The sequence below is a fragment of the Leptidea sinapis genome, chromosome 37 (genome assembly GCF_905404315.1).
Source record: "Leptidea sinapis chromosome 37, ilLepSina1.1, whole genome shotgun sequence".
NCBI lineage: Eukaryota > Metazoa > Arthropoda > Insecta > Lepidoptera > Pieridae > Leptidea > Leptidea sinapis.
In genome coordinates this window covers 2,237,793-2,339,401 of record NC_066301.1, presented here as the reverse complement: position 1 = coordinate 2,339,401, position 101,609 = coordinate 2,237,793, and the positions used below count along the sequence as shown (strand labels likewise).

Genomic DNA, 101,609 nt, shown 5'->3' with positions numbered 1-101,609 from the left:
TTTAAATTATTGTTCATTGTGCATATATTTTTCATACTTGTAAATTGTTTATCCTGGTTTATAAATATTCGATTTTTGTATATATAAATTGTTAAGTGCGCTTCCCCATCGCCATGGGGAAGCGTACAGGTAAAAGGCCGAAGAACGGCCAGAGCGACGCAGAACCAGCAGACGAACTTCCCCTATCCGAATCCTCGGTATCTGACGCGGAGGTGACTGAACGTCTCATTGTAAGAAGAAAGGATAAAGAGAAGTATACCCCTTATAGAGCGACAAATTATTATAGGTTGTACGACGAAAATTCAAATAAGAAGGAATTTATTGTATTTCTCAATCGCAAGCAGGGTGAAGTCAAAATATCAGACAAGGACAGGTTGGGTCTGTCAAATGGAATCAGGAGGCATTGCGTATCGGGTGTGTTGCACCTGAGGTCCGTTAATGCTTTTAAAGTTGGTGTTACCTTTGACCTGCCTAACAATGCGAATGTATTTTTAAAAAATGAAAAGTTACTTAGCGAGTTGGAGATGGTTGCCTCAATTCCGGCTTCTGAAACGGAGGTCACTGGAGTTCTTACTTCTGTTCCCACTGATTACTCCAACAAAAAAAAAATTCATCAATTAATTGCATCGAGTAAAAAAGTTATTGCTGTGAGAAGGTTCATGCGGCGAGTAAAGGACCCACAGGGTGTTGTCTCCTTTGTTCCAACGCAAACTGTTGCAGTCACATTTGCATCAACGTTGTTACCTGAGTATGTAACACTTGATCACTGGAGGCATGAGGTTAATGTATATGTACCCCCTATTAAACAGTGTCTACGCTGTATGAAATTTGGCCATATTGCTAAATTTTGTAGAAACAATGAAGTTTGTTCCATATGTTCTGACAATCACAATTTTAAAATGTGTCCAAAAACTTTAACAAAATGTGCCAACTGTGGTGGAGATCACATAGCTATCTCATCTACCTGTCCTCTGAAAAAACAAAAAATTGAAGAAAACAAAGTGAAGTCCCATAGTGTTAGATACTCAGATCTCTTCAATGAATCTGCTTTCCCTCAATTAAACTCAAAGTATATTGACACACACCTGAGCAATCTTATAAAATCTGATAAATTTATGAACCTCTTGGTTGAAGCAGTTTTACAAATTTGTACGAATAAAGATAAGTTAACTATAAATTCAAATAGTATTAAGGAAATTCTGAATAACACTTTTAGAAAAAAGACATCTAGTTAATTGTTATTATGGATACATTGAATATAGTGCAGTGGAACGCTCAAAGTATTATTAGTAATAGGCTTATTTTTACAAGGTTTTTATATGAAAATCATATCCATATTGCTATAATTTCGGAAACTTGGTTAAAACCACATCAGTATTTTTTAATAAAAGGCTATAACACAATAAGGAATGATTGTGGTAATAAACACAATGGTGTAGCAATTTTTATTCATAATAATATCACATTTTCTAACATAAATACATATTTTGATAGTGCTCTACAAAATGTTTGCATTAAAATTAAAATTAATAACAAAGAACTGAGTATTGTGAGTTTTTACAGTCCTTCCAATTCAAATCCTCCATTTAATAAAAACAATTTAAACAGTTTAATTAAGTCCATTCCAGAGCCAATGATATTTGCAGGTGATTTCAATGCTCATCACATGTTGTGGGGATGTGTTGATACATTGCCTCGAGGTAAAGATGTTTTAGAGGTTATAGATGAGAATGGTCTTGTTATTCTGAATAATGGTCAAGCTACCACAATAGGATCTCCATCTTGGCGTCCTAATGCTCTTGACTTGACTTTGGTAACTCCATCATTGGCTCTTTTATGTGACTGGTCAGTTATTGACAGTCCTCTGGGCAGTAGTTATCATCTCCCTGTAATAATAAAAATGGCAGTAAGTAGTGATAGTAGTAGTTTGCAAAACACATTATGTAATAATCTACATTTGCCCACTCACCCTAATTATAAGCAGGTGAATTGGAATATGTATAGTAACTTAGTTGTTTCTTATTTGGATGATGTTAAATTTGACACTTTATCTTCAATAGATGCTTTTAATTCCTTTTGTAATATTTTACTTTCTGCTGCCAAGCAGTCAATCCCTAGCTGTCTGTTTTCCAAAAGTTCTAATAGTAATAATGCTACTAGTTCTTGTTCACAAAAATCTTTTAAATATCCTTGGTCGCCTTGGTGGAATCAGAGGTGTACAGAAGCAGTTTTAAATGCTAAAAATGGTTACATTAATTTTAAAAACAACTCCACTGATGAAAATTATGTGGAGTTTAAGAGATTGCGGGCTTTAAAAAAACTTATCTTAAAAAGTGAAAGAAGAAATAGCTGGATAGGCTTGTGCAATTCATTTAATCGTTGTACTCCTTTGTCTTCAATTTGGAAATACATGCGCAAATTTAACAAAACTTACATTCCTGACAGTGTGTTGAATGATAGTTGGATTCCAGATTTTCTACAAAAGTATACTTCTGACTTTGTATCAAATGAGTTAACTAACTATGTAAATGTTGTTAATGATAGTAATAAATATTTGATAGAGCCTTTTTCTTTACAAGAACTAAAATCCGCTTTATTTACTAGAAGAGATACATCTTTCGGTCTTGATACCATTCCATATATTTTACTCAAAAAACTTAATTGCCACAGTCTCAACATGTTTTTAAATAATCTTAATCGCCTATGGAAGGAGAATACTATTCCTGCAGAATGGAAAACAGACTGTTTAATCCCAGTTTTAAAGCCAGACAAAAATAAAATGTTACCTGACTCTTATAGACCTATAGCTCTCACGTCTTGTGTTGGGAAGATATTTGAGCAGCTTCTAAAACAACGTCTCGAGTTCTTTATAGAACAAAATTGTCTTTTGCCTAATAATCAGTTTGGTTTTCGCAAAGGTCGGTCTTCTAGGGAGAGTATAGCGCAGTTACAGCTTGATGCGCATCAATGTTTAGCAAGTAATCAGTATCTTTTGTCTGTATTTTTTGACATCTCAGGTGCCTTCAATAGTGTAAATATTGCCGTGCTTTGTGACGAGTTATCAATGTTAGGGATACCAGGTAAAATAATAAATTGGATGCAATCCTTTTTGACTGACAGAAAAGTATATGTAAAATTTAATAAACATTTGTATGGACCACGACTTTCTTCTCTAGATGTTTGTCAGGGGGGAATATTGTCTCCTTTAATTTTTATTATGTACATAAGACGATTGAACCTTATTTTGGGGCCAAATATAGTAAACCTACAGTATGCAGATGACTTAGTCGTCTATGTATCGGGAGTTGATCTGATTAATTTAGCCGCTACTATTAATAAAGCACTTGTAAATTTATATCAATACTTTTCTTATCTTAATTTAAATGTAAATCCAACCAAATCAAAAGTCTTTGTGATTGGTCGTAAACGCATCATATTGCCTCCCATTTTATACAATGGCATTCCACTGCCTATTTCATGTGACATAAAATTTCTAGGTGTAACATTTACTCCAAAACTTTCTTGGAAAAAATATACAGATAGTGTTATAATTAAAGCGAATAAAGCTTATAATGTATTAAAATCTTTGTGTGCAACGTCGTGGGGAGCGGACCCTAAAATATTGTTAATTTTGTATAAATCGCTTATTCGTAGTCATTTTGAATATGGCTTTCATTGTTTCGCCGCAGACAGCAAAATTGTTAATAGTCTGGATAAAATACAAAATAAATGTATGCGTACAATATTGGGTGCACTTAAAACTAGCCCAATAGCTGCTATGCAAATCGAGGCCAACCTTCCTCCTTTGTGTATTAGATTTAGTTATCTTAAAGAAAGATTTATTTTAAAGCTCTATAGCTTGCCGACGAACAATCTTCTTAAGAATCTTATTGCTTATCAATCGTCTTCATTTCAGAGACAGTTGTTTATCTTGCAAGATTTTTCTTCATTTTTTAAATTTCTACAAGATTTAAATATTCATCGGAATAATGATATACTTCCCTGCCATGCAGGTTCTTTTCGATGTAAATATTCTGCAATTAATGTTGTAATAGATCCAAATTTAACTTCAAAAGAGGAGGTTCATGTATTATTGTCAGAATGGTCTAATTGTAAATTTGTTTATACGGATGGCGCAAAAAGCAATAATAATGTTTCTTTTGCAATCTACCTTCCTGAAATTAGGAAGGGTATTGGCTTTAAGATTAATAGATATGCCAGTATTTTTACTGCTGAAGCCGTCGCTATTCTTTTTGCTTTAAAGCATATTAAGAAACAAAATCAACTTAATAAGAAGTGGGTAATAGTTAGTGATAGTATGAGTGTGTTAAAAAGTTTGTCAAATAACAAAATGAGTGCTAACATCAATTACATCATTTTTGCTATAAAGGAATTGTGGTTCGAACTATGTTTAATCGATATTAAAGTGGATTTCGTTTGGGTCCCGTCCCATATAGGAGTAGCAGGAAACGAAAGCGCTGATTTTCTAGCTAGAACTATCATTAATATATCCGATCTATCCCTATATCCTGATTGCAAAGATCTAGACATTAACATACCATATACAGATATAATAAGTAATCTAAAACAGCGTATGACTCTTCTTTGGGGAAGATATTGGTACAATTGTACAGAAGTTGAAAATAAGGCTCATTCGTATACTTTGTTAGATAATCCCGTTAATAGCACACCCTGGTTTTGTAAGTTTAAAAATAACGCTCACAGAAAGTTCTATACTACAATAACACGAATGCGTATTGGTCACTATCGATTGAATTTTCATCTTCATCGCAAAAAAATTGTCTCCTCTCCTTTTTGTGACCATTGTAATAAGCAACAAGATCAGTCTCTGGATCACATCTTTTTTGATTGTTCGTCCTTTGGCATACAGCGCCTTGTGCTGATGGATGAGCTACTGGAAATATATGGTGCACCCAATATAATCCCGCTCTCAGTAATAGATCTATTAAAGGACACATCAACTTATATGTCCTTGTATAAATTTGTATGTAGTACTGTAAATACATTGTAATTTGTAGATACATACGTTGTAAATTTGTTTATAATTATGTAAATACGTTATAACTTGTACATATGCAACTAGTAATAGCATAGCGCAATTCGCGAACTGAACAGATAATGTAAATAGGTAGGTATTATTCTAAAAAGTTATGCAAATTACACTGGATTTGACTTTAAGAAAAGGGGAAAATTATTAGAGACTATATTACTGGATTTGGACTTACTAAAAGGAAAATATGGAAAATATTCTTTAGAGAATTATACATTAACGGAAATGGTAAAATAACTGATGACTTTAAGACTGGATTGGATTTGATGAAAGAAACTACTATAAATATTCGCTATCGAATATACATAATTGGAAAAGGAAAATGGAAATAATGTAAGATGAAATGAGAAAACTGGATTGGACTTTTTGTAAAACAAAATAGTGAAAATAATAAATACCAAAGAAATGAAAATACTAACGACAAGGCAGTAAGGCCCCTGGCTATAGCCTGTTCGAAAGAACGAATTAATATAAAAAAAAAAAACTACTCAAAACTATTTTTTTTAAGTCTAAACAAAACAAAAACATTAACCTGTCGTTTTCACGTGTCTCGATAACATTCTTATTTCTTTACTCTTGTAAAAAATATAACAACTGAACGAAAACACTGCAATTACATCATGAAAAACTCATCATTTATTAAAATATTGCATAAAGGATAAGTTATATTTTAGTGTATAACCCACGTATAACCTTACATTTATTTGAAAAAGTAGCTTTTTAAGCTGTCCTTAATCTTAATTATTAAATAAATATAAGTGCTGGATTTCTATTTATATTATCATTATGGGTAAGAAAAGATATAATGCAAAAGCAAGACAAGTTGTAAACACAAACATTGATAATTCTCGCACACAGGAGGTAAATATTATTTATTTTTCTTAATAAATTAAGTAAATAATAACTGTTACCTACACATAATCTATTGTTACTAACTATTAATTTGGTCTGTATATTTAAGTGTTATACTTAGAGTACAGAAAGTATAGCATAGAAGAAAACTATGATTTATTTAAAATACAAGGATTTTGATAGTAAGTAATTTTAGATAAAACTCGAATTTGCTGCAAGTGAATATGGCACTAAGGACCCGAGTAATCTATTAGCTTTACCATCTAAGAAGAGAAATACAAAGATAGTCTTGGAAAAGACTGAGAGGACAAGGTTTTTATCTAAGGCTCAAAGAAAGAGGTTAGAGAAAATAGTTGAGAAAAAGAAGAAAAAAGCAAATGTAAGTTTGTATTTTATTTATAATAATGTAATATACATTATTGTTTTATTACTTATTTAAAGAAGTAAAACTATCTGATTGCATACCCTTTATTTCCTAACCATAGGAGTCTGTTTTAAATTGTAATATTATCATACAGAGGTCTACATTATTGGAATCCTTATCACAAGTCCAAGCATCATCTGATGAAGTTAAACATTTAACCACTATCTCATCCATGCAAACACTTGGGCTGAGGAAATTGACAGAGATTAATTCCGAAGTTGCTACTTTCAATGCAAAACCTAAAGAGAGTGATGTGCCTGAACAGAAGAAGTTTAGCAGCATAGCAGGTATTACTTACTCACAGAATTTATTATTTTCCTCCATAAAAGACCAAATTTCCTACTCTATTACCTGTGGGAAGCTTCATTGCACTAAATGCTGCGGGTACCACAGTGGTCTCTCTCCTCAGTGAAGCATTTATTAGCAAACATGTGCTGTAACATCAAAAATTACCACCCATTTGAAAATATATTCATCAGGCCAAGAAGAGTCGACAAGAGATTTAGTGGCCTTTTTTATTTTTAAATGAAGTTTATGAAATAACCTGAGGGTGGGTACCTCCTTCCCAAGATGTGATAACATATATACCAAGAAGCTTGACTTTACCAAATAGTTAAGCATTACAAGTTTAAGTTTGCTCCTGGTGCTAAAATTATCATTGTAGTAGTTTCTAGAAAATTTGCTAATATGCATATTTACAGATTACACTATCAAAAATATGTTCTATATGTTATAAATACCATGCTATTTATAATCTAGCCCACTTTTTAGCACAAAGATACTTATTAATATTGCTTTTTAACTTCACCCCAAGGTGCCAAGCAGACATATTATGTCTGCTTGCCACACAACGGTAGCAGATGTTTTTTCGTTAAATATACACAGAGTAAGACAAGCTACATGATATACCACAAGAAAGGTTATTTAACAGACTATGAAGTAAAAATATTTAATTTTAAAACTTTATCTGTGTTTCTGTGTAAAATAAGACAAGCAGTCAAAATATGTGGTCAGCCGTAAAAATTATCTGTAGCAGTTAATTTAAAAATTCTTTTTTGTATTATCTATGATGTTTTAGTAACTATTCTATTACTAATTAGTAACTTTGAAGTATGTTTTAGTTATAAAAAATTACTACATTCATTACTAATAATCGAAACGTAATCTGTAGTTAAATCTAAAAAAATCATAAAAATGCATGACAGCCCTACTTTAAACGAAATTTGTTTAAATTAGGCAGTATCTATTTTTTATGTTATCTAATAAAGGACTAGCTTGTTTAATTACAAAAGCATTGACATTCGTTTTTATAAACAAGCCCAAACACTTCAAAAGCAATAAATTTTATTGTATAATCCGAGCCCGTTGACCTTGGCGTCGGTAAGATGTGACTAGCTCGAGCGCCACGCGCTTTTCGCCCGCCTAGCGCCACTGACGGGTTAATGAAGAATTCTGAGCTGCATTGCATTATGCCCATTATGGGCAGGGTGTATCAAAGTTCTTGAAAAACAAGAAAAGTGAGATTTTCTCATATTAGTAATATAGAAAGAAAGAAAAGAAAGAAAATATATTTATTGACAAAAATGGATACATAAAAAATACAAACTTAGCAGCGCTTTCCGCACTAGGCAAGCCTGTATCGCGGAAAACAAGTGAACATACAAATACAATTAAGTAACAAAACCGGTTCATGAGTGAGCTTCAAATTAAATTTTTAAATGAATTCTGAAAATATTTGATAGAAGTAAAGTACTCCTTTCTAAAATTAATATAATATGTTATAAGTAACCATTATCTATATTATGTACTTATTAAATAAAAATTAATGTTTATTCTTATTTAATGTGCTTCCATACTGCATGATTATGACAAATCTTTGCCTGCACATTCCTTGCCCTTGCATTTGTAACAATAATAATTAAAAAATATTAGTAAGGATTTGGTGTGGTGGCCATTGTGGATGTTATAAATGTTTCCAAATTTATTCTGTGACATTTCAAGAAGCCCTTGAATTGATTCTCATTTATTATATATATTATAGCTTTCTTTCGCTGTCATTCCTTGTACCTAAATGGACTAAACCCAGGATTACAGTATATCATGACACCTGAATGAATCACAGAAAATCACACAAATAATGTATTGTGAAATGATGTCGTTCATTTTGCTATATAAATTTCAGGTGCAAAAAAGCGTTTGCGCCTCTTACGACTAGAAAATGCTGACAAAGTCAAAAGAAAAAAGTATGATCCAAATATTGTTGGCTTAGAAGAGACTGATAACAGTGAATCAAGTGAAACTGAAGAAGAAAATGATGTTGTTAAAGGTGAAGAAACAATTGATGTAGGTAAAGGTGAAGAAACAATTGATGTAAGTAAAGGTGAAGACACAATTGATGTAAGTAAAGGTGAAGAAACAAATGCTGAAAAAGTGCCAACAACTGTTGATATTACTGAAACAGAAATTGTAGACTCTATACCAATAGCAGATGCTCCAGTTCCATCTGTTGAAAGTAAGAAGGCCCCAACTGTTGAATGTAAGAAAAATGTTACAATAAAACCCCTTGATCATCCCAGTGTTCACATAGATGTTAAAAGAGATCCAAAAATTCAAGTGGCAAGATTAAAATTGCCCATACTGGGAGAAGAACAGAGAATCATGGAGTTGATTAATGAGAATGAATTTGTGATAATTGCTGGTGAGACTGGTGAGTGTTATATGTTGTCTTCTTATTTCATTTATAAGTCATTAACTTTTCTTTTTATGTGCTAACCTGCAATCAGTTATCTGTTACTATAAGCAGATATTTTGTGAGGTTTGTCAGGTCAAATGCATCCTCCAGTGAGGACAGAAAAATGATAAAATTAAAATTCAAATATTTTTATTCAAAATAGGATTCAAAATCACTTATTTAACGTCAAAAACTACCACCCCTTTATAAAAGACTGCCTCAGACCTGAGAAGAACGGGCGCAAGAATCTCAGTGGGCTTTTTTGTATAAAAATATGGATAACAATGTGATATCGTACAATAAAGATTTATAATTAAAAAGCCTGAGGGTGTTCACTTCATTCCCAGTCTGTGGTGTCATTAAGAAAATCGTTTATGCTATAGTAACCTTTCCCACACAAACAATTTTTAATTCTTTTAAATTTCGTAACACATTTGTTTTGTACATTTTCTGGGATCATATTGTAGAAGCATATACATCGCCCAATAAAAGACTTAATAACTCGACTTAACAGAGTAGTAGGCATAACAAGTTTATGTTTGTTCCTCGTGTTTGTGTGTTTATGAATGTCACAGTTTTTAGAAAATTCTAAAATTAATCTAAACTACTCCAAACTCGTCAACATGGGGCATGTTGAGTGGTGTAGGTTTATCAAGTGGCGACCAGTGGCAGTAAACCACTGACAATCGAAATGAACTTCAGTCATAATTCTAATATTTTTGAATTATTTCTTCCCAATGCTCAAATTTAATATAAAAATTCATTTGGTGATCCCATTAACAGTGATTTCAAGGACGTGGGCATGACAGCTTACCCACCATAAAGTATAAATAGGTCCCATTTCCTATTAAAATGTGCTGTGTACTACAATTTTTGTTATGACCAAACAAGAGTCACAAATCTGATGCTGAAAGGAGTGGGTGTAGTCGTTTTATGTTAATAATGTATTTTATATGTTACCAGGCAGTGGTAAAACCACTCAATTACCACAATTCCTCTACGAGGCCGGATATGCAGAGCACAAGATGATAGCAGTGACAGAGCCAAGACGAGTGGCCACTGTCGCTATGTCGTCCAGGGTGGCATATGAGCTCGGGCTGACCAGCAAAGAGGTGTCATATCTTATGCGCTTCGAAGGAAACGTCACGAAAGATACAAAGATTAAGTTCATGACAGATGGTGAGGGTATTTCTGAATGCTTCTAAAACCGCTGCTACATTTTTTCCAAGCCAGAATTTGGAATCATTGGATTATTTATTTTCTCAAAGTTGATTTTTTTTTATGAAAATAAGGGACGAGTTGATCAGGACGTTCAGCTGATGGTAATTGATACGCCCTACCTATTACAATGCAGTGCCGCTCAGGATTCTTGAAAAACCCAAAAATTCTGAGTGGCACTACAATTGCGCTCGTCACCTTGAGACATAAGAATATGTTAAGTCATTTGCCCAGTAATTTCATTAGCTACGGCGCCCTTCAGACCGAAAAACAGTAATGCTTACGCATTTCTGTCACACGGCAGAAATAAGCGCCGTTGTGGTACCCATAATCTAGCCGGCTTCCTGTGTAAAGGAGTGAATATTTTTTTGATGTGAATATTTTATGATGGCGCTCTGAGAGAAAAAAATTTAAGTGGGGTGTTCACTCTCTAAATACACTCTGACTAAATGATTTTGGATGACTACTCGTACAGTTTAAACACGTGATTCGAGTGCACTTAGACGAAAGCATCTTATCCAAGTGGGCTCCTAAAATTATAAGCTTAAATAAATTGTATAAAATTTTATCCACTAACATAATTTTTTTAAAGGATAAATGTATTTTATGAAACATACTAAAATAAATAAAATTCCTTATTTCTTCTGTTATTTGTATGAAAATCAATGTTTTGAGGATGTATTAAATTATTTATAAATAAACAATTCCACGCAGTATAGCAAATACGGACAATTTACTAAAACTGAGTTTTTTCTAGGTGTTTTACTCAAAGAGATTCAAAATGATTTCCTCATGAGTAAATACTCTGTGGTTATTATCGACGAGGCTCACGAGAGGAGTGTCTACACCGATATATTGTTAGGCTTGCTGTCGAGGATAGTGCCGCTGAGAAGAAAACGGGGTGTTCCGTTGAGGCTCATTGTAATGTCAGCTACATTGAGAGTTGAGGACTTTACGGAAAACACAAGGCTGTTTAAAGTACCACCACCTTTGATTAAGGTGGGTCTGAAAGAAAACGTTTTAATAACTAAAAAATATTTGGGAAAGATTGACAGTTATGGTGAATAAACATACTTTCAGAAATTTCAGAACATGGCGCGCTTTTTTTGGCGCGCAACTGGAATTTTTTAAATTCAATTCTTGACAATTGATAATGTGAGAATAGTTTAATTACTGGTACTGGTATTCATTAGTGTTAATTAAATATACTACACAAACATTTAAAAGAATTGTCAGAATTCAATTCTAAGATGTACAGACTCATTAATTTTTCCTTGTATAAAATCTTTTCGATTTTATTTATGTATGAGAACTCCTTGCTATTAAACTTTTTAAATTTACAAATTTAAAACAACTACAAATCGTGCTGGTTAGAGAAAATCAAAGACGATGTAAATATTGCGTAACTTATTACGTAATATTTACAATTACAATTCACACCTCTTAAGGTGGGACAGCCTACGAAAAAATTGTAATTTAGTTTAGTATGAAACATGCTGTCATATTACTTAAATGAATGAAAAATTAATGATAAAATTTTATTTTCATTTCAATCTTATATGACACTCGATCGGAGCCGTGCGTAAAAAGCTATTTGATAAAATCAAAAGTGCAGGGGCTTGAAGTGTCGCACAGTGTGAAATATTCATAATCTAAAGAGACAAAAGTCAAATTCCACACTAGTCTATCCTGGTCAAATTGTTATTTATATTCCAAGAAGACAAACCATATTACGCGTCCCTAAAGTTTATTTTCCAAGAACTCGCACCACGCAATAGAAAAAGGGTCGGAAGAGCCACCTACCTGAGTTGCATGGACCAAACGCTTAACATATCGCGTTATTCGGCTGAGTTTGCTCGTTGAATATACTGTGTTTATGTGCGCTACTAGTTATTGTGAGTTGTTATTGTTTTCTTCTGAGTTTTGAGGTAAGTTTCCATATTTATTTGTTTTAATCAGTCTTAAAATGTTGTCACAAGCGCCATTTGAATTGACAGAGGTTATTTATTAGTCGAAATATTACAAAGTCAATTTGTTGTTGAGTTTTAGTGCATTATATCGAAATATACAGATCCCTTATTATATTTATTCGAAAGAACTATTTATAAGCAACAACAAAAACGTTAATTTGTTTGCGAATATTTGCGACACTCATAGAACTTTTTTTTATTTTCAGAATGCCAACGCAAATATCACGTAGAAAATTTTTCGACGTTTGGTTTACTAACGCAAAAGAAATAAGAACGGATGCTTTATTACATCTTATATTGCAGGAATTTGGTAACCCGTTCATTCAGGATGACGTTATAAAAAATTTAAAAGTGACTATCAGAAGTTTTTGCCAAAAAATCGAAGAAAAATGGTCGAAGTCAGGAAGACATCGAGATCGATTCCTAAACACAAATTCTGTGTGGTTAGAAGGAAACGTACCGTTACCTGATATTTCCACTGAAGCGCTCGGAGGTGTGTCAATACCTGGAACGAGTTCGGGTTCGCTCGGAAGACCGCAAAAAGACTTTGAAAGTTTGAGCACTAAAACAAAAAGACGACGCATTCAACATCTTCTTGAAACATCAAGTCTACAAGAGATATCAATGGCAACCGAAGTACAACTTCGCAAGGAAGGAAAAAAAGATTTGGCGGCAATTGTAAAAGAACTTTGTCAGTTTTCGCCTAGAAGAGGTACCTACTGTAATTAAAAAAGCGCGGAAGGTTTTAGAGAGCTCAAAACCCGTCGGGCTTTCGGCAGATCAAGCTCTCGCATTAATGGTCGATGCGAATCTCTCGACACATCAATATTGTTTAATAAGAGAGCAAGTTAAAGGCATTAACAAGAAAATATATCCACCTTACTACAGAGTTAAAGCGGCAAAACAATCGTGCTATCCTGGTGGCATTAATGTCACAGAAACGTGCGCCGAAATTAACTTGCAAACTCTTATGGATCACACGATTATACGATTATGTAAAGTGCAAGAAGAAGTACTGAAAACTATAAGTGACTTAAAAGGTCTAGATATAATTGTGAAATGGGGTTGTGATGGAGCGGAGCAAAATAAATTCAAACAGAAATTTTCTGAAGAACATTGCTGTGACGAAAGTTTGTTCAGCGTATCGATGGTGCCTATTCAAATTAATTCAATAAATACCCAGAACGTTGAAAACATTGTGTGGCAAAACCCTTCGCCAGCTTCGACCAGATATTGTCGTCCCATCAAGTTCGTGTTTGCCAAGGAAACCGTAAATGTTATAACGACGGAGGTGAATAAAATTAAGCAACAAGTAACTTCACTCTCACCTACTAAAATTGTTGTAAATGACATGGAAGTCCTGGTTAAGCCAACACTGATATTCTGCATGATTGACGGCAAAATTTGTAACGCAGTAGCATCATGTTCGTCCACACAAACTTGCTATTTATGTGGTGCAAAGCCTAAGGACATGAATAATGAAAGTCGCATCTTAGAAAAGCCGGTAAACAGCAATTTTCTTTCTCTGGGCCTGTCACCTCTACATTCATGGATTAGATTTTTTGAATGCATATTGCACATTTCATATAGACTTGATATAAAATTGTGGCAGGCTCGAGGAGCGGAGAATAAAAATAAAGTTGCCGAGAAAAAGAAGCAAGTACAAGAAAAGTTCAGGAGGGAGTTAGGCTTATTAGTAGATATGCCTAAACAACAAACTGGAAATACCAATGATGGTAATACAGCCTGTAAGTTTTTCAGAAATCCTGAAATGTCCGCTGAAATAACAGGTGTTAATGTTGAGCTTATCAAGCGCTTCCATGTTATCTTAGAATGTATAAACAGCGGATTTCACATTAATATCAATAAGTTTCAGGAATTCGCTAAGCAAACGAGAGACCTATACATCAAAGAGTACTCATGGTACCCAATGCCCGTTAGTGTCCACAAAATACTCTTTCACGGAAAAGATATTATTGCTTCTTGTGTTCTTCCAATAGGCCAACTTTCGGAAGAAGCACAAGAGGCTAGAAATAAGGACAACAGAAAATTTAGAGAATTATTTACGCGAAAAACTTCAAGAGTGGATACGAACACAGATTTAATAAATCGTTTACTTGTATCTTCAGACCCCTACATTGCAAGCTTACGTGCTGCTCCCAAAACTAGACGTAGCAAAATGTCTCTTGAAGTCTGTGAGTTATTAGACATTAGAACTCCTGACATTGAACACGAAAAAATTCAGTCAGAACATTCAGATTCTGATACCCATGAGTTTGGAGAATCCCATTATTCTGACTAAATTCCTTCGTGTTCAGGGTCTTCGTGATTCTTCAAACGAATCTCTATTTTTAATAAATCTGTATTTTTTTTGTGCATTCGAATAATTACTTACGTGTTTTTTTGTTGTGTATTGTCATTTTTGTGTTATATGTTATAATATAATAATGTTGCAATATATGCCTAAAACCTTGACAATGTCTTTCAATTTGATTCTATACATTTTATCGCGTAGTAAATTTGTACAGTATGGGTCCAAGACTTTTGTCTCTCTAGATTATGAAAATTACGCACTGTGTGTCGGTTGGATATTTCGTCCGCATTCATGGTTTCTTCACTAATATTAGGTCAGCAGTTGATCTTGTGGTGAACCACCCTATACTTCGTCTTCATTCCAGCGGTTGCCACTCGAAAACCTTTGATTATCGGATCTGCGAGCGATGTGGCCAGCCTTATGCTATGAACATACAAATTCTTCGCTCTATGACGATAAAGTTCTATTGTGAAGATCCTCATTATGGATATAAAATAAAAATATATTCATACCCCCTATAAACCGTAATTAACCCAGTATAGAATAGTCTTAACATTACATATTTTCAGGATGCCGGCTAGATTATGGGTACCACAACGGCGCCTATTTCTACCGTGACGCAGTAATGTGTAAGCATTACTGTGTTTCGGTCTGAAGGGCGCGAAATTACTGGGCAATGGGACTTAACATCTTATGTTTCAATGTGACGAGCGCAGTTGTAGTGCCGCTCAGAATTTTTGGGGTTTTTCAAGAATCCTGAGCGGCACTGCATTGTAATGGGCAGGGCGTATCAATTACAGCTGGACGTCCTGCCCGTCTCGACCCTTATTTTCATAAAAAAAAAACATATACGAGTACAACCACCTAGAAGGCCTATAAGTTATAGTTAAGTCTCCTGTGATTTCTCTAATGTTTCAAGAAGTATTGCCAGTTATGATCATTATACATCAAGTCATCAAATTCAAATTCAAATAGATTATTTCTCAAAATAGGATAACCGCATCACTTTTTGAAGTCAAGAAAATATACAAATAATAGAATAATACAGTCCTACTGCTTATAAATTAAAATAGTATGCAGACCTTAAAATTATTTACATTGCTTTAATCCCATGTACTTTTATCTGTTATATATAATCTTTAATTGTATAATAAGCTTTTTTTAAAAGTTTCTGTTTAACAAATATTTTAAACTTTTTTAATTATTGTTTGCAAATTTCTTCAGGGATTTTATTATAAAAATCCGTTGGTTTACTTGAATGTACTACCACCAAACTGTACTTTTAAAAATTTTATGTTATATTATTGTTATCCACAGATAGAAGCGAGGCAGTTTCCAGTGACAATACATTTTAACAAACATACATACAGTGATTATTTAAAGGAAGCATACAAGAAGGCAGTTAAGATTCATACCAGACTTCCCGAAGGAGGTATTCTTATATTCGTCACAGGACAGCAAGAGGTAAGTGGTACTGCTAAACAGAATAATTATTGTTTAACATAAATATGTGTTTCAAGACATTTCTTATATACCTAACTAACGTGACACTATAGTTAACTCTTCCAAAACTGTGGTAGATGGATATAAAACATATGATTTGTTTGTTTTAAATCAGGCATGTAATTATTCATTTTGGCCGATACAATACCCAAATAAGCATTTGTATAATTCTGTATTATGCCTAAAACAAGCTCTCATATAAAGCTTTATTAAATTTAAAATACCTATGTATTAGAAGAAGTCCAACTTTGGATGAAGGAGCGTAAATAAATTTAAAAAAATAAACCAAAATTTAATAAAATTTTTAAAAGTATTTATCATTAGAAGGTATTACCTTAAACCGAAAGAAAAAGTCAATAATTGAAATTAATTTTCGGCAAAAGTTTACTCAAAAAGCAAACTTGATTCAAATTCTTTGCGGATAATCTATTTCACAATTTTGTAAACAGTATGTCAGTAGTTTGTTGGCACTTTGAGCATAATTCAATGTACCTAATTAGCTAAATTTTACAAAAAAGGGAAGTATTCTTAATGGGTCAATAACGATTATGAAGACAACTCTATAACATATATTTAATGTCAATTGACGAAACATATTGGATTATTAATAATATGTTAACATCCTAAGTACAATGTTTCTTGCAAATAAAATAATTTCATTTTATTTCTTACCAAAAAAAGGTTATGGAAGACGTAAATAAATCAAAGCCTTAAAAGAATAACTACCACAAGTAGAATTTGTGGTGACATGATCGACCAGTCACCCCGTTCACGAGGTGGTCAATGCCAGCTATCGTTTCCCTCGCCATATTTTAGGGAATGGCTCGGAAACGAGTCATCTCACGATGCCGCCACTAGCAATGACATATAAGCGAGACAGTCGAAGCTTGTCAGAGGAATCCAAAGAATTATTAGAAAAAAAATTGTTAATATTATTCTGTATGTATAAACTTCTAAATTTCTTAGCTTACGCAATCAGCGTACATTTGGGTGCAATGACATTGTACAATATTTGTAACAATATATACGATTGCATTGAACTTAACAATAAACTTAATTACGCAGTCCCACGCGTAGCGCATATTCGTGCGCACGCAGCTGCTATTTCACACGCCGCGCTATCGCACGCACGTTGGCGGTCGCGCCCCACAGATTGGTCGACACACAGGACAGACTTTTTAATGACCTTGGCATAAAAGGCATTTATTTTCTCAAAATTGATTCCTTTAGAATTCTTTTTGATGTCATTTCTAATATACTAGATACTACTACCGCTTCGGAAACAAATGGCGCTATGAGAGGGAAGAAGCGGCGCAAGAAACTCTCCCAGCATTATTTTTTTGCGCTCTTTTCAATAAAAATATACAATATTTTACAATCATTTCTATCGCTATAAAATAATCACAATCTAGTCCCAGGCTGTCCGATCATTTAGATATTCAGCAGTGGAGTAATAGGATTTACGACGGAGCCATTATTTTTTTGACATTTTCTTTTCAACAAAAACAAAATTTAAAAAGCAAGTTAATGACATTTTAAGTGAACAGTATTAATATTTTTTTTTTGTTCATTCTCATTAGGTAACTCTTCTGTTTAAATGTAATGTAATTTGTAAATAAATTAGTTTTAAGACGTCTAATTTTGTATTTCTTTCCTCTTTTTGTATGTACTGTATTACTTTAATTAATGTTAAACTTTTTTTTTCATCATGTAAGATACTAGTAACTATAAAATTAACCTGTGCGGTGTGGTTTCTCACTAAAATTGATTTAATATCTTCTGTACTTTGAAAATGTAAAATATATTGTGTGAACTGTTAGTTGTCCCTAAGAAATAAAATAAAATAAAATGTATAATAATCTTCAGGTCAACCACTTAGTTCGGAAGTTGAAGGCATCGTTCCCGTACCGCAAAGATGTGGACTACTCCAAGCTAATCACCAAGCGCAGTGTCTGTGATGATAAACAGGCCGACGCCCTTGACTCCGAGCCCGAGGATATAGAATCTGATGATGACGAGGTATAGTTTATATCTGGTTTTCTGCCAACTACAGACGTGCTTCGAATATTTAGCTAATATTGGGTATTTGGCTTCTTTTAAATCGGTCTAGCGCAGAGTGTGGCCGAAACTATCTATTTTATATGATGGAATTCTTCTTATAAGAGGGCTCAATGGGGCATGGCTCAACAATGATTTCATGGTTGACTCGATGGTAAGTGATCTCCTTCGCCTCACACTGTCGTGGAATACCAGTGGGAGGCTCCTTTGCACCGGATGCCGGCTAGATTATGGGTACCACAACGGCGCCAATTTCTGCCGTGAAGCAGTAATGTGTAAGCATTACTGTGTTTCGGTCTGTAGGGCGCCGTAGCTAGTGAAATTACTGAGTAAATGAGACTTAGCACCTTATGCCGCTCAGAATTTTGGGGTTTTCCAAGAATCCTGAGCGGCAATGCATTGTATTGGGCAAGGCATATCAATTACCATCAGCTGAACGTCCTGCATTCTTGTCCCTTATTTTCATAAAGAAAGAGGAATAACATGAGTGTTATCAGCCTTTTATGTAGGTGTACGCGCTATTTTTTAAGGTTGTCTCTATGTTGTCTTGACTGGGTCATAGAAGTTAATTTCATAATTTAGTTGTGCGTGGAAGAAACTTAATTTTAAACAGCACTAAGGATTACACAAATAAAATTTGAAAACAAATTTTATGAACGATGCGGGACTCAAACCCGCGATCTTTCGCGTTCCGTGCGAGCGCTCATTTCACTGAGCCAATCGTTCGAGTGAAGTATCGTTGAAATATTTTGTATGTCTTGTCCAACTCTCCGGTTGTGGTTTCTTCTACTGGGTCTACTTTACAGTTTTTTTTTATTTGTTTTATGAAACATAAGGGATAATACAATACAATAGCACCCATAAACCACTTGGGTTTGTGGGTGCCGTACGTTCTACATTGCAACATTACAACAAAAAAAATAATTAATAACAATAGAGAAAAAAACAAAATATACAATTTTTTTTTATGGAATAGGATTACAAACGAGCGTACGGGTCACCTGGTGTTAAGTGATCACCGCCGCCCACACTCTCTTGCAACACTACAGGAATCACAAGAGCGTTTAAGGAAGGTGTACGCGCTTTTTTTGAAGGTACCCATATCGTATCGTCCCGGAAACACCGCACAAGGAATCTAAATAACATAATTTAATTAACAGAACAAAAACCACGAACCAAGACGTATTATTAAAATGGTTTCAATTCTTGTTAGCAAACGAACACACTAATACGCCGAGCAAACAATGGAACCGGTGCAGTGTTCAACTTTACAAGACATCTACAGGATGTTGTTTAAAAAATATATTTTTAATTTGTGTTTCAAATTTGCCTCTGTAATGCTATCAATAAAAGAGTTGTTTAGTTTATTTAATAGCCTCGGAACAATATATTTAGGGGTTGTTGGTAGTTGATAACCTGCTCAACCCCAATATTTGCATATTAGAAAATTGACTTAAGATGTGTAATTTGTGCAATCAAGTTATTGAGGAAGATATTATTATAAGGCGCAAATTCGGCCTCACATGGAGTACTGTTCTCACCTCTGGGCGGGTGCTCCCCAGTACCAGCTTCTTCCATTTGATCGCATACAACGAAGAGCGGCTCGAATCATCGACGATCAAGTCATCTGCTATGTGGGTTCTCTCTGCATCTTCTACCGCATTAATCACGGGGAGTGCTCAGAGGAGCTGTTCCGGTTGATTCCAGTGGCCGAATTCCACCACCGGACATTACGTGCAAAGTACCATCCGCATCACGTAGACGTCTGGCATTTCACAACCGCTCGTTTTGTTCGAAATTTCTTGCCTCGCACGGCTGTGCGATTCCACAAAGTGGCTACTTTGTGGAATCAACTACCGGCGGCGGTCTTCCCGAACAGATACGACTTAGGGACCTTCAAGAAAAAAGCATACTCCCACCTTAAAGGCCGGCAACGCATTTCTTGACACACCTGTTGTTGCGGATGTCCATGGGCGGTTGCCTCACCTCTCCCCATCCCGTGAGCTTCTTGCCCGTTTGCCCCCTCTCATATAAAAAAAAATATATTTATGTTTGTGAATAGTGGTACGACGATGACCAGGTTAAAATATGCGGTAATGGACACGTAGTGAAGCGATGTCACTATGCAACGTAAAGCGATTGAGCGTAACATAGTACGCATCCACTAGTATCAAACCTTTCATACACAATCTCTTTTTAAGTATTGACCTGGCCTTTTTTAATATATCCCCGATCTGATAGTGAGTAATTTTGTAAATTTTTGCAGTCAATCTTTTTCCTCTCTGCATGACCAAGCCCCCCGAACATTTTCTTAACAATAACTGTGATCTATTATGTCGCCTTAATACGTACTTCACCTACAAAGAAAGCGCACATGCAAGTGATCAGGTATTCCATTGTGACATGTCCATTCAGACAAGAAAATAAAGGAAGGGATCGTTAAAAAATTATATTTCAGGTAGAAAAGGAAATGAAACGGTCGCGGAAAGCGAGAAAGAAAGCGAAACAGAAAGCGCGAGCTCTGCCCAAGATTAATTTAGACGACTACGATATGCCGGCTGATGATGGGCAGGCGGATCTTGTTGCCAGTGATGATGACAGTGAACATCTAAGTGATTCAGGTAATAAATTAGACAGGCAATTTCGGGACATGGGTGGTGATGTTTATTTTCTTCTTATTCTTGTGCCACGTACTCGTACAAGCTAACTGTTGTATAACTCATTGCTGTCATCTTTGGTCTGGTGCACCTTAGTCTCATCTCTCACCATTGGGCCGAACGTAATTTATTTATTTATTTAATTCAGAGACATCTCTATATTAGTAAATGTATTAGTAACAATATTTCTTATGAACTACGTTAGTATTATTAGTGAAATAAATTTATAAATCTAGAGCTAACTGTATCCAGTTTTTCTGGAAGGAACAGTCAGCTCTGGCAGCTATCATCTTTAGGATGCTGCTACTGCTTACACGTAGACGCTGCAACATGGAGACCAATAGTACCAATGGAGTAATATAAGAAAGAAAGAAGATTATTTTGAAGTTATACTTCTTTGACGCGTTATAAAAAAATGATGAGAGTGAAATTTTTAGATGCGCGCGCATCACTGTAACACAAAAGTAACAGGGTGAAGTTGGTTCTTAAAATTTTGTGACTTTTGCAACATTCGTTATTTTTTTTTGGGTTTCTTTGTCCATCATTAGGATAGGCAAAGGGTTCAAGCCTGTACAGTGGTATTCGTTATTTAATATTTAATTGTCAAAGCCATCGTTGCAAGATTAAACAATATTGTTCTTTCTACAAACGTAGAATAGCATAGCATAGAGGAATAAATAATTTTAAGGATTTTTGCTTTGTTAGGCCAAAGAAGTAAAACTTCTGGCGTGCATACATAAGTACACACACATTTTTTTAGTGTAGAGCTACTTAGATTGTCGAAGATATGGCGTTCTTCTATCGCATTTATCACAGGGAGTCCTCTGAAGAGCTGTTTGAACTGATTCTTGTCACCGAACTCCAACTTCGTGCGACACGCCACTAAATTAGATAACTTTCTCGAATATTCTGCCATGAACAACGAAATTGTGGAAAGAGCTTTCTTTTGCAATGTTTCCAGGATTATTCTTAAGCCTCCTGAATGGTCAGCAACTTTCGCGAGTTTTACCGGTGTTGTAAGTAAACGTGGGAGGTGGTGATAACTTAACATCCGATGAGTCATACGCTTGTTTTTAGCTCTACTTCCATTGTAAAAAAGTTGACATCCATTACAAGAAAATTTCAATTTCTGAATTTGTTGTTTTAGATACGGAAGACAGTGCGCTTACAACAGAGATAAAGTCATGTCGCCAGCCGCTGTGGGCTCTTCCGTTGTACTCCATGCTCAGCTCCTCCAAGCAGGGCCGGGTGTTCGCGCCGCCGCCCCCAGGGGCTCGCCTGTGTGTCGTCAGCACCGACGTGGCGGAAACTTCGCTCACAATCCCCGCAATCAAATACGTCGTTGACACCGGCAAGAAGAAGATGAAGTGAGTCCTTTTTGGTGTTCCGTATGACCTAGTAAAAAAGCAAGGAATCCTTATAGGGTCAAGAGTCAAAAGGCTAAGGACTTGCAAACCTCTGAGCGGATTGTATATCTCGTCAATTTCGTCAATTCGAGACAATATCATTAGCGTGCTCCCCGGGGCGTAAAAAGAATACGGGAATCCCAGGCCCAAGGGTGTCGTAAGAGGCGACTAAGGGCTTTTTAAAAGTGGGATTGTCACGCTTCCGTCTTATGACGTCAGTACAATTGGTAGTTACAATGGTAGCTTAGTGCCGCTATGTTTCGCATAGGTTAGTGTCGAGCACCGGAGTCTGTCCCCCCCCCCTCTCTCACTGCGGACAGCGGTCCGGTAAAATATTTTTGACCCCAGGAGGGTACCAGCTCCACCAGAGTTGGAGAATAGCTACCCGCATTCTCGCTCGGGCTGCCCGTTGTATTTTGGGAAGGGCACAGAACCGCGCATGTCCGAGGACATAGGTTATAGGTTATCACGGGCTATTATCCGCAACTCGACGACTACAGCGCGCCTATTTTGCGTGGTGAGGAGGGCGGCTAATCCTGCCACCCTAGTTCCTCAAGGTAATGTATCAAACCTCTGATGTCACCCATGACCTCGGGGAGAGTCCTCGGTGACCCCAGGTGTTTGGCCCGGTATGAGGCCACACTCCTACACTCCAAAATGACGTGTGCGGCCGTTTCGTCCGCCTCCGTGCAGGCTCTGCACAGTGGGCTGTCGGTGACACCTATATTGAACAGATGCTTGTTAAAAGGGCCGTGACCCGTTAGTACATGAGTTATTTTCCGTAACCTAGGTCGTGGAAGTTTTACTAGCTTGCGAGAGAGCTTGGGGTCTATTTGAAGTAGAGCTTCTTTTGCTTGTCTACACCCACTTACATTCATCCAGTACTTATTATGTAATTCCTTGGTGTGTTGGCGTATTACCTTCGTAGGCCAGCTAGGCGGGAGAGGGATAGTTGGTTCTGGTCCTTTTGCTGTCATCGCTGAGCCTCTCCTGGCCAATTCATCAGCGGCATCATTCCCTCGTGAGTTACTGTGTCCCTTTATCCATTGAAGAGTTACTTGGTTGTTATTTTCGCATAACTCCCTCAGACATTGGTGACAGTTGTATATTAGCTTAGAGGTGATAGTGTGGCTTTGTAGGGCTTGTAGTACTGATTTGCTATCTGAAAGGATGCGGATGGAGTAGTCTTTTACCTTTCGAGTCAAAGTAGCAGTGACTGCTTCTATGATACCCATACATTCTGCTTGGAAGACAGTGTTATGAGCTCCTAGTGATGCAGCTATTCTTATATTTAGGTCATCCGAGAACACTCCGTATCCCGTGCCCGACCTTGTCTTTGAGCCATCTGTGAAAATCCTGAGGTTTTTTGTACTGAGGTCCTCTTTCAGTTCTTCATACAGCTGTATTTTGTATCTCTTATCGAATATGTATTCCTTTGGAGATCTATCACTTACTGCCAACAGCAGAGGCTCCTTTTCAATCACCTCATTTAGAACCTCTGGGTGTGGGGATTGAGTGGTTTTCCAAAGATTTAATGTCTTCAACCTTACTGCGGCACAGGCCGCCTCTTGTTTTATATAGAGGTGTAGTGCCGGAAGATTCAGCATAGCTTCTACAGCCGCGGTAGGTGTAGTTCGCATACATCCTGTGATAGCCATACACGCTAGTCTTTGGAATCGTTGCAGTTTATTACAAGTAGTGATCAGCTTGGTGCGTGGCCACCATACAACTGCGCCGTAACATATCATAGGTCGTATCACAGCTGTGTAGAGCCATAGTACGATGTTCGGGGCAAGTCCCCATGTCTTTCCCAACATTCTACGGCATTGCCAGAAGGTTACGGTAGCTGTATTTATTTTTGTTTCCAAGTGGGCCGCCCAGTTTAACTTGCTGTCAAGTATAACTCCTAAGTATTTCACTTCGCTGTTTAGTTGGAGTTCGGTGTTAAACAGTTTTGGCAGTTTATAGTTACCCAGAACTCTTTTGTTTGTGAACATTACCAATTCCGTTTTATGTGGGTTGACTGATAGGTCGTTATCTATGCACCATCTTTCCACGATTTTCAATGCTGCATTTGTTACTTCACATATAGTACTGGCAAACTTTCCGCTTATTAATATAGTTAGGTTGTCTGCGTAGCCTACCGTAAAGTAGTGATTTTCGTTTAGAGTGGTAATTAGATCATTTACTACCAAGTTCCATAAAAGAGGTGAGATAACTCCTCCTTGGGGGCAGCCTTTAGCTACAAATGCTTTCTGTGTCTCACTTTCATTTAGTAAATCACTCTGTGTTTGAGCATGTTTTCAATCCATGATGACAGAGTTGTACATACTCCATGGCGGTGTAATGCTTCTTTTATTTTTGTAAATTTTGTCTTATCGAAGGCTTCTTCAATGTCCACGAAAGTTCCTAGACAAAAGGTTTTTTCCGAAAGTGCGCCCTCTATAACGTTCACTACAGCGTGGAGTGCAGATTCGGTGCTTTTACCCTGACTGTATGCGTGTTGGTTGGGGTGTAGGGGTATGTTCTTAAGGTAATTCTCCCTCAGTTCTCTTTCACACAACCTTTCTAGGGTCTTCAGGGTAAAAGAGGTAAGGCTTATGGGTCTGTAAGATTTAGCGTTAGAATAGTCACTTTTACCTGGTTTAGGTATGAAGATCACTTTAACTTCCCTCCATATCCTAGGGATGTATCTATGCGCTAGACACGCCCTGAAAATGTTGATCAGCCGGTTGTGGAGACCTTCTCCTCCCCATTGCAACAAGGCGGGAAAGATCCCATCAGGTCCTGCTGACTTAAAGGGGTGAAAGGAATTTATAGCCCACTTTATTTTATCGGTTGTCACCAACTTGTGTGCTTGTTGCCAGTCAGCTTCCTCAGCGGTTATGATTTCATTTACCCACTCGATATGCTGCATTATTTTGCATCCTGGAAAGTGAGTTTCCGTCAGGACTCGCTCTGTTTCCTCTGGTGAGTTGGTAAATGTACCGTCAGGTTTCAGCAGGGATCCGAGGATTTGCCTGGGTTGGTTGGAGATTAATTTCCTTGCCCTGTTGGCCTGGTTATGGCATTGGATGCTGCTGCAAAATTTACGCCAGCCTTCTGATCTTCTGTATCTGATGCGTTTCTTGTATTCAGACTTACACTCTTTGTAGATGTCCCAGTCGTATTGATCGCCTGTGTTCATTGCGCGGTTCAGATGTCTCCTCACTTTTTTCCTGAGCCTTTCTAATTCAGGTCCCCACCAGGTCTGGGGTCTTGGTCTGTCTGATTGAGGGCTGGTGAGGGGACATGTAGCATGATAACTGGCAGTCATGAATTCGTATATTTTTTCTATTTGGATTTCGATGTTGTCTACTCCGATTATCCTGGCTGGGAGTGTTTCGTCCTTTAGACGCGATTCCATCAGCGACTTGTACTGAGTAAGATTCGTTCTGCGGGGTTTCCTCTTGGGAGGCGGTGTAGTGATGTTTACCTCCATGTTAAAAAGTATCCATTTGTGGTCTGAGCAGGATGCTTCTTTCGACACATGCCAATTGGATATATAATCAGACACTCCCTCTATTGCTAAGGTGATGTCTATAATTGTTTTGCTCCTTCTATTTACAAAGGTGGGTTCTGAACCTACATTCAAGATATTAAGGTTAGTAGAAAAAAGGTATTCAGTGAGTTGCTTACCCCTTTTGTTGGTTGTTTGCATGCCCCAGAGCGGGTGATGTGCATTGCAGTCTGCAGCCACAATAAGCTCGCTCTTGGTTGTCTCGCAGTAGTTCACCAGTTTGACAAGTTCTTCCGGCGGTGGGTCTTCCCCGTCAGGCATATAGACGGAGGCGACCACTATCGCTCTCTGGTGAGTTGGAAGGATGTGTCTGTCCAGTATTTTTATTGCGCATAAGTCTCTGTAACAAAAATCTGTTAGGGGTTGCACATGTAGATTATTAGAAATGTAGATACAGGCTCTAGGGTGTTCTGGTCCTGAGTAATGTATAAGCTTACCTCCGATATTGGAGAGATGGCATATCCGGCCCCGCCTAACCCACGGCTCCTGGATTAGGGCGAGAGCTGTAGGGTTAACCTCCAACCATTTCCGAAGTTGGGCCGTTGCGGTTTCGCTATGGTGGAGGTTTATTTGGATGGTGCTGCACTTAGAAGGGGATGCCATCTTTGGATAGCACACCCTCCTCGCCATCCCCGATGCAGAGCTCTTCAATGCCCTTGGTGCAGTCGGCATCGCCTTTGGTGCCCGTCGCCAGAAGCTCTTCGAGCTCCTTTAGGCTGTTGAGCACTTCCTCCGAGGGAGAGCTAGTGGCGCAGTTGCCGTCTGCTGGGTCAATTGCTTGAGCGTCCATGGGTTCCGGCAGTGCATCACTGTCGTCTATATTATTCCCAGTTGTTGTCGATGCCTCACTGTTTGTATCCATAGAGGGGGGGGGGTCTCGGTGTATTTACCTCCTGGCCCCTGGAACTTCAGATATACAGAGCCCAGCATGAATGATAGCCGGCGCTCATGCTCCAAGATTTTGGGGATTTGGTCCTCCGGGATGCTTACCACGATGAAGCTGTGGTCGTTGTGGTGATAAAGGGCGTGTAACAACCAGCTGTCTATTTTGGCCCTAGAGTTCTGGAACCGTAGCATCCCGCCGATTGCTTTGGTGTCCTTCCATTCACCTGGTAGTAGAATGCCACACCTGACGCGGTTGGGAATTTCCCAGATGTTTTTTACTGCCAGGGTGTCACCGTTAGGGAGTTGGATTTCCGGGACAGCTATTTTCAGCCACTCCAATGTTTTAAGATTAGAGCACCACAGTTTTAGGATGCCCTCATCATAGACGGGTTTGCCCAGAAACGCAGGCCCTTCTCTGTCTTCATTCATAGCGGCCATCATGGCTGTCATGAGCTTATCTTCAAGCTTGCTTTGTATAAGCTGTGCCATATTCGCGTCAATATGCCCTGTAGTGGTAGATGTTATGGCCACAACAGGGTCGGTTTTCGCAGCGTTGGCGTATGATGTCGGTTTGGGCCGATTAAGCAATTTGGCCCTCTTGTGGTCACCCCTCGGAGAGTTGGTGTCGTCCAAGCGAGTGCGTTTGGTGGATGTCGAGGGTTGGGCTACTCCGCCTGCTTTGTTGGAAGGAGGCCTTCGGTTGTCTGGGGCCTTCCTAGGATCATACCGGGCTTGCTTGACCGGCATATCCGAACCTCGTGAGGTGCTGGGTTGCGGTTCGGGTTCAGAGGAGGGCATTGAGGCGCTAGCTTTCTGAGCGTTGGCCTTGCGAAGGCGAGCTGCTATGCGCCTTTGCCTCCTGTTGGGTCGATGGCGATCTGTGTTGTCATGTGCCGAGTGACTTTCCCCTATTCGGGGTTTGTTTTGGTTTCGGCCCTTGTAAGATACGAGGGTCCAACCTGCCTCCAGTCTGCTGACTGATTGGGCAGACACTGCTGATGCGGCGTCTGTGCCCATAGACGGTTCCCTATTAGGCTCCTTGGTCTGTAATTTCTGGGTGCCAGCAGGTGCTGAACACGCTCCAGAGGTCTGTGTGGTCCCGGTGGATTTCTCCGCCGGGGAATTATTTTGTTTTGGGGTTTTTTTGGATCTTGGGTTGTCCATAGTTTACCGGGTAATAACTTCGTTCCCCTTGCTCCCCACCCTCCACCGAGCCCGCAACTGGGGATGGTTAACTTAACCATCAGGGCTGCAAGGGGAATATAGGTCCAGCTGGTTGGCCTCTTGCGCGACATCGGGAGCTCGAGATGAGCGGCTGATGGATTCGATCCTATCCATCAGTTCCTCCACCCATTCTTACCCCGTCAGCATGGCTGAGCACCTCCCCTTGCGGGGACCAGCCGAACCTCGCCTGTGGCCCTGCCAAGGCGGGGACACTTGACCATTACCCTCGTGGCGGCTACTCACGGGGCTACCGTTTAGCTTGAAATCAGGACCGAAGGAAGCGTATTACGTTACAGGGGTAACTTATCCCCGACCCCTGTCGCGCTCAACCTCCCAGGACTCCGTCATCCCCGCGTACGGCGATCAACTGCGCAGGCCAAAGACGCAGGTGGATGCTGTAAAATCTTCCGGTTGGCACCCACTAACCGCCGGAAGAGTGGAGCAGATATTAGCCACTGGCCAGCAAAGGACTGCCATTACGCAGCAATTAGTGAAAATCGAGCGCAATAACAAATCAGTCACAGGCGCAATGTTTCCAGGGTGCACCGGAGAGGTAGGTGTCACTCTATTCAGAACGCCTAAGAGAGGTTTCATCGTGGATCGACACCACCGCCCACACGTGGAGGTTTCTGCTAAGCACCCCTAAACGGTCCGAGGACATACATGGCAGTATCACCACGGCACCCCGCTACACGCTTAATGTGGACTTTTGCAACATCAGGGGAATCCACACCTATTAAACGCCGTCCACTACTACCTTGAAACGGCGCAGCTGGCCTTGAGTTTCCATACGCAGTCGCAGATATCTCGACCTAGCGATACGTCATATTTAACGTACCCCGGGTACACAATAGACCATAATTTTATTTTAGGGAGGATATCTGCTGTCGCCTTCTAGGCAATCTTGAGGGTAGGGACCTGTCTACTCTTTGCAGTAACGAAGCATCTCATTGGCTGCATTCAAGCGGCAAATGACGACGTGCTTGCACAGATCCCCTCCGCTGAAATCGTAGTCTTGGGTAATTTCAACGGGCACAATGCCGAATGGCTTAGTTCACGTACCACAGACTACGCAGGGCGATCTGTGCATAATTTTGCATTGGCGTATGGTTTGTCCCAATTGGTTGAGTCGCCAACGCGGCTCCCGGATGTGGATAGTCACACGCCGTCCTTATTAGACCACCTATTACCTATGTCTATATATATACCTATCCTATTTACCAGGTCTCTGTCGACGCCCCTCTTGGAACGTCTGACCACGCCACGTCGTAGACCACCAGCGACCCGCCGCGTTTGGCTCTACAACTCTTTATAAAAATATCCTCGTTTACTTACTATCTAAATTACTTTATAAATTACGCCTACCCAAAAATATAAAAATATTAAAACTCTAAACAATAAAGAAAAAAGTAAATTATATATAAACTAAATTTAAAATACAGCAACTATTATTAAATATGAAAAAAACGAATGATATTATTTAATAAAATGATTTTTAAATTTGCGCTTGAAAATGATACAGAGTTCCAAAATATGTCCAATTCTGCTATTTTAAATGTATTGTTGTAGGACATTACAATTCTGTTAATAGGAGCGGTTCTACCTAGGTTACTCCTTGTAACTAAATATAATAAAAGTAATTTTATTTTTAATATGTGACCGTGCATTTTGTCTTGGAACTGCTAACCTTATTCTGTTTAATAAGTTCGGGCTATCAATAGCACCATTTACAATTTTATGCAAAAAACAGAGATCTATTGAGTTTCCACGATTGCATAGTGATATGGTTTTATAAAGTTTTAAGAGATCGTTGGTATTATTAATTTCTTTTAATATATTGTCCTTGTAGGCTAAGTGTCGTAAGAATTTTTAGTCAGTAGATTGGGATAGGATGTGTTCCTTTTTTGCGTCCTACCCTTGGGGCAAGGTTTGTTTCCCTTCGGATGATCCCAGTGCCTCCGCCCTTGCAGTAGCCGATGTGATACCACAGGGAATGTATATTTTCTATACCAAGCTCTGTAGTGCCGATCGGTGGAACACGCCAGATTTGGTCGTTGTCGAGAGCTGCTCTTGGTAACTTCAACCAGCCGTCCCTGCCTCCGTTGCACATGAAGAATGACACCCTGGCTCATACGGCGAATGAGAAAGCCGATCTACTGTGCGCTCTTTTCGCCTCTAACTCGACTCTTGACGACAAAGGAAAAACATCGCCGACCATCCCGCGGTGTCGTAGCTCTATACCTGAAGTACAGTTCAGACAGAAAACTGTTCGGCGAGCTCTGTTTTCGTTGGCCGTCACGAAGTCGAGCGGGTCGGATGGCATTTCTCTAATCGTGAGACAGATTGGATCCGGCTAACTACAGGCCTATTGCTATTACCTACCTTCTCCATTATCACGGAGAGCACTTTCAATTTAAAAATTTTGACTTGCTCGTGTAAGGCATTGACTGTTTATTTGACGTTTGAGTATGTTTGTTGCATCACTTTACATATAATATTGTAATTGAAATGATTTGTAAAACGATGAAAATGTAAATTTTGATTTAAAAGAGTTGCAATGAGTTTCTTGCTATTTTTTCTTATTAGCTCAACCCATTACGAAGTAGCCATAGATTCAATAAGATTTTTTTTTTACATTCATAAGTGTCATTTCCGTGAGCTATGTGAATAAAGTGCTTTTGATTTGATTTGAGTATAATTAATCGTAATAAGTTGTTGGTATATCTTCTGGTATACCTACACATAGATGGGCGATGTCTATTGAAAGCAAGGGAAGGCTTCCGTGAAGGTTGGACATCTTCGATATACATTGCTATGCAGACGACAGCACTGGTGATGCCGTATATACGGGCCACGTGTCTCTCGAAATCGTCGAAAAGTGCCGGAAAAAATTTGTGTCTTTTATCGAGTTTCTTTCTTGAGAAGGTTGCGGAATGGGGTAAAATTAACGTTGTCTAATTTAACCCCCAGAAGACTCAAGTTTGCGCGATTTCCACTAAAAAACATTTGTTGTATCACCGCTCTTCGACAACACACGGTTGGATCCTTTTACGTTGCGTAGAAACGTCGCTTTATTGTGTGTCTTCTAACGCAATTATCACCGGCAGTGTCTAAGACCTGTCTAACTTGATTCCTGCCGACGAATTCCACCTTCGCAGGACACGCCACAAGTTAGGAGGATATCATCCCCACCATCTGGATGTGTGGCGGTCCTCCACAGTGCGGTTTTCAAGGAGCGTTCTTCCACGTACAGCTTTATAGCTGTAGAATGAGCTTCCTTGTGCGGTGTTTCCGGGACGATAAAACATGGCAACCTTCAAAAAAAGTGCGAATACCTTCCTTAAAGGCCGGCAACGCTCCTGTGATCGCTCTGGTGGTCCAAGAGAATGTGGGCAGCGGTGACTTAACACCAGATGACCCGGCCGCTCGTACTAGCCACTACAAACATAATATTCCAGAGTGTACGACCACAAGACGGGTGCGAGCGCGTGGCGCGTGGTGTGGTCGTCGCAGGCCAGCGCCGAGCAGCGCGCGGGGCGGGCGGGCCGCACGGGCGCCGGCCACGCCTACCGCGTGTACAGCGCTGCCGTGTTCCAGCACCGCTGTGTGCCGCACCACGCGCCCGACCTGCAGCGCCGCCCCGTCGACGACCTGCTGCTGCAGATGAAGTGCATGGCTATCGACAAGGTACCGCTCCCGCCTTACATTCACGACCTCTTGTGCCCGTACTCCACAACAATTCTGAGTCAGTTCAGGAATTAGGTATTATGGATTTTTGACGGTTTTGTAAAACAATGTGAACTAACAGCATGGTCAAGTCACTGTTAATATTAATGTTTTATTTACAATCCTTATTCCAACCTATTTAGTTATTCGGGACAATGTAAGCTGCATTATTACCCAGTTAGAAACTTAACATGGGAGATATTACTATCATAATCATCTCAGCGGAAAGAAGTTCACTACTGGACAAAGGTCTCCCCACAGGTCGCCATGATGATCGGTCCTGCGCTGCCCCTAACCAACCTACTCGAGAAGAACTTATTATTCCTACTGAGCGTTAGGGAAGCTCCGGAAAATCTTTTCGTCCAAAATCCAGTGTGTGTTGCCAGTAATGACATACGGAACGCAAACTTGTACTATGGGCCTTATGAGAAAACTCATTGTCGTTTAGAGGGTCATGCTGTGGGCTTTGCTCGAAGTTTCCCTGCGAGATCGAATAAGAAATGAGGAGATCTGTAAGGAATCCAAAGCCACCGATCTAGCCTAGATGGTTGCGAAACGAAAATGGCAGTGGGCAGGGCACATAGCTCGACGGACAAATGTCCGTTGGAAGTAAAGTCCTCGAGTGGCGACCACATACCGGAAGACGCAGTGTAGGTAGGGCCCCCACAAGATGGACCGACGATCGATTATAATATATAATTATGTTGCATTATGGATAGATATAAGAAAGTTTATTAATAATTTAAGATTATATTTAGAGAAAGTTTAACGAAGTAAGCGAAAGATGAGGGAGATCTTTGTAACGCCCAACGTCGTTATTCATATGTGTAATTTGAAATAATTACAATAAACAATAATACGTAGAAACTTTGTTGATTTGACTCCTCTACTATTATAATAAAGTAATGAAGTCGATCACCAACCGTCAGCTCTTCAGATACCTAGAGGAGCACCAGCTGATCAGCGTCTACTAAAACAGTTTCCGTCAGGGTTTCTTCTTCAGCTGATAATCTTTTTGCATACCTCACCCATAAATGGGCGCAAGCGGTTGAGTCGAAGGCAGAGGCGATGGCGGTGAGTTTGGACATAACGAAGGCCTTCAATCGGGTGTGGCATAAAGCTCTTACTTTCCTTTTTGCGAATCGCGCTGCTGCCTCGTTTTCTAGTTATTAAATAATCCTTACATGTTTTAAAGATCTCTCTCTGTCTTTATTGTTTTTTTAACATTTGTATTGTTATTTTTTCTTTTCTTTATTTAATGTTAATTGTTCATATCTATTGTAATTGTAAAAAATTTGGTGGCAGTTTTTGGCCAATAAAAAATTATTATTATTATGGTCTTCCCGAGAAGTTGTGCAAATGGGTCACTAGCTTTTTCGCCGATAGGAGCATCAAGGTTGTTATCAACGGTGCATGCTCCGACTTAAAACCCATAAACACTGGTGTTTCGCAAGGCTGCATGCTATCCCCTACACTGTGTCTTCGTGTCTGTTCGCGATAAACTCAAAAACTACTGCACCGATTTTCATGCTGTTTTCACAAATAGCGTTGTTCGCGAGGAAGGTTTTGTTAAGTTTTATATACATTAACGATATTTGTTGGGTGTTGAAATTCATGTTAGGTAAACCTCCACACAGTTCACAGACTCTGTGAGTCTGTCAATAAAGTTTACGTCCTAGATGCCTAGATGGCGCTAGCTATAGATTAAAACGGACTATGATTGTGCTTTGTGTATTGGGTGTAAGGCTTAGTATTACTATGTTAGGAGTTCGCTTAATTTTTGCCACGGCGGTGGATAATAAATAAATAGAAGTGTTTGTGTGTGTTTCATTGTGAACGTAGATAGTGTATTCAACAAAAATTTGGTGCCGAAACCCGGGACATTCAAAAGGACAACAGATTTAGGAAGATAAAGTTTCTATGTGGTAGCGGTGAGTTGAGTGCTAATAAATCAAAGTGAATTTGGACCCTAAAACTGTGAGTAAATTAACTTATAAAATTACTGATATTATTTGAACTTGTAAAATTTTAAAGTAAATTCAAGGACTTAGAATAATTCACTAAAAAGTGCACAGACGGGGAATCCATGCCCAAAAAAATTTTGAAGTGTTAAGTTTTAAAAAGACTTAGAAAGATTTCGATGAATGCTTCATTGACTTAGCAAATTTTCAACAAATATATTCCATCGACTTAGAATAATTACCTATCTCATTGAATTAAATTTCTCACAACTGACAATATGAGTGTGGAAAAATCAATTGCCATTCAACAGGAAAGACTTACGAAATTAAATCGAGCTGAGGCTAATTACAGAAAAAGTCCTAAGGAAAGGGTCACAAGAGGTTATTTAGAAACAAGGTTGGAAATAGTTGAAAGCTTGTGGAAGGAGTTTACGGAGACTCATTGGCATATTATTGGAACAGCAAATGAAAGCCAAAGCTCTAGTCTTGACTACTTTACGAAAGGCACGTACGATACGTTTGAAGAAAACTATACTTATTACAAAGGCTGTTTGAAAGAAGCTATTCATGCCATGATTCGTTGTGACGAATCACAAGCATTGCCACCGCAGTCGGTGGTTAAAGAGTCTAAGTCCAGTGATGTCAAACTTCCTAAAATAGAGTTACCTAAATTCAGTGGAAAATACGAAGAATGGCAACAATTTCACGATCTTTTTTGCTCACTTATTCACAACAATCGGAATTTGTCTGCCGTTGAAAAATTGCATTATTTAAAGAGCACTTTATCGGGTGATGCGGAAGCGCTCATTCGAAATTTACCAACAACTGAACTTAACTACAGCGCGGCATGGAAAAAACTAACAAACAGATATAATAACAAAAGGTACAATTGTAATGCTATTCTCAAGAGTTTATTCACTCAAAAGCATATCACCTGCGAATCTGCCTACTCCATAAGATGTTTGCTAGATGGAACAACATCGTGTATCACGTCTCTCAACAACTTGGGAATTGAAACCAAAGAGTGGGACGCAATTCTCGTTTTCCTAGTCGTGTCCAAACTAGATCACGAGTCACTCCGCCAGTGGGAGATAACTGTCAGTGGTGTTTCATCTGACACATTGCCTAAATGGGATGAATTAGAAGTATTCCTAGAGTCACGGTTTAGGACACTGTAAATGATTGATAGTAGCAAACAAATGTCTAAAACTCCTCACAACAATGCAAAACGTATAGAGAAAATTAAATCATTCGCAGTTCATGATGACGCTACGAAATATCAATGTATCTTGTGTTCAGGAGATCATTTCCTCTATCAGTGCAAGGGATTTGGACAACTAGCGCCGCAAGAGAGACAAGAATACGTACAGAAAAAATCTCTTTGTTTTAACTGTCTAGCACCCACCCATTCAGTTAAGAAATGTCGTTACACAACAAGCTGTCGTAGATGTGCTAAACGACATCACTCTTTGCTTCATCAGGAAAGAGAAATACAACAAGGGTTCACAAACACAACAGAGAACAACCACACATTCACACAATCAAAGCAACCTAATCAAGGAAACAGTCAACCTTCATCACCCAATCAAAGGGTGAATGTCGTTGCCAATTTTGCAAGGGAAGAAACAGTCGTCGGATTGGCCGACGTTCTTTTGGCGACGGCAATTGTGAGAGCATCTTCTGACAGCGGTCAATTCTGTGTTCTACGCGCCTTGATCGACCAAGGCTCACAGGCCTCTTTTGTCACAGAGCAAACAGTACAAACATTAGGGCTTAAGCGAGTGTCAGTTAGTGGCTGCGTGTCAGGTATAGGGGATGGTCGATTGCGTATAAAGCACATGGTTTCTTTCCAAATAGAGTCGCGTAGGGATCCAAGTAAGTCTATTCAAATTTCTGCATATGTATTAAAATCCCTTATTTCTCGATTACCTACCAACAAAATCTCGTCACCTGATTGGCTAGATATTGAGAACCTATCACTAGCTGACCCAGGATTCAAATCACCTGGTAGAATTGATATTTTACTAGGAGCTGAAGTGTATGGCGAAGTCCTCTTGAATGACATTATCAAACACCCAAAGGGACACTTATTAGCTCAAAACACCATCTTTGGGTGGATCATTTCAGGGAAGGTATCCCAAGTACCTTCAACTGGTGTCAGAAAAATGGTAAGCCTACACGTTCAAGTAAGAGAAGATTTTTTATTAAAACAATTCTGGGAGTTAGAAAATGAACCAAACTTGATTCAAAAGAAACTTCAAAGGAATCCAAAATTTAAGGAAGAATATTGTAAGGTAATGCAAGAGTATCTGGATTTAAATCATATGATCGAAATAAAGGACGAAATGGTCGAGCCAAAGGCAGCTTATTTCCCACATCACGCCGTTGTAAGGGAAGATAAGGAAACTACCAAAGTACGAGTTGTCTTCGATGCCTCTTGCAAAGGTAAGAACGGCGTATCTCTTAACGACAATCTTCATGTCGGGCCCAAACTACAACAAGATCTGAGACACATTCTGATGAGGTGGCGTATATTTCCTATATGTATCGTTGCAGATTTAATCAAAATGTACAGGCAAGTGCGCCTTAATGATGAGGACACGCGTTTCCAAAGGATCTTATGGAGATTCCACCCCGATGAACCTCTGGGTCAGTACGAGTTGCTCACACTCACCTTTGGAACGGCGTGCGCACCTCATTTGGCCGTAAAGTCTCTGCAACGGTTGGCAGAGGACGAGCGTCTCAATTATCCAACCGCATCGGAAATAACGATGAAGGATTTTTATATCGACGATCTCATGACGGGCTGTCAAACTGAAGAGGAGGCAATTGAAATTTATAAGGGATTGAATAAGCTTATGCAGGCAGGAGGTTTTCAATTACAGAAGTGGAGCAGCAACAGTAGAGCTTTATTGCAGTACATTGACCAAGACAATCAGAGTTCAGCTCCATCTATTCTCATTAAGGCAGACAAAATGGTTAAAGTTTTGGGCATTTGTTGGAACAGAGATTCTGACGAGTTTCAGTACACGGTAGATTTGCCCGAAGTTGACAAATTACCAACAAAGCGTCAAGTGTTGTCCGCCATTGCTCGGCTATACGATCCAATGGGCTGGATCGCGCCCGTTGTCGTGACTGCTAAGGTATTCATTCAAAAACTGTGGAAGTCAGGTTTGGCTTGGGACGATGAGCTTCCTGTAGATTTGCTAAATGAATGGCTAAAATACAGATCACAACTCACTGAGCTGAAAACCATCTTAATTCCAAGGTGGCTACATTTTACTCAAGATTGTGAAGTCGAATTGCACGCGTTTGCAGACGCTTCCCAAACAGCTTACGCTGGGGTTGTGTTCTTTCGTTCAGTAAACGAAAAGGGTGATGTTCACGTACATCTCCTAGCCTCGAAAACAAAAGTGACGCCGATTGAGAAGGAGTTATCAATTCCTAGAATAGAATTGTGCGGTGCAGTCCTGGCTACAAAATTGCTGCATGAAGTTGCACAAGTTATGGCTGTGCCTAAAGAAAAGCTTCACGCATGGTCTGATTCAACCATTGTCCTAGCATGGTTGCGAGGATTGCCGTCTAGGTGGACAACTTTTGTAAGTAATAGAGTATCAGAAATTCTTAACATTCTAGACAGTAATCAGTTCAATCATGTTGGAACAAAACTTAACCCCGCAGACTGTGCTTCCAGAGGATTGCAACCTTCCGACTTAAAGAGAGAGATGCTTTGGTGGAAGGGACCTGCATTTCTTCATCAACAATTGATCAATTATCCAATAACAGAATACAGCACACAAGAAGAAGTCAGAGCGTGCAAAACTGGGGAAATCAAGACCTTAGTTGCGTTGAAGAAAGTGGACGCAAATCAACGTTTCAAGCAAGAAGAAAACAATTTATTTTGGAGTAAATATTCGTCTCTGAACAAAATGTTAAGAATTGTGTCATATGTTAATAGATTTTTAAATTTAAAATTAAAAGCGCACGAAAGAAAGAAACATCCGGAGTTCATTACTGCAAGGGAAATTAATGATTCTTTACTAGGTTGCATTAAACAAGTTCAGGCATTAAAATTTAACCTTTCCGCATCGGCCGTGCCCGCGGGCACTGGTAATTCAAAAAACAATGAGGGCGGCTGTGCCGCGGGGCACTCTTTTACCTCATCCAGTTTTCACCCTTATTAGGTGTACAAGATGGTTTATTTGCCTACGCAGTTATGAACGAGTGAATTCCCAAACACATTTCGATCCGTTACGATTCAAGGCCACCAATATTCGACGTCATAGCTTTACGGACAAAGCACTTATGTGTCCACTTGTTCCCGGCCGGCGCAGCGAGCGGTCGTTATCAAGACTTTACACGAAGATCGTTCTTTGTGGAGATTTAAGCTTAATTTTATAATTAACATATACTATTCATTACTAAAACATAAAAGGAAATAAATAAAACAAGTAATTAACAATAATAACAATATTTATTTTAAAATATACCTATTTTTACACTTTTTTTCGAATGAAAAGTCTTTGTGAAATAAAAAAGAAAGACAATATGAATAATTTATACATGGTCTTATAGCTTGTTTCAATAGCTTTCAGTGACAGTCACTCAAATCACCCTAGTTATAAGCATTTTATAACTACACGTAAAATAATACACACGGGGAAAATGCCGCGAAAATGCCGGAAGCTTGCCGATCTATAGTGTACAGCGAGATCCGGAGCGCGCTGATGCGGAAAGGTTAAAGAGGAAATCAGGCAACTAAAGTCTGGAGGTCATGTACATAAGAAAAATGAACTGCACATTCTCAACCCGTTTTTAGATGAAATGGGACTTTTGAGAGTAGGTGGTCGAATAACTTTATCTAAGTTGAGTTACGACGAGAAACATCCCATAGTGATGCCTGACGTAAGTCATCTTACCCAGGTCATCGTACAGGACGCTCATATCTCAACAATGCATGGCGGACCTCAAGCAATGCTCAATTACCTCAGAAGTAGGTTTTGGGTAATACATGCCAGGCAGTTAGTTAAAAAATGTTTTCGCCGTTGTGTCACATGTATAAGATACTCCCAACGCAAAACCACTCCTCTGATGGGTCAATTACCAGAAGTGCGGTTGCAGCCAAGTAAGGTTTTTAAGTCATCAGGTGTAGACTATGCGGGTCCCATAAATTTCCGATTCTCTCCTGGTAGGGGAGGCAAATCCTATAAAGGTTATATTTGCCTTTTCGTGTGTATGGTGACTCGTGCCATTCATATAGAAGCAGTGTCTGACTTAACTTCAAAAGGCTTCATCGCTGCATTTCGTAGATTCGTTGGTCGACGAGGACGTTGCACTGATCTACATTGCGATAACGGCACAAACTTTGTCGGTGCTGATAAAGAGCTGCGAGAAATATTCCATACAACCAAATCAAAAGTCCCTCAAGAAATTGCGGGTGTTTTGGCAATTGAGGGTACAACGTTTCACTACATACCTCCTTTAAGCCCAAATTTTGGTGGAATTTGGGAGGCTGGGGTTCGCTCGGCAAAGACACATTTTAAGAAGGTGATAGGTAATCATACTCTAACCTATGAGGAGATGACCACAGTGTTGGTACAAATAGAGTCTTGTCTGAATTCACGACCATTGAGTCAGTTAAGTGACAATCCGGTAGACCCTCTCCCCTTGACACCCGGCCATTTCCTGGTAGGAGAACCTCTTGTTAATGTTTGTGATAGTTATTACATTTTCAGCATGATTAAAATGACGTAAGTCTTTATTTAAATAATGGTATCGGAAAAAATAAGCCGTCTGTGAGCTTTCAACGAAAACGCTGTCTAAACCCTTTGAGATATAACAAAATAATGTATGACGGAACTGTGTATCTCATATAGGTCTACAGAAAAGTCAGCGATATCAATTTTAATACTACAAAAAATTTGCAATTATAAAGGGGTAGGTAATATAAAACTTATTTGCACAAATACGATATTTAATCCTTATATTCTATTATAAATCATTCAGGAATTTGAGTATTTTGTTTCATTTTGATTTTATTGACTTTGATTACACATTTCCGATGGCCTTAGACTACATTATTCCCGAATGCTTACATTTTTTTTTGTTGACAGGACAGCGTCTATCGGGTCAGCTAGTATTAAATAAATAAATAAGTACCTATTGCGGCCAATGAAGCATAAATGAAATTTCATCTCTAGATTTGTTACGCAGGTTGTAAATTTCCCATTTCCGACTGCTCCCGACCGAATGCAACTCCGGCTTGCGGAGAAGCGACTTGAAGTGCTCGGAATCTTGGAGAAAGCCGAATCGAGGAATAAACGAACGGACGACGAAGAGGTATGTGGATAATTTCTCTATTTTTCATAAATTAATTTTTCAGTTACCGGTATACCAAATACCAAAATAATAATTGTGTGCGTTCGTACAATTTACAATTTTATTTATAAATAGCTAGGCAACTTGCGCCACCTTACCCTCCCGCTTTTAAAATTTTCTTTAAAAATTAATTATTATTAATATTAATTTGGCGAGTCAACATCTCCTGAGGATGCCTGGTGTAGAGGCGAAACTCGAATTGTTTGAAGACAAAACTTAGTGGAATTTACACTCAAGAACGCTTACAACATTTGAATATTTATGGATTTCCGCAAAATAACGCCTAATTCAATAAATTTGTTTTTATTGCTAATGTCTTATACGTAGGTCACACTAAAAGTTTTGCGTAACTTAAAAAAATCTACATGTTATAACCAAAATATTATGTGTATGCTTTTCAAAATACTCTCCTTTACATTTTAAACATTTTACCATGGGATCGAACAATTTTTTTAAACAGGAGGACCACAGATCTGAAGGCATTTTTTCTACCTGCTGATTGAAAGCTATCACTGCCTCTTCGGAATTGGTAAAAGTGAAACCCTCATCAAATCTTTGATTTTGGGGAAAATACATAAATCACAGAGTGCTTGCTAGGTCGGGGTTATGTGCAGGATGGGTGACGATTTGTACTTTTTCGAAAGCTAAAAATGACTTAGTTTTGTTGGCCGTGTGTGAAGAAGCGTGGTTATGATGTAAGAGAACGCGGCTTTTTTTTAACACCCTGGGTAAACAAATGGTAGAATACCACAAGGACAACAAAGTTTCCGAACTTTCAATCCTTCGTGTAAAATTTTCTAAATTTGGCTCATACCAACCCCCAATAGTCCTCGATTTGTCTCCTTTGTAATCCGCTGGTTTTCTTTAATTAGCCGATTATCAGTAACCACATTATTTTCGTTGACGGCAGTTGAAGGCCGCCCTTCACGAAATTCGTCATGTAAAGAAACCGACCTGTCTCAAATTCAGCAAACCATCGCATCACGGTGCTCAAGCTAGCAACTACCTTCTCTCCCAAAAGCATTTTGAAAAAATCGCTCTAAAATCTTTTCGAATTAATTCCATTTTCGTTGCGTACGTAGAATTTTGATGTGTGATAAATAACAATTGACAAATGATTTTCCTGCCAATTGTTTTTTTTTTATTACTAAGAAGGTTGCATCGTTTGAAAAAATATAACATTCGAAATTCAAATAGTTCCGATTAGCTAGAAGTGGAAAACTTTTAGTGTGCCCCATGTATTGTAAATAACAGTTGTGTTTCGTATTATTTATTTAGTCCTAATCACACGCCGTCTTTTGTTTAAATATAATGAGTTGTGACTATGTTCTGTGTATGAAATTAAATAATACATAACGATAAAATGTCTGAGATGTATATATTCTCCGTATGTTCCAGGTGTTAAAAGTGACGGCTCTCGGCAAGGCGGTGTCGGCGTTCCCGCTGCTGCCCCGATACGGCAAGATGCTGGCTCTGAGTCATCAACAGAACCTGCTGCCGTACACCATAGCGCTGGTATCTGCTCTCACCGTCCCCGAGGTATACCTCCTTGTAGTGTTATTACAGAATAATTTGGACAATCCAAAAGTGCACGTATTATAGTCTCATTTTCCACAATGCAAATTCAAATATCTTTATTCAAAATAACACGTGACATCACTTATTGAAAGTCAAAAACTACCACCCATTCCAAGACGAATGCCTCAGACCTGAGAAGAACCGGCGCAACAAACTCAGCGGGCTTTTTTTCATCGAAAAAAATGTGTTTACAAAGTAATATTTGTACAATTAAACTTATTATTCAATAGCCTGAGGGCGGTCGCTCCATTCCTAATCTGTGGTATCATTAAGAAAGTCATTTATGTTATAGTAACCTTTACCAGACAAACGTTTTTTAACAATTATTTTGAATAACTTAAATACTTTTGTTTTGAACATTTTCTGGGAATTTATATATCGCTCCACAAAAGACTTACTAATTCGACTTAGCCGAGTAGTAGGCATTATAAGGTTATGTCTGTTCCTGGTGTTAGCATTATGGTTATGACAGTTTTTAGCAAATTCACTTATGTGCTTATGAACATATTATATTACATTATCAAGAATATATTGACAAGCCACAGTGAAGATGTTAATTTTTTTGAATTTTGCTCTCAATGATTCTTTAACACCGAATACAATTATTAATGACTATTGCAAGATATGGTGCTATGACATTAATTGTCGAATTTATTATTTTAACAGAAATGCCCCATATATTAGCAGTTGTTTCATGTCCAGAGAATTAAAAGTTTTAATAATTTAACATTATCGAGAAGAAGTGATTCAGCAGGACTGGTGGAGTTGACAAGAGTGCTTGTGATAGAAACGAATGAAACGAAATAGAAAGAATGTCAGAAAAAAAATCTCAAAAGCAGAAGCAACTTTCTGTTGAGATTGAATTATAGTATTGTTTATTGATAGATTATATTCAATGTTGCGGTATTTCACTCTTCTCGATTCCCAGTTAACCACATTCCAAGTCATCTATATTTTATTCGGTGCAATTTTAATTATTTGTCTGATATGCATAGATTTTGCAATAAAACAAACACTTTTAAATATTTTAGAGTATTTTTTACCATACTCGAGAAAAGATGCATCACAATTATATAATGATCTCTCACTATATAGTTCATATAGCCTCTGTCTGCTCCTATGAATGCCAGCTGTTGCCCAATCAAGAAATGGCAAGAGACCACCTGATTTGACTGTCTTAGAAGTAAATATATATTTATTTCTAAGACAGTCAATGTATATACTAGTATATACATAAGATGTCAAGTCTCATTTGCCCAGTAATTTCACTAGCTACGACGCCCTTCAGACTGAAACACACTGCTTCACGGCAGAAATAGGCGCCGTTGTGGTACCCATAATGTAGCCGGCATCCGGTGCAAAGGCGCCTCCCACTGGTAGTGCAAGCAGCTTTGTTTTGATGGGAAGCCCACAGTTACTACTACAAGTGCTTTTTGTAAAGGTCATGAGCGGCACGGCCGACAGCTGGCCCGCGAGCGGCCACGGGCTGCTGTTGGGGGACCCGGGCGTGCTGCTGCGGGCCGTGGGCGCGGCCGAGGTGGCGCACTGCCGCGGGGAGGAGGGGTTCTGTGCCAAGTACGGGCTGCGGGAGAAGGTAGAGTCTCTTGCTGGTACACAACCGATAAAAACAGGCCAGGTTCAATACTTTTTGGGCGTGACGAACTACGTCTTACGTCTTTTTTTTTGTTATGGAAAAGGAGGACAAACACGGATCACCTGGTGTTAAGTGATCACCGCCGCCCACATTCTCTTGCAACACCAGAGGAATCACAGGAGCGTAGCCGGCCTTCCAAGAAGGTTTACGCGCTTTTTATCAAGGTACCCATGTCGTATCGTCCCGGAAACACCGCACAAGGAAGTTCATTCCACAGCTTTGTAGTGCGTGGAAGAATGCTCCTTGAAAACCGCACAGTGGAAGAACGCCACACATCCAAATTATATTGTTTCCTACTTTAATATCATCCTTCCACAAAAAATACCAGTGCTGCCTTGACATCTGGTTTTTCATCGTTTCGTTTCTTCGTTTTTAATTTTATCCATTTATAAACAATATAATGCTACTGTAATTTATTTTGTGTTGCCAAAGAGCATTAGCGACTGTAAACATTTACTTCCATCACTTTAGCTTTTTTATGCCAATAAGGGACGAGACGAGCAGGTCGTTCAACTGATGGTAATTGATACGCCCTGCCATTACAATGCGGTGCCGCTCAGGATTCTTGAAAAATCAAACACTCTGAGTGGCGCTACAATTGCGCTCGTCACTCTGAAACATGATGTTTAGTCTCATTTGGCCAGTTATTTCACTAGTGCCCTTCAGACCGAAACAAAGTAATGCTTACACATTACTGCTTCACGGCAAAAATAGAGGCCGTTGTGGTACCCATAATCTAGTCGATATCCTGTCCAAAGGAGCCTCCCACTGGTAAAATTACTCTCGTTTGTCATTTATCATGTCATTGTCATAACTGACTTATGTATGTAATAATATTATATATATTTTCATATCTACACACTTTATAAATATGCAACGTCAGTTTAATTTTCTATGCAAATGGTTCTTGATTAACGGCTGAACTATATATTATATTCTTGATATTGTTCTATATGTTCATAAGCACATACAGGAACAAACATAAACTTGTTATGCCTGATACTCGGTCAAGTCGATTTAATAAGTCTTTTATTGGGCGATGTATATGCTTCTACAATATGATCCTAGATAATGTACAAAACAAATGTATTACGAAATTAAAAATAATTGTTAATGACACCACAGACTGGAAATGAAGCGAACACCCTCAGGCTCTTTAATTATAAATGTTTATTGCACAATATCACATTGTAATCCATATTTTTATAAAAAAAAGTCCGCTGAGTTTCATTCTTCTCAAGTGTGACGCAGTCTATTTTGAATGAGTGGTAGTTTTTGACATTGAATAAGTGATTTTGAATCGCAAAAATGGCAAAAATGAAACCAGTGGGAGGCACATTTGCACAGGAAGCCGGCTAGATTATGGGTACCACAACAGTGCCTATTTCTGCCTATTTCGTGTTTCGATCTGAAGAGCGCCGTAGCTAGTGAAATTACTGGGCAAATGAGACTGAACATCTTAACTTATGTCTCAAGGTGACGAGCGCAATTGTAGTGCCGCTCAGAATTTTTGGGTTCTTCAATAATCCTGAGCGGCACTGCATTGTAATGGGCATGGCGTATCAATTACCATCAGCTGAACGACCTGCTCGTCTCGTCCCTTATTTTCATTTAAAAAAATTAAACAATGTCATTGTTCTCAGGGCCTTAAAGAGATTCGCAAGATCCGCAAGCAGCTGACAAGCGAGATAGCTTTGAGTGTGCCGGGCGTGAGTGTGCGAGTGGACCCGGAGCTGAAGCCGCCTGATGATGGGCAGGCGCGGCTGTTACGACAGCTACTGCTGAGTGGACTGGGTGACCAGGTCGGCAAGAAGATCGCACTCACTGAAGTTAAAGAAGGTAAACAACGGAACTGCTTCATTGTGTGTCTTCTGCCGCATTTACCACGGGGAGTGTTTTGAAGAGCTGTTTCATCTAATTCCACTTTCGCACGAAACGTCACAAATTAGGATATCGATCCACCATCTGGATGTATGGCATTCCTCCACAGTGCAGTTTTCAAGAAACTATCTTCCACGTACTACAAAGCTGTGGAATGAACTTCCTTGTGAGATGTTTCCGGGACGATACGGTATGGGCACCTTCAAAAAAAGCGCGTACGCCTTTCTTAAAGGCCGGCAAAGCTCCTGTGATTTCTTTGGTGTTGAATGTGGGCGGCGGTGATCACTTTACCGTGACCTGTACGCTCGTTGGTCCTCCTTTTCCATAAAAAAAGAAATATAATAACATGATGAAACAAGCTTGCTCAGTACGTTCCCGGATTCCATACGTACTTGGAATTCGGTGGAATCTGTCTACGTAACCACGCGGGTGTGTGTGTTATAAGACAGTTCAGAAACTTTCCTTACAGGCCGGCAATATAAAATAGAACGCATAATGCTGAACTGCTGTTAAATGACCTGTGGAGGTTACGTCTTAGCCTAAAAGTATAAATATTATGTATATCATTTATTATCTATATTGATATTTGAACAGAATGCCGACTAGATTATGGGTACCACAACGGCGTCTATTTCTGTCGTGAAGTAGTAATGTATAAACATTACTGTGTTTCGGTCTGAAGGGCGCCATAGCTAGTGAAATTACTGAGCAAATGAGAATTAACATCTTATGTCTTAAGGTGGCGAGTGCAATAATTGTAGGGCCGCTCATAACAATGCAGTGCCGCTCATTTTCAAGAATCATGAGCGGCACTGCATTGTTATGAGTAGGGCGTATCAATTACCATCAGCTGAACGTCTTGCTCGTTTAGTCGCTTATTTTAATAAAAAAATATATGAACATGTTGTGAACTATAACTTGTGACATATGTTTTAAATTTTGATCCAAGCGATCTGAATATCTTGGATTAAGAGCGCAAAAGCGATGTTATAAGATGCACGTTACGGGCAAGTGTGATGAAAATGATTTAACAGGAGAAGACAAACGGAAATACAAGTACGCGTACCACTGTGGAGACTTGGACGAGCCGGTCCACCTCCACTCGGACAGCATCCTGCGGCGAGTGATCCCGGAGTGGATCGTGTTCCAGGAGATGTACGAGACCGGCGCCGACCACCGGCGCAAGATGGTGGTGAGGAATGTGGCGGCCGTGGAGCCCGAGTGGCTGCCCGTGTATGTGCCGCAGCTGTGCAGCCTGGGTCAGTAGTGAGCGATATACTAGCGGCATCATCATCATTTCAGCTGGAAGACAGATCAGTCCACTGCTGGACAAAGGACTCCCCCAAAGATCGCCATGACGATCGGTCCTGCGCTGCCTTCATCCAACCTATTCCGGCGATCTGGACCAGATCATCGGTCCATCTTGTGAGGGGCCTACCAACACTACGTCTTCCGGTACGTGGTCGCCATTCGAGGACTTTACTGCCAACGGCCATCCGTCCGTCGAGCTATGTTCCCTGCCCACAGCCACTTCAGTTTCTATACTAGCTATATTACTTATATTAGCGAATTGAGAAGAATATCTATAACAGAGATCCAGCTAGATAGTAAAGGAAAGTGAATCTATTTACTATAACCGATTTTGATTGCCACGTCATAAACAGTCAGCCACGCATGGAATTACCTCATTAGTATTTTGAATATTACTCATTTACAAGGTTACAACTACATGCTTACTCATTTACAAGGTTATGCTACATCCTTACTCATTTACAAGGTTACACTACATGCTTACTCATTTACAAGGTTACACTACATCCTTACTTATTTACAAGGTAACACTACATGCTTACTCATTTACAAGGTTACACTACATGCTTACTTATTTACAAGGTAACACTACATGCTTACTCATTTACAAGGTTACACTACATCCTTACTCATTTACAAGGTTACACTACATGCTTACTCATTTACAAGGTTACACTACATGCTTACTCATTTACAAGGTTACACTACATGCTTACTCATTTACAAGGTTACACTACATGCTTACTTATTTACAAGGTAACACTACATGCTTACTTATTTACAAGGTTTTAAATGAAAAAATTCACACATCCTTCTATAAAAAATAGGATTTAACCAGAATTGGAAGGAAGGAAGTAATTAATTATGGAAGACAATAACCTTTTAGGGAGTTGACATATATAACAACCTGCCCTCAGAAATAAGAAATGCCATTGACAACATTGACTTCTTTTAAAGCGAGCCTTCAAAGGCATATACTCAATAATTATCAAACTTTTCAATAACATTAGCGGGTTGTTTTATGTCTTATAGATTTGCCTAACATTGTATTGCATTCAATACCTACAAAAATCATTGTTTGTAAGTACCTGCTTTAATTGTTAAAATGTTAATTGCTCATGTAAGTGACAACTGTCTATAAAGTTATTTAAACCTAATATTAAACTAGCCAACCACTAGCTTACGCATTACATTGGCTAATTAAAACATTTAAGACAGGTGAAAGTTTTGAACGATCGTGAATTAATAATGCCGTTGTAACAATAAATTATAAAAATCAAGATCAAAGTAGCTGTTACACAGATTAATAAAAATCTTTACATAAGTAGGTATTTAAGAGTACATAGAGTTATAGTACATAGAGAAAAATATGATGTTAGAGCCCGACTCGCGCTTCGAACTATTTTATTTTTAGTGTTCTTTCAAAACTCCTGCCTAAAATCAAAAATATTATACTTATTAGTGACAGTGTATCAATGTAGGAGTTATAACGGTGGTAGAGCTGAGTACCGTGAGTACTATTCAAGTTAGTGATTAATGTATAAAATTATGAATTGAAGGAAATTAACCAATTATTTGTTATTTGCGATAATTTTTGTCAGTGATTTAGTATTTAGTAACTGATAAAACCAATTTCGTTTTTATAATTTTATATTAAGAGTGTATCTCTTTATCTAATAAAGCTTCAAAATATTTACTGTTTTGAACTAAATATTAAAGCTTTTATATATTATTATAAGCTTTTATTATGTAAGAAACTTTGATCATATCTCGGCATTTTTTTTTCAAGTTTAATATTAAATCACTATAATGGAATGGGGTGTCAAAGAAAAGACAATTTCCTCACACAAAGAGTATGGATCCGTCAGTAGCTTTCCAAACACTTCAAAAGCCAGGTCGTGTGGTCGTACTATCGATAGATATACTAACTCATCCTCTGTCCTAAAAAGATCAGGCCGGAAACTGATCTATGTACTAACAAACTTGAGGTGTTGGTGCAGTTGCTCCAACTTTGTGAGTCTTCGCATAATGGTAACTAGCAATATATTATGTATTTGGTTAATGTACTTGGTTTGTAATACCGTTGTAATCAAATTAATAAATTAAAAAAAAAAGGATTTCTCGCTCACTCTCCATACCAATCTAATTTATGTGTCTCTGTCACATTATTATTGTTATTTTAGTGATGCATTTATTGCTCATCTTCTATCTACGCTATCACCGCTACCATATTTATGTTCTCCTGGTGTCTATGTAGTAATACTTCGTGCGAATGACGTCAGAATATATTAAGGTATACTCGCGTCATACCTAAGACAATCTCTTCTTCAACTTTGATTGCCTGGTACCAATTTTTATTTATCTAGACGCGTTCGCGGTCTGCTATATGTACATGCATATATGCACACACTATAGCTGCGTCTCGTAACGGTGTCGCGTGTCCAGAGGTTTTATGTCATCTAAAAATATACGTACAGCGCTAAAAAAAACTTTTCACTTCAATAAAAAGTAAATAAATCGGGGAGGCCGTGTGCTGCCAGATCTAAAAAGCTGTTTTCCAGAATTCGCCGAAATCCTATAAGGAAACGAAAATGTTACCGTGACGTTTTAAGATTCCCGCTCTCTCCCGGTCTCTTTTGCGTATCCTTAAAGAAAACCTGAAGCTTGGTGCTAATCTTAGATATACAGGGACTTGCTTTAAACCAATACACACAGTTAAAGATTTCATTAGCCTATTTCGGCTCGATTCAAATGCGAATATAAACTACAGAAATATACGTGTCACTGATGAAAAAAATTCACACTTCAAGAGCACAACAACTAATAAAATGACAATAACAACGAAATAGAAGCTTCAAAAGCGGTTGGAAAATTGCAATCAAGATCATCATATTGCGTCAGTTATGGTTTGGTGCCGGGGGGGGGGGGGGTCTTATTAAGGGGTTACAAACCTTAATTATGTGAAAATGGAGTGAAGACTTCAGCCAAAATCACTAACACAAACTCAATTAACATCTTCTTCTCAATATAATCTTGATAATGCTATGTATGTACATAGGCATATAGGTGAAATTGCTAGAAACTGTCATAACCATAATGGTAACACCAGGAACAGACATAACCCGAAGTAAAGTTTATTTAATTATTAGCAATCAAATTGTGATTCACATCGTTATCAATGTAACATTACTAACCAATTATCATTTAATCCAACATATACTTTCAATAACCAGGTGACCCCTTGTCGGATCCGGAACCGAGGTATGACGAGAGGTCCGGCCGAGTGCGGTGCCATTTTAAGGGAACGTTTGGCAAAGCGGCCTGGGAGCTACCGCTAGTTGAGATTGACTATCCAGACAGGGTTGAGAGGTACAAGTAAGTATATTTAAACTGTAAACCTTTTGGCAATTGAAATTAAAAAAAATATAATTATGGGTTGATTTTTTTTTGTTTTAAATAATAATAATAATTTCTTTATTTCGACAAACAAAGGATCATAATGTGTTAGTAACAAAATACCTTAAAACCTAGTGTTAGTACAAGATATGCGGTTAAGAAAATCAGACGGTTAACTGACATAGATACGGCGAGATTAGTATACTTTAGTTATTTTCATAGTATTATGTCCTATGGTATATTGTTATGGGGCAGTGCGGCCGATATTAATACTATCTTTGTGCTGCAGAAGAGGGCTATTCGCGCGATTTATAACCTAGGTCCTAAAGAATCATTAAGAGAAAAATTTAAAGAAATAAACATTTTGACTGTTGCTTCTCAATACATTTTTGATAATGTTTTGTATGTCCATAAGCACATTGAGGAATTTTCTAGAAACTGTGACATTCATAATGTTAACACGAGGAACAAACATAAACTTGTTATGCCTACTACTCGGTTGGGTCGAGTTAGTAAGTCTTTTCTTGGGCGATGTATATGCTTCTACAATATGATCCCAGAAAATGTACAAAACAAATGTGTTACGAAATTTAAAAGAATTGTTAAAAAACGTTTGTGTGGGAAAGGTTATTATAGCATAAACGATTTTCTTAATGACACCACGAACTGGGATTAAAGCGAACACCCTCAGGCTCTTTAATTATAAATGTTTATTGTACGATATTACATTGTTATCCATATTTTATATAAAAAAAAAGCCCGCTGAGTTTCTTGCGCCCATTCTTCTCAGGTCTGAGGCAGTCTCTTTTGAATGGGTGGTAGATTTTGACGTTCAATAAGTGATTATAAATCCTATTTTGAATTTGAATTTAAATATCTTAAAATCTAAACCTTCCTAATCTAGGACAACACTGACTTGTCAGCACATGTATCAAACAGCAGTGGTTCAGGTACTGACAATCGAACCTGTCGATTTGATTAACTGTTTAATATTTTATAGATATTGAAAAATGTTTATGTGACTTTTTTGTTGGTAATAAAAATTAAAAAAAAATGCCTGTAATTAGATCTGATTTCGAACATTAATTTTTTCAGTGGCGTGCACACATTTACCCATGGCGCTAATTGAAAAGTCGAAAATAAGATTAATATAATAAATGTGATAATATATATAAATATCTAAATTATTTGAATATGGGATACCCGCGTTACTCATAAAAAACAAAGTATATTCTCATTAAGACGTAATACAAAAATGATGTGTGGGGAAACGCATTTCATGCACATTAGCTTACTAACCTCGTCAAACTCGCCCTGGAGGTGCGACTCGCACTTGTTTTTTGTAGATGTATTCCGCAATCGAAACCCTGTTTTATGTAATGTCGGAGCCAACTAGAAGTTTAACGAGGGTAATGTAATGTAATTATAATTGCGTATAAATTAAATGCCGTGACTAATTAAATTGTTACACCAATATTTGGAATGAACCTGCAGGGTAGACAAGGGATATAATTTCTCGCATTGTTCATCTGTTGTATTATAGCAAAATCACCAGTAAAATTATCATAATGGCAATCTTGTGCTATTAATCAGAAAAAAATTGTTGTTAGAAGTACGCAAGGCCTAGTATTAGATATTTATTTATTTTAAATACATAGACATCTAATACATACATAGACTCATACACACAGTACATCCTCGCCAAGATCAGCTAAAGGATCAGATGTCCCTTATCTGAAAGCGTTTCTTCGTATTTTTAACCGACTTCAAAAAGGAGGAGGTTATCAATTCGATCGGTATTTTTTTTTGTATGAATAAACTATTTCTTTAGTTAATATGTTATAGTTCCACAATACAAGAAATTTAAATGCAAAATATAGCTTTAGCCAAAATATTACTAGACTTATCATAACTTTTAACAAGCATTACGTTGTGTATTATGGCAACTTATGTCACTCGAAATGATTTTGACGAGATATGTCTGATCTGTCAAATTCAAATGACCGTAGTCGGGCCGGAATACTCGCGTATGATTAGCCACTTGACTTTCTGTGCCTGTCAATGATATATATGTTTTACAGAGCTGGTTGGCATATATTACACGATGATAGGTCCGTACTGCAAGGTTTCGTGGGCCCTTAATACTAGGTGTGTTGTGGGCCCGTGAAACCCCTTGTCACTAATTTTACTATAGATGACTCACAGGTCTGATAACTTTTTTTATTTAAATAAGGGTAATGGATACGCCCTGCCCATAACAATGCAGTGCCGCTCAGGATTCTTGAAAATCAAAAAAATTCTGAGCGGCACTACAACTGCGCTCGTCACCTTGAGACATAAGTCTCATTTACCAAGTAATTTCACTAGCTACGGCGCCCTTCAGACCGAAACACAGCAATGCTTACACATTACTGCTTCACGGCAGAAATAGACGCTGTTGTCGTACCCATAATCTAGCCGGCATCCTGAGCAGAGGAGCCTCCCACTGGTAAACTGTCTGACACATAATATTGTCTTATAGATGGTTCGCGAGGTTCCTACTCCAGGGCGCGGTGTTCCCAAAGCTCAAGAAGTACGCTTCGTCGCTCCTCTCACCACCGTCTACTATGATCAAGTCTTGGGCGAAACTCCAGCCAAGGACAGAAGTCCTCCTCAGGGCGCTTGTCTCCGAGCGGTGCGGCACCAGGGAGCAACTGAGGAATGTGTGGGAGGAGAAAAGTAAATGTAAGTGTGGACCCAGAATATAGTCAAAAAACATTAAAATGACGATAATCGATCTGAGGCAGTCTATTTTGAATGGGTGGTAGTTTTTGACGTGCAATAAGTGATTTTGAATCCTATCTATCTATATATATAAAAATGAATTGCTGTTCGTTAGTCTCGCTAAAACTCGAGAACGGCGGGACCGATTTGTCTAATTTTGGTCTTAAATTATTTATGGAAGTCCAGGGAAGGTTTAAAAGGCGAATAAATATGAAAATGCTCAGAATTAAATAAAAACAACATTTTTGTTTTTCCTTTGATGTGTCCCCCCCTCATTCAGAAATCAAATTGAAAGAATAGTTTAAAATGAATAACTAAATATATTATCTTTTTAAGTTTCTCAGGAGGTAAAAAATAAACTTAATTTTAGCTAACTATACTTGGTAGATTAAATTCAGTTGTTAACTATCTACCAGAATATTTTTATTTAGACTGATAAGTCATAAGTTTGAGAGTGACAATGAAGTATATAGGCTTAGAATGCAACATGAGTTCATGAGTTCGTGCAAATCAAAAGCCATAATATTGTCATTGGAGCTGACAAAACACCTGCCGGTGAACACACAAGAAGGTTAAATTCACCCACCATTGACGAAGTGGCTGTTGTCATTGTAGGAGAAAATTGACAATCTAAAGCAATTATTCTTATTTCCAGTATTTGTTTTGTATGGACATATTTTCTATTATTGACAAATTCATGAAAAACATGACTTTGTTTATTATATACAAAACGTCTGTCGGGTCAGCTAGTTTTTAATAAAAATATTTGAATTTGAATTCGATAACTATTGTAAGACGTATCGTTACGTATTAGTTCATAGTTTGTTATCACTCTTTGTTATTATAAATTTAAATAACATAATTGTTTCAAGCGTGAGGTAACTTTGCTAAGGGATGATGTAATCACTCTTCTATTATGTACTCAGGTGCATTTAATGTCTTCTTCGGAATTCAATAATATTTTTGAATTCGGAATTCAGAACTGATGGGATGAGAGTTGTTAGTAAAATGTAATTTCTTTTCAGATTTACTGGAAGAATATTTACAGTGGGTTCCCGAGTCGGCTCACAATGACGTCACGTTGTATTGGCCGCCATTATGATACAGATTATAAATGTTGGAAATATTTGTTATTATTAAATGATTTATACTTCACTCGTTTAATATTTAGCTTAATTAAAGACCGTCGAAATCTTAAAAGGAAATTTCCTTAGTTAATCCAGGTTTTATGTATGTACGTAAATCATTTCAAATCTGGATTTAAATGTTAATCTTAATTTTCAAATGCACAAGGTCGGTACCTTTACAAAACGCATTTCTGTCACATTCATACAAATAAAAACCTAAAAATCACATATGTCATCCCAATCCCCGATTAAGACGACGCATTGACGGTATTGCATCAGGGATTTCAACTTTTTTCAGCAATTACAAAACATTCGGAATTAATATTTTATGTTTTGAGTTGTTCATGAGCTTAACTTCAAATTGGTGATTGGTTTTACACGATTGGTCAACTATTACAGCACAAAAAACATACTCAAAATCTGCTAAATAAAAAAATTGATTTTCACTTTACAACTGAACGGAACCGATTTATGGCTCTTAATTTTATATACATATAAGTATAAACACCCTTTTCAAAATGGTAATTGGAATTTACATAATTACCAATAGTTTTTATTTTATACGAGAATTACTGTTTTGGCGCTTACGACTTTTAATTTCAAGCTAGCTCTCGCGTTTGTTTGTATGCAGGCGGCCCCCTCAGTCCGTTTCTGACCATTGTCAGCGTCGGACTTGTGCCAATCGAGCTCCCGAGCATCGATAACCGTATCTTATTCTGAATAAAATATTACAAATTATTAAAAATGGGAAAAAAAAAGTTAAAAGTTTCTAAAATGAAGATGAAAGCTCTGTACATTGAAAAATGTAAGGATATGGTGAAGAAAAGGTAAGTAAACGTGAGATACATATTTCTTTTATTTGAATTATGAATAGTATGTAGGTAGGTACCTACTAATTCCTATTCATAATCCACATACCTACTTATGTACTTGCTTACCTAGTTAGAAAGAAGGTAGATACCTAGGATAGGAAGGAACAGGTAGGTACCTAGGGAAGTAAAGTACATGCCAAAGTAATGTGTGTGCAGGTACCTACCTACACTGCGTGTGTAGGTTAAAAATTATAAAAAGTTTATTTATAAGATGTGTATTTGGTATCATAAAAAACAGTATTTAGGTACCTAGTAGGTACCTTACCTACTCAGCGACAAAGACAATCACTCACAGAATATTTTTGAAGTATGTAGGTAGGTAATATATTTATATTTTTCAACATAATAAGGTAGGTATTTGCCTATCTCCTTCAGAAAAACCCTGTTCTACCATTCATCATAATTATAATGTTTATTTTGTATATTATTCCTACATGGGTACCTAAAAGTAAAAACCTAATATGAAAATTCTAGGAAACAATTGTCCGAACAAAGAAAAACTATGGAGTCGTCTCTGGATTTAGGCGAAACTGAAACGAATACAATCGATTCTTTAGAAGGGTATGTATGTAATTATCTACAACATATTTATCACACTGTGACTGCATAATAATAGTTTTGAACGTGTGTGAAAATAATATTCCAATGAACTAGACATGACTAGAATTTTATTTTGTAGAAGACAAGAAATGTCATCGTCGTATGCAGATTTACAAAATGTGACGCTCACGTAAGTTTCATGATTACCTACATAGATATAAGTGTCAATTTATAAAAGTAAAGTGTTGTTTGTTTTTAGACTTCCGTACCCAAAGGGTAAATCGGGACCCTATTACTAAAACTCCGCTGTCCGTCCATCTGTCTGTCTGACCGTCTGTCATCAGGCTGTATCTCATGAACCGTGATAGTTAGCCAGTTGACATTTTCACAGATGATGTATTTCTGTTGCCGCTTTAACAGAAAATACTAAAAAATAGAATAAAATAAATATTTACGGGGGCTCCCATACAACAAACGTGCCGTTTTTGCCGTTTTTATATATAGGTAACGGTAAGGGACCCTTCATGCGCGAGTCCAACTCGCATTTGGCCGGTTTTCTTCTCTTTTAATGTTGTCCCGCTGCTGGACAAATTTCTCCACCAAATCCTTCCACCCATCACAGGCCTTGTCAAGTTTACTAATGTTGTTTTTTTAGGGCGGCCGAAAAGGATCAGAACTCACTTCCATGTTATTTCGAAGAAAAAACGCCTAAAACAACAGTAAGTTTATTTTTACGACATTTTATAACACGACCTGAAAGGTCATAAATTAATCATAACATCATATCATAAGTGTTTAATTTATCTTTCAGATTGAGATGGAATTAGATGATAATGATGCGCCTCCAAATATATCGCAATGCGAATCAGAAGCAATGGTAAACTAAATTTTATTATTCGTTTTATATCTAGCTTTATTCGAACACAGTATTTTTACTAGAGTGATTATTTTGGTCATGGGCTAGAATGTAAATAGTCAATCATACATTTTTAATTTTTAGACAGAAGAAAATCAATATAAGGAAAAGGACCAGGCTTCAAACGTATTACCTGAAAATCAATGTGAAGAAAGTAATGCACTTCCATATATAGTTGAAGGCACATCTGAAGTAACGGTAAGCATTCTGCTATTGTAAGATTTACATTGCATGTCCTTACAAAAGTAGGAAGATCATACAAGACCCACAATAAACAAATAAATATTTCTGTATCTTTCAGATGCAGCCTGAAATACAAAACTTGGGGCACCGAATAATAGATTTTAATCATTTCACATCAGAACTTGTAAAAATTTCTCAACACAAATCTCTGTTTAAATGCGGATTATCTACAATGAAATTAATTTCTGAACATCGAATAGGATTGCAATCTGAATACACATATGTATGTATGATGTGTAATTATAAAAATAAAATAAAATCGTCATTGGATGATGTGAACAAAGATGCTGTTGCGGGTATAATGGCCGCAGGTTGTGGTCAAGCGCAATTAAAACAATTTTCAGCAGCAGTAGGTTTACCTATTATGTCAGAATATACCTATAATAAAACTCAAAATGATATATGTAGGGATTGGGAGGACACTGCTTGGGACGAAATGAAATTAGCTGGTGAAAGAGAAAGAGAAGAAGCAATTAAAGAAGGAAAAGTCACGAAAGACGGAATACCAATGATTGATGTAATTGTAGATGGGTGCTGGAGTAAACGTTCGTACAGAACAAATTACGCAGCGTTATCAGGAGCTGCAGCCATTATTGGCAGACGTTTCGGCCAAGTCCTGTACATGTGTATAAAAAACAAATATTGTTGTATTTGCGCCAGAGCTCAAAAGATTGTTTCTTGAAGCCCAAAAGAACACGTGTGCTATAAGAATTTCGATGGAGCTTCTACTGCTATGGAGTCAACTATTATAACCGAAGGGTTCAAGCAATCTATTGATATGCATGGTTTGGTTTACGCACGTTTTATTGCTGATAGTGATAGCAGCACTTATTCGAAAATATTAGATGCACGGCCATATCCAGGTATTACAGTTGCAAAAAATTACTGTCGCAATCACTTATTAAGAAATTATTGCAACAAGTTACAACAGCTTACTACTAATACACATTATAAAGTGGTGGATAGAAAAAACCTTACACAAGAAAAAATACTACGGTCAAGGAAATATATATGCGAGGCCATAAAACTTCACAAAGAGAGCAGGAATGAAGATGGTTTGTACAAAGACATAAATGCATCTATTTGCCATGCTTTTAATCGTCATGGAAATTGTAATCAGCTATTATGTAAATATAATATGCATCCAGAAGCTCCCAACCCATTTTTCGGCAGTTTACTTTGGCAGAAAATAAAAACACTAGTTGCTCAATTAGCTGATAAAGCGCATAGTCTAATTGAAGATGTCGATAGCAATATTGTGGAAAGATTCAATGGCGTCATTGCAAAACTAGTTGGCGGAAAAAGAATAAATTTATTCTCAAAGACGATCTTATCAAGCAAGATGCTCAGCCGCTGTAATTTCTTTCAATACAGGCAAACTATTATCTACTGTGCATCGAAATATATGTGGACACAGTCCCAAACAGTCTATTAAAAAACATGAACAAACAATGAACGATAAAAGGGCTAAGACAAAAAAATGTATAAGAAAAAAGAATCGCTTATTGGTACCAAGGACGCTTAATTTGGATTATGGTACAAAATTTGATGAAAACTGATGAAGAGCGAAGAGACATTGAAAAGAGAACCATATTACAGAGTGAATCTGGAGAATGGTTAGAGCTAAGGCGAAACATGTTAACAGCCTCAAATTTTGGAAAAATTGTAAAACGAAAACAGACAAATACATGCCAAAACATAGTAAGAAATCTACTGTATAAACCTAATATTGACCATGTTTCGTCAATAAGCCATGGAAAAAAATATGAAAAAATCGCGCTGGAACAACTATCTATAATGAAAAATGTTAAGATTGAAAATTGTGGCTTATTTATTGATGACAAATACCCATTTTTGGGTGCAACGCCTGATGGCATCACAAGCGACATGATTGTGGAAATAAAATGTCCCATAGCACCATTTATAATTGGTTTAGAAGAAGCGATTCGGCAGAACAAGATGCATTTTTATAAAAAAAATAAAAATGGCGCAGTAGTGATTTACCAAAAATCGGATTGGTATTTTCAAGTGCAAGGTCAATTGCATATCTGCAAAAAACAACAATGTTTGTTTGGAATTTGGTTTGGCGACAATAAAATAAAAACAGAAATTATAGAAAAAGATGAAATGTATTGGGCAGACGTGATGGAACCAAAATTGCTGAAATTCTATTACGATTGTCTCCTTCCTGAGTTAGTCGATCCCAGACACATAAGGAATAAGCCAATTCGTGATCCGGAGTACGTGGTTGCACAAAGCAAGGAAAATGCTGCGTCAAATATTGTAAATATTTCAGAAGAACCAAAAACAAAAGAAAATTCTGATGATACTGTTGCTGACACGGTTAAAACTGCTGATGTCGACAATTTTGCTTTTGTTGACGAAGATGTTGCTGACGCAGACGATGTTTCTGTCGTAGATAGTTCAGAATATATTATGGCTTTTTCTGAATATTGACCGCAAACTACCTACTATGTCCTCAATAATTTGATAACTTATTTAGGTAATCGTTACATTATAATAAGTAACAAAATTTAAATGACAACAAAATTTTTCTTACCTACCTCTTAATTTTGGTTTTTACTTATATATTATTGTACTTACCTATGTCAGAATTTTATAATTATACTAAAATCTAATAAGAGCGGAAGCAGTCCTTAATTCTTTATTGCACACAATACAATACATAGGAAAAAGACAGAAATAGAGGACATGTACAAAGGCGAGCAAACAACCCTAACAAGAGTTTTCTTCCAGCAAACCTTTAAGGCTAGAGAGAGGTGCCTTTAGTGACAGGTTCGTGTACATACATAAGGTATGAATACAAAGGATTAAATGGAAAATAATTATACTTACTAAAATACATATAATACATAAATATCTATATATATATATATTTATATATATAAATATATATACTTATATAACAATATAGCAGTGAATATGAGATCCGGCGTTTGTATGTATATAAGTTTGTAGGTAGGTAGGTATGTTTAGTATGTAGGTATTTGTTCATCACTTAATGTTTATCATGCCGTCAAATTATTTTTATCGACATAGTACCACAAAAAATATCAGCTTGTCTACAAAAATTTAAAATATTCAAATCATTATAAAAAACTAAATAGAGGTAAGGCGACTCCACGACGTCTATGTCCCAGCGCGGCAGCGCACGACAGAGTAGCGCGCGAGTTATGACGCGAGACGGGCCGCTCGCGTGGCCCGAGTGCACGATAGCTGCTGCTAAATTACCGGGATATGAACTGATTGCGGGGAGCTCATGGGGGCGTGGCACCCGATTTCAAATAATTGTTTATCAATGCGTCACCTTAAAAAGGAGACCAAAAATGTTGATGGTTATTGAGGTAACACAAGTAGGAAATGAATTAAAATATCGATCTCGGATTTCTAGGATTGTGATTAATAGCCGTTTTCAATAACCTATCTATCCTTAGTTTAACTTACTAGAGGTAGACAAATCTATCCTTTTACGCTTACTTACATTTCAATAACCTATTGACATAGAGTAGTGGACTATAACTATATTGGACCTAAATATGGATAGATAAGATCTTGTCATTAAACGGTGACAGTAATGTATCCGTAAATAGACATACGTTATTGAAAACGGCCGTAAATAATATAGAAATCGGCCTTTGAATCGCCAATAGTTTTTTTTTGTTTTTCTACTGATTCATAATGCTCCTGATATTTTTTGAGAAGGATCTGTAAGAATTGTTTGAAAATTATAATAGTACATTATAGCAAAAGCCGGGAAATAGGCAATTGCAGGTCGAGTATGTGTTTAAATACGAGACAGGCAATTGTCATTTCCCGCCGAGGCATATATAGTGCTTTTCTCAAAAGAATGCAGAGAAATAAAACATACTTTTTATATTATACATTAAATACTTATAATTTACCTTTGACTTCGCTGGGAGCAGGTTTTCCATTGCCAATTTGGGTTCTGATCTTAAATCTGGTGGAGTACAATCAATCTCCATTTCACTCTCTGAACGATTGGAACTCATTTTAATTATTATTAAATTGATATTTATTAAGTAGGTATGTAAATAACAAATCAAGACGAATTTTCATTTTTTTTTTTTTTTATATTAATTCGTTCTTTCGAACAGGCTATAGCCAGGGGCCTTACTGCCTTGTCGTTAGTATTTTCATTTCTTTGGTATTTATTATTTTTACTATTTTGTTTTACAAAAAGTCCAATCCAGTTTTCTCATTTCATCTTACATTATTTCCATTTTCCTTTTCCAATTATGTATATTCGATAGCGAATATTTATAGTAGTTTCTTTCATCAAATCCAATCCAGTCTTAAAGTCATCAGTTATTTTACCATTTCCGTTAATGTATAATTCTCTAAAGAATATTTTCCATATTTTCCTTTTAGTAAGTCCAAATCCAGTAATATAGTCTCTAATAATTTTCCCCTTTTCTTAAAGTCAAATCCAGTGTAATTTGCATAACTTTTTAGAATAATACCTACCTATTTACATTATCTGTTCAGTTCGCGAATTGCGCTATGCTATTACTAGTTGTATATGTACAAGTTATAACGTATTTACATAATTATAAACAAATTTACAACGTATGTATCTACAAATTACAATGTATTTACAGTACTACATACAAATTTATACAAGGACATATAAGTTGATGTGTCCTTTAATAGATCTATTACTGAGAGCGGGATTATATTGGGTGCACCATATATTTCCAGTAGCTCATCCATCAGCACAAGGCGCTGTATGCCAAAGGACGAACAATCAAAAAAGATGTGATCCAGAGACTGATCTTGTTGCTTATTACAATGGTCACAAAAAGGAGAGGAGACAATTTTTTTGCGATGAAGATGAAAATTCAATCGATAGTGACCAATACGCATTCGTGTTATTGTAGTATAGAACTTTCTGTGAGCGTTATTTTTAAACTTACAAAACCAGGGTGTGCTATTAACGGGATTATCTAACAAAGTATACGAATGAGCCTTATTTTCAACTTCTGTACAATTGTACCAATATCTTCCCCAAAGAAGAGTCATACGCTGTTTTAGATTACTTATTATATCTGTATATGGTATGTTAATGTCTAGATCTTTGCAATCAGGATATAGGGATAGATCGGATATATTAATGATAGTTCTAGCTAGAAAATCAGCGCTTTCGTTTCCTGCTACTCCTATATGGGACGGGACCCAAACGAAATCCACTTTAATATCGATTAAACATAGTTCGAACCACAATTCCTTTATAGCAAAAATGATGTAATTGATGTTAGCACTCATTTTGTTATTTGACAAACTTTTTAACACACTCATACTATCACTAACTATTACCCACTTCTTATTAAGTTGATTTTGTTTCTTAATATGCTTTAAAGCAAAAAGAATAGCGACGGCTTCAGCAGTAAAAATACTGGCATATCTATTAATCTTAAAGCCAATACCCTTCCTAATTTCAGGAAGGTAGATTGCAAAAGAAACATTATTATTGTTTTTTGCGCCATCCGTATAAACAAATTTACAATTAGACCATTCTGACAATAATACATGAACCTCCTCTTTTGAAGTTAAATTTGGATCTATTACAACATTAATTGCAGAATATTTACATCGAAAAGAACCTGCATGGCAGGGAAGTATATCATTATTCCGATGAATATTTAAATCTTGTAGAAATTTAAAAAATGAAGAAAAATCTTGCAAGATAAACAACTGTCTCGGAAATGAAGACGATTGATAAGCAATAAGATTCTTAAGAAGATTGTTCGTCGGCAAGCTATAGAGCTTTAAAATAAATCTTTCTTTAAGATAACTAAATCTAATACACAAAGGAGGAAGGTTGGCCTCGATTTGCATAGCAGCTATTGGGCTAGTTTTAAGTGCACCCAATATTGTACGCATACATTTATTTTGTATTTTATCCAGACTATTAACAATTTTGCTGTCTGCGGCGAAACAATGAAAGCCATATTCAAAATGACTACGAATAAGCGATTTATACAAAATTAACAATATTTTAGGGTCCGCTCCCCACGACGTTGCACACAAAGATTTTAATACATTATAAGCTTTATTCGCTTTAATTATAACACTATCTGTATATTTTTTCCAAGAAAGTTTTGGAGTAAATGTTACACCTAGAAATTTTATGTCACATGAAATAGGCAGTGGAATGCCATTGTATAAAATGGGAGGTAATATGATGCGTTTACGACCAATCACAAAGACTTTTGATTTGGTTGGATTTACATTTAAATTAAGATAAGGAAAGTATTGATATAAATTTACAAGTGCTTTATTAATAGTAGCGGCTAAATTAATCAGATCAACTCCCGAAACATAGACGACTAAGTCATCTGCATACTGTAGGTTTACTATATTTGGCCCCAAAATAAGGTTCAATCGTCTTATGTACATAATAAAAATTAAAGGAGACAATATTCCCCCCTGACAAACACCTAGAGAAGAAAGTCGTGGTCCATACAAATGTTTATTAAATTTTACATATACTTTTCTGTCAGTCAAAAAGGATTGCATCCAATTTATTATTTTACCTGGTATCCCTAACATTAATAACTCGTCACAAAGCACGGCAATATTTACACTATTGAAGGCACCTGAGATGTCAAAAAATACAGACAAAAGATATTGATTACTTGCTAAACATTGATGCGCATCAAGCTGTAACTGCGCTATACTCTCCCTAGAAGACCGACCTTTGCGAAAACCAAACTGATTATTAGGCAAAAGACAATTTTGTTCTATAAAGAACTCGAGACGTTGTTTTAGAAGCTGCTCAAATATCTTCCCAACACAAGACGTGAGAGCTATAGGTCTATAAGAGTCAGGTAACATTTTATTTTTGTCTGGCTTTAAAACTGGGATTAAACAGTCTGTTTTCCATTCTGCAGGAATAGTATTCTCCTTCCATAGGCGATTAAGATTATTTAAAAAGATGTTGAGACTGTGGCAATTAAGTTTTTTGAGTAAAATATATGGAATGGTATCAAGACCGAAAGATGTATCTCTTCTAGTAAATAAAGCGGATTTTAGTTCTTGTAAAGAAAAAGGCTCTATCAAATATTTATTACTATCATTAACAACATTTACATAGTTAGTTAACTCATTTGATACAAAGTCAGAAGTATACTTTTGTAGAAAATCTGGAATCCAACTATCATTCAACACACTGTCAGGAATGTAAGTTTTGTTAAATTTGCGCATGTATTTCCAAATTGAAGACAAAGGAGTACAACGATTAAATGAATTGCACAAGCCTATCCAGCTATTTCTTCTTTCACTTTTTAAGATAAGTTTTTTTAAAGCCCGCAATCTCTTAAACTCCACATAATTTTCATCAGTGGAGTTGTTTTTAAAATTAATGTAACCATTTTTAGCATTTAAAACTGCTTCTGTACACCTCTGATTCCACCAAGGCGACCAAGGATATTTAAAAGATTTTTGTGAACAAGAACTAGTAGCATTATTACTATTAGAACTTTTGGAAAACAGACAGCTAGGGATTGACTGCTTGGCAGCAGAAAGTAAAATATTACAAAAGGAATTAAAAGCATCTATTGAAGATAAAGTGTCAAATTTAACATCATCCAAATAAGAAACAACTAAGTTACTATACATATTCCAATTCACCTGCTTATAATTAGGGTGAGTGGGCAAATGTAGATTATTACATAATGTGTTTTGCAAACTAATACTATCACTACTTACTGCCATTTTTATTATTACAGGGAGATGATAACTACTGCCCAGAGGACTGTCAATAACTGACCAGTCACATAAAAGAGCCAAAGATGGAGTTACCAAAGTCAAGTCAAGAGCATTAGGACGCCAAGATGGAGATCCTATTGTGGTAGCTTGACCATTATTCAGAATAACAAGACCATTCTCATCTATAACCTCTAAAACATCTTTACCTCGAGGCAATGTATCAACACATCCCCACAACATGTGATGAGCATTGAAATCACCTGCAAATATCATTGGCTCTGGAATGGACTTAATTAAACTGTTTAAATTGTTTTTATTAAATGGAGGATTTGAATTGGAAGGACTGTAAAAACTCACAATAGTCAGTTCTTTGTTATTAATTTTAATTTTAATGCAAACATTTTGTAGAGCACTATCAAAATATGTATTTATGTTAGAAAATGTGATATTATTATGAATAAAAATTGCTACACCATTGTGTTTATTACCACAATCATTCCTTATTGTGTTATAGCCTTTTATTAAAAAATACTGATGTGGTTTTAACCAAGTTTCCGAAATTATAGCAATATGGATATGATTTTCATATAAAAACCTTGTAAAAATAAGCCTATTACTAATAATACTTTGAGCGTTCCACTGCACTATATTCAATGTATCCATAATAACAATTAACTAGATGTCTTTTTTCTAAAAGTGTTATTCAGAATTTCCTTAATACTATTTGAATTTATAGTTAACTTATCTTTATTCGTACAAATTTGTAAAACTGCTTCAACCAAGAGGTTCATAAATTTGTCAGATTTTATAAGATTGCTCAGGTGTGTGTCAATATACTTTGAGTTTAATTGAGGGAAAGCAGATTCATTGAAGAGATCTGAGTATCTAACACTACGGGACTTCACTTTGTTTTCTTCAATTTTTTGTTTTTTCAGAGGACAGGTAGATGAGATAGCTATGTGATCTCCACCACAGTTGGCACATTTTGTTAAAGTTTTTGGACACATTTTAAAATTGTGATTGTCAGAACATATGGAACAAACTTCATTGTTTCTACAAAATTTAGCAATATGGCCAAATTTCATACAGCATAGACACTGTTTAATAGGGGGTACATATACATTAACCTCATGCCTCCAGTGATCAAGTGTTACATACTCAGGTAACAACGTTGATGCAAATGTGACTGCAACAGTTTGCGTTGGAACAAAGGAGACAACACCCTGTGGGTCCTTTACTCGCCGCATGAACCTTCTCACAGCAATAACTTTTTTACTCGATGCAATTAATTGATGAATTTTTTTGTTGGAGTAATCAGTGGGAACAGAAGTAAGAACTCCAGTGACCTCCGTTTCAGAAGCCGGAATTGAGGCAACCATCTCCAACTCGCTAAGTAACTTTTCATTTTTTAAAAATACATTCGCATTGTTAGGCAGGTCAAAGGTAACACCAACTTTAAAAGCATTAACGGACCTCAGGTGCAACACACCCGATACGCAATGCCTCCTGATTCCATTTGACAGACCCAACCTGTCCTTGTCTGATATTTTGACTTCACCCTGCTTGCGATTGAGAAATACAATAAATTCCTTCTTATTTGAATTTTCGTCGTATAACCTATAATAATTTGTCGCTCTATAAGGGGTATACTTCTCTTTATCCTTTCTTCTTACAATGAGACGTTCAGTCACCTCCGCGTCAGATACCGAGGATTCGGATAGGGGAAGTTCGTCTGCTGGTTCTGCGTCGCTCTGGCCGTTCTTCGGCCTTTTACCTGTACGCTTCCCCATGGCGATGGGGAAGCGCACTTAACAATTTATATATACAAAAATCGAATATTTATAAACCAGGATAAACAATTTACAAGTATGAAAAATATATGCACTATGAACAATAATTTAAACAATTTTTTTTGTATAAGCGCGCCTTCCTTCGTTCACTCGTTCCCGCCAAAAAAAAAAACGACGAATTTTCAGCTTTGCCGCCAATTTTTTTTATCATTGTGCCGACAGGCAAATGCATTTATGGCTATACAGCCATGTAACCGCAATTTGTACTAAGCAAAGAGACTATGGTATACCAAGGATGACAAAAGAGATCCGATCAAAGAGTATTTAATAACTCCAGCACGCCATTTCATACAACATTTCAGTAGCTTTGTAATGTTCCAAATTCAAAAAACGCTCCTGCAATGGATTTGATTTTCTTTGTCCGAAAATTCGATACTTCGCGTGTTCTTTTTTCGAAAATAATGACAATATTCCATGTTTGAGAAATAGTATTTTAACGTTATGTTACGTGGTCATAACGATCGAAATGTCAAATGTTACACGATACTAATGATAAAAACAATGCGTGCACCATACTAAAAGTTTCTGGACAAGCCTTTGTGATAAAATTATTTAAAAAACAATTACGGTATTTGAAAATGGAACACTCTGAGAGAAATAAAACTGTCAAACATTCCTAGAATCAAGAATGTATACTGGAGGCTAGCGAGGATCGAAATTGAAAGCCGTTGCTTGAAAGCGACTTGTATACCGCTTTCACAGAATACTGGAATAAATGCATTTGTCAAGTAGTGAGGAATTCTTCGCTGCAGCTCCATTTTGGTAAATATTTAAATAAAGTAAGTCACAAATTGTAGGTTATATGTAATAGCATCTTACAGTATTCGATTTCCTCATAAATGGAGCAACTTTACCTTGATTGTTAAGTCGACCAAAAAGGCCAGACTTTTTATTCACTTTCAACGATAAGACTGATAAAGGGGAGCGCTCACTGTACAGTTAAGTACGCTTCATCTACGCTCACTTTTATTTTTCTCTCACTTTTTTGTATCTATTACATTTTCACCTTGTAATGTTATTACCTTTCTCAATTTTTATAATTAGCTAGCCTATCCCGCCCGCTTCGCTGGGCGAATTTTAAAAGGAAATAAATTAATGAAGGAACGTTGGAATTCGAAAAATAAATTTCGCATTGAATGCTGGTAGTTTCATGTCGATAAGATCAGTGGTTTAAGCGTGATTGAGCCTCAAACAAAGACCATTTTCATGATATATAATATATAGACAGATCTGTGGTTAACGGTGCTGGTGGCACATTTAGTATTACCTTATAATGTACTTTAGTTAGTAATATCTAATGTTTCACTGTTTGTTTACCCCAATAAATAAAATAAAGAAGAAGACTGGAAATATTTAAATTTTATTGAATTTGGAGAATTACGTATATGTTAACGAGTGTACGGGTACACGATGGTAAGTATTCAATGCCGTCTATACTCTGTATAACACAAATGGAATCATATTTTTATTTCTTTTTGGGGCGTGCGGTGATGTAGGAATTCCGTGACAGAAACCAGGTAAGTCAGTGGATAAATTAGTGACCTTTTGCGTTATAACGTTATTAACTGGCACAAATGGTTTTTATATCAGATAGGTTTTTGGTGTTCTAATATTTTTTATGTTTCTTGGTAGGTAAAGGGGTACCTTTACCTACCAAGAAACATTTAGGTATAAAATAAGGATTTTAAATCATGCTTATGTCATGGTAGTTGATTTTAATTTTTAACATTTAAAAGCACAATCTATAGACTAATAGTAGGTATTAATAGTACCTACTTATACCGACTCCGATCAGTCAATAAATGTGCAATCTTTATCATTATACACTGTGTTAAAAAAAAACCCTGTACGATAATTGACATGGATATGAAGTAGAATGCGGAGACACCACTAAAATAAAATAAAAAACCAAACCCCTTTGATCAAATGCAACAATAAAAAGAGTATGTTGATATAATTTCAATTAAGTGTTTAATAATACAAAATCTTCGTTGTTTGTTGCCGCTCGCCCGCTGCCCGCACTCCCTTCAGGTACATTAATGAAATGGGTGTGGGCGGGGAAAAATGAAAATGGTCGAAGGCAGAGGTGTCCAAACCCATATAATTGGGTACGTTATTACTCTTTTTTTCGCTTTTTTAATGTGATTATTTCCTGAAAATCGATATTTATATATATTGTTATGTACTCACTACTTGATACCAATATACGCCTTGTATAAGAATGTTAATGACAATCACTTACGAAACAATCCACTCATTAAAATGTTTGCCGTCGTACTAAGGTCTGTTTAAATCGTTTGAAGCCAAAGATAAAAAGTTTTTTTAATCGCCACCGTTGAATGCACACCTTTATATCATTGTGTCTTTGAATGAAGGGGAGACTGAGTACACTTGATCCACAGAAGAATCGCCACATTCAGCGAGACCACTAAGCATAATGTTATTACTACACGGGTTGTGTTAAAAGATAAATAATTGTTTATATCTAGATAATAATCGGTGAGATGTACCGTACCTATGACTATCAAATTACTTAAACAATTATTATATATATATTAATTTCAATCATATTTTGAAAAAAAATCAATTTATTTTACTAGTATTTTGTTTAAATTTTTAAGTCTTGTTTTTGCCTATTGTAAATATCTATTATGAAATGCTGCGAATGCCTTTAATTAATAGATATACAAGACTATATAGAATCTTAATAATGTGTAATATAATTTCATGTATATATTCTATTGTTGGTGTTCCAATAAATAAATAAATATTATACGAGAGTGAATAAAAGTATCTATTCAACTGCTTATTAATATTATATCAGACATTAATTGGGATATTTTGATTGGTATAATTTTTTACAGATTCAAAAATGGTCAACGTAAGTATTTAATGTTAATTTCAACTTTACCAAGAGAGAGACATATTGACACACAAGTTATAATCATGTATATAGGTAATCATATAATTTTTGGTGGTAAGGAACGCTAAAGTTTTTTTGTATTCGATATTTTAATGACTCCTAATAAGTAGGTAACAATACAAATATTTACCCAAAATTTTATAAATATATTTTAATATAAAGTAAGGGGTCAACCCACCCCAGTATCCCCTGTAATCGTCCAATTGACAAGACGTTTAGCTCTTATCTGTATCATAACTCGATTGTCATAATTCATGAAGTACCTTCAGCATTAGTTACACATTAGTTACATTAAGGACGTTGAAATAACATGACATATTAATGTGCTGAATGTTTTTTAATTCGCTTTTAAAATGCGAGTTACCTTGTTGAATTCTTTTGTGTTTATTGTGTCTGTGAAATATTGCAGCGGGTTTGCGCTGCCATTCGAAGGACTTTATAAATTGGATATAATTCACTACAATGATTTTCATGCACGGTAAGTTTTTTAACGTAATTTATATTGTATGAAATTAGTGAAACTATAGGTACTTACATCATATTTTTTTACTATATCTTATATCTTTAAACGTGCAATACTTGTATATACATATATATAATCTGAATCTTGGAAACAGCTCCAACGATTTTCATAATATATAGGAGATTTCGGGGGCGATAAATCGATCTAGCTAGGTTTCAATTTTAAAAAATGTAGTTTTATCCGTGTTTTAATGAGAAACAGCTACTATAACATGAACACAAAGGTAAATTTCGCCACTATAATATACAAGATAGATATATAGATATATATAATAGCTCAGATGGGACATTGGGTGATACGGAAAGCAAGTTTTACATTGTTGTACATTCTTAAAAATCCGAGCAAGGATTCGGTCGTCCGGATATTTCCTAATATAAGTTTGATTATAGTACGTCCTTACGTACGTATCTACATCCTTGATGTAACTACTTTCGTCTTTTACTGCATGTATGGAGCGTTACCGAGAGGTAACATTAGCTGTGACCTATCTCAAGTTTAAGAATTCTAAATTAATATTTCTGTCGCCCGAGACGAAAATCAGTGTGAGGACAACTGCTACTTCGACTAAATATCATGAATAAAAAATAAAAAAATCAGTGGTACATTGTCGATTATTGTTTCGGACTGTTTCAATTTCTCCGCTTATGTATGTCAACTCTGTTTACTAGTCCACATGTGGTACCCTGCCCTTTATGTATTATTGCCCACCGCGACGCGCGACCGGTCTTATTCCAGTCTTAGATATCTGTCCTCTGTTAATTTTATCGGAGTAAAAAAAAATACGTTTAAAAATACTTCAAAAACTGAAAAGTATAAAATAACTAAAAATTTTATTTATTACACCTGTAACTTTAATATTAATAAAATACTATTATTTATATGTGCTACCTATTGATAGGTTTTAAGTTGGTGCCAAGCCCTAAACAAAACAAAACTTAATATTATAAACGTACGTGTTAAGCGTACTTACTGTAATTATTAAGGTTGTCTGGCCACGCGTGTCTGTCTGCTTGGGACCAAATGGCATCTAGTCTGCATCGAACTAAAATTACGTAAATCGGATCATAAATCTCAGAGTAATCAGTGTACATACATAAAAAAATACCGATCGAATTGATAACCTCCTCCTTTTTGAAGTCGGCTTAAAAGTCCTCTCAAATACAGAGAAGCATGAAAAAAGTGTTGGATAAACAAAATAAATTTAACCATTACACCTAGGTACTTATTAATTATTGATCGTGCAAGTTGCAGGAGATTTTTTTTATATACTATATTGTTTATGCAAGATAGGGAAATAAAACGTAGGTACTACATAATATTATGTTCTTTTATATATATTATTATCTTTTTTATATTAAATTTATACTAATTTTAATTACGTTCTGTAAAGTAATCACTTATTTTGGTTTGACAGAAATATTTTGATGCATTAGCAATTTAACAAGATTTCCAACATAATTTTTACTTTTGCAGTGCATGTTCGCTTTGATTTAACGAATCTGCAAGGCGTCTTAAATCACTTACAGCTTATAATATCCGAGCGATTGACAAATTCGGAGTTGACTCCTCTTCGTCTATCATTCTCAATAAGGACTCCTTTTTGTGTGCTATTCACATTCTCAATATGATCTTCAATTGATTTAATTTCGTAGGGTGCCACATTGTCTTCAATGGAAGAATATCCAGAAAACCCTGCAGTCTCAGGGGGTCTTTTTTGCTGTTGTTGGCGTATTAGACGTATTAAACGGCACGAAGAATCTTATTTAACATGTCTGAGGTTGCACGTATTGGTGTAAACTGGCGTATTATGTGAGAAATCGTATTAAGCATGTTCTACTATAGTAAACGAGCAAGTGATGGAACGTGGTAAGGCAGCCGCCTATCGATATATCGCAACACCAGTGGTCAAGAGATGCGTTGTCGGCCTTTGAGTTGGCAGTATGCTATATACTTGAATGTCCCTAAGTCGTATCGGTTCGGGAAAACAGCAGCCCTTAATTGATTCCATAAAGTGGCCGTGTGAGGGAAGAATTTCTCGCAAAATGCGCGATTGTACAATGCCAGACGTCAACATGATGCGGGTAGAATTTCGCATTTTGCCGTAATGTGTGGTGGTGGTATTGGCTGCTATTATTATCCCGAACAATTCCTCTGAGCACTCACTTATAAATGTGGTAGAAGATGCAGCGAGAATCCACATCTCCACGCAAGGCCAAATAATCAAACTGTTCGGAGATGACTTGATAAAGGTAGTTTTGGCTTTCAGAATGGTTCTCGCCTTACAACCATAACTTAATACCTAAGTAGCGTAATTATGGTACTTGCTGTCTAGTTCGCGCGTCTCAGCCCTCAGAGCTGCCCGATAAGTACGAGTGGATTGTAGTTTGTTTTTTTTTATGAAAATATGGTTCGACACGAGCAGGACGTTCTACAGATGGTAATTGATGCGTCCATACCCATAAAAATGCAGTGCCGCTCAGTATTCTTGAAAATCTCAAAAATTCTGAGCGGCACTACAATTGCGCTCGTCACCTTGAGACATAAGATGTTAAGTCTCATTTGCCCAGTAATTTCACTAGCTACAGCGCCCCTCAGACCGAAACACGGTAATGTTTACACATTACTCCTTCAAGGCAGAAATAGGCGCCATTGTGGTACCCTTAATCTAACAGTCTTCCTGTGCCAAGGAGCCCCCCACTGGTAGTAGTGTGCGTAGACTGATTTATCAATGTTTTATGAACCAAACTCGGCTTCGAATTGAGTACGATTTAAAATGATTGTTACTGACAGTAATGTAAGGTAGCTATTTCTTTAAAATGTGTGACTATGTTAAACTTCTGTTACTATTACTGCAGAGTAGGGAAGGATACTTATCTGTCATTAAACATACTAACAATACCAAGCCTCCTAATACTACAGATAAGTTTATACGCCCGAGCTCACTTACACCGATATAAAAAAGAGGCGACACGAGCCAGTACCAGCTGCGGCACGCGAATTGCCTAAATGCAGTCCCACATAGCCTGGAAAAAGCTTTTCGCACAATACACGCTATGAGCCCTCAGTTTTATAATAAACTCCCGGACTATATCACAAGCGTGTAAAATTTTAACACTTAAATATAAACTTAAAAAGTGGGTCATTGAGCGCTTGTTCTACTCATAATATAATGAATTTATAAGTTAATTGTATTACTATGTTACATTAAGTATGTATGACGTGTAATAGTATTTTATTTTATTTTAAATTTTTTGGAAAACTCGCAGCTAGGTTAAAAAATATAAGTTACATACATAATAACAGAAGGACAATTAAAAGTTTTCACAGATAGGAATCGATATATGATGTAAGAGTTAAGTGGACAACAAATACGAAAATTATATAAAATGATAAAGAGACAAAAAAATATTAACAAAATAATTCAAATTTACAATTACACTTGATTGAAAAAGTTCTCGGTAAGGAGCTGTTTTACCTGCCTAATTGGAGTGGTGAATATATCAAGGTCTTATCTTAGACAAATCGTTGGAAGACCGACCAGCACGCAGTAGATAACTATTTTGTCTATAATTAATTCTAGTTCCGGGAACATGCAGACAGCATGGTCTCCGGAGTGAAGCAAACGGAACCTGAAGACCAATGCGCGCTAGCAGTTCAGGACAGTCGACCGAACCCCTCGCTATATTCATTAAGTAAATGAGATCGGCTATACGTCTCCTCTCTTCTAATGGCAGAATATGGAATTATTGACAGCGCTTATTGTAGTTCGGAAGATATGCTTTTATTTTAAATTGAAGATGACGCAGAAACCGTTTTTGTAACGCTTCAATACGTCTAATGTATATATTGTAGACGGGGTTCCACACTTGTGAGGCGTATTCTAAGTGACTTCTAACATATGCACAGTATAGTATTTACGAATAAAAATTTGAACTAGAACTTGAACTTAAGTATCCTTTACCTAGTCATTATTCTGTGACTCCTGTTTGCGGCCTATATTAGTCTAGCCAAATATTGCACTTCAAAAAAGAAAAACAAAGACACGAATGGACAGCGATAATAATGATCTTAATTAAAAAAAGAAACTATTGATCTAGGGTAAAAAGCCAAGGGCATAACAGCAGAAAGAGTTTGTCTGGAAAAATTGCTGCTAATTTGCTCTTTAATTAAACGCATCTGGTATACTTTGGTATTGCAAGATAACAATCACTAAGATAACTATCACTTACTATTCGTTGATCCTCATGTTTGTATTATATTATTCAGAAAAAAAAACGCCCCACTTTAAATTTATCTAGTTCTGTACAATTAAATCCAATCCTCTACGTACGTATTTTTAGTACAGCTGCGCTTAATTTATAACACTAGAAATAAGGGATTGCTTGTAACTCATTCTAGTAGGCTTCATAAGATACATAATAGCTTTAAGGGTAAATGTATACACTTCTATAATAAGTCCCAGCCACTGTTCAGACATTATCTATAAATAAATTTGAATGTTTTATAAAAAAATGGCTCTGTCGTAAATCCTATTACTCCGCTGCTGAATATCTAAGTGATCGGACAGCATGATTGTATGAATTGTATCAGCAGAAATGATTGTACAATATTGTATATTTTTATTGAAAAGAACGCAAAAAAAGAATGCTGGGAGAGTTTCTTGCGCCGCTTCTTCTCTCTCAGTGCGCCATTTGTTTCCGAAGCGGTAGTAGTATCTAGTACTTATGAGAATGACATCAAAATAATTCTAAAGGAATCAATTTTGAGAAAATAAATGCCTTTTCTTTTTATAATTTTTATGCTGTATTTTAAATTAATTAGTTATTCCGTTGCACTAAGTAATTGATCGTTACCGTGTATTGTCTTTAACGAGACTAACAAATGAATCGTTTCTGGTTATTCTGGTTATTGCGTTTGATATGGCATTGTTTTCGTTCAATTAGTTTCAAGTTTCGGTGTGGTAGGAATGTTATAATAATGGACGGGGGAACATCGTGCCCAGATGAAAGGGCTCTTCTGAATTCAGCTCTAAATTGAAAGTCATTATTAGCCATAATTGTGATGGTAATCCGAGTTGTTTTAGTGCTATTTAATTTTTTAATAGTTAAATTACAAAACACAAATCACACTATAACATATCTCTGAAAAACTATTCTAACAGTTTGACTGCAGGAAGGAGTTTCTTTAAATAACGATATTTAATTACTAAACACTCAATTACTATGCTAATTACATGATTAACAACATTGACAGTGGCTAAGGAACATTGTTTGAAAATAATTACCACAACTTTTCAAAGGAGCTAGGAGTTGGTTATATGAGGGTGTAAATAGACTATGACAGCTGTGAAAACGTAGAAAAAAAGTGTCATACAAATTGCGAGTGTAAGACGTAGCTTGTGTTGTAGCACACTAAAGTATTAAACCTGGCCTGTTTTTATCGGTTGTCTAACAACAAGATACTTGGTCTATCTAGACGTATAAATTGTCTGACCATTTTACAGAGGTATTAAAAATGATGTCAATTTGTAATGTGGATTTTGTTAGTTAGAGTTTCAATCACCAAATAGATCAGTCACGAAGGCTGAGTAATAAGTAACCCGAGCGTGATCCAAATTAATAAAGAATGTCAAAAAATTAAAACGCGCCGATTCAGACTTTCGACTTCGCTCGCAATTTTTTACTCAAATCCGTATTCTAGTGAGATTTTTAAAATATATAAATATGCTAATAATTATAAACTGTACTTGTGTAGTGTTGTGCAACAAGAATTGAAAAGACGGTATTACTGATCAATTGTTAAGGAATATGGGAGAATCAAGAATACTAATGATCGTGGAAATATACAATAATGTATGGAAAACGGGTAAATGCCCTACGGAGGTTTTCATCCCCTTACCTACATAAAAAAGGCTCCACAAAGACAGTGGTAGTTATAGACCCATTGCATTAACGTGACATGCAAGCAGAATTCTTTTATACATCATCAACCAGCGGCTCCATCAGAAGCCAAATACCAGAAAAAAGATGGGCTTCGTGAAAGGCATAGACCTAAGGGAAAAATTTATCAACATTCGATAAGTCATCGAGCAAAGCATGCATTCAACTGCCCGGTTGTCTTGAGTTTCATAGAGTAAAGGCCAAGGCTTTTGACTGTGAGATGGGTACTCTGAGAAGTATCCATCTTACTGGCCTGATTGAATTCAATTCATTAATTCTTGGTTACGTTCTGTTTATTTCTTGTATGAACATAGGTGTGTCACAAAGAAAAAATCCTTCACTCTCTTATATACCTATACTTTTTTATCCTGACTGAGAGTGGCTAATGAATCCGGAACACGAGCGCTCCAAAGAGTTCAAAAAGAGCATGTTACACGGATTTGAGGGCGTAGCGTAAAACAACACAATCGTTGCGAAAGATACGCTACAGCCCGTAACTCTGGTCAGTACCCAACTTCATATATTTTTTTAAAAATTCAGATTTGAAGAGACTTCTGTGGAAACACCGACATGCCGGACCAACAACGCGTCATGTCTTGGCGGATTCCCTCGGTTATATCAGAAGATAACATCGCTGAAACAAGAGAAGCCTGATGCGGTGGTGCTGAACGCCGGAGACAGCTACCAGGGAACGTATTGGTACACGTTGCTCAAGTGGAAGATCATCCTGGAGTTTATGAATATGTTGCCCAACGACGCACATGTAGGTACATACTTATTATATTTATTTGGCGGTCACTTGTCCTGTCTTATATAAAATACTACTCTGTCTGTTACTCTTTCAGGGGTATACTAGTCAACTGATTTGGGTGATTATTATTATAACTATATAAATGTAAAATGCACAGCAAGAATATACCAGACTGATGATGTCGCTGGCAAAAGTATCTTTGATGGTCCACTCATTAGCCCAGTTCGTCTTCGAATCCCGGTAAATGCATACTGCGTTCAAACGATTGTGTGGTGAATATGTATGTTTGTTTCGAGTCATATTTCAATTGTGAAAGTTGAATTATTTTTAATATTCTATTTAATATTTATTTTTATATTTTAAGTTAACTTGTATTAATCTTAAAATATATAAATTACCTGACACGTTGTTTGTCCGCGATGGACTCCTAAACTAATGAACAGATTTTTAATAACTTGAGAGATAGGATAGTTTTTATTTCGATTTGGGACCCATAGTTATTTTTGTTTTCAATATTTGTTTTGTATGGACATATTTTCAATGAGAGAATTTAGTGACGCACGGTTTGACAGTTCCACTGTGAAACAATTTCATTATCAACAGGTAGCATTTTTTACGAAATAATTCTTGATGTTTTTATATATTATTGGCAAATTCTAATAAAAGTTTTTTTTTATTATGTACAGAACAAAGTCTGTCGGCTCAGCTAGTTTATATATAAATTCAAACGGATGTTTCAATTATATATTTTTACTTTTATCAGCAGTCTTCACTGGATTGTTATGTTTTTCAGTGATTTCTCATATGAATTGTTGGTCCAATAGGCAATTGGAAATCACGAATTCGACGATGGGCCTGCCGGACTCGCGCCGTACCTCTCAGGCCTCAACGCGTCGGTGGTGGCTGCGAACATGGACACCAGCAAAGAAACAAGTCTTAAAGGACTATACCGCCCCCACATTGTGATTGAACGTAAGGGCCGGAAAATTGGCATCATTGGGTTAATAACCCCAGACACTAAGGTAATTATTAATAAATTATGTTTAAACAAATGTTGTAAATGTATTTGTAACCATGTCTGGCTCAATAATACATACTACTTTGATGAAAATTTAAATACCGAAACATAACAATGTGTTTTCGGTTTTGAGTTTATATCTACGTTTATTCTATGGTCGACCACGCTCTTGTGATTCCCCTAGTGCTATATAAGAAAGAAAAGGCCGCGGTGATAACATTTATTTATGATGATGTCATCTTATTGCTAACAACTATGAATACTTATCATTACATAAGTAAGTAATACTTCAAAATTTTTTGTCGGCCTAGAATACGAAGATTTTAGATAGTATGTGCCAAGAGCGCACTATCTTACCGCTATTAAATATTATCTGTATTCCTGATTATAAACTTGATCTCATGCTCACATTTGTATATATTATTTACGCGTCAATGCTATTTTAGTTATCACAGTTTAAAATAATACGGTTGAAAATAGCACAATACACAAATGAAGGACATAACATTATAAAATATCATAATAAGAAAATGATTTTAATGTTTGATCTATGGGATATATAAAACATTGTGGAAGTAAACGATGACAATGAAAATGAGACAGGCATGGAAGAAAAATGAGTGCACTTATGAACGTAAAAGTGGGAAAAGGTAGCTATGATAAATATTTATGAGGCTGTTCAGCTTCGTGGTAAAATTGAATGCTATAGTATTCATCAGGACGTTTGTGAGTATCATCATCAGCTGGAAGACGTCCACTGCTGGACAAAGGCCTCCCCCAAAGATTTCCACGAAAAACGGTCCGGCGCTGCCCTCATCCAACGTATTCCGGCGATCTTGACCAGATCGTCGGTCCATCTTGTGAGGGGCCTACCAACATTACGTCTTCCGGTACGTGGTCTCCATTCCAGGACTGACTGCCCCAACGGCCATCTGTCTATCTGATTTTGAGGAAACAGAAGTATAATAGATATGTCAACGCGATTCAGAAACGAATGGAATGTTTGGATCAGGAATTCACCTTCAGCTGCATTCAAGAAAATGGAAGCGCTCAATGATTGACTTAACATTGTTCCTAAAGTGCGGACTAGCAAAAATGTTAAAGAACTATTTGTGTTTCGGTTTGAAAGGAGTTACAGCTTGTGAAATTTCAGGGCTAGTGAGTAAATCGTGTACTAAAGAGACATGTGCTATTACGATGCTGCTCGGAGTTTTGAGTTTGGCTCTGCCCATTATGATGCAGCGCCGCTCATGTATCCTGAGCGTATCCCCTACCATCACCTACCGTCTTTCTTTTCTCATCACTTTTTATATCATAAAAGCCCGAATTATTAAGTTTCCTTCTATGTCAAATATTTTTTTATTTAAAAATGGATTTGGAATAACTTATATTTAACGTCAAAAACTTCCACCCATTCGAAAATTTATAGCTCAGACCCGAGAAGAACGGGTACATGAAACTCAGCGGGCTTATTCAGTTTTTCCAATAAAATTCTTTATTTAAATAGCCTGAGGGCGGTCGTCGTATCTGTGATATCATTAAGAAATAAATTTGTTGTGGGGATAAAAATTGAATATTTTTAAATATTGTATTAAGTCTAAAGGAGTAATTAACATGCTATGTATCAGACAGACACACTAGAAAGTATTATCTTTGCGTAATTACTTATGCCATTAAATAATTAAATAACATTTTCACTTTGAAATTATTATCAGTTTGTTGCTTAAGTAATTAGAAAACTATTATCAACTTTATATCGAAGATTATTTTGTTGTTTTTTAATGAAGCAAATGATATACAAATGTATATTAACATAATATATGGCTCGAACGGATCCATTATTTCATCCAAGTATTTGGACTAGTCCAACTTTTCATTTCGAATATCAGGAGAGTAAAAAAATGTAGTTTGATTTAATTTTTATGTATAGAATTATCCATAAATACTTATTAAATAATATGAGTAGTATGGATAAATTGTAAACTTAGAAATTTAATGTTGTCTGTTTAGTGAACATTAACGATTTGAAAGCGTCTTCTGACATTTTTAATCACCCCAAAGACGGCCAAGACACGTTGTTTCTTTAATTTTTTTAAGTGATAAGCTCTTTTAGCGCGGTACGCATATTTTCAGATGAGATAAAACCTCTGGACACTCGACACCGTTACGAGACGCAGCTATAGTGTGTGCATAATGCATGTACATATAGCAGACCGCGAACGCGTCTAGATAAATAGAATGTATATATATTAGTATTATATATTATTCGAATCAAAATTATTCATTTCCTATTAAAGTTACCATGAACCTGTGGTTTCTATTTTAGATTGTAATAATTTTCGATAAATGTCGAAATTGTTAAAGATGATTCATAAAAGAATAGATATTAAATGTATTTTAAAGAGAATGTATGTTTGTATGTTCCCTAATAACTCCTAAACTATTCGACCGATCTCAATGAAATCTTTTGTAATAGATTTGTTGAAGCTCAAGGAAGGTTTACATATATAATTTATATCGCAAAACAACGTTTGCCAGGTCAGCTAGTTTATAAATATAATGCAATTCATAACCCTATAAACCTAGTACCCATCTAAATAATGTCGAACGCGCCAAATTAAGTATTCACTTCTGTTGGCCCTCCCGAAGTGCAACCCGTATTTTTTTTAATCAAGCAATTCCGATGCCTTCCTTGCGGCTCCATCACCTGATCAGTTCTCTGATACTGTTTTTGTTTCTCAACTATCATGCTTTTACATTGATTGACAAGTTGTTTGTGGCCATTGTTCCAGTGTTTTCGCTTCACCAAATAATACCTACATTCTGTTTACAAATGCTTGATTTCGTGTTGAAGAAAATCAAATTCAAAATTATATCTAATCGGTCCGTAAACGGTGAAATAATTTCTCCACGGTAACAGCACGTTAACAAAAGAACAAATAAAGTAAACTCGAACTGTATAACCTCCTATTTTTAGAGAATAGCTTTCCGCAATTCTCCTCGATGTAAAATTTCATAAAACAAACTAAAACTAACACTAGCCCACCTTAAATTAATTCTACGCAATATAAAGTTATTGTATCAAGTATGATTTTTTACGAATAAAAAGTGACATAACGAGAAAACCTTTACTTGACTTGACTTAGGATACGCTCCCCCCATTATAATACATTACTTATTACATCTTAAAACACCTCAAACTCTAGAGCAGCATCACACGTGCATGTCACTTTGAGACATAGTGATGACCCAGTATTTAACTAGCTACGGCGCCCTTAAAACCGAAATGCAATACAGTTTGTGCATTACTTGAATACTTGACGGCGAAAACAGAAAATGGCGTCTTTGGTGTACAAAAATGGCTGGCATCCTGTGCAAAGAAGTTTCCCACTGTATACTTTTACCAGTGGGAGGCTCCTTTGCACAGTACTTGCACTTTGCCGACGAGATTATGGGTACCACAACGGCGCCTATTTCTACCGTGAAGCAGTAATGTGTAAGCATTACAGTGTTTCGGTCTGGTAGCTAAATTACTGGGCAAATGAAACTTAATATCAAATGTCTCAAGGTGACGAGCGCAGTTGTAGTGCCGCTCAGAATTTTTGGGGTTTTTCAAGAATCCTCAGCGGCACTGCATTGTAATTGGCAAGGCGTATCAATAACCATCAGTCCTGCTCGTATTGTCCCTTATTTAAAAAAAAAATACTTCTTTCAGGTTTTATCATCAGCTGGTAATGTGGAGTTCACCGACCCCGGTGAAGCAACACGGCGAGAAGCCAAAGCTTTGAATGATAAGGGCGTTGATATTATAATTCTGTTGTCACACTGTGGACTGGATGTTGACAAGTAAGATGGCTTTCGATTCTCAAATCAAAATAACTGTATTCATGTGGGTCAAGGAAATAATATTTATGAATACCAAAACTTTTCTTTTCTTTTTACATTTAGCGCCATTCGAAAAAGGTTGAGCTTTAATGAGAAGAAATTCATTGCCACTCTACACTTAAACATCATTTACAGTTTTGATAGTTTCATTAATCATTTCAATCACAATATATGTAAACGCCAAATACTCAACACCTTACACGAGTAAGCCAAAAAATGTAAATTCTATTTAACGTCTTCTGGAGTTGCAAGATAACATGATTCTTGAGGGATTGGCAATTCCGCGGTTCTCTAAAATTTGCCTTTCAGCCAAATTGACTTCCAATAAACTGAGGGGCATCGATAGAGCGAGACACTACTTCAAGCTAGCCCACTTTTTACTTACACCTTATAGACCATAAGGTGTAAGTCCGATCATGTTGACCTGGTTTGAACCATTTGGCTCAGAGTTGCTCAAATCGTCAGGATCTAGTACTCTATGATAAGCTTGGTAACTTGACGTTGCAAAAAGACGTCGTCATACCGTCGTCTTCTACCTAATTTTTGACAGGGAGTATACTGAGCCTTGAAACGAGAGAACTATCGTTTCAGAGTTCAGCGAATAAACATCTTCCGGGGATGCTTCGTCTAGAGGCGAAACAAGAGTCGAATTAGTTGAAGCAGAGTTTTACTTTGCCGGCGTATTCTTCGATGTAGGACGTGTATAATCTCAATACTCTATGCTTGGGTTCTGTGCGGTTGGGCTTTATGTGTATTCTACATGTAAACTAGTAATCTTGCCGCAATAAACTCCTAAGGTAACTTAAAAAATTTAGATACTTGTATATTTTTCTAACCACCTGGATGTGTGCCATTCGTACACAGTGCGGTTTTCAATGAACTTTTTGCCATGTCCAACTAATCTGTGTAATGGGCTTTCTTGCTTGGTGGTTAAGGTACCTCACACAAAATCGCAGACGTCTTCCTAAAAGGCTGGTCACGCTCCAATGAATCATCTGGTGTTGTAAAAGAGTGTGGACAGTGATCATTTCCAATTCAGATCCAATTTCACAGGTTAACGCGTTCATAGTGTTATAACTTTTTTTTATAGGGACACCTCATAATTTTTTTAAGTCCTGCCCGTAAGTTCTGTCAATATATCCAGTCGTTTTGTATATTACCCGGAACAAACAGATTAATAAAGATTTGGACGAGATTATTCTGGTATATATTTATATACATTTGCATAGATTGTGTGCGAATCAAGATGCTTCCTTATTGTTCTTTAGATTTTTATCCATCATTTCATAATTACTTCTCATGCAATAAAACACAGGATGATATTACTTAGGACGAGCGATAATCTTGATTCTTGATGAAGCGTTGTTATATCATAAAGATAATTGTAGTACTAAAAGGCCAAGGTGTTTTGAAGAAGAAAAGCAATTCTATAATTTAATTTTTATGTATAACATGTGGAATTGGATTTTAACCATGTCTCAATTTTTCACATACCGAAAAGATTTTAGCAATACAAACACAATTCATGGATTTTTTGAGTCCAGTAGGTACCCCATAGTTCTACCGCAAAAGCATAAATTACCTTCCCGTGAGATATGTATAGAATAGAAACGAAATAATTACTCTAGTTATCTGTTTATTATTTGTTTAATCCTTACATTTAATATACATGAACTTTTTAGTACGAAACGAAAAATCGCTAATTAAACGATTTTATTTTCAGCACACCAGTTTTCCTAGGGATTAGTCATCATTGTCGTATTGTAAAATATTTATTTGTCTGTTACAGAGTGTTAGCCCGGGACCACGGAGAGTTCATAGACATAATAGTGGGGGGACATACTCACTCTCTTCTGTGGAATGGTCCGTCACCGAGTGGTGAGGCGGTAGCTGGACCATACCCTGTCTTCGTAGAAACCACTGCCGATAAGAAACATAAGGTTGAGATAAATTTTTCTCTAGTAAACATGGATCGTGGACGTGTGGATGGACGTTCCCAATATTCAGTCTATCTCTTACTTGAGATAAAAATCGTAACTATCGTTGACTCTTCTGTCCCAATAAACTTATCGACGGAACCAACCTTATCTGTACACGCGGTCTGTCAGTGGGACTAATTACAGCTTACCAGCGATAGAAAATTGAATGGAAATTGCAATTCACGCGTCCCAATATCAAGCAATAAGAATGACTGATCGGGTATATTGGGATAGCTTCACATTATTGGCAGCTAATTACTGACAGTAGAAGGTAGTAATTTATCTCTATCTGTAGATAGTATATTGGGAACGGCCGTAAGTAATTAATTGTAATATATGATAATGATTATCAATATGTATTACCACTTTAACGACCCTGCCTACTGGGCTAGAGGTCCCGGGTTCGAATCTCGGTAGGTTTATGATGAATATGGATGTTTGTATCTGAGTCATGGAGGTTTATAAGAATTTATGTATATTTAAGTAAGTATAATGCATTAAGTATATCGTTGTCTTGCACCCATGGCATAGGCCGTGGCCTAGTTTGGGGCATTAGGGGGACCACAACGGGGCCTATTTCTGCCGTAAAGCAGTAATGTGTAGACATTACTGTGTTTCGGTCTGAAGGGCTCCGTAGCTAGTGAAATTAATGAGCAAATGAGACTCAACATCTTATATCTCAAGGTGACGAGCGCAGTTGTTGTGCCGCTCAGAAATTTTTAGGGTTTTTCAATAATCCTGAGAGGCACTGCATTGTAATAGCTGAACGTCCTGCTCGTTTCGTCCCTTATTTTCATAAAAAAAATGATAATCCGTGTAAAAGTGTGTCAATATAATATTATATTATTACCTACTGATAAGCTTGTATCATTTTTTCAATCTCGTTGCATTCAATCTTCAAAATAAAATAAATGAAAGAAAGTGATTTCGCCATAGACTGGTCATTAGTAATGTTTTTTTGATCCTTAGCCATATTAGGGCTACCATATCAATAATTTTATCAATATATATATTATTATGCAGGGGCGTGCATTGATTTTCTAGCAAGGTAGACACTGTAGATACAAGCACCTACCTTAATAATATAATATTTAAATATTGCACACATATCGCGAAGAGGTTGACGTTGTGATTTACTCTCGACATGTTCATTTGTGGTTTTAAAAGTGAGCTAAAACTTACTGGGTGGATGTTCAATAGAAATTTTCTTATAGAATAATGGAACTAAGTTACCTACCACTAGTGGTATATATTACTTTAGTTTCATATTAAGGTAGGCATTGCCTTAATGCCTATATAGAAAATTTATTGAAGTAGGCGTTACTTTGTGGAAATTCATAAATATACAATTGATTTGAGTTTTCCTTAGTATATTGGCGGAATTAACACTGCCTTTATAGAATGCATGCCCCTGTTATTATGTACCTTAATCTGTACATTATGGCCATTGGCTATGGTTACATTAGTATCACAGAATAGGGATAGATACTTGTTGTTACTTACTCGATTACTCTTAAAATGAAATTTAAAATTATTGTTATCTTCTCCACTTCCCAGAATTCAATCCTTATTAGCCACATTGTTCATTTTCGATTCGCTCATTCACGCCACTTTGCAAAATTCATAAATAAATCTAATATAACGTTACTTACCTACACCAAAATTAGTAAACAATTAAGTAACATCTTCGCGATAAGTGCGTGACCCAAATGGGAAGAGGCGGATCTATCTACATAAAAAAAAATATAACGTTAATTTATTTAAGTAATTTACCTTAACTGATTATCCGAATATACAGTCGTGGTCAACTAATTACGGACACTCTCTAGTTAAACCAAATTGTGAATTTATTTTTTATTTTCCAACGAGTCTAAACAAGATTCCATATTCCTTACATGTAAGTATAATAAGTCAATTATGTGCCCGATTATACAAACAATAACAACTTCCTAAACATTAAACCTCTTTACAGTAATGTAAAGAGGTGAGTAAAGAGCTGATAGATTATCACAGTGCTATTTGTTAAAAAATGCTGGCTGGTCATTTAATTAGGGACACTGAGATATTGCGTTCTATTTTCAAAATCTGAATCTCAATATTTTTTTATTTCTTCTCCTATTGTTTCGTGGTACTTTTGGAGGGAGGCAAATCGTATATATAATAATAATTTAAGAATGACACACTTTTGTCTTGCTCCAAACTGAGGTATAAGACAACGATATATATAATACAATGATATACTTACTTAAACTTACATTAATACATATAAACATCCATGACTCGGAAACAAACATTCATATTCATCATATAAATGATTGCACCTACCAGGATTCGGACCAATATAATTATTAACCCACTTATTTATGTTTCAGGTACTGATAGTCCAAGCTTCAGCATTTACCAAGTACATGGGGAGTCTCTCAGTATACTTCGATTGTTTCGGTGACTACGTGAAGTGGGAAGGTGGTCCGATATTCTTGAACCGGTCCATACCAGAAGGTAATTGATGAATAGAAGTTTTAACTTAATGGATATTTTAAGTTACAACTCCCGAGTTGTGATCTCTAAGTTGAAAGCAAAAACACACATAAAAAGATGGTCTTAAAGATATAAAAATTTTATGTTTTCGGTAAAATGTGATTCCTTGATCGCTCGACTTCTTCTCGTCTCAATATTATTATTCTATTAAATAATATCAATTATGATAAAGAAAATCAGAATGCTTTTAAGCATGATTACTGATTAACTCCTGATTTAAAATGCAGTATGAGGATAAAACATTTTTTTGTAGTATTCTATTATTGAACGCCTTTACGCAACTGTTTAATATTAACCCCCTTATTCATAATGGTCCGCTAACTCAAAACAGCCGCTAAGGAGTGTTTTTTCTCATTCTGACTTAGGTCAATAGAAGAAGACAGAGTGAGAATTAGCAATGCTTTAAGTTAGCAGACTATTATGAATAAGGGGGTAAGTCAATAGCCCATTGCATTCGCTACTAAAGGTTTTACCTCCATAAAATGAGTGGGGATAACAGAGAGAGTTGTCATACTGAAACATGCAGGGCAAGCCTGTCAGCTATGAAGATGGCATAGCGACAACCCATTCCGTACGGACGCACACCAAGAAAGGGAAAATATTAGTAGGATTGAACAGTGAAATTTAGTTTTTATATTAAACTCTTTATAGCAAACGTGAGATGTGATGATATGATGAAGCATGCTGGAACAATCATGTGAGTATAAGTTGGCTGAGTGACACGAGTTCAAGTGTTTGTCGGTGCTTCTAAAATGTACAAAATCGACAAGTTCTTCATAACAGTTCCTATTAGAGACGATAAGTTACGAGAAGTTACGGCTATCGTGTATCTTCTCTATTTCTTCAGAAGTATTAGGCATTATTAAATGTTGGTCATTTTATTAATTACTGTTGTAATTAATTAAAAAGTGATAATTACTGTTCCCGACATGATTTTTATACACCTTCGCTTGTTTTCGTGACCCACTCTATCCCTTTTAGTGATGTAATAATGAGTTAACTTATTAGGATTAGGTGAGGATATCATTCCCACCATCTGGATGTGTGGTGGTCCTCCACAGTGCGGTTTTCAAGGAGTTTCTTCCTCGTACTACAAAGCTGTGGAATGAGCTTCCTTGTGCGGTGTTTTCGGGACGATACGCCATGGGTACCTTCAAAACAAGTGCGTACACCTTCCTTAAAGGCCGGCAACGCTCTTGTGATTCTTCTGGTGTTGCAAGAGAAAGTGGGCAGCGGTGATCACTTAACACCAGGTGACCCGTACGCTCGTTTGTCCTCCTATTCCATAAAAAAAAGGAAGTTGAATCACAATTCTTGACCTGTTAATCAACAAAAGCTTTATAATGAACTCAACCAAAGACCGTATAATAGTGATTAAAGTTAAAACAAAACCGAATTATAAGTTTTGTATGTACTTATGCGTTTCCAACCGTTTACTAGTACTAATCTATTGTATTCTACAAAATCACTCTGTACCTATTCATTCATATATTTCCTCAATAAAGGGAATTGAAACGCTTCCATACATTCCTGGGCCCAGGTAATTACAAAATGAAAGTAGCACCATTTAAAAGCTTACATTAAAATAACCCATAATTGAAAATTTAGCAAGATTTGTCAATCTAGGAGCTGAGTAATCGAAGAAATAAAAAATAATAGTAAAAAATACTAAAAAGCACGCATTATATTTTTTATAGTTTAGTTTTTTTTAACCATTCTTTTTTATATCTTCGATTACTCAGCTCCTAGATTGACAAATCTTGCAAAATTTTCAATTAAACTATTATTTATTTTTCATTTTTTAGTTAAATTTTCTTTAAAAGCGTATTTTTAAAACTATTAAGTACTTTAACATCAATTCCTGCCTTATCGACTATAGATGAAAATTATATAAATTAACAAAAATCATGTTTTGCAAATTGAAAAATTGAAGAATTTTATCAAATTAGTGTAATGTCATCGGTCCTCGATAAATCTACAAAGTTTGAACGAAATCTAGCCGTTTAAAGTGGGTCAAAATCGCGCCCAAAGAAGTCGGTTACAAACATACAGGTGAAGCTAATATAAAGCGTATAATGAGGTTATTTCTTTAACTATATGTTGACAGCTGATCTATAGTAGGTTTTCACTTTTATATTATAGGTATTGAATAGGACTGAACTGTCACGCTCTGCAATGTAACGAGTCCGAGTATAAGGCAGCGTTATCAGTCAGAGCAATATTTACCAGAGTAATATAAATAGAATTATATATATTTAGAAATGTTATTATTTTAGGAAAAATAACAATACAATATTCGTGTTTTGCATTATTAATCATACCTTGATAAAGTTTTTACTTATGGTCGTAATACACACTTTTTTTTTAAGGCTGGGGACCGAGCCAACGGCCTTGAGAAATACCTCTATAGTACAAGATCACCATAGTTGTAATTCATTAAAAAATGTAATTTATTAAAAACTTAGCTGCTAAGAATTTATCACATACATATATTTTAAAATAGCTAGGTACCAACCTCGTTTTGTTTAGATAAAAATTACCTACCTATCTACGTATACTCTACTACTGTAACGAAATTTTTTTGCATTATAATATTAGATAATTAGTCATCAGATATTATATACAGTGTGTTTTTTTAAGTGGGACAGTATGGGGAAATCCTAAAGTATAAGAGATACAGGGAAACTGTCTTAGGAAACATTAGGTACTTTTTTGTGAAAAAAAAATTGGTATAGTCATTTGGTCAAGTGTGAGGTGTCCCTAAAAATGTTTAATTTTGATGAAATTTTTTTTTTGACGCACATCGACTCAGTTTCATGAGGGGATTATTTTATTGTATGGGAAGAAAAAAATCGGGACAGCAGAAGTTAGTCAAATTTACGAAAATCGTTTTCATTATTACAACCCGTGTAAATTGCCTAGCACCGCCCACTGCAAGGTTTTTATTTAAAAAAATATTGCCTATTCCAGTTTTACATTTGAATTTGGAACACTTTATTTGGTTTAAAAAGGATTAAAATACTTTAAGGTATTCTTACGCGAGCACCTTACCTTACAAATCTAATTAAAAAAAAAAACAAATTTAAAATTTGGAACTTCTTGAAACAAACAGTATTTTACTTGATATTTCATTGTTTAAAGTTAACATTATGTTAAGTTTTCGTCATGGAATTATCAAACTCGCATAAAGTAAATTTAATTGAAGCGTATTTTGTAAATTCTCGTAGCTCTGTGAATGCGTTACAGTGGTATCGGGAACTTTATCCGGACCGCGATCAACCGAGCCGCAAAATTTTTGACAAACTGGTGAAAAATTTAAGAAAGGGAGGCCGTTTTACACTAAAACGGAAGAGACGAGCCACATTAATAAATGAATTTACAACTATCGCATTCTTAGGATATCTTGAAGCCTCATTGAGGGAAGCTGCTAACAATATCGGTGTGCATAGACCTACAGTACGAAAGGTATTGAAGGCTTACAAGTACAAGTGTTACATAGAAGGTCATCTTGTACAAGCATTGCTTCCAGGAGACACTGACCGGAGATTAGCATTTTGCCAGTGGTTTGTAGCATGCTCGATTAGAAACCCGTCCTTTCCAAGCCGGATTATTTGGACAGATGAAGGCAATTTTTCAAACAATGGCATGTACAATAGAAAAAATTATCATTTTTGGGCACGTACAAACCCCTTCCGAACTACGGCAACCCATAACCAGGTCCGCTTTTCCTTCAATTGTTGGTGTGAAATATTAGATAATAAAATCTTTGCCATTAAAATTTACCATGGAACATTGAATAGTCAAAAATATCAGGAAATATTAAACATGGCTGTGGATTTAGTAGATATGGCAATTCCATTAAATAATTTGAACTAATATATAACTGTTGGTAGTTATAAGACGGCGCCCCTGCCCACAATAGTATCGCTACTAAACAGTTTTTAAATGAACATTTTCTTGATCGCTGGATGGGCACAAATGGCCTATTAAATGGCCACCACGTTCACCCGATTTAACACCGTTGGATTTTTTCATTTGGGGGTACCTTAAAGGTCGAATTTATGCAGATACTTACAACTCGGTACAAGAGTTAAAAGACGCAGTGCATTATCATTTGAACAACATACATCACAACGCCTTGTCTAAAGCTACCAGAGGTGTTCTGAACGCGCTCGTGCCTGCATTCGACAAATTTCATCAAAATTAATTATTTTTAGGGACAACTCACACTTGACCAGAATTTTGACTATACCAATTTTTTTTTCACAAAAAAGTACCTAATGTTTCCTAAGACAGTTTCCCTGTATCTCTTATACTTTAGGATTTCCATACTGTCCCACTTAAAAAAAACACTGTATAATACCTAAAATAAAAGATCATTTTATTTGCTTAGATAAGAATAATAAATACTCATTAGTACATACATGAACTGTAAGACAGACTGCTAAAGAAGGTAAGTTACCTTGGAATTGAATTGGGTAGATAGTTAAAATGCCGGTAACTTAACGAATACAACAAGAAACAAAGTGACACTGACGAAGAAATGAAATGACCTGTCAGACTGTCATTGTCAAAGTGAAGTTAGCGTTGAGGAACAAGGATTTCACTAGTATCGATGTTTTTTGTCAATCGATTTATTGATTAAATAAAATAGTTGCTCATTGTTTTTCTCTTAAGAAAATAATATATTTTATTGATAATATGGTCATTCGAACACTATGCACCTAACTAATAACAATATGATTTAAATAAAAAAATTGGATCTGAATCTTATTTTAATCGATTAAATATTCATTTGATTACATTTAAATCAACTTGATAAAAATTTTTTGTGTTTTCTCGATTTGTAGATTGCAATGTGAGCTAGTTTTTTGTATTTAACATCAGAAAAATATACCCTTTTTTTAAAGTATACTTCAACTTAACATCAGGCCCATATTCCCATTCTCCTGTATTTTGCGAATCATTAGCTATTAGAAGGATGTACTTAACTATAATATTATTTTATTTAAATATTCAATCGAACTTACTAAGGATCAAATTAAGAGTCTACCCGTACTTTAATAATACTAATTATTTTAATTTCTTCTTTCGCAGATGAAGAGGTGAAAGCAAAATTGGAACCTTATGCCAAAATGGTGCACGAGGCCGAATCAAAGGTTATCGGTAGAAGTGAGAATACGTTGCACTTCGAAGACTGCGTGTTTGGAGAATGTGCTCTCGGGGACCTTCTGGTCGACAGCATGAGTGAATATGTAAGTTGTGCTTACCTACACCTGACTATAGAATAATAAGGAGAAGAAAAGTAACGACTTAGGTCGATTCTTTACGAGACACCGCACGGCTCTATTTGCAGGGTCACAGTTTTGACCACCTCACAGTTTTGACTCACCCACGGCAGGCAGTCTGCCTGATTTAAAAGAAAGTAAGCCCGCTGAGTTTATAGTGCCCGTTCTCCTCAGGTTTAAAGGCATACATTTTTTGAAAGGGACGTAGTTTTTGACATTCAATAAGTGATTCTAAATCCTATTTTGAATGTGAGTGACGCGTGAGTACTGAGTGAGTGATACACCTCCATACAGTAGTGAGTGATACACCTCACGGCTCTTTGTATTAGTGCGCGAGCATTTCTCAAAATAGGGGTTAACTGTCAACCGCAATTTTTTCGATGTTTTGACAGCTGTCACTTTCTATCTAATATAAATGATCTAAGTAAATTTCATTCGATTATGAAGGTAGTATCCGTTATCTTTTAATACATTTTTTTATGGAAGAGGGCAGGAAAGAACGCTTATACTTGTTTTCTTTATTTTACAGGCAAAAGAGAGCGAAAACAGTTCGTACGATTATCTTTCGTTTATTCAGCGAGGGAATATTAAAGCTTCGATACCGAGTGGAAGTAAATACTTATTTTAAGTAAACCTTATACACACAAAGGATCGATTTTTTGATCAATAGTCAAGCCAATCCTAGCTATTGGATACATTTATTAACTATAGTTAAACATCTAACCAGTACTTACTTAAATCCTATGTTCTTTGACCTCAATTAAACTATAGTGAAGGCTTACAATGGTTAAAATGTTGCCGATTCTTATATATCGACACATCAATTTTTTTTGCATCAATCAATTGCAATAATAATAATAATAATAATAAAGCCTTTATTACAGTTAACAAAACAAAAATTTACTTACTAGCTAATAGACATACCATAAAACATTTTAATTAATTAATTTATCTTACATAACTATATTATTAACCTAATTATTAGCAGTAACTTTTAAACAGTCTGTGTCCTCTTTCTGTTAACTGTTTGTCCTTCGACAAAGGCCTCCTCCAAGGTCTTCCATTCTTTCCGGTTCCTTGTTATTCTATTCCATAGTGGTCCTCCTATCTGTTTCAGTTCATTCTCCCATAGTATGAACTGTCTTCCTCTATTCCTCTTATCTCCTCTGGGGTACCATTCGGTTATTATTCTAGTCCATTTTGGTGTTTCATCCCTCATAAAGTGGCCTACCCATCTCCATTTCAAAGTGCGTATTGTTTTCTCTATGCTTTTGAACTTAGTTTTTCCTTTGATATGATCCAATCGCACTTTGTCTTGGCGCTTTACCCCGACTACACTTCGTTCTATTGAGTTTTGGCAAACTTTTAACTTACTTAGTTGTTTTTGGGTAAGGGCCCAGGTCTGACAACCATAGGTAAGGCAAGGCAGTATGCAAGAGTTGAATACTTTTCTCTTGTCTTTTATAGAGATTTCCATGTTCTTCATCACTTCTTTTAATGACCAATACTTCTTCCAAGTGTTTGTAACCCTTCTGTTGATTTCTTTTTCTGTTGACTCCTTAGTAGCTATCACTTGTCCGAGATAAATATACTCTTCTACATATTCTATGGGTTCATTATTTACTGTTATTATAATTTTGTCAGAATTGGTCATTATTTTCGTTTTTTCGGTGTTGATAGAGAGTCCAACTCTCATGCTTTCTTCTGCTAACTGCTGAAGCATAACCTCTAAGTTTTTACCATTTTCAGAGAAAAGTATCAAGTCGTCAGCGAAGCGTAGATGATTTAGGTACTCTCCATTTATTCTAATGCCATATTCCTCCCAATTCATCTTACGAAATATCATTTCCAATACGGATGAAAATAATTTTGGCGAGATTGGATCTCCTTGACGGACGCCTCTTTCTATGGCAAACTCTGAACTGAATTGGTCGAGTCTTATAATAGCTTTACTCTCGGCATATACTTTTTTCAGGATGCGAATGAATTTCTGATGTACACCTTGTTGTTCAAGTGCACACCATATAGCATTGTGGTCCAACGTATCAAATGCTTTGTTGTAATCTACAAAGCCTATGTAATATTTCTTTTTATATTCAGAGTATTTTTGCAGGACTTGCTTGACAACATGGATATGGTCTAAAGTTGAAAACTTACTCCTAAATCCTGCCTGTTCTTTCGGTTGGTTAAATTCTAATATATTTGTGCACCTAGAAAGCAAGATTTTGGAAAATATTTTATATACGTTTTATCAATTGCAATACAAAAGAATAATTTGGATTTTTTATATTACAAAATGTCACGATCATCAATCGACTAAAATAAGAAGAAGTATTAAATTGGGTTTGTTTTAATATTATGGTAATGAATATAATGTATTATTTAAATAACGAACATTTTCAGTTTAGTCTCATGTTACGTGAAAGTTTAATTTTCATGATACACAAACATATTGCACCAATACCGTTATTAAATTTCTCGGTTCAAGAAATCTTCAGTATTTTTATGATTATTATATTATTTTTTTTTAATCAGACGAACTGACCGACTCTTCGGAATTACATAATTTAATTATTTTTTGTCTAATTAGCACGGCAGTTCCACTTATACTAATTAGACGAAACACAAAAAGGAAAAATTACAAACAAAAAAGGAATATTAAAGAATAATTGAATGAATGAAATGAAAACTAGGGAAGTCCACCCATCATTGAATGGATCTCATTGAACATTCTTGTCCAAGAGCGTTGAAAAATACCGATGAACGCGGTATAGGTGCCATGGGTCGGGCAACGGTGCGATGATGCGGAACCACAAAAAGTTTATTTGTCGTGGGTTAAGATTATTGAATTTAGGGACATCTATGTGACACAATTGCTCATGAAGATCTGGAGCATCAACGTCTCCTCGTAAAATTTGAAACATAATTTTTAATGTACCTACAGTACACTGTACAGTACTTTCTATAATTCATTACAGCTCATACGTTAAGTCACAATATTATCACCAAAATAAGACAAGAGAAGTGGTTCAATATTTTGACTATTGGTTATATTTTTAATAATTAACTTTTTTAACTAGAATTTGAAAAACCGATTTATTATGATTTTAACTATTATATTAATATTGTTTCCATTGGTTAACTTTACAACTGATCAAAAAACCAACCTTGACAAAAATTTTTGAACTTTTGTTATTCAAGATTACTTCATTACACATTTAAGGAATACAATCTGATTTTGAATTTACATTTAAGAGTCGTACTTGTCCCCGTTAGATTTTGATATAACTATTTAGAGATGATTTACAATTTTATTTTTAATCACTTAAAACAAATAATAATTAAATAAATAATGTAGCCCTTACTGATCTTTACAGGCCTAAAGTATATTTTCCCTTAATTTTAGAAATAATTTAAACTTTCTATATATTTTTCAGATATTACAAAAGGGGTTTTATTTGAGCTTCTTCCGTTTAACGATCGTATAGTGGTATTTGAGCTGCAAGGAAAATACATTAGGGAAGCTCTTGAGCGAAGTGTAATAAGTGCGTGGGGTATGCAGCCGTTTAAGGGCCCTTATGTACTACAAGTTTCAGGTAACTACTATTTGGTGAATCCAATTCAAACTAAAAAAATGACAATTATTACCATCTATTTTTTACTTTTTTAATATGACAGTAAATATATGAAAACAAATCAACCTAGAGTTCCACATTTTGTAACAGAAATTAAAAAAATTATAGTCATAAGATACATAATAGCTTTAAGGGTAAATGTATACACTTTTATAATAAAGTCCCAGCCACAAATTTAAATGTTTTATAAAAAAATGCCTTCGTCGTAAAGCCTATTACTCCACAGCTGAATATCTAAGTGATCAGACAGCCTGGGACTAGATTATGATTATTTTATAGCAATAGCAATGAAAGTACAATATTGTATATTTTTATTAAAAAGAGCGCAAAAAAAGAATGCTGGGAGAGTTACTTGCGCCGCTTCGGCTCTCTCAGAGCGCCATTTGTTTCCGAAGCGGTATTAGTATCTAAATTATTAGAAATGACATCAAAAAGAATTCTAAAGGAATCAATTTTGAGAAAATAAATGGCTTTTATGCCTTTTTTATGTTTACCCCCAATAAATGGTTTTATTTTGATGTTTCAAGGTCTTCAGGTAGAGTACGATGTGAACCAACCAGAGGGTGAACGAGTGACTTCAGTTACAATAGGAAAAAGCAAAGAGGCTTTAGACTTAGAGAAATCTTACCACGTCATTGCTCCAGCATACTTGGCTGACGGTGGTGACGGTTTTAACGTGAGTATAGTACACGATGTTAACACCTCAGTTTTATTTTACGTCTCAATACATTCTCACAGTTGAAGCTAATATGTACATCTCGGTTTTATTTATTTGATGTTAATGGACTACGCATTAATTATATCAACACAGCAATGCAAAGGCTGATTCTCATAAGCATTACTCTGAGGGGGGAAAATACTCTTTTATGTTGAATCAATCATTGACAAATCTATATCTATCTATACTAATAAAGGAGAGCCGGTTTTTTTTCGGTTTTACTGCGAAAACAACTGAACTATTAAACAATCAAAGTCAAAGTCAAATAAACTTTATTTAATTAGGCTCAAATTAACCGCTTTTGAATCGTCACTACACATATTTCTTTTAAAGGACTGAATTTATCATATGTTCGAAGCTCGTGAGAGGAACTCAACGGCCACTCTTCAATAAAATAGAGTATTTTATAATGGCTGTAATATACATAAAAATTAGTTTGTAAAGAGCTGCATCCAATATATGAGTTGTTTTTAAATAATATAAATTATTATTTATAAATATAAATCATCGTATATTGGATGCATCAACCTTTAGAGCTTGAACTTATTGTTTGTGTAAGGATGCTTCGTGAACATGATGGTCGTGATTACTGTCGCAATTAATAATTGTGAATAGTAAATAGTGATTTTTTTTTTATTAAGATATTACGTACAGCGCTGGATTTACACTAGGGGCAGTTGGCGTAAGTGCCCAGGGCGGCAAATTTTTTAGGGCGACAAAATTTTGAAAGTGAAAAAAAAAATTTTTAGTCTTATAAAGATTGCTCAGTTTTAGATTGCGAAGATTTAATCGACAAATTCAAAAAGTCAGACGTGTTTGCCTGTGAAAAAATTGATGTAATATAATTAATTATGAGTTACCCTTAGTGCCAAATTTATAATTGTTAGAAAAAAAAAAACAAATATTTTTTCATGTTTTCAGAATATATAACATATAATATAGTTTCTGCAATAAATGAGATATATAAGTTATGAAAAATAAAATAAACAAACTATAAGTTTAAGTAAAATTCTAGTATTGGGGCGGATTTATTTCCGGTGCCCAGAGGCGGCATTAAGTTTAAATCCGGCCCTGATTACGTACGTTTATGTACTTTTTGGTTTGTATAGGATGATTGTCCTAACTGGAATGAACCACACAAAGTGCTTTTATGATTCAGTTAACTTTGTTATTTTTGATGGCATAATATTATTTCTTTTTATCATCATTGATCATGAAACAGTAAAGGAACTATTGTTCTTTTAATTTTCATTATATTTAATGCATTATAAATTATTGTTAATTATTCATCCTTTCAGATGTTCAAGGAAGGAAAAAAGAATGTCAAGAATGTGGGACGGGACGAGCAAGCCCTGGAAGCGTTCATACAAAAACATTCGCCAATAGATTACAATACGGACGGGCGAATCATAATAATTCAGTCGAGTTAGATAATTGTGTCATATGACATTGTGAAGGCTAGTGTTAATAAAGCTAAATTATATCTTTGTGTTTTTTTGTGTTGTCGCCCTGTCTTATAAATAACTGCTGTCCCCGGAAACGTTGTTTTACCATATAAATTATTTTTAGAGTTAGACCGTTTTTTGGACATTGGAACATTACTTCATTTTTCCCATGTCGTATCGTCCCGGAAACACCGCACAAGGAAGCTCATTCCACAGCTTTGTAGTACGTGGAAGAAAGCTCCTTGAAAACCGCACTCTGTAGGACCGCCACACATCCAGATGGTGAGGATGATATCCTAACTTGTAGCGTGTCGTGCGAAGGTGGAATTCGGCGGTCAGGTGGAATCAGGCTAAACAGCTCTTCGGAACACTCCCCGTGATAAATGCGGTAGAAGACACACAATGAAGCGACGTCTCTACGCAACGCCAAGTGATCCAGCCGTTCACAGAGTACTGGGTCCCCGACAATTCGAGCTGCTCTGTGTTGCACGCGGTCAAATGGATCGAGCTGTGATACTTGGGTGCGCCAGACCAGAGATGACAGCAATACTCCATGTGTGGCCGGACCTGCGCTGTGTAGAGCGCTAGTATGTGGGCCGGCTTGAAGTATTGCCGTGCTCTATTAATGACGCCCAGTTTCTTTGAAGCCAATTTGGCTTTGCCTTCCACATGACCACGAAATTGGCAATCGCTCGAGATTTCGAGACCCAGTATTCCGATACTAGGCGAGGCTTTGAGGGAAGTGTTGTCGAATAGCGGTGATACGACAAATGGGGTTTTTTTAGTGGTAAACGCGCAAACTTAAACGCTCCAACGAGCCAAATTAAATAACTCCGCGCTAAATTCAAATGAATGCTAAAAAAAGTAGCGTGGCGTGGCTTCGTGGATACCCAAACACATCAAAAGTCAGCGCGATTTGCCAGTGCACCAACAGAACGAAATTATTGTGTAGCAAAACTCTTCGCCACACCACACCAGGCACCAACCACACACCAAGCCACCATGTTGAATGTGTCCTCTCCGCCGGGCACCATTCGCGCCATTATAATATGATAAGTCTGCTCCGTGATATCACAGCTTACAATTGTTTGGTGAATCCATTTCCAACTTTTTTAAGTGTCTGATTTACGACTTTTTCTAAACGACAAGCTGCAGGGAATTTACATTATTTTTTTCTTCAGAATCAGAAATGATCGTCAAAACAACACGACAACGTAAAAGGGTAAGAAATGGTCAACTAGTCATAATTGGTCGCGATGCTCGTAAATGTTGTCAAAATATCATGTTTATCAATTTGGATGTAATAATCATATTATTTTGTCGCTAAGACAAACGGCACGTTAACATTTATCGAGTGCGCGCAAATCTGTGCTCTATCATGTTAAGGGACAACGCTCTTCCTTCCCTCTCACTGTCTTTAAAGTTTGTCTGTCACTATGTGTCTCGAAGTAGAAGGTATTTTCCTAAGGCTGTCACTCTGTGACTGTCACTTTTATTGGTGCTATATTCCAAACGTTGATCATTTCCATTATCTTCACATAATATGTCAAAAAGCTTTGTAAATCCGCATGCAGATGCTCTTTACAGTATCATGTGCGCCCACTTTCTCTTTATTATGGCAAATGGCACGCGTGCTGATAAGTGGGCTTATGTAAACGTTTAAAAGCTAAGGTGACATCCCCTCCCCTGTGTAAGACAGACTAACATTCCAACCTTTATCAAATAGAATTAAAAGGCATAAAAGGCATTTATTTTCTCAAAATTGATTCCTTTAGAATTCTTTTTGATGTCTTTCTAACACGGCTAAGCGGCGCAAGAAACTCTTCCAGCATTATTTACTTGCGCTTTTTTTAAGAATATATACAATATTTTACTGTCATTGTTATTACTATAAAGAATCATAATCTAGTCCCAGGCTGTCCGATCACTAATCTTAAATATTAAAAAAATAAATAATATATTACTTATCCTAAATAAATAATTAAATTAAACCCAGACCTTCTTAAATCTTACAACATTGATTTTATCATAGTACCAATATTTTGAAATAGTAATTTTTTCTACTGGTATATATACATATTATTATGCTTTATACATAAACTTTGTGCCAAAGTATATCGTTCTGAACCAAATTTAATTCTTTAGATACATACAGCAAACAAGCGAAAACAGGGTCATAATTTCCTTTTGTGCAACAATTTTTTTCAGGTATAAAATAGCCGTTTTCGTCGAGAATTCTAATTTAAAACCAACGAGATTCTAGTGACCATCGTGACACTACATTAAGTGTCCAGTAGTGAGTTCAGAAGTCCGTCAAAACTTAGTTTTTAATGGTGACCGGTGAAATTAGGTCTATATTGTCCCTTGTCACTTATATTGTCCCTTTTTTTTACTTTCTGCTATTGAAACCACCACAGTTCTTATCATTGCGCAGGAAGATAAGAGTGTCCAATACACATATACTCTTAGTAGGTGATCACCTGTAAACTTAAAATGCTCATTACTGAGATTGTCGTGACCCTCATTAGCAACCATCAATCATGACCATCAGACTTCCCCCCTAACATTGAAATAATAGGCCTTTATATTATTATTTTTCCTTATCATATAATTATATTATATATTATTTAATATTATTTTCTCAGTATCTAAACCAGATTATGATGGTCATAAGCGTGACTTTGCCTTAAAATGTCCTCTAAATTTGTTATTTATTAGTTGTTAGGACAAAGTCAACGAAAAATAAGAAAAAGGCGTTTTATTTAAGACAATTCTAATTTTCGAATGTTATTTTTTATCCAGAAATATTCACCTTAGCCAATTACGTCAGAAGCATCTAAGAATGGGAGCAAATTACATTGATTTGCTCCCATTCTTAGATAATTTATACGTCTAGATAGTCTCTTGACGTTGGCAACGCATGAAAACAGGCCAAGTTTATTACTTTAGTGTGCATGACAGCTACATCTTACACTAGTGATTTGTTAGGCACTTTGTATTACTGTGCCTGCGTTACTGAAAATAGAGGTAAACTTGTTTTTTTCGACGTGTTCACAGCTGTCACTCTCTATCGAAACGTAAAATTAATTATCTAAGCTTCCAATGACTCAGTGACGTACGGATTTTGTTGTTTGACAGCAAAGATGTCGGACATGTTAAACCGATTTTAATCAAAACGCCTGAATGGACGTGAAATTCGAATTCGTTTTCGATTTAAGTGGAAAAGAACAAAAGAAAAGTTGCTCAATTAAAATCGCTTCATGTAAATCCTCTATTTGATTGACCTAAGGACTTTCGGAGTTTACTCCTTAAGAAACAAAAACGAAAAACAGACTGTTGAATATTTGACTATGGCAGGTGTCGAGATAATGATTCATCCGCTATACAGTCCTAACCTGGCGCCCTGCGACTTTTATTTATTCTAAAAAACTAAAGATAAAATTCGAGGTATTCACTTTACGAGCCCTGAAGATGCGGTGAAATTGTACGAAAATGCCATAGAAGAGATTCCTAAGGAAGAATGGGCCAACTGCTTTTCTCAGTGGTTCCATCTAATGCGACGATGTGTAGAGAGGAACGGAGATTACTTCGAAAAACAATAAAAGTATTGGCAACTTTCTACATTAAGCCGTTTTCATTTTCTAAGCATTTTCAATGTTACCTAGGTATTAATAAATTATATCATTACGGTGTACGAGAAGTCTCGCTGAAACCATTAACAAGGTAGAATCCAATTCGTTAATGTAAATTCAAAGCAATCCTCTGGTTCTTTGGTCTCAATGGGCGTACCTCAAGGCTCAATACTGGGACCTTTCCAGTTCCTGGTATATATTAACGATCTGCCATTTTTTATAAATAACAAGTGTCATATTATAGTCTTGTTTGTCGATGATACATTTTTGTTATTTAGAATCAGACGTCAGCAAGATCAGTGTGATGAAATAAATAATGCTTTTTTAGGAGCATCAACATAGTTCAATATGAATAAATTTATTATAGAATATAATTATAACAAAATGTTTGACATAGAAAAGTAAAAATTAATGACAGAATTGAAATCGATGATAATGCAGTATTTTTAGGTGTAACATTTGATTCCAAACTTCAGTGGGCGCCTCATTTACACAATTTAAATAGTAAATTAAATTCAGCAGCTTTTGCTGGAAAAGGGATTCGAGAACTTACTGACATAGCTATATCAAGAATTGTCTATTTAAGCTATTTTCATAGCGTTATATCTTATGGCATTATAGTATGGGGTGGTGCAGCGGAAGTAAATAATATCTTCATACTTCAAAAAAGAGCTGTACGTGCCATATATGAAATGAGCCCACAAGAATCTCTAAGGGAAAAATTCAAAGATATTCATATTATGACCATGTACGGCGAATAAATTTATGGCAATCTCCTGCACGTACTTTAACATTGTAATTTATACAGTAAAATAAGCGACAACCATAATTTAAACATTAGAAATAACTAAAAGATTATAGTGCCCGGTACTAGGCTCTTTAAAGTAAACAATTATTTTGCATGCAATGGTATTAAGTTTTACAATAAATTAACAAAAAGTGTATATGAATTATCATTTTTTTTATGGAATAGGAGGACAAACGAGCGTACCCGTGACCCACCTGGTATTAAGTGATCACCGCCGCCAACACTCACTTGCAACACCAGAGGAATCACAAGAGCGTTGCCAGCCTTTAAGGAAGGTGTACGCGCTTTTCTTGAAGGTACCCATGTCGTATCGTCCCGGAAACACCGCACAAGGAAGCTCATTCCACAGTTTCGTACTGGGGTGCGCCAGACCAGAGATGACAGCAATACTCCATGTGAGGCCGGACCTGCGCTTTGTAGAATTGGCAATCGCTCAAGATTTCGAGACCCAGTATTCCGATACTAGGCGAGTCTTTAAGGGAAGTGTTCTCGAAGAGCGGTGATACGGCAAATGGGTTTTTTTAGTGGTAAACGAGCAAAATTGAGTCTTCTGGGGGTTAAATTGGACAAGTTTCAACTTAGCCCATTCCGCGACCTTCTCGAGAGAGGACTCGATAGAAGACACAAGTTTCTCCCGGCACTGGTCGACGTTTTCCCGAGAGAGACCTGCATGGCCCGTGTATACGGCATCACCAGTGCTGTCGTCTGCA

General features: G+C 36.5%; 2 protein-coding genes and 1 long non-coding RNA gene across 5 annotated transcripts; all 3 read left to right on the top strand.

Moving 5' to 3' along the window:
* Positions 1 to 5,585: 5,585 nt before the first annotated feature.
* Positions 5,586 to 53,675, top strand: LOC126975667 (probable ATP-dependent RNA helicase kurz). Of its 3 annotated transcripts, XM_050823657.1 has the most exons (20): positions 5,586 to 5,932; positions 6,120 to 6,302; positions 6,442 to 6,634; positions 8,530 to 8,700; positions 8,755 to 9,054; positions 10,042 to 10,257; positions 11,054 to 11,295; positions 15,898 to 16,044; positions 17,950 to 18,102; positions 20,600 to 20,762; positions 21,946 to 22,165; positions 31,331 to 31,559; positions 39,773 to 39,898; positions 41,336 to 41,476; positions 42,957 to 43,109; positions 44,813 to 45,008; positions 46,085 to 46,309; positions 49,595 to 49,736; positions 52,279 to 52,481; positions 53,546 to 53,675. In XM_050823657.1, the coding sequence occupies exons 1-20, from the start codon at positions 5,858 to 5,860 to the stop codon at positions 53,620 to 53,622; spliced, it is 3,555 nt and encodes a 1,184-aa protein (XP_050679614.1). In that variant the 5' UTR covers positions 5,586 to 5,857; the 3' UTR covers positions 53,623 to 53,675. The 3 variants fall into 3 exon arrangements, with proteins under 3 accessions (XP_050679614.1, XP_050679613.1, XP_050679615.1); XM_050823656.1 differs by having other exon boundaries at positions 8,530 to 9,054; XM_050823658.1 differs by lacking the exon at positions 42,957 to 43,109 and having other exon boundaries at positions 8,530 to 9,054.
* A 2,176-nt stretch (positions 53,676 to 55,851) lies between these two features.
* Positions 55,852 to 56,509, top strand: LOC126975700 (uncharacterized). The gene is made up of 3 exons (XR_007731776.1): positions 55,852 to 55,936; positions 56,060 to 56,173; positions 56,277 to 56,509. It is a non-coding gene; the product is annotated as an uncharacterized LOC126975700 (long non-coding RNA).
* Positions 56,510 to 69,004: 12,495 nt separating this feature from the next.
* On the top strand, positions 69,005 to 96,497 carry LOC126975672 (apyrase-like). Its single transcript, XM_050823667.1, has 11 exons — positions 69,005 to 69,218; positions 75,743 to 75,965; positions 76,778 to 76,975; positions 80,687 to 80,817; positions 82,646 to 82,796; positions 85,208 to 85,334; positions 90,471 to 90,628; positions 91,191 to 91,272; positions 94,099 to 94,257; positions 94,824 to 94,972; positions 96,313 to 96,497. Exons 1-11 carry the CDS (start codon positions 69,094 to 69,096, stop codon positions 96,442 to 96,444), a joined length of 1,635 nt encoding a protein of 544 aa, XP_050679624.1. The 5' UTR covers positions 69,005 to 69,093; the 3' UTR covers positions 96,445 to 96,497.
* The last annotated feature ends 5,112 nt before the right edge of the window (positions 96,498 to 101,609 follow it).

Coding starts and splice junctions, on each gene's coding strand:
- LOC126975667 (XM_050823656.1), top strand. CDS start 5,858: ATGGGTAAGAAAAGATATAATGCAAAAGCAAGACAAGTTGTAAACACA. Junction 6,303..6,441: donor AAAAGAAGAAAAAAGCAAAT/GTAAGTTTGTAT, acceptor ATTATCATACAG/AGGTCTACATTATTGGAATC. Junction 16,045..17,949: donor TCGTCACAGGACAGCAAGAG/GTAAGTGGTACT, acceptor AATAATCTTCAG/GTCAACCACTTAGTTCGGAA.
- LOC126975672 (XM_050823667.1), top strand. CDS start 69,094: ATGCGAGTTACCTTGTTGAATTCTTTTGTGTTTATTGTGTCTGTGAAA. Junction 85,335..90,470: donor GAACCGGTCCATACCAGAAG/GTAATTGATGAA, acceptor CTTCTTTCGCAG/ATGAAGAGGTGAAAGCAAAA. Junction 90,629..91,190: donor TCGACAGCATGAGTGAATAT/GTAAGTTGTGCT, acceptor TTTATTTTACAG/GCAAAAGAGAGCGAAAACAG.